Source organism: Helianthus annuus, chromosome 4 (assembly GCF_002127325.2).
Source record: "Helianthus annuus cultivar XRQ/B chromosome 4, HanXRQr2.0-SUNRISE, whole genome shotgun sequence".
In the NCBI taxonomy this organism is placed as follows: domain Eukaryota; kingdom Viridiplantae; phylum Streptophyta; class Magnoliopsida; order Asterales; family Asteraceae; genus Helianthus; species Helianthus annuus.
In genome coordinates this window covers 151580555-151724733 of record NC_035436.2, presented here as the reverse complement: position 1 = coordinate 151724733, position 144179 = coordinate 151580555, and the positions used below count along the sequence as shown (strand labels likewise).

The window sequence follows — 144179 nt, the reverse complement described above, 5'->3', positions numbered from 1 at the left end:
TTTCAGGATGTGCATAGACTACCGTGAGCTGAACAAGGTCACCGTGAAGAACCGTTATCCTCTTCCTCGTATTGACGACTTGTTCGACCAGTTGCAAGGGTCGAGCTACTACTCCAAGATTGATCTAAGGTCTGGTTATCATCAGCTGAGAGTCCGGGATGAGGACGTCTCCAAGACAGCATTCAGAACTCGTTACGGACATTACGAGTTTCTAGTCATGCCATTTGGGCTTACGAACGCGCCTGCGGTCTTTATGGATCTTATGAACAGGGTGTGCAAACCCTATCTTGACAAGTTCGTCATTGTCTTCATCGACGACATTCTGATCTACTCCAAGAGTCCGGAGGAACACGAGCAGCACTTACGTCTTATCTTGGAACTTCTTCGAAAGGAGCAACTGTACGCCAAATTTTCTAAATGCGACTTCTGGCTTCGAGAAGTCCACTTCTTAGGCCATGTGGTGAACAGGGATGGGATTCATGTCGATCCATCCAAGGTAGATTCGATCAGGAACTGGCCTGCACCGCGTACACCAACGGAAATACGCCAATTCTTGGGTTTGGCGGGGTATTACAGACGATTTATTAAAGACTTCTCCAAGATCGCACAGCCGCTTACTATGTTGACACAGAAAGGTGTCACCTATCGTTGGGGTAGTACACAAGAAACGGCTTTTCAGTATTTAAAGGATAGGCTTTGCAGCGCGCCTATTCTCTCATTGCTAGAGGGCACGGATGATTTTGTGGTCTATTGTGACGCATCGATACAGGGGCTTGGTTGTGTATTGATGCAGCGGGATAAAGTTATTGCCTACGCCTCTCGGCAACTCAAGGTTCATGAACGGAACTACACGACGCACGATTTAGAGCTGGGAGCTGTTGTTTTTGCGCTTAAGATATGGCGACACTACCTGTACGGTACCAAGTGCACTATTTACACCGATCACAGGAGTCTCGAGCATATCTTCAAGCAGAAGGAATTGAATATGCGTCAACAACGATGGGTCGAGTTACTTAATGATTACGAATGCGCCATCAAGTACCATCCAGGCAAGGCCAATGTTGTGGCTGACGCTCTCAGTCGAAAAGACACTCTACCTAGGCGTGTACGAGCTTTGCAGCTCACCATTCAGTCTGATCTTCCTGCACAAATACGAGATGCTCAGGTGGAAGCATTGAAACCAGAAAACGTAAAGGCTGAAGCTTTACGCGGCTCAAGGCAACGATTAGAACAGAAGGAAGACGGCACCTACTATGTAACAGGACGCATTTGGGTCCCACTATATGGCGGTTTACGAGAACTTGTAATGGATGAAGCTCACAAGTCTTGCTACTCGGTACATCCAGGTTCGGATAAAATGTACCACGACATCAGAACAACTTATTGGTGGCCTAGCATGAAAGCCCTCATCGCAACGTACGTCGGCAAATGTTTGACTTGTGCGAGAGTCAAGACAGAGTACCAAAAACCCTCAGGCCTACTGCAACAACCCAGGATACCACAATGGAAATGGGAAGAAATTTCCATGGATTTTGTTACAGGCCTGCCCAGATCTCAGCGTGGGAATGATACTATATGGGTGATCGTGGACCGACTCACCAAGTCTGCACACTTCCTGGCCATTAAGGAAACGGATAAGTTCTCCACTCTCGCAGACGTTTATCTTAAAGAAGTTGTTTCGAGGCACGGGGTGCCCACCTCCATCATTTCGGATCGAGATGCACGATTCACCTCAGAACTATGGCAAGCGATGCACAAAGCGTTTGGCTCTCGTTTAGACATGAGCACAGCATATCACCCTCAGACGGATGGGCAGTCTGAGCGCACGATTAAAACTCTAGAAGACATGCTTCGGGCGTGTGTTATTGATTTCGGCAACAGCTGGGAAAAGCACCTCCCTTTAGTGGAGTTTTCATACAATAACAGTTATCACACCAGCATACAAGCCGCTCCATTCGAGGCATTGTACGGACGTAAATGCCGGTCACCTCTCTGTTGGGCAGAGGTGGGGGATAGTCAGATTACAGGTCCAGAAATGGTGGTTGACGCTACAGAACGAATAGCACAGATACGACAACGCATGGCGGCAGCACTCGACCGTCAGAAAGCATACGCGGATAAGCGTAGGAAACCGTTTGGAATTTCAGGTCGGGGGCCGGGTTTTACTAAAAGTCTCACCCTGGAAGGGTGTGGTTCGTTTTGGCAAACGGGGCAAATTAAATCCGCGGTATGTCGGACCGTTCGAGATCATTGAGAAAATAGGCAAAGTGGCCTACAAGCTAAACCTACCAGCTGAACTCGGTGCAGTTCACAATGTATTTCACGTGTCGAATCTGAAGAAGTGCCTGTCAGATGAGACCCTCATAGTTCCTTTTAAGGAACTCACTATCGACGAGCGGTTGCAGTTCATCGAGGAACCTGTAGAAATCACGGATCGGGATGTTAAGGTCCTCAAAAGCAAGAGAATCCCTCTTGTTCGAGTTCGTTGGAACTCCCGACGTGGCCCAGAGTACACCTGGGAACGCGAAGACCAAATGAAAGAAAAGTACCCCCAGTTATTCGGAACCAATGCAACCACTACTGAGACTGAAGCTACTACTGCGGAATTTCGGGACGAAATTCCAAATCAACGGGGGGATGATGTGACACCCCAGGAAAACCAGTGAACGACACAACTTACCTAGCTTCCTCAGTAACCGCATGCTAAATTTCGGGACGAAATTTCTTTTAAGTTGGGGATAATGTGACAACTCGAATTTCCAAGATTTCTATTTCGCATTTATTGCACGTTCATTTATTGTTTAGTTGTTTATTTGCACAATTAGTTGCTATGGAATTGTATACGCTTTGATGCAATGAATTGTATTGTGTGATTGTGCATGATTGTTTGTTAAATATTGAAAGACTTGACAAATATATAAACTTGGTGGTGAAACTGTGAAATTATTATGAGATGGTGTGCATGTGTAAAATATGATACTTAGGGAGGTAGAGGGTAATTAGTGAAATCCTAGAGATTCTTAACCCTAATCTCTTGTACACTAATCATTTTCACAAGAAACCAAAGCACGTAATTCACATTCTCTGGAAATCATCACCAAATCATTGGCACAAGACATTCATCACTTTTGATTCATTTCTCTAGAATCATTCAAGGTAATTGTTTATTGATTATGTGTTCATGAAAACCCTAATTGATTGCTTGATTATTATCAATTCTTGATTCTTGATCATGTGTTCACAAAAACCCTAGTTCCTCATATTATATTCTGTGATTTTGATTTGATTCTGGATAATTGTGATTATGATGATGATTAGTGCATACTTGATAGATTATTCTTGTGACGATTGTTGTTGTTAAGCTTTTGCTGAATTTTTATGTCTCTGCCGTCAATACGTATGAAATTAGGGTTTTAGAACGATGAATGTAACTGATGATCAATGGAAACGTAACTGTTACAATGATACAGGACGTGTGATTGAATGGTTGTCTGAGTATGTTAGTCAGAGTTTTAGCGAATATAATTGTCTGAGTTTTAAAAGAGCATGCTTGATCCGAGTTTTTGATATATACTTTAGTCCGAATTCTGATTATGAAAAAGGTCCGACCTTTATTATGTTGTTAAGTGATCTGATCTTTGTATTGGTGCAATAGGGTCCGACTTTTAACCCTCAAGATTGTGTCCGACCTTTAAAGTGATCAAGGTCCGAGTTTCCTAACTATTAACCTTGTCCGAAGTTCTAAGTGGGGTAAAGTATGTCCGACTTTTAATGTTATGGAGGTGGTCCGAGTTTTATCCCCACATGATCCGAACTTTAACCCCTAAACCCCCTTGGTCCGAACTTTAACCCCCCCAAGCCCCTATCCGAGTTTGTTGAGGAGCACCCTGTCCGACCTTTGAAGGGGGAGGCATCATCCGAGTTTTATAGGGGGTGATGTTGTCCGACTTGTACATGTGACAAGGGTTCGGGTTTATTGAGCTAGGTCCGACCTTTGATTAGTGTGGTGTGTCTGAGTTTTATACATATCATAAAGTCCGACCATTGAATCTTAAGCATGATCCTCTGTTATCTTATGCATGTAATCCTGCTCAGTATGTAACTTAGTTAAACATGTAAACCATCAATGAATTGCTAAGTTGTTAACCCTAATTGTTTGTTAACATTGTTAGTTAACTAGTACTGTTAAGATACTATTCCCGTTACGTATGTTAACCCTGTCAAGTAGATTATAAATAACCCTGATAGTGCAAACTGTAAATGACACTTGCATGCAACATGAATGGCACGATGTTGTTTATCTGTTTACGTGATACGTGATAATTACTTAAGTACATGTTATGACATAGATTGCATGTGAATCCTTACGAACATAAACTGACCTGGTATACGGGCATACTATAGGATTCGACTGATTGATTGATTGTTTACGAGCTCATAGATTAGCATACCGAGCAAACCAAGGTGAGTTCACACAGCCAAGGCATGGGGTTCCCAGGGTGGGAATGGGATTGATTTATTTATTTGTACTTCTCTAGATAATGGAACGTGGTGATATAATCCTCGGGTGAGGAAGGTGATTGGTTAAGATACTGCTAGACTAGTGATGCTTATAGAACTGATCTTCGCACACACGCCGGGATTGGCTGCGATAATATGACTGATCTTCGCACACATGCCTGGGTTGGCTGTGATAATATGACTAATCTTCGCACACATGCCTAGGAAGGCTGCGAACTATACACTAAAACTTCGCACAGGTGCCGGGTGGCCGCGATACAAACATACCTAGTCTAGAATACTTGAGAACTTTCATTAATCTTCGCATACATGCCTAGAGGGCCGCGATACGAACTATTACGATACATGACTTAATGAACGATCACAAGGCTTACCATACTATTACAATTACTAAACTATAAACTGTGAACTCGCTCAACTAGTTGTTGATCCTCTGTTACATGCCTTGCAGGTCGTTAGATACATGGAGCTTGCACAGGGAGGAGCTGGTCGTTGTGGGCTTGGATCGTGATTGTTTGTTGAACACTTTATGACATTACATACTTATTTATATTGGGTTTTACTTATACGCTTCCGCTAAACAGTGATAACTTACTTATGTTTTGGAAACACCTTTCATATGGATTTGGTTTGGTTTAATTGCTATTACTTTAATTGTATACATTGTTCTATATGATTGGTGGCTTGATCCTGGTCAGTCACGCTCCCAAGCGGTGATACTCCGCAGGTGGATTTCGGGGGTGTGACAACTACACAACAAGAAAGCAAAAGAATGTCAGTGATTCTTATATTAAAGGATAAGTTCTCTGGTGATCCTTCTCAGGATCCTCCATCCTACCATGGGTAGCCCACTTCTTGGGTAGATCCTTCCCATCAGGGATAGAATCTCTCTTGACAAAAAAAAACGCCGCTTCCAGTTGGTATCATTTTTGGTAGCTTTGAAGATCGGGTGTTCCTCACCAGGTTTACGTTTGAACAGATAACGATGGGAACCAAAGGTAGTGAGATCATACAATTCTCCCAGTTCTGCCATGCCTAAGTCTATCCCCTCCTACTCGATGATCCTTTCAAGGGTATACAAAACCCTCCAGATCATCGGCATGGCTTGGATATAAGATATGTCGGTTAGGGAAAAGAAAGATTGGGTGAAAGCTGGAAAGGGATATGTGTAGCCTATGGTGAAGGGGTAACAGGAAACGCAACCCAGTTATCAGAAATATGATCACTGAGGGCGTTGGGATCAAACGATTTAAACACAGTGTTCGCCGGGAAGCAGTAGCGGATCCTATCAATTTGCGGATCGGAGAAGCAACATCGTTCTTTTAGGGAATCTTCGATGATTCCCTGGCTCTTTAGCAGACTGTTCTTCGTGTGATCCTTAGATGGGGAGTTTCGGAGCAACATTTGGACGGAATAATGAAAAGAGAAGGAAAACAGAGCAAAAGAAGGAAGAAGATGGATACCTGTTTATCTTCGGAATGCAGTTATAAAGGGAGTAACTCTGAAATTTAAATGCAGACGATCCTATCTATATCTCCTATTTATAATCATGATTCTGCAGGGATGTCACTTCTGTGACGTCATAGTTGCAACGGATAGTTCTACATCAACTGCTATATATCTGTTAGTTAGTTACGGATAAGATCAAGAAAACATAACTCGTTCATTTTACATATTACTCCTTATATTTTGGGGGCAATTGTTAGGGGAGGATTTTCTAACAATTAGTGATCCTTACTTGTTATCCTAATAGTGATCCTTACTTCTGTGACAGATGGTGATCCTCAGAAGAGCTTCAGGATCAGGATCATGGATCACCCTAAGGATCCTCATACTAACGATTGGCTGTTTATGTTTCGTATTGTTTTGCTTTGCAGGAGTAATAAGCTTGACTTGGTCTTGGCAACGGTACTATGGAATATTCCACGGGTATTTCGCACACGTTTGAATGGAAATGGACGTTGTGGAGAACGTGGGAGCATGGCACAAAAGTCGGACAGTTTGTTAGCTTAGTTAGCTTTTATTTTTAAAGGGGTGACGAGCTATTTTTAGAACACTTATCCATTTTCAGCTACATACACTCTCGTACAACTGCACTCTCGAAGCTTTCAGCAAACACTTAACAGTTTTCACACACTTTTACACAATTAACCATAGTGATCCTTGTACCTAGCTCGTCACTATCCGAAGTTGTAAACATTTATTGATTTATTTGAGCTTGGTGATCGGTAGTTTCCATCACCCGAGGTTTTTTATGCCGGAGATCATTCATTGATCAAGGGCTTTTTCCTCGTATAAATCCTTGTGTTGTTTGTGCAATTTACATCGAAGTGATCCTTATTATTGTTCTTCATTTCAAGCATCATTCCCCGTAACTAAGAGTTTGGTTGCATTATCCTCATTAGATTTTTGACCAAAACATGCTGGATCTCAGAAAAATGCTGAGAAGAAACCAACTCCCATTTTCTCAAAACCTCCAACTTCTTCTGCTTCTTATACTCCTACTACTAGTGACATGTTTACTTTGATTTTGCAGATGAAGGAGCATATACAGCAGCAGGATAAGACCAATGAAAGGATTCTCAAAGAAATCGGAGATCTCAAGAAACAAAAGAAATCGGCAGAGGATCATTCCCCACTGGTGCCCAGATCTTTGAATTTTGATACTCCGGTGATAACTTCTCAGCCTTCAGCGATTCCAGACGTTCAATATGTGGGAGGACCAAAAGGAGTGCACTACGGATCAACAACAGTGACTCAGGCATCAGGTTCATATTTCCAGCCAACAGGATCTTATCCTCAGCATATGGGATCCTTCACGAGTTCAGGAGGATACTCAGGAGCGCAACAGATTCAAGGGTTCTGGCCGTTTCCAGGATCATCCCAGGTTCAAGGATCCTCCTTTGTTCCAGGATCATCCCAGGTTCAAGGATCCTCCTTTGTTCCAGGATCATCCCAGGTTCAAGGATCCTCCTTTGTTCCAGGATCATCCCAGGTTCAAGGATCCTCCTTTGTGCCAGGATCATCCCAATTTCAAGGATCCTTCCAGATGCCAGGATCCTTAAAGAGTTTGCAAACAGGAAGTTCAGATGTCCATCATGTCCATCAGGGAGATTTTATTCCGATGCAGACCATAGCTTCTACTGGCCCTTCGATCATTCCAGAGTCTCAACAATATGGGTTCACATCCGGTGTTCCTAATTTGAACCCGGTGGGAGGTAACACTTTTAATAATTCTCTTACCACTAACCATGGATTCATGCAGGATACAGGTATCAACCATGCCATGGCCAGAGAATTGCAAAAGTTGAGGGATATGATATCAAGTGTTCCAGGAGTGGTCAAACCTATCCCAGAGATTGCAGATGGAAGCCATAAGATATCTCATTTTGCACCACCAATCTGTGATGCTGAGATACCCAAAAGGTTCCATGTGCCAACCATGAAGCTGTATGATGGTTCAACGGATCCTGAAGAACACATAGCACAATACAGGGAGAGGATGGAGATCAATCCAATCCCAGAAAGGTTGAAGGAAGCATGTCTGTGCAAGGGATTTGGATTCACTCTTACTGGATCAGCTCTCAAATGGCTGCTAAGTCTTCCCCCTACTCTATTACCTCATTTGCTAATCTAGTTAACCTATTTAATAATCAGTTTTCTTGTAGTAGAAAATTTGAACGTTTAACTAGTGATCTATATAGGATAACCCAGGGTCATAATGAATCATTAAGGGATTACATTACCAAATTTAGTAAAGAATCCTTAGACATTCCCAACCTGGATATAGCCACGGCTGTTGAGGCCTTTAAAATGGGATTGCTTAGGGATTCATTGCTCTATGATGATCTTGTTATGACACCATGCAGGAACCTAGATGAGGTAAGAACCCGGGCACTCAGGTTCATCCGGCTAGAGGATGATAAGAGGATCCAGGAAAGATTAGCAGGATCCTCAAAACAAGAGAAGCAAGGATCCTCGTTCAAAGAACAACAAATTCAGATCCTATAACAGATCTGATAACCAGAACGTGCATGCTGTTGATCAAGAAGAGGATGATGAGGATTATCCTCCAATTTCTGAATATTGTTTTTCTGTTGATAACAATGAACTAATCCTTGCGATGCAGAATTTAGGTGATAAAGCTAGATGGCCCAGGAAAAATGACAGACCAGCTGCAACCAAAGATAAATCAAAGTGGTGTGCATACCATGAAGATTTTGGGCATCTCACAGAAGAATGCATTGCACTGAGAAAAGAAATTGGATACTTGTTGAGCAAGGGGCACCTAAAAGAATTATTGGGTAGAAAAAAGTCAAGGACTCAGGATCCTGAAAGGATCCCTGAGAAAGCTCCGGACCCTCCAGCAGATGCACAAGTAATAAACTTTATTTCTGGAGGATCAGACATTTGTGGCACATCCTTCTCAGCAGCTAAAAGGCATGCAAAGGAAACCAAAATAGATGGTGGAGAAAGACCCATTCGAACATCAAGTGTATTCGAAGGAAAAGTCATAACCTTTGATGAGGATGATCGTGTTGATATCCAGGATCCTCATCACGATGGTTTAGTTATCACTCTTTTCATTTCTAACCATTTTGTCCGCAGGATCCTTATAGACGGAGGAAGTTCTGTGAACATTATCCAGCTTGATGTTCTAAAGAAGATGGGTATCCCTGAATCAGATATCATACCGAGATCCTCTGTGCTCGTGGGATTCAGTGGCGAAACTAAGAATACTCTGGGGGACATTAAACTCCCAATATAGATCGAAGGCCTACATTCTTATCAAAAATTTTGTGTTATTGACTGTTTATCTTGTTGTAATGTTATCCTTGGCAGGCACACGATATGAAGGCAGTCCCATCCACCTACCATCATTGTGTGAAGCTCCCTAGTCCTTGGGGAATAGTGAAGATTGATAGTGATCAGCAGGAGGCTAAGAACTGCTACACTTCATCGATGAAACCAGCCTCAAAGTCAAGGGAGCAATAGCAATCAAAGTATCCTCCAAGGGATGTCTTGGAGGCAAGAGAGCAGGATGTGGTAGAAATCCTCATGGATCCTGGTGATCCTGAATCCAAAATCTATATCGGATCAGATATCCTTGACGAAATGAAAGAAGACCTCATATCCTTCCTCAAAAGGAGGAAAACTACCTTTGCATGGAAACATAAGGATATGACAGGTATATCTAAAGATATTATCACTCATAAACTTGGCATTGACAGGTCATTCAAACCAATCCATCAAAAAAGGAGGAAGTTTGCACCGGAAAGAAATGCCATTATCCAAGAAGAGGTAGAGAAATTGCTCCGAGCAGGTATGATTAGAGAGGTCAAGTATCCAAGATGGTTGGCCAATGTAGTTGTTGTTTAAAAGAAAAATGGAAAGTGGAGGGTATGTGTCGATTTCACAGATTTAAATAAGGCATGTCCCAAGGATCCTTTCCCATTACCCCACATTGACTCCATGGTGGATGCAACGGCGGGTCATGAACTGTTGACTTTTATGGATGCTTCATCTGGATTTCAACAAATTCAGATGGAACCATCTGATCAAGAGGATACGGCCTTTATGACTCCAACCGGTATATATTGTTATATTGCTATGCCGTTTGGATTAAGGAATGCAGGTGCAACCTATCAAAGGCTGGTGAACATGATGTTCAAGGATCAGATTGGACAAACTATGGAGGTTTACATAGATGATATGGTGGTAAAATCCGTAAAAGCTGAGGATCACCTAAGGGACTTGGAGGAAGCATTCGATATCCTTGACAAATATAATATGAAACTTAATCCTTCAAAATGTCACTTTGGTGTTAAAGCAGGTAAATTCTTAGGATATATGGTGACAAAAAGAGGCATTGAAGCCAGCCCAGAACAAACCAAAGCTTTGGTGAATATCAAATCTCCTGCCAATGCTAAGGATGTCCAGAGGCTAACAGGCAGGATAGCAGCTTTGAACAGATTTATATCCAAATCCTCAGAGAAGTGCAAGGTCCGAATTTTATACCAAGGAACAAGGTGTCTGAGTTTGTGTGATAAACATTAGTCTGAGTTTTGTAACCTACATGTGATGGTCCGAATTTTGTAGGGCTTGTGAATATGGTCCGAATATTAAACATGTAAATCTAGTCCGAATTCTTGATTATCACACATGAGGGTCCGAGTTTTTGGAACAAGCACATGAGTCCGACTTTCTTTCAAGGGGGGATGGGGAGTCCAACTTTTTGATTAAACACAAGGGGTGTCCGAGTTTTGGGGGGAGTTACCCCTGTCCGAGTTTGGGGGGGAGGGGATAACCCCTGTCCGAATTTTTAATGGGGGAGCCCCCTTGTCCGAGTTTTGTGAGAGAGCCCTTGGTCCGAGTTTCATGTATAGGAGGGAAATGGTCCGAACTTCTACTCATGCATATGTGTCCGAGTTTTGTGAGGTTTTGCATAAGGACACCATGTCCGACTTTTATACAGAGGACACAAGGTCCGAGTTTTTGGCCATACATGCACATGATCCAAGTTTGTTTAATATGCTAGTTCAACTCTCATGCTTGATAACCTAGTCCGAGTTATGTGATGTTGTGTAGTCTGAATTTCCCCTGTATATGAGTGTCTGAGTTTTAATATTGTTTGATCTGAGTTTGCGTATAATGCTGAATTCAAAACCCTGAATGAAGAACACATTGCATGTTACTATATATGCTACTGTATATCCTATCTGATGTCATTCTGCACACAACTATCACACGAATCACAACTGTTTAGACATCAATGACTTGTAAACCCTAATTGAATGTAAACGCTTATCTCGAATTTATGTGCAATGTACCCTAGGTTGTGTGTAACGGACTTGAACATTAATTAACCCTAGAAGCAATAACATACCGAGCAAACCAAGGTGAGTTCACACAGCCAAGGCATGGGATTCCCGGGTTGGGAATTGGGTTGGAAGATTTGAATTGGATAATTACTCGTACTTACGCTATTGCTAGACTATATACCATCGTCCTCAGGTTAGTCAGGACACTTACGTAAAACCTACGTAAACTCATACCTACTACTGTCTTCCGGGTCGGAAGGACACTTACGTAAAACCTACGTAAACCCCACGCGTACCACTGTCCTCGGGGAAGGGCACTCACGTAAATCCTACGTGACCTTGTACGTATTCCTGTTCTCGGGTTAAGAAGAACACTCATGGTTGCAAATAGTCTAGTAAGGATAAATATGGGAAGCCCCCATTAGTGATAACTGTAACCACGGGAAGCCCCCACTAGTAGTACATACATACATGGGAAGCCCCCATTAATGAACATACGAATTACCATTACGTACTTACTTTCTGTGAACTCGCTCAACTAGTTGTTGACTCTCTGCTGCATGCCTTGCAGGACCTTAGGTACATATGGAGCTTGCACAGGGAGGAGCAGGTCGTTGTGGAGCATGGATCATGGATGCCATGCTAAACTTTATAACACTTCAACTTATTACATACATTGAGTTTTCATATTATGCTTCCGCTACTAAAACTACGTTTGGTTTGAACATCAATTATATTGAGTTGGATTTTTATGAACTACTTTAATTACTATATGCTATGTTCAATATGATTGGTGGCTTGATCCTTGTCATGTCACGCCTCCAAGCGGTGGTACTCCGCGTGTGGATTTTGGGGGTGTGACAGATTGGTATCAGAGCCATTGGTTATAGAGAACTTGGTTTTAATATGGGGAAAACGTTTTTATTAAAACCAGACTATAACCAGAACAATGCTCTCAACGATCCACAACGACGCTTCGCTCCACGTGCAAGACTCAACATCCTAGGTAATAAGGTTTATGTTTATTACATGCTTGCTAGAACTACATAGAACTTTGCTCGTAGTATGCTTAGATTACATTGCTCACTATCTGTTATTGCCTGAGAACACTTGTATGCTTACACTCTTCTGTCATCGCACTATTCGCGAACCTTTCTCACTTATGTTGCCTTTGATGTGAAGATCAATGGCCGAACGTATTAACTTGACCCAAGCCCAGTTGATGGCTCTTATCAATGAACAAGTAGCTGCGACACTTGCAGCTGCACAAGCAGGTAGTATACCCTGCGGATGTGATACACACTAGGATCTTTAGATCCTACATTAACTCTTGTGTTTAACTTTGTCCTATTTGTACACAATAGGTCAACACGCCCCACAACCTGTCTGCACATTCAAGAACTTCATGGACTGTCGTCCAAGCACATTCAGTGGCACAGAAGGAGCAGTGGGACTCCTCCATTGGTTTGAAAAGCTCGAGTCGGTATTCGAGATGTGTGAATGCCCTGAGGCTCGCAGGGTAAAGTACGCCACTGGCACGTTGGAAAGGATTGCGCTAACCTGGTGGAATGCGCAAGTACAGATTCTAGGGCTGACGGCTGCTAACGCCACCCCTTGGAACGATTCCAAGGAATTGATAAAAAGGGAATACTACACACGCGATGACATCCACAAGTTGGAAGTGGAGCTTTATCATTTGAAAATGACGGGGTCGGAAATCGAAGCTTACACGAAACGGTCGAACGAACTGGCCATCTTGTGTCCAACCATGGTGGACCCTCCGATCAAGCGCATTGAGTTGTACCTCAAGGGTCTAGCATCAGAAATTCAGAGCCATGTGACATCGGCTAATCTCGATAATATCCAAGACATTCAGCGTCTTGCTCATCGCCTCACAGATCAGGCGGTGGAACAGAACAAGTTGCCCAAACGCACAGTGCTACCACTCAAGCTGCTACTCCTACTACCCCCAGTGACAACAAAAGAAAGTGGGAGGGGGATTCTAGCAAAGGTTCAGAAACAGTTCAGTCGCAAGCTCAGCAACAGAAGACTGACCACTACCAGAGTCCTAGTCAGCAATCTTCTGGTGGTCATAGGCAGAAAAGGTGTCAAGGGTTTCACCCCAAGTGTCACAACTGTAACAGGCATCACAGCGGCCAGTGCAACAAGGGTCATTGTCAGAGGTGCCTCAAGATGGGTCACGAGGCCAAAGACTGTAGGAGCCCACGGCCTGCGAATCAGAACCAGCAACTGCAATTGCCAGCTCCACAAAACCCGCAGCAGCAGCAACAACGGGGCAACAGGGGATGTTTCCAGTGTGGGGCCGAAGGTCATTTCAAACGTGATTGCCCCCAGTTAAACCAGAACCAGAATCGCAACAACAACAACAACAACCAAGGCAATGGTAACAACAACGGTGGGAACAATAACGGCAATGAAGCTAGGGTCGTGCCTTTGTGCTGGGTCGAGGTGATGCAAGGAACTATCCTAACGTGGTCATGGGTAAGTTTCTTCTCGACGACTTTTACGTTACTGTTTTGTTTGATTCGGGTGCGGATACCAGTTATGTGTCTTTAAAAGTTAGCCAAATGTTAAAACGTGCTCCAGCTCCCCTAAACACCAAACATGTCGTAGAATTAGCTAATGGTAAAAGTCTAGAGGCCACACACATAGTTCAGGGTTGTAATCTTATCCTCGCTGGTCAGACTTTCTCCATCGACCTCATTCCTATAGTTCTGGGTAGTTTCGACATCGTCATTGGCATGGATTGGTTATCCAAGCAGCAAGCAGAGATCCTATGTAAGGAGAAGATCATTCGTATTCCTCGTTCTGGTAAGGAACCTCTCGAAGTTCAAGGCGACAAGAGTGGTGCCGTGGTTGGCATCATTTCCTTCTTGAAGGCTCAGAAATGGTTATGAAAGGGGCACACCGCCATTTTGGCGCTTGTCACTGTGCATCAGCAAAAGAAAAGAAGTTGGAGGATATTCCAGTTGTACGTGACTTTCCTCAGGTGTTTCCTGAAGATTTACCTGGACTACCGCCTCATCGCCAGGTCGAATTTTAAATCGAACTCGCTCCAGGAGCAGCACCCATAGCTCGAGCACCATATCGTTTAGCTCCAACTGAACTGGAAGGACTGTCAAAGCAGCTACAAGAGCTCTTGGAAAAGGGCTTTATTCGTCCAAGCTCTTCGCCTTGGGGAGCTCCAGTGTTATTCGTGAAAAAGAAGGACGGTACCTTCAGGATGTGCATAGACTACCGGGAACTCAACAAGGTGACAGTGAAGAACCGCTATCCTCTTCCTCATATTGACGACTTATTCGACCAGTCACAAGGGTCGAGTTACTACTCCAAGATAGACTTGAGGTCAGGTTACCATCAGCTGAGAGTCCGGGATGAGGACGTCTCCAAAACCGCATTTAGAACTCGCTACGGTCACTACGAGTTTCTTGTCATGCCATTTGGGTTAACGAACGCACCTGCCGTATTTATGGATCTAATGAACAGGGTATGCAAGCCCTACTTAGACAAATTTGTGATAGTTTTTATCGACGACATTCTGATCTACTCCAAGAGTCAGGAGGAACATGAGCAGCATCTGCGTCTTATCTTGGAACTTCTTCGAAAGGAACAACTGTACGCTAAGTTCTCAAAATGTGACTTCTGGCTTCGTGAAGTCCACTTCTTAGGCCATGTGGTGAACAGGGATGGGATTCATGTTGATCCATCCAAGGTAGATTCGATCAGGAACTGGCCTGCACCGCGTACGCCAACGGAAATACGCCAATTCTTGGGTTTGGCGGGGTATTACAGACAATTCATCAAAGACTTCTCAAAGATCGCATAGTCGCTTACTTTGCTGACATAGAAAGGTGTTACCTATCGTTGGGGTAATACACAAGAAACGGCTTTTCAGTACCTGAAGGATAGGCTATGCAGCGCACCTATTCTCTCATTGCCAGAGGGCACGGACGACTTTGTGGTTTATTGTGACGCGTCGATTCAGGGTCTTGGTTGTGTATTGATGCAAAGTGATAAAGTCATTGCCTACGCTTCGCGGCAACTTAAAGTTCATGAACGGAATTACACGACGCACGATTTAGAGCTGGGAGCTGTTGTTTTCGCGCTTAAGATATGGCGACACTACCTGTACGGTACCAAGTGCACTATTTACACCGATCACAGGAGTCTCGAGCATATCCTTAAGCAAAAGGATTTGAACATGCGTCAACGAAGATGGGTCGAACTTTTGAATGATTATGAATGCGCCATCAAGTACCATCCAGGCAAAGCCAATGTTGTGGCTGACGCTCTCAGTCGGAAAGATACTTTACCTAGGCGTGTACGAGCATTGCAGCTCACAAACCAATCTAGTCTTCCTGCACAGATACGAGATGCTCAGGTAGAAGCATTAAAACTAGAAAACGTCAGGGCTGAGGCCTTACGTGGCTCAAGGCAGCGGTTGGAACAGAAGGAAGACGGCGCTTACTATGTAACAGGGCGTATTTGGGTCCCACTTTATGGAAACTTACGCGAGCTGGTAATGGATGAAGCTCACAAGTCTCGCTACTCGGTACATCCAGGGTCGGATAAAATGTACCACGACATCAGAACTACTTATTGGTGGCCTAGCATGAAGGCCCACATCGCTACCTATGTCAGCAAATGCTTGACTTGTGCAAGAGTCAAGGCGGAGTATCAGAAACCAGCGGGCCTACTCCAGCAACCAAAGATACCGCAATGGAAATGGGAGGAAATTTCCATGGATTTTGTTACAGGCCTACCTAGATCCCAGCGTGGGAACGATACTATTTGGGTGATCGTGGATCGACTCACCAAGTCTGCTCATTTCCTGGCAATCAAAGAAACCGACAAGCTTTCCACACTAGCAGACATATACTTGAAGGAAGTAGTCTCAAGGCACGGGGTGCCCACCTCAATCATTTCGGATCGCGATGCACGATTCACATCAGAACTATGGCAAGCAATGCACAAGGCTTTTGGCTCTCGATTAGACATGAGCATAGCATATCACCCTCAGACGGATGGGCAGTCTGAGCGCACGATTCAAACCCTAGAAGACATGCTTCGGGCATGTGTTATCGATTTCGGCAACAGCTGGGAAAAACATCTCCCTTTAGTGGAGTTCTCGTACAATAACAGTTACCACACCAGCATACAAGCCGCTCCATTCGAGGCATTGTACGGACGTAAATGCCGGTCACCTCTCTGTTGGGCAGAGGTGGGGGATAGTCAGATCACGGGTCCAGAACTTGTAATGGACACCACGGAAAAGATTGCACAAATATGACAACGCATGGCGGCAGCTCGCGACCGTCAGAAAAGCTACGCGGATAAGCGTAGGAAGCCATTGGAATTTCAGGTCGGGGATCGGGTTTTACTCAAAGTCTCACCCTGGAAGGGTGTGGTTCGCTTTGGCAAGCGAGGTAAACTCAATCCGCGGTATGTCGGACCATTCGAAATCACAGAAAGAATAGGCATAGTAGCCTACAGACTAAACTTACCAGCTGAACTCGGTGCAGTTCACAATGTTTTTCACGTGTCGAATCTGAAGAAGTGCCTGTCAGATGAGACCCTCATAGTTCCTTTTAAGGAACTCACTATCGACGAGCGGTTGCAGTTCGTCGAGGAACCAGTTGAAATCACGGACCGGGATGTCAAGGTCCTCAAGAACACTAGAATACCTCTTGTACGAGTTCGTTGGAACTCCCGTCGTGGCCCAGAGTACACCTGGGAGCGAGAAGACCAAATGGAACTCAAGTATCCCCAGTTATTCGGAAACCGTGCAACCCCTGCTGAGGCTGAAGCTACTACAGAATTTCGGGACGAAATTCCAAATCAACGGGGGGATGATGTGACACCCCAGGAAAACCAGTAAATGATACAACTTACCTAGCTTCCTCAGTAACCGCATGCTAAATTTCGGGACGAAATTTCTTTTAAGTTGGGGATAATGTGACAAATCGAGTTTCCAAGATTCCACTTTCGCATTTATTGCACATTCACTGCTTGTTTAGTGTTTACTTGCACAATTTGTTTGCATTGTAACTGTATACGTTTTGGATTTGATAAGGTTTATGATTGATTTGTCAAATACTTGAATGTGGTGATGAAACTGTAAATTGCATATCTTGTGCATGTAATATGTGATAGATAATACTTAAGGGTGCTTAGTGCTAATAGTGAAACTTTAATCACTCTTAACCCTAATCTCCTCCACTAATCAACACACCAAAATCAAAACACGTACTTTCACATTCTCTAGTCCCCTCTCTACAATCATCTTCTTAATCATTGGCAAGCTCTCAATCATCACTCTTGATTCCATACTTTATCTAGAATCAATCCAAGGTAATTGTTTAATGATTGTTTGTTATTATCAATTCTTGATTTTGTGATTCATGTAAACCCTAGTTCTTCACATACTAGTTCTGTACTTACTAATTGAATTCTGATTAGTGTGAAATGATGTTGATTAGTTGTGTAATCGGTTGCCTGATGCTATGATACAAGTTATGTAGAATGATTGATTGATAATTGGATTACTGCAATGCACATGAGTGAATTAGGGTTTTCCTGATCGTATGAACGTAAGAATGTAACTGTTACTTTGATTCTGTGAATTGGCTTTGGAAATCACGTATGTTGAAACTCGTAGTTAACAGTCAGGGTTTTGTGAAGTCACAAAAGTCTGAGTTTTGATTATCATGTTTGTTTGTCTGAGCTTCTTGCTTAAAAGTCTGAATTCCTTAACAACAGGCATAGGTCCGAATTTTATACCAAGGAACAAGGTGTCTGAGTTTGTGTGATAAACATTAGTCTGAGTTCTGTAACCTACATGTGATGGTCCGAATTTTGTAAGGCTTGTGAATATGGTCCGAATATTAAACATGTATATCTAGTCCGAATTCTTGATTATCACACATGAGGGTCCGAGTTTTTGGAACAAGCACATGAGTCCGACTTTCTTTCAAGGGGGGTGGGGAGTCCGACTTTTTGATTAAACACAAGGGGTGTCCGAGTTTTGGGGGGAGTTACCCCTGTCCGAGTTTGTGGGGGGGGGGATAACCCCTGTCTGAATTTTTAAAGGGGGAGCCCCCTTGTCCGAGTTTTGTGAGAGAGCCCTTGGTCCGAGTTTCATGTATAGGAGGGAAATGGTCCGAACTTCTACTCATGCATATGTGTCCGAGTTTTGTTAGGTTTTGCATAAGGACACCATGTCCGACTTTTATACAGAGGACACAAGGTCCGAGTTTTTGGCCATACATGCACATGATCCAAGTTTGTTTAATATGCTAGTTCAACTCTCATGCTTGATAACCTAGTCCGAGTTATGTGATGTTGTGTAGTCTGAATTTCCCCTGTATATGAGTGTCTGAGTTTTAATATTGTTTGATCTGAGTTTGCGTATAATGCTGAATTCAAAACCCTGAATGAAGAACACATTGCATGTTACTATATATGCTACTGTATATCCTATCTGATGTCATTCTGCACACAACTATCACACGAATCACAACTGTTTAGACATCAATGACTTGTAAACCCTAATTGAATGTAAACGCTTATCTCGAATTTATGTGCAATGTACCCTAGGATGTGTGTAACGGACTTGAACATTAATTAACCCTAGAAGCAATAACATACCGAGCAAACCAAGGTGAGTTCACACAGCCAAGGCATGGGATTCCCGGGTTGGGAATTGGGTTGGAAGATTTGAATTGGATAATTACTCGTACTTACGCTATTGCTAGACTATATACCATCGTCCTCAGGTTAGTCAGGACACTTACGTAAAACCTACGTAAACTCATACCTACTACTGTCTTCCGGGTCGGAAGGACACTTACGTAAAACCTACGTAAACCCCACGCGTACCACTGTCCTCGGGGAAGGGCACTCACGTAAATCCTACGTGACCTTGTACGTATTCCTGTTCTCGGGTTAAGAAGAACACTCATGGTTGCAAATAGTCTAGTAAGGATAAATATGGGAAGCCCCCATTAGTGATAACTGTAACCACGGGAAGCCCCCACTAGTAGTACATACATACATGGGAAGCCCCCATTAATGAACATACGAATTACCATTACGTACTTACTTTCTGTGAACTCGCTCAACTAGTTGTTGACTCTCTGCTGCATGCCTTGCAGGACCTTAGGTACATATGGAGCTTGCACAGGGAGGAGCAGGTCGTTGTGGAGCATGGATCATGGATGCCATGCTAAACTTTATAACACTTCAACTTATTACATACATTGAGTTTTCATATTATGCTTCCGCTACTAAAACTACGTTTGCTTTGAACATCAATTGTATTGAGTTGGATTTTTAATTACTATATGCTATGTTCAATATGATTGGTGGCTTGATCCTGGTCATGTCACGCCTCCAAGCGGTGGTACTCCGCGTGTGGATTTTGGGGGTGTGACAATTAAGACATTATTTTGAAACTCATGTCATTATTGTTAAAACTAATTTTCCAATTAAGAATGTCCTCAGGAAACCTGAGATGTCAGGTAGGATGGCTAAGTGGGCAGTGTAGCTTAGTGCATATGATATAAGATATGAGCCTAGGACAGCCATCAAATCCCAAGCATTAGCAGACTTTGTGGCTGATTTCAGTAGTGATTTACAAAAGGAAGCTGAGTTAGAAGTCCAGCAGCTAGAGGAGACCAAGGATCCTTGGATACTCTATACTGATGGATCCTCAAATGTCAAAGGCACAGGGCTTGGAATACTACTAAAATCGCCACAGGGGGACATAATACCCCACTCTATAGCATGTGAGTTCCAAACCACTAACAATGAGGCTGAGTATGAAACCTTGATTGCTGGTTTGCAAATTGCTAAGCATATGGAGATCAGGTATCTTGAGGTACATGTAGATTCATTGTTAATCACTAATCACTTTAATGGATCCTATGCTGTTAAAGGTGAAAGCTAACCAAATATTTAGAGATGGTCAAAGAATTGACACTCTCTTTTGTTTCCTTTAGTTTGACACAGGTACCAAGGGAAGAAAATACAGAAGCTGATGCATTGGCTAATCTAGGATCATCTTTGAAGATCCCGGAGGATATAAGTATCCCCATTATCCATATCCTGGCTCCTGCCATCAAGGATCATGTGGCCATGGAAATAGGAGAGGATTCTGCAATTATCCCTAGTGAGGATACTCGATCTCATTCAGGATCAGGATCATGGATCTTGCCAATCATGAGATACTTACAACACGGAGAGATTCCTATAGGAGAAAACCCCAGGGCTTTCAAAATTAAGGTATCTCAATTCACAATTTTTAAATAATATGTTGTATAAGCGATCTCTTGCAGGACCATATTTAAGATGCATTGAGGATCCTGAAATCCAAGAAGTTTTAAAAGACTTCCATGAAGGAGATTGTGGAAACCACACTAGGGGCAGGGCATTATTCTCAAGGATCCTGAGGACAGGATACTACTGGCCAACTATGAAAAGAGATGCTGTGGAATATGCTAAGAAGTGTGATCCTTGTCAGAGACACAACAATATCCTTCATCAGCCGGCTGAATTTTTACATCCTATATCCTCCTCTTGGCCATTTATGAGATGGGGTATGGATATAGTTGGTAAGCTCCCTAAGGCACCTGGTGGAAAAGTGTTCATGCTTGCTATGACTGATTACTTCTCCAAGTGGATAGAGGCTGAAGCTTTTGCCCAAGTCAGAGAAAAGGAAGTTATATCCTTCATTAAAAGAAATATTATTACTAGATTTGGTATCCCTTCTGAAATTATATGTGATAATGGTTCCCAATTTATTGGGGGCAGAACTACTAACTTTTGTGACAGTTAGGGGATTAAGATGATAACATCAACACCAGTCCACCCACAAGCTAATGGTCAGGCAGAATCATCCAACAAAATCATCATCAACAATTTGAAGAAGAAGCTTGGATCCAAGAAAGGGAAATGGGCAGAAGAACTACCTTATGTGCTTTGGGCTGATAGGACAACCCCTAAGAATGCTACAGGCCAAACTCCATTCTCTTTGGTATTTGGGGCAGAATCAGTGATCCCTACAGAAATGGTGGTTCCAACTGCTAGAACAAGTATCCGTGATCCTGAGGAGAATGATGATAACTTGGTTCAAGATCTGGATACTATTGAAGAAATCAGGGATCTGGCTAGGATAAGGATGGCCAGTTATCAACAAAGAATGGCTGGTGCTTACAAAAAAATGTCAGGATCAGGAAGTTTCAAATTGGTGATATGGTGTTAAGGAAAGCATTTCAGAATACCACCAATCCTGCTGATGGAAAATTGGCACCAAAATGGGAAGGCCCTTATTTGATTGAAGCTGAGGCAGGAAAGGGGGCATATCGATTGCTGACCATGGAAGGTGATTTGCTACCAAGAGCTTGGAATGTTGTCCACTTGAAGAAATATTTCGTGTGAGTAGGATCCTCATAGCACAGATGATCCTTACATTATGGGTATCCTTGAAGGATCCTTAAAGCACCGATGATCCTTACTTTGGTAACGTCCTAAACTCAAACTATTTCATTTCCTTATTTTCGCATATAAGGATAAGGATCATGTGTCCTTTATCCATCTCTCACGTGATTATGAGTTTTGAAAGTTCAGGTATCCTTAGCAAAATATTGGTTATCCACAGAAGCAATCAGTTCCTTGGGTTTGACCCCAGTTATTTGGGCTTGACCCCAGTTCCGCCTGTAGCGCATGATGATCCTAGCATAGTTCATGGCAATGGGACCAGTACTCGCTTTAGGGGCTGATAATTCCATTGTACTGGCTATACCTAGGATCCAACGTATAATGGTAGACGTACCATACATCCGTTCCTAAGGTTTCTAACGTTTTCACGTTAGCTAAGGTTTTGGCATTTTCATTTCACTAAGTTTGGATAGTCGCCAGTTAGGGCCATACTCCAGTTTACATACGATCCTTGGGCTTGTCCCCAGTTATCCTTGGGCTTGTCCCCGGTTATCCTTGGGCTTGTCCCCAGTTATCCTTGGCTTGTCCCCAGTTGCTAACTTTTATCTTATATTGGCTTAGTCCCAAGCTACGTTCTATTTCAGGTCTTTGAAGTTAAACAACTAAGGATCCTTGATCCTTACTTCTCTCTAAGGTTTGTCTTATAGTTATCCTGGTTATGCTATTAAAGGTTAGGATCCTAACTTGGATCCTCAGGTATGATCCTTAACTATTTTAGTCTTGTTCATTGTTTATTTGAATAACCATTGTAATTTGACAACTAAACTCGTGATCCTTAAAATATACTACTTTTTGGGATTTTTCAACTATAGGATATTTGATCCTGGATCATATCCTAAATATTTTCAATCTAACTTATTCAAGATTTCATATTTAGATAAGTATACGTCAAAACAATTGAAAATTAAAAAGACAAACAAGGATAACAACACAAGATAAGCCAAAAAAGGTTAAAGTTATTTTATTAACAAAGATTAAACCACCAAAAGTTGTCAAGATTGCCAACCCACGTTTCTACCAGCAAAACGTGGCCCGTCCACATGGGTTGTGTTAGGGCTGGATTTTTATTATAGGTGATCCTTACACGTGATCCTAACCAGTGATCCTTGTTTCTTTGGCAGACAGTGATCTTCAGCCGGACTTCAGGATCAGGATCATTGGGACATTATAGGATCCTCATACTAACGATCATCTTCGCTTAATGCAATGTTATTTTCGCAGGAATACCTAGCAGGATACGCTCTAAGCATCATGATCAAGGGACGCGTCTTCACAATTATGGCAAGAGCTTAATTGAAGATAGACGTTGCACAGGATATGGAAACAAGGCTTGATTTATGGGCGGCTATTTAGGCTAGATTGTATCTCATTTCTAAAGGGGTAATGAGCTGAATATTAGTTTAACTACCTAAAATAGGTCACCTACACACATATAAATACCACTCTTCCTCATTCGGAAGAGGACACACGACATACAACGCAACTCTCACACACTTAGACACTCGAAACAATAGTGATCCTTGTACTCAGCTCATTATCATCCGAAGTTGTAATCATATTTTTCTTATATTGAAGTTGGTGATCGGTAGTTGCCATCACCCGAGGTTTTTTATGCCGGAGATCATACATTGATCAAGGGCTTTTTCCTCGTATAAATCCTTGTGTCACTTGCATATTTTACTTTAAAGTGATCCTTTACTTTATTCAACAAACCAAGCATCATTCCCCGTTTACATAAAGTTTGGTTGCATTATCCTTGTGTGATTTTTGACCAAAACAGTTTGGCGCCCACCGTGGGGCAATTGGTGCTTCATTCATAAGAAAATCTGTTGTTCGAAATCATTTCAAAGAGTTACATGGCTTCATCATTGAAGAACACGTCCACGGCGATGTCTGCAGTCACCTTATCACAGACCACTTTGCCTCCTCCACCGGCAGGATCTCAGAAAAATACTGAGAAGAGATCAACTCCCACTTTCTCTAAACCTCCATCTTCTTCTGCTATGAATTCTTCTATTCCCAGTACTAGTGATATATTTGCTTTAATTTTGCAGATGAAGGATCGTATGCAGCGGCAGGATGAGACTAATGACAGGATCCTCAGGGAAATTGGAGACCTCAAAAGACAAAAGAAAGCGGCAGAGGATCACTCCCCACTGATGCCCAAATCCTTGAGCTTCGATACTCCAATGATCACTTCCCAGCCATCAGGGATCCCGGACGTGCAAATCATAGGGGAGTCAAGAGGATCACATCTCAACTCGGCAGCAATGACTCAGACATCAGGCTCACATTTTCAGCCAGTAGGATCCTATCCTCAGTACATGGGATCCTTCATGAATTCAGGAGCCTATCCGGGGGCACAGCAGTTTCAAGGATCCTACTTTGTTCCAGGATCATTCCAGGGCCAAGGATCCTCCTTTGTTCCAGGATCATCCCAGGTTCAAGGATCCTCCTTTGTTCCAGGATCATCCCAGGTTCAAGGATCCTCCTTCGTTCCCGGATCATCCCAGACACCAGGATCCTTCCAGATACCAGGATCCCTAAAAAGTTTGCAAACAGGAAGTCTAGATGTCCATCAAGGGGACTTCATTCCAATGCAGACCATTGCTTCCACTGGTCCCTCCGTTGTTCCAGAATCCCAGCAATATGGGTTCCCTAACTTGAACCCAATGGGAGGTAACACTTTAAATAATTATCCTACCACTAACCATGGATTCATGCAGGATACAGGTACCAATCATGCTATGGCCAGGGAGTTGCAGAAGCTAAAAGATATGATCTCAAGTATTCCAGGGGTAGTGAAGCCTATCCCAGAGATTGCAGATGGAAGCCACAAGGTATCTCGCTTTGCACCACCAATTTGTGATGCAGAGGTACCCAAAAGGTTCCATATCCCTACCATGAAGCTGTATGATGGCACAACGGATCCAGAGGAGCATATAGCACAATACAGGGAGAGGATGGAGATCAATCCTATCCCAGAAAAGTTGAAGGAAGCATGCCTATGTAAGGATTTGGATCCACTCTTACTGGATCAGCTCTTAAGTGGCTGCTAAGTCTTCCCCCCTACTCTATTACTTCATTTGCTAATTTAGTTAATTTATTCAATAACCAATTCTCTTGTAGCAGAAAATTTGAAAAATTAACCAGCGATTTATACAGGATAACTCAAAATCATAATGAATCATTAAGGGATTATATAACTAAATTTAGTAAAGAATCCTTGGACATTCCCAACTTGGATATGGCTACGGCTGTTGAAGCCTTCAAAATGGGACTGCTTAAGGATTCATTATTCTATGATGATCTTGTTATGACACCATGCAGGAATCTAGATGAAGTAAGAACTCGAGCACTCAGATTCATCCGGCTAGAGGATGACAAGAGGATCCAGGAGAGACAAGTAGGATCCTCAAAACAGGAGAAGCAAGGATCCTCCTTCAAGAACAACAAATTCAAATCCTACCATAGAAATGAGAACAAGAATGTGCATGCTGTTGACCAAGAAGAAGATGATGAAGATTATCCTCCAATCTCAGAATACTGTTTCTCCGTTGACAATCATGAATTGATCCTTGCAATGCAGAATCTAGGTGAAAAAGCTAGATGGCCCAGGAAGAATGATAAACCATCCGGGACTAAAGACAAGTCAAAATGGTGTGCATACCATGAGGATTTCGGGCATCTAACTGAAGAATGCATAGCTTTAAGAAAAGAGATTGGATATCTGTTAAGCAAGGGGCACCTAAAAGAATTGTTGGGAAGAAAAAAGCAAAGGACTCAGGATCCTGAAAGGATCCCCGAAAAAGCTCCAGCACCTCCGGCAAATGCACAAGTGATCAACTTTATATCCGGAGGATCAGACATCTGTGGTACATCCTTCTCGGCGGCCAAAAGACATGCAAAAGAATCAAAAATGGACAATGGTGAAAGGCCTATTAGAACATCAAGTGTCTCAGAAGGGAAGATGATAACATTTGATGAGGATGATCGCATTAACATTCAGGATCCTCACCATGATAGTTTAGTTGTCACTCTCTTCATCTCTAACCATTTTGTCCGCAGGATCCTTATTGATGGCGGGAGCTCAGTGAACATTATCCAGCTGGATGTCCTGAAGAAGATGGGAATCCCAGAATCAGACATCACACCAAGATCCTCCGTGCTTGTAGGATTCAGTGGGGAAACGAAGAAAACTCTGGGGGACATCAAACTCCCAATCTACGTGGAAGGATTACATAATTATCAGAAATTTTGTGTTATTGACTGTTTATCCTGTTGCAACGTTATCCTTGGCAGGCCTTGGATACATGATATGAAAGCAGTCCCATCCACCTACCATCAATGTGTGAAGCTCCCTAGCCCATGGGGGATAATCAAGATTGACAGTGATCAGCAGGACGCTAAGGATTGCTATACCTCATCTATGAAACCAACCTCGAAGCCAAGGGAGCAATAGCAATTACAGTATCCTCCGAGGAATGTCTTGGAGGCAAGGGAACAAGATGTGGATGAAATCCTCTTGGATCCTAGTGATCCTGAATCAAAAATCTATATCGGATCAGGGATCCTTGGCAAGATGAAAGAAGACATGATATCCTTCCTCAAAAGAAGAAAATCTACCTTTGCTTGGAAACATGAAGATATGACAGGTATATCTAAGGATATTATTACTCACAAACTTGGCATTGACAGGTCTATCAAACCAATCCATCAAAAAAGAAGGAAGTTTGCACCAGAAAGGAATGCCATTATCCAAGAAGAAGTAGAGAGACTACTTCGAGCAGGTATGATCAGAGAGGTAAAGTATCCAAAATGGTTAGCCAATGTGGTTGTTGTCCAAAAGAAAAATGGAAAGTGGAGGGTATGTGTCGATTTCACTGATCTGAATAAGGCATGTCCCAAGGATCCTTTCCCATTACCCCACATTGACTCCATGGTGGATGCAACAGCGGGGCATGAACTGTTGACCTTTATGGATGCATCATCTGGATTCCAACAAATTCAGATGGAACCATCTGACCAAGAGGATACAGCCTTTATGACCCCAACATGTTTGTATTGTTATATTGCCATGCCTTTTGGACTAAGAAATGCAGGTGCAACATATCAAAGGCTGGTGAATATGATGTTCAAAGATCAAATTGGAAAAACTATGGAGGTGTACATAGATGACATGGTGGTCAAGTCAAAGAAAGCTAAGGATCACCTAAGGGATTTGGAAGAAGCATTCGATATCCTTGATAGTTACAACATGAAACTTAATCCTTCGAAATGCCATTTTGGTGTTAAGGCAGGAAAGTTCTTAGGATACATGGTAACTCAGAGGGGCATTGAAGCAAGCCCAGAACAAATAAAAGCATTAGTAAATATCAAATCTCCTGCCAATGCAAAGGATGTTCAAAGACTGACAGGCAGGATAGCAGCTTTGAACAGGTTCATATCGAAATCCTCAGAAAAATGCAAAGAATTCTACGATATCCTAAGGAAGAATAAGAAGTTTGAATGGACTGAGAAGCATGAGAACGCTTTACAAGCCCTTAAAGAATATATGTCCTCAGCACCAGCATTAGCAAAACCGGAAAAAGGAGATGTGCTATCCTTATACCTGGCGGTATCCTCAACCGCTGTAAGTGCTGTCCTTGTCAAGGATCACAAAGGTACACAATATCCTATCTACTATGTAAGTAAAAGTCTACTTGATGCCGAATCCAGGTACTCACACCTCGAAAAACTTATTCTTGCATTAATCATGGCATCCACTAAGTTAAGGCATTATTTTGAAACCCATACTATTGTTGTTAAAACTAATTTTCCAATTAAGAATGTCCTCAGGAAACCGGAAATGTCAGGGAGAATGGCTAAGTGGGCAGTGAAGCTTAGTGCCCATGATATAAGATATGAACCAAGAACAGCCATTAAATCACAAGCCTTAGCCGACTTTGTGGCTGATTTCAGTAGTGATCTACAAAAAGAAGCAGAATTGGAGGTCCAGCAGCTGGATGAAACCAAGGATCCTTGGATATTACACACTGACGGATCCTCAAATGTCAAGGGCACAGGGCTCGGGATCCTACTAAAATCGCCACAGGGGGACATAATACCCCACTCCATAGCCTGTGAGTTCCAAGCAACTAACAATGAGGCTGAGTATGAAGCCTTGATTGCTGGCTTGCAAATTGCTAAGGATATGGGGGTAAAATATCTTAAAGTATATGTAGACTCATTATTGATCACCAATCACTTTAACGGATCCTATGCTGTTAAAGGTGAAAAACTAACCAAATATTTAGAGATAGTCAAAAAATTGGCACTCTCTTTTGTTTCTTTCAGCTTAACACAGGTACCAAGGGAGGATAACACGGAAGCTGATGCATTGGCCAACTTAGGATCATCCTTGAAAATTCCAGAAGACATAAGTATCCCTATCATCCATATCCTGGCTCCTGCTATTGAAAATCAAGTGGCCATGGAAATAGAAGAGGATACTGCAATAATCCCTAGTGGAGAAGCTCAATCTTATTCAGGATCATGGGTCTCACCAATCATGAAATACTTGCAAAACGGAGAGATTCCAATGGGAGAAAATCCTAGAGCTTTCAGGATCAAGGTATCTCAATTTACAATCTTAAATAATGTGCTATATAAACGATCCCTTGCAGGACCATATTTAAGATGTATTGAGGATCCTGAAATTGAAGAAGTGTTGAGAGACTTCCATGAAGGAGATTGCGGAAACCACACTGGGGGCAGGGCATTACTCTCAAGGATCCTTAGAACAGGATACTACTGGCCAACCATGAAAAGGGATGCTGTAGAGTATGCTAAGAAGTGTGATCCTTGCCAAAGACATAGCAATATCCTCCATCAGCCAGCTGAATTTTTACACCCAATACCGTCCTCTTGGCCATTCATGAGATGGGGGATGGATATAGTTGGCAAGCTTCCTAAAGCACCTGGTGGAAAAGTATTTATGCTTGCCATGACTGACTATTTTTCTAAATGGATAGAAGCTGAAGCCTTCGCCCAAGTTAGAGAAAAGGAAGTCATATCCTTCATCAAAAGAAATATTATAACTAGATTTGGCATTCCGTCTGAAATTGTATGTGATAATGGCTCCCAATTCATTGGAAGCAGAACCACTAACTTTTGTGATAGTTGGGGAATCAAGATGATAACATCAACACCAGTTCATCCACAAGCCAATGGTCAAGCAGAATCATCCAACAAGATCATCATCAACAATCTGAAGAAGAAGCTAGGATCTAAGAAGGGAAAATGGGCAGAGGAGTTACCTTATGTGCTATGGGCTGATAGAACAACTCCCAAGAACGCCACTGGTCAAACACCTTTTTCTTTAGTATTTGGGGCAGAAGCAGTGATCCCAACAGAGATGGTGATCCCAACCGCTAGAACAAGTGCTCGTGATCCTGAAGAAAATGCTGCAATCCTGGCTCAGGATTTGGATACTATTGAGGAAATCAGGGATCTGGCTAGGATAAGGATGGCTAGCTACCAACAAAGAATGGCTGGTGCCTACAACAAAAATGTTAGGATAAGGAAGTTCCAAGTCGGAGATATGGTGTTGAGAAAAACATTTCAAAATACTATCAATCCTGCTGACGGGAAGTTAGCACCAAAATGGGAAGGCCCTTACTTAATTGAAGCTGAAGCAGGAAAGGGGGCATACAGATTGCTAACTATGGAAGGAAACTTGTTACCAAGAGCCTGGAACGCTGTTCACTTAAAGAGATACTTTATGTGAACATGATCCCTCAAGCATGTGATCCTCACACTGAAGTATCCTCGAAGGATCCCGATGATGTCAGTGATCCTTACTCTGGTAATATCCTTATCTTAAAACATTTACATCTCCTTACTTTTTACCAAAGGATAAGGATCCTGTATCCTTCATCCTCTACTCACGAAACATTTGAGTTATGATAGTTCAGGTATCTTCAGCATATCGTCAAAGATCTTCAAAAGCACCGCAGATCCTTGGGTCCAACCCCAGTTATCCTTGGGATTATCCCCAGTTTCCGCCAGCAGCGCACGATGATCCTGATATAGTTCACGTCTTTGGGACCAGTACCCACTTCCGGGGCTGACAACCTCATCGTACTGGCTATACCCAGGATCCTCCGTATAATGGTAGACGTACCATACATCCGTTCCTAAGGTTTCTAACGTTTTCACGTTAGCTAAGGTTTTGACATTTTCATGTCACTAAGTTTGGATAGTCGCCAGTAAGGGCCATACTCCAGTTTACATACGATCCTTTGGGCTTGTCCCCAGTGATCCTCCGGGATCATCCCCAGTTATCCTTTGGGCTTGTCCCCAGTGATTCTCCGGGATCATTCTCGGTTATCCTTTGGGCATATCCCCAGTTGCTAATTTATCTCTTACATTGGCTTAGTCCCAAGTTATGTTCCGTTTTTTCAGGTTTTCGAAGTTAAACAATTAAGGATCCTTAATCCTTAATATCCATTAAAAGTTTTACTTATGGTTATCCCGATTGAAGGTTAGGATCCTAACTTGGGTCCTCAGGTATGATCCTTGGCTATTTTGATTATACTCATTATCCTAACCGACCCTTATACTTTGACAACCAAACCTATGATCCTTGAACTAAAGTACTTCGAAAATTTTCAATATCAGGATATTTGATCTGGGATCATATCCTAAATTTGGATAACATATTTTCAACTCTTGCCATTTTAAAACAAATATACTACAAAAACAATTGGAAACTAAAAAGATAAATAAAGGATAACAACACAGGATAAGCCAGAAAGATTAAGGTTATATTATTAGCAAAAGGATCTTTAACCCTTGCAAAAAGTTGTCAAAATTGCCAACCCACGTTTCTACCAGCAAAACGTGGCCCGTCCACATGGGTTGGCAAAGGGTGTCCATTGTCTATGCGGTCTTAGCATTGTGCAGGAAAGTAAAGGCGGCAGGATCACAAAGGCTTCATCCCCCAAACAGAGGATCCCTCCACCTTTTGTAATCCTACCTATTGTTCAAAGGATCCAGGATCCTTAACCCTAAGAAACTATTGTTCAGAGATTACAGACCATAATTGTTTCAAACCATCAACAACCACAAAAAACTATTACCAAACCTAAAAAATTGGGCTCCGGCCTAGTCAACAATATCCATCATCGCCCAATCATGCAGCCTACACCTTCGCTGCTTCATCACCACCAGCATCTCCACCTTGATCCTTCCCAGCATCACCACCTTCCAGCATGGGGATCTCCTCAGCCTCATCCTCGTCCTCCCGGTCCGCCAGCCTTGCCTTCCAACTTTCAACGTCCCACGAGCTTTTGTCAAAGGTAGGATCCTGGGCCTCCTCAGCCATCTGAAGTTGTATCTTGTACATAGCAATTGCCGCGGAGACCTTGGCGTCTTGGGTGATCTCCTGCTTCTCGTTATCCATATCGATCAGCCTCTGAGCAGCCTCATCCTTCATGGCCCGAAGTTCCTTCTCAAGATCTGCTATCTTGAGATCCTTAAGCACGCCCATTTGTTGAAGGTCGGCAATCTGGCTCTCTTGATCCTCAACATGGCCAAGATAGGTCTCGATCTCGGCAAGTTTCTGCAAAGAGGGAAACAAGGTAAGTCCAGAACCGGATGATCCTTAAAGAAACAGGATACAGAAACAGGATATCCGAAGCGGATAACCAACAGGGGCAGTGATCCTTACCTCATTCACATAATCAAGGAATTGCTGACGGAGGAGGGGAAATCCTTGTAGATCTTCAGTAGTCTTCCTCTTCTTCCCCTTGCCTCGGATAGGTGCTTTGGGAGCTGATACTGAAGGGCTGGCAGCAGGAGCCTTCTTCTTTGAAGATGTGACATTGGCAAGATCACTTATCCCAAATTTGGAGGCAGATTTAGCAGACCGGGCAGATTTTCCAGCACCTACAATTCAAAAACAAGATAAGTTCCCTTATTAAATTAAATGCTCTTACGTAAAACTTATTTTCTATAAGGATACTTACTTGACATAGTGGCAGATGCAGAGGATACTTCTTGAGAATCTTGGACGGTGACTTGAAAACTTCTGATTTCAGGATTAAGCTTTTTAAAAGCTAGGACTCTCTCTTTTGCAGCAGGGCTTAATTTCAGATGAGCAATGGATATAGCTGCACAAGAAATAAAAAGAGATGTTAGTGATCCTCATTATATGAGACAGGGCTGATAATGATCCTTCAAGGATCCTCTATCCTACCATGAGTGGCCCATTCCTTGGGCAGATCCTTCCATCTGGGATGGAATCTCTTCTCACAAAGAAGAAACGACGCTTCCAGTTTGTGTCATTTTTGGTAACTTTCAAAACAGGGTGATCCTCCCCGGCCTTCCGTTTCAACAAATACCGGTGAGAACCAAAGGTGGTAAGATCGTAAAACTCAGCTAACTCCGCCATCCCTAGATCAATCCCTTCCTGCTCGATGATCCTCTCAAAGGTATACAGAACCCTCCAGATCATCGGCATAGCTTGGATATATGAGATGCCGGTTAAGGAAAAGAAAGATTGGGTGAACGATGGAAAAGGATATGAATACCCTAAGGTGAATGGAGTAGCAGGAAAAGCCACCCAGGTATTCGAAACAGAGTCACTCAGAGCGGTAGGTGTGAAGGACTTAAAAATAGTATTCGCCGGAAAGCAATGACGAATTCTGTCTATGTGAACATCGGTAAAGCAACACCTCTCCGTAGGAGAATCCTTGATAATCCCCTGGCTTTTTAAGGGACTATCCTTCTTGGAATCCTTGTGTGGAGAATTCCGGAGCAACATGTTTGTGACGAGACGGAAACAGAGCAAAGAGAAAAGAAAGAGAGAAAGAGGAGAATACCTGATCAATCTTCGGTGCAGAATATAAAGGGAGTGTATCTTGAACTTAAATACAAACTGATCCTCACCCTACCTCCTATTTATAATCATGATTTGCAGGGATTGTCACATCTGTGACGTAATGATCACAACGACTAGTCCGCTTATAACGGCTAGTTATCCGAATAGTCCGTTGGAGATAAAGATCAGAGCAAAATATAATTCGTTTATTTACAATAAACTCTTTATATTTTGGGGGCAATTGTTAGGGCTGGATTTTTATTATAGGTGATCCTTACACGTGATCCTAACCAGTGATCCTTGTTTCTTTGGCAGACAGTGATCTTCAGCCGGACTTCAGGATCAGGATCATTGGGACATTATAGGATCCTCATACTAACGATCATCTTCGCTTAATGCAATGTTATTTTCGCAGGAATACCTAGCAGGATACGCTCTAAGCATCATGATCAAGGGACGCGTCTTCACAATTATGGCAAGAGCTTAATTGAAGATAGACGTTGCACAGGATATGGAAACAAGGCTTGATTTATGGGCGGCTATTTAGGCTAGATTGTATCTCATTTCTAAAGGGGTAATGAGCTGAATATTAGTTTAACTACCTAAAATAGGTCACCTACACACATATAAATACCACTCTTCCTCATTCGGAAGAGGACACACGACATACAACGCAACTCTCACACACTTAGACACTCGAAACAATAGTGATCCTTGTACTCAGCTCATTATCATCCGAAGTTGTAATCATATTTTTCTTATATTGAAGTTGGTGATCGGTAGTTGCCATCACCCGAGGTTTTTTATGCCGGAGATCATACATTGATCAAGGGCTTTTTCCTCGTATAAATCCTTGTGTCACTTGCATATTTTACTTTAAAGTGATCCTTTACTTTATTCAACAAACCAAGCATCATTCCCCGTTTACATAAAGTTTGGTTGCATTATCCTTGTGTGATTTTTGACCAAAACAGGTTGGCAACGGGTGTCCATTGTTTGTGTGGTCTTAGCATGCAGGTAATTAAAAGGCGGCAGGATCACAATGGCTTCATCCCCCAAACAGAGGATCCCTCCACCATTTGCAATCCTGCCTATTGTCTAAAGGATCCTGGATCCTTAACCCTAAAACTATTGTTCAAAAATGCAAACCATCAATTGTTCAACAAAAACAACCATCAAACTAAAAAAAATTGGGCTCCGGCTATGTCTAGAAGTTTCCATCATCGCCCAATCACGCAGCCTAAACCTTCGCCGCATCACCACCTCTGGCTCCACTTGCTTCACCACCTTGATCCTTGCCACTGCCTCCAGCCTCAATCGTCAGGATCTCTTCAGCCTCCTCTTCATCATCCAGCTCAGCCAGCCTTGCCTTCTAGCCTTCCACATCCCAGGTGCTCCTGTCAAAGTCAGGATCCTGAGCTTCCAAGGCCATCTGCAGTTTGGTCTTGTACATCGCTATGGCGGCAGAGACTTTGGCATCTTCGGTGATCTCATGCTTCTCGTAGTCGACATTGATCAGCACCTTAGCCGTCTCGTTTCTGGCATTCTGGAGATCCTTCTAGAGGTCGGCAATCTTGAGATCCTTTAGCAGTGCAACCTGTTGGAGGTCAGCAATCTTCCTATCCTGATCCTCAACGTGGCTAACGTAATCCTCAATCTCAGCGAATTTCTGCAAAGAGGATAAATGATAAGTTCAGGACCAGGTGATCCTCAAACAAGCAGGATATACAAGCAGGGACCGTGATCCTTACCTCACTGAAGTAGTCAAGGAATTGTTGGCGGATCAAGGGCAGACCTTGCAGATCCTCAGCTCCGTAGGCTTTTCTCTTCTTGCCTCCCCTTCCTTTAAGGGGTGCCTTGGGGATTGAAGCAGTCGGGCTCGCAGGAGTCTTCTTCTTGGAGGATCTGACAGTGGTAAGATCAGTGACACTGAACTTTGAGGCAGACTTTTTGGATTTTCCAGCACCTGCACAACCAAAACAAGATAAGTATCTTTACCCTACTTATATTTCACTGTTTATTTGAATTTTTAAACAAAGATACTTACTTGACATCGTGACAGAGCCTGAGGATACTTCTTGTGAATCCTGGGTGGTTGTCTTAAATGATCTTATTTCAGGATCGAGTCTTTTAAAGGCGGCAAGCCTCTCTTTGGCAGCAGGAGATAGTCTGAGGTGTGAGACGGTGATAGCTGCATAACAAAAAAGTAAAAGGGTGTCAGTAATCCTTATATGAAAAGAAAACTGTCTGGTGATCCTTCTCAGGATCCTCCATCCTACCATGGGTAGCCCATTTCCTGGGTAGATCCTTCCCCTCAGGGATAGAATCTCTTTTGACAAAAAAGAAACGTCGTTTCTAGTTAGTGTCGTTCTTGGTGGCTTTGAAGATCGGGTGTTCCTCACCAGGTTTACGTTTGAACAAATATCGGTGGGATCCGAAGGTAGTGAGATCATACATCTCACCCAACTCTGACATTCCTAGGTCTATCCCCTTCTGCTCAATGATCCTTTCAAGGGTATACAAAACCCTCCAGATCATCGGCATGGCTTGGATATAAGAGATGCCAGTTAGGGAGAAGAAAGATTGGGTAAAGGCTGGAAAAGGATATGTATAGCCTATGGTGAACGGAGTAACAGGAAAGGCAACCCAATTTTCAGAAATATAATCACTCAGGGCAGTGGGATCGAAGGATTTAAATACGGCATTCGCTGGGAAGCAATAGCGGATCCTATCAATCTGCGGATCGGTGAAACAACAGGGTTCTTTTATGGAATCTTCGATGATCCCCTGGCTTTTCAGTGGGCTGTTCTTCTGGTGATCCTTAGCGGGGGAGCTCCGAAGCATCATTGTCAACGAGATGATGGAAAAAGAAAGAAAACAGAGTAAGAGAAGGAAGAAGATGAAGAGAGAATACCTGTTTGATCTTCGGATGAGATTATAAAGGGAGTATCTCTGAAATTTAAATGCTAATTGATCCTATCTCTATCTCCTATTTATAATCATGATCGTGCAGGGTTGTCTCTTCTATGACGTCAGAATTGCAACGGATAGTTAGATTGCAACGGCTATATATCCATTAGTTAGTTGCGGATAAGATCAGTAAAATACAACTCGCTCATTTTACAAATTACTCCTTATATTTTGGGGGCAATTGTTAGGGCAGGATTTTAATATGGCCTATGATCCTCACTAGTTATCCTATTAGTGATCCTTACTTCTGTGACAGATAGTGATCCTCAGAAGTGTTTCAGGATCAGGATCATGGATCACCCTAAGGATCCTTATACTAACGATTGTTCTCTTTGAATTTCGTATTGATTTGCAGGAGTAACAAGTTGGACCAGGTCTTGGCAACGTTACTAAGGAATATTCCAAGGCTATTTCGCACACGTTTGACTGGAAATGGACGTTGTGGAGAACGTGGGAGCATGGCACGAATTTCGGATAGTTAGTTAGCATAGTTAACTTCTATTTTTAAAAGGGGTAACGAGCTAGTAGTTAGAACACTTGGAAAAATTTTGGAAAAATTCAGCTACACACACTCGTACCACTGCACTCTTGAGCATTCAGCAAAACACCTAACAGTTTTCACACATTTTTGCACGTAACACAGTAGTGATCCTTTTCATTGTTTCTCATTTCAAGCATCATTCCCCATAACAAAGAGTTTGGTTGCATTATCCTCATCAGATTTTTGACCAAAACAATATATATATATTAAAATATTTTTTTGCAAAAACATTATTATTTGTTGATAATTATATATTTATATATAAAAATTAGTTTTAAATTTATTTTATAAAAAATGATTTTAATATTTTTATGAAATAAATAATAATGACAAGATAAATTACTTTTTATAAAAAGTATAAATAAAACACGAATTTTTTTAAATAAAGTTATTGTAATATCCGGAATATTTTTATAATTATAACGGATGTTCTAAAACTACTCAAACTAAAGGTATTTTTTATGTAAATGTAAGTATGTGTTTATGAAAACAAAATATTAGACAAAATTATATCGATAACAGAAACTGCTAAATTAATTTGACGTTTAAAAAAAAATCGTTGATAAACTCCATTAAATAAATTCTAAATATATAATAGGTAAATGATACAAATGCAATGTTAAAAATATATATGCAGTTTATATATTATAAATTTTCAACATCTTTATGCATTGAGAATTGTACACAATGCATAGGGGTTTTTTTTTTTAAAAAAAAGAGTAAATTACAAAACTCTTCCTTTATGTATGCTACTTATTGCAAACTGTGTCCTTTATCTTTAATAAGTACAAAAACTGTATTCGATGTTTGCAAACATTTGCACATTATGTCATTTAGCCCTAATTATGTTATTTTTCATAGTTAAATCAGACCAAGGGTACCCCAAGTGAGGGTATTTTGGTAATTTTACCAATTTATTAAAAATATCTCTAACAAAAAAATAAAAAAATTTAAATAATTAAACATATATAAAAAATAAATTAAATTCTTTCTCGTAACTGATTTTCTTTCTTTCTCTTAACTCTCTCTTTCTCTCCTTCTCTCTAACCTTAAAACCAAAAAACCCTAAAATTCCCAATTTTTCATTCCTTTGAAGAAGAAGAAGAATGAGGAAACCTTCAAATTCGTCGGAAGATATTCACGCTAACGCAGCAGCTCGAGCAGGTGACCTCGTTGTCATACAGCCCATTATCACCTCTAATCCGCTATTTGTTAACTCCAGAGATAAACACTCCAGGACTCCTAATCCAACCACCAATCTAGCACCACCACTACCCCCGATTGAGAAGATGAAATAGAGGGGTTTTAGGGTTTGGAGATGAAGGTGGAGTGAGTGAAGTGATGAAATCGGAACGTAGCGCCAGTAGCAGCGCATGTGAGGCTTCCAACTCGGCGTCGCGTGGTACTCAAACCCAGAATTTTGTTTAGACAGAAAGAGGAGTGGTCGACAGAATCCGGCTGAATCACGGTGGTCGGCGACGAAATCTGGTTGAATCAAGGTGGGTTGATGACAGGATCTGGTTGGATTAGGGTTCAGACCAACTCATCAGTGACGCAGGTGAGTATGATAACGAAGATGTTCGTCATACGGTTTTTACGTGTTTGATCTGATTCGATCTGGCTGTATGCGTGTGTTTGTATACATATAACTTTATATAAACAAAGCTCTTTTATGTGAGGTCCACTATGTCAGATTTAACCATAAAAATGACCAAAATACCCTTGTGTGGAGGCCACTATGTCAGATTTAACCATAAAAAATAAATGAGTTAAGACTAAAGGACATAACTTGCAAGGGTTTGCAAACATCGAGTATGCTTTTTGTACTTTGTGAAGATACAGGACACGTTTTGTAATCTAGTGTCAACATAAATGACGATTTTTGTAATTTACTCTTTAAAAAATGATATTACACCACTAACCCAAAATTATTTGATTTTTCACGTTTAACCCAAAAGTTTTCGTCTTTTGCAGTTTAACCTCACAAACTTTTTACCTTAAACTTTGGTCCACTATACTTTCATATTTCACAAAATTTTTGTTTTACGCTTCGTTCTAGATTTTCTGAGTTAACACGGGGCAACGTGCGTGTGTGGTTCAACGTTTTTATGTTTCGTTTTACACTTGATTCAACGGTTTTACGTCGTCTATTTTTTCTCGTTTGGCAGGTTCGTCGCAATGTGCGGGTACTAAGTCGACTTAGTTATTATTTTCTATGTTTTACTTTACATCTAATTGTTGATGGTGGTGTGAAATTGATACCATTTGACACCGTTTTACACCCCAATACTAATTTAAATACTATTTAGGAAGAAATTAATAACACAAAAGACGGTATCCTATGTTGTTAAAATGACATCAGAATGTCGACGTGCTGCCTATGGGCTATGGCACAACATGCTATAAGAACTTTTGTTATTGATACTGTCACAATGCCTAATAACATGATAATACCATATTCTACTATTTTCTCAATCTTACAACTTATCAAAATCACAATGGTCCAGGTTCCCGATATAAATATTGACCTGGGTGACATGTCGAGCATCCTTTCTAAAACCCATACCGTCTTTGCCTGAGTTTGGCTTGAGAATCTTATTTTCGGACATTAAACTTACTGTTGTTTTGAAGTGAGGATTTACCTACCGCCAACATGCATTATTTTTATAACGATCACCACCGCCTCCACTGTCACGATCTCCAAACACACCTGTTATTATTTACTTTATAAAAAATATTAAAATCAAAATTTTAAAACTATTTTTATACATGTTTATATATATAGAGAGCGGTTAACATACAAAAACCCTTATCATACTTCACGTACGCGACAATACTGACCATCAGATCAACTTATCATGCACGGATAAGTAATCACGCAAGTATCAATTATCACGCATGGACATCAAATTAACATGCGTGAATTGTACATGTTTGCGTAATAATACACAAAAAAATGCTCCCATGCGTGATTAGGTTTCCAATTATAACGTGCGTGATTAGGTTTCCAATTATAACGTGCGTGATTTTCGAATGCACTTGCGTAATTTGGTCGCGTACGTTATGTAGGTTAAACGGTAATATGCATTATACTTTCTCTCTCTCTCTCTCTATATATATATATATATATATATATATATATATATATATAATTATTAACAAATAATATTGTTTTTTTGCAAAAAAAAATATTTTACCTTATATATAATAACATTTTGCACAAATCAACCTTTATGTTATAAATAATCTTTTTGCACAAATCAACCTTTATGTTATAAAAGACCATAGTCTCCCTCACATGCTTTGCATGTGAGGTAACTTAACTGAGTTTTTAGACGACGTTAGTTGTAAAGGTTATAGAATGTTACAAAACAGAACATAAAGGTTGGGTTTTGCCGACTTCATAGTGAAAGGTATGAAGTGCAGTTTAGGTATAACATAAAGGTAGATTTATACACTTTTGTCTAAAACAAATTTGTATTTTTTAAGCAAATATATTAAATTAGGTAAGGATGTAGGTTACAAGAGCATTCACATCTCACGCTCTGTCACTCTTCATTTCTATAATACGTAAGAAAATATAGTTTTTTGTCAATTTGGCTAAATTCCACACTAATCTCACAACTAAGAATGCAATTAGTCCATTCTCATGACACATCCCTGATTTAATCGTCATTATACGTACTAACATACAATTAAACCTTCAATCTATTTGTATATATTCATATCTACATACATTCCCTCACCTAGGGTTTGCATTTGATTATAATATTATTAAATCACTTAAGACACCATAGTTTTATGCGGATGATTTTGATATGAGATTTGAAAGTATGCTCTCATTGCATCTAGGGCACATATTAATAATAACTTACACTGCCATCACAACCTCTGTCCACGTCTTCTAATGAAAAAGATTAGTTTGACTGCAAACAACATTAAGTACACCCAAAGCGTAATAGAAAAAATAGTTTAACTACAAACCACATCGTGTACACCCAAAGCGTTATAATTTTTTAAATGTAGTTTCTGTCCTAAATCTAGCTGAAATGATGAAATTACCCCTCACGTGATGGACACTTGGGGGTAGTTATCGGATAAGTTAATGGGCATTAGGACCAGGGATGAAATGTGTTAAGACTTAAAACATCAGGATCGAAGAGTGTTAAAAGTGGACGGGACCTAATGTTAAACTACAATTTAGTCTAATTTACAAAATATGGTGGATATGAACGATGTCACATGATTTTGTTCCATTAGTTAGACTAGTGTGTAACACCTGCGTCCCTATACTTTTAGATATTGTCAATTTTAGTCCCTGATACTTTTGATACTTGGTAAATCTTATGCTATATACTAGATTCTTGTGATGTTTAAATCTAGATTCTTGATACTTAATACTAGGAGGCTTGACACTTAAAACTAGATACTTGATGCTTGATACTTGATACTTGGAAGACTAGACTCTTGACTCTTGATACTTTGGTGCTTGACTCTTGAGGCTCGTGAAACTTGAGACTTGGTTGAACGAGGGACTGGAGTCTTGTCACTGGCGGAAATTATGAAACTTAAAACCTTTTGTGTCAAATGATGTGATCTAGTCATGTGATACTATTACACAATAATACGCAACGCAACACTTGATCTAACTCGCAAAACGAATCAAAGACGGTTAAACGGAAAAGATGGGATTGGCCTAATGGCAATCCGATCGGATAGCCATCCAATCGGATGACCAACCGATCGGATGGCCAATCGACCGAGCTGTCATCCGATCCGAGTGCACACCGCCTTAACTCTCCTTCCACACTATAAATAGGCCTATCGCAACAGTCCTTCACTGATGTGACAACCTTATTCGATCAGCACGCACTCTTCCTCACTTTCAGCACTTTTCTTCAATTTCTCGGCGATTCCGGTACGTTTTATGCTAGATTCTTGTACATCTTTGATCTACACATTGTTCTCTTCATGATTCTCCTTTGAAATCTCACTTTTCACCATGAAATCTCTAAGATTTAAGCTCTTGATGGTGATGTCATCATGGCGGTTTGTACCAAACTGTTGTGTGATGTCATTCTAGTCAAGATCTAGCTCAGATCTAAGGAATTTCATGCGTTTTACACTAAATGTTTACTAAATCTAGACTTTTCAACTAAAACTTATGCTTATTCTTCCATCTATCTTAAACTTTTACTTAAAAGCGGTGAGATCTGGATCTAAACGGACTATAGACTTGATGATTAGTCTGAAGTTGGTTTGGAAAAGGATTGTTACCGGAGAAGATGACCGGAGTACTGATTCTGACATAAGCACCATCACGAACAAGACTATTGAACGGACTGGGGTGATTCCCACCCGATCAGATCGGCTGTACACTGATGTGTTCACCATTGTCTCAATATGTACCATGTCGTCACTGTTTAAACAGAAACTTAGAAACTTTACAAGTCTATGAACGAGACAAGGATAACCCGATTGAGTGGCAATCAGATCGGATAGCCATCCGATCGAAGATCCACCCGATCAAGTGACACTTGCCTCTTAACCATTTTTGATACTTTGAAACTTTGGTCGACGAATGGCAATCCGATCTGTAACACTCTCACTATTATAAAACGGTTTTAGTACTAAAAACGACAAGAAATTGTGTTCTTATGAAATACACGTACATTTAAAATACGGGTTTATTAAAACTTTTTCAAATCATAAGTTATTCAACATAACGTGATCGGATTCGTCGTTTAAATTTACGACGAGGGAATGTGCGGAAGCATGAATCTTTATCGTGTTCGGTTCTTCGTTGAGCTTGATCGTCTTTCGGCATCCAAAATGTACCCACATTTCATAAACATGAAATGCTTTAGTCATACGGAGTTTAAAACATGTCTAAACAAGTCCGGAAAGCGAAACTGATTAAAATACATTTTGTTACAGGGTCTACCGTAAATTACGGTGGCTACCGTAATTTACGGTAGCCCCTGAATGTTGATTTTTCCACCGTAAAGCAGTGTGTGTGTGTGGCGTAATGACTTTAAGGCTACCGACCGTAACTTACGGTGGCCTCTGCAGGATTTTCCAAGTTTGCCGTTTTCTAAAACGAAAACCTTCATAACTTTTAATCCGCTTGTCCGTTTGACCTACCGTTTCTTCCTACATGATTGTAATTTGATCATTCGTCATCCGGAGTTAAAATCCAACATCCGGATTAACAAATTTTGAGACTTTTATGCCTTCGGCTTATTACCTTTTTACAAAATTTTGACCCGTTTATGCATTTATCAAACAAACATATTTGTTTGATCATTATTTCACATGAACCTCTTCAATTCAATATTATCTACCATGTTAGGTTCTAATTGCGGGTTTCTTATATATTTTAACCTGTTTTCGCTCGTATGCTTATTTTGACCCATTAAGGGTATTTAAGTTATTTAGTCTAAACTAGCTCCTTTCTTCCACCCTTCACATTCCCGTATTAGTTTACTACTTATATTCCACAACACTATACAAGTTCCTAAATAACCCATATGGTTCATTTGCCCAATTCACCCGTCAAGGGCTTCTTGGTCAATTTTAGTCCTTCATTTACGACGAAGGACTTTCGCTAATATTTGACCAAAATATCGCTTTTAAGTATAATTCTAAATATACGTACCTAGCTCGGGTCATAGAATTGACCCGTGTACATACTTTTTGCTTTAATTTTTCTAGTTAAAGCATTGCGCGCACATGTTATTTCCTGTGATCATAAAAACTCAACAAGTAGTCGTCAGTTATTATTGTCAAATGATTTTACCAATGTCATTTGACCCGTTTAGCCCGAACGACCATTTTCCATTATGAAATGATATCTAGTTACCATCTCGCTCTTTTACCCATTCCGGTTTACATCATAACGAATTATTTCAAAATTCGTTATTTATTAGTCCTTACCCGACTAATCTACTATTTTACCCCTTTTTACCATAATTTATGGTTTCTTACCTTTTTACTTATTCCGACTTGCATTGTATCATGCCGGAACATCATAATTCAATTACTTAATATTATTCACAACCAAAATTCACAAGTAAGTGTATTGTAATTAAAGAGGGGGTGTAAGCTTAACTTACCTTTCATCTAAGCAAGTCTTACTCGTGCCTTTATCCCGTTTGATCATCTCTTCCAAGCTTCACCTAGCTCGTCAAGAGTCAAACTATCATATTACCCATAAAATGGTTAGTTTAGTCATTTCATATTATGGCTACCATTTCCTATGGGGTTTCTTGCATATAATTTACTTAACTAAATCATAGGTCAGTTTTACTTTCTTAGTAGTCAAACTACCCATATGTATTATATGCTTTAATCATTCTTTTTCTCATTTTCACAACTTCGTTGACAAGCTTATTTGTAGGTATTTTAAATACTTGCAATAAGCAAAATAACATGCTTAATATTCATGAAACCATTGTTTTATAAACAAGGCAAAGTATGAACAAAATACAACTTTCCTTGGATTAAATTTATCAATAAAATGTGCAGCAACTTTACATTGTAGCTGTTGAATCGACTCTTTTGACCACTTTGCGGTCTTAATTAGCCCTTCATGATCAAAGATGAAATGAAGAATACTAAAATATCTTTCCATCCCAAAAAGAATTAGCTCAATCCGAGCATCCTAGAATTAATTATGATTTTTGCAAAATCAGCTCCGAAGTCAAAATGCTTCCAATCAACTTGCTGTCAAAACAGTTCAGCCGACTTCGGAAACTATTTTGACCCGTTTAACATCAGAATTTAACAAACATGTTCAAACATAAAATGTAGTATGTTTCAATAGCTTTCTGAGCATATAAGGCTCAACCTCACAGGTCGTTCTAGTGATTTTATATGATTTTTTTTTTAAAACTGCAGCCCAATAATTTTTAATCCCAATCAGCTTTGTTATATTTTCTTGTTCAAGCATTTCATCAAGCACCTTGTGTGCAACACGAAACATCTAATTTCTCCAGCCCATTTAAGTGTTCTAAATCCTTAAATTCTAGCATAATTAACAAGTACTAACATCAAACTTCAAATCTAACTTCAGGGAGTTCTATTAACACAATTTAACCATTATGATTCTAGGGTTCATCATGTTTCTACAAAACCCATTAAACACCTAGTTAGAGATCATGAGTTTTACTAACATGCACTCAAATTCCTTAGTTTATTAACTAGGGTTTGATTCTAATCATGCATACATCCTATTTCCACAAGTATCCATCATTCAAGATCAAATTTCGAATTCCTAGAGTTCATCAAGAATTTGAGATGGAACAAAATAGTGAAATTTGACATACCTTATGATCACTTCACTGAGGTGATCACTAATCCGTGCTTGAATTTCAATTTGGGTGTGATTTGCCCTTCCAATTTGCTTGAATTTATGCTAGTTAGGGTTTGAACAAGGGAGTTCTTTGGCTCCTGTTGAAAGTGTCGACCAGAACACACACTCAAGGTGTGTGTTTTGGTGTTTGATATTTTATTTATTACAAACTAGTTTCTAGTTTATCACTTTCGGCCCCTCTACTTTCCCCAAGTTGCATATAGTGTGTTTTAACCAATTCCTTTATTACTACAAGACTTGTGACTAACTAGGTTATTTACTCCTAGTTATTTTATCTTGTTCATAACCCATTTTATTTTAAGTCCCGTTAACTCGGACTTTTTATATACTTTGTTTTCTCAAAGTATATTTTTTATCCTTTTAATAAATATTAGATTTATTTATTTAAATCCTAATATTCACCGGGTTTACTTTTACCACCTACAGTATTTTACCCGTTTATTTTTGGTTAATCTAGTATAATTAACAAACCCATTTTTGGGGTGTTACACGATCGGATAGCCATCCAATCGAACTGATATCCGATCGAGGTCACAATGTGCCTTAGGACCTTTCAACACTTAAAATCCTTTGAGACTTTGAAATCTTTGAAAACTTAGAACTTTGGATCGAATGGTAATCCGATCGGATAGCCATCCGATCGAATAGCTATCCGTCCCCCCTCACAATAGTCATCCCAATCGAATGGCAATCCGATCGGATAGCCATCCGATCAAACAGCCATCTGATCAAGATGACTGATCCGACACTTGGTTTGAATCTCGTTGTTTTGTCCGACACTTATCTGTTGTAATCTAATCAGGCTAACTCTAAAGAGCTCCCTTTTGATCCATTAACGGTTAATCTGTTAAGCAATCACTGTGAGTATACTCGATCCCTTTTTGTTTTAAACTTTAGGATGGAACATGTATTCTATTAAACTATGTTACTTGAGACTTTTGTAAACTAAAGTCTATCCTATGTGTATGTGAAACTTGTGATTCTTGTATTATATTTGTGCTATGTGGACATTTAATCCAGGGTGTGTAGTTCCGCCTTAACAATAGTAGCGCTATAGGAGATGCACCTCCCCATTATTCTCGGGGGTATTGTTAGGAGGATTCTAGTTTTCCTTGAGACTTGGGAAAACAACAAAGCATCGGGATACTTGGGCTATCACTTGTTGGACTGCGAACACTAGCATGGCTGAAACTATTTTATCATTTACACGATGGATATGAGTTGTTTTAAAATACTATGCTATTACTCAAACTTGTATACCCGCCGGTACATTTTGCACTGACTCTATTTTAATACATGTTGTAGGCTGATAAGATGCTGAATCATGGAAATCAAGCTAGGGCTGATGCTTAGAAACCCACCTAGTTAAATCTAGACCTTTGAACAAGGATTGATGGTTGTATTTTGAATCTTTTGTCAGTGATGCTGTTTAGACAAGTTTATGCATGAATCTTGATTAATCTATATTGAAAATTTTATTATTATGGAATCTCATGAGCAATCTGAACGCTTAGTGCTTGCACCCCGATGTTTCCGCCATCGGTTGGGGTGTGACAGATTGGTATCAGAGCCATGACTATAGGGAATTAGGATAAGTAGGAATACTTGCCCTAGTCTATAGTTCTAGGAATCTTGACTCTTATTTATTGTTTAAGACTTATGCATTCTACCATATCTGCTTCCTAGCAGCACATTTTCCCTGTTGAACATAAATGCCTTTCCTAAGGCTAATACAATATACACTTGATACTTTGAAAACGCTGTTAATCAGTGTTTGTATTTTGCACGAGATTTGCCCTCAAGTTAGGAGTGACATCCAAACCTCGATGGAAAATCTCCATATTGTTCTAGTAGGTCTTGTCTGTGGATAAGTACCGACGCTATTAGGGTACGATGTTGTCAAGTTAGAGGTGAAACTCAGATCTTGATAACCAGACCCACTCTTTGACGTTTTTTTATGTCTCGCCAAAGTCTCGAAACTTCCATTCAATTAGGAACGTGAAATGACCAAAAGGACGAATATCGTAGGCCTAACATCGATGACGTATTTGTCTAAGTAAGTCAAGACACGTTGCCTCAATTCGAAAGCGGTTCGAATCACTTTGGTTAGTCACTGTTCCTCTACCCGGAATAATCCTATGTTTTAGGAGCCTATCTTTTTATGTTATCTCGATTTTACGTATGGTTTTAAACTTGATTCTTCATTTATCTCGATTCTTTGTTTATTTTGAGGCTTTTTACACAAATCACACGTATGTCCGCAATCTAAAACATTAACTCTAATCCCAGGATCAAACTAAATTTATGAAGCTTTATTCTATCATGTTAATCTATGATACTATCTGATAAATCTATGTGTTATTGTGGTTGTAAGACACTAAACGTAACATGGCATAGAAATACGAGGGAAAATTGACGTGTCTGAAGCATGGTGGATACGCCGCTGGTACTTCCTATATATAAGTGTTTCCGACATGTTACCAACTTTCGTACAACATGCCATGCGAAACCTAGTGTTTTGCAGACCGGTGATGATGTTGTTGAATTCTAAAACTATGAAACTTATGTGTAATCTATTTTGTACTCTAGCGAAATCTATGTGTAATCTATGTATGTGTTGTTTTGAGAAACAAAATACCAAACATAGCCTAGCGCCGAAGACGAGGCGGAAGTGGTATGTCCGAATCATGGTGGATACGCCGCTAGTATTCCTATATATAAGTGTTTCTGGCATGTTACTGAACCTTTGTACCACGCGCTAAGTGAAGTTCGTAGTTTTGTAGACTCTGGCTGAAGTTGTGAAATCTATTTGGGTTATCTATGTTGTTGAATCTATTTGGTCAATCTACGTGGAGATCTTGTGGTGAATTCTAATGTTGTGGTTAACGAAGCATGACACCGATGACGAGTCGGACACGGCATGATTGAAGCATGGTGGATACGCCGCTGGTATTTCCTATATATAAGTGCTTTCGTCATGTTGCCGAACTTTCGTAGCACGTGCCATGCGGGATTTCGTTATTGGTGGATTGTTAACACTAATCTATGTGAATCTATGGGAAACTATTGAATCTATTGAAATCTATTGAGTCTATGGGAATCTTTTGAATCTATTAAAATCTATGTGAAACTATGATAATGATGATGAGTGTGTTTTGCGACACGTAACATGACACCGAGTACGAGGCAAAAGCGATTGTGCCCGAAGCGTGGTGGATACGCTGCTGGTACTTCCTATACATAAGCGTTTCTGACATATTGCCAAACTTCGTACAACGTGCCGTGCGAAGGTCGTGGGTTGCGATATCTATGTGAATCTTGTGAATCTTGAGTCTTAGTCTATCGTGTGTGAATCTATATCGTGAGGCTTTGTAAATCTCGACTTATATGATCCTTTTATCGGATCTTTAGATGTCTTCTCGAAAGCTATCCGACACTCTCAAGAGATCCAGGGAAAAGTCTCAGAAGAAGATGATGTCCTTCATGACCGACCAGATTGCTCGATTCGTGCCAAAGATCGTCTCTGAGATCCAAGGATCAAACACTCCTCCATCCTCTGTGGACTCGAAGGCCGAGAAGCTAAAGCCTACAAAATTCAGCTACAAACATTTCGTCTCTTGCAACCCTAAGCCTTTCACGGGCAGTGATGGGGTGACCGATATGCTCGAGCAGATTGACAACATTGAGGTTACTTTTATCAACAGTGAGTGCCCATATCATCTAAAGACTAGGAGTGTGACTGGAATGTTTCAAGGCAGAGCGTTGGAGTGGTGGTCAAATGAGAGAAACATCCGTTCGAACGAAGAAGCCTATGCTCTTCCATGGACTGAGATGCGAGAACTAATGATGCTTGCTCCCCATGAACAATTGAAGCTTGAAGAAGAGTTTTGGCACTTGAAACAGATTGGGGATGATAATCTGGCTTATACTACTCATTTCAAGCAGCTCAGCTTGATCGTTCCTCACTTGGCTTCTACTCCTAAGTGAATGATAACCAAGTACATCAATGGTCTACCTCCTGCTATGCGTGATTCTATTGAAGCAGCTCAACTCGACACTATTGAGGAAGTCTACCGTCTTGCAGCTAGTCTCAACAACAACAACCGTGTGCGTGATAAACAGTTTGCTAACTCTGCTCCTTCCAAGTCTGCACATCAAGTTACCCAGCGGCCAAGTGGCAGCAAGAACAAGAGGCGAAAGTCTCAGGGTTTAGGATGCAATGAAATTGTTCCTGCTGTTCAAAACCCTGTTGCTAAACCTGCTCATGCTGCTGTTGTTCAGAACCCTGTTGTACCTGAAGTCAAGAAGCAGTACTCAAGGTCTTACCCCAAGTGTGCGACTTGCAGCTTTCATCATCCTGCTACCTCTGCATGTCGTTTGTGTACCAACTGCAATCGCTATGGTCACACAACTCCTTACTGTCGTCAAGCTAATCCTGCTCATTGCTCAACACGCTCAACAAGCTCCAGCTCAACCAGCTCTCTCAGCTCCTCTGCAGAATCCAGGACCAGTCAACGCCATACGTGCATGCTTTCAGTGTGGAGATACTACTCGTCTTCGTAATCGTTGCCCCCGGCTGAACCAAGAGCAACAAGGAGCCGCTCGTGGACGAGCATTCAACCTCAACGCTAACCAGGCTCCCAACAACAACGATGTGGTGAATGGTATGTTTTTCATCAATAACTTTTATGCTTCGATTCTATTTGATACTGGTGCCGATAGAAGTTTTGTGTCCGTGGAATTTGAGTCTTTGATAAACTGTACACACTCCAAGTTACCTGAGTCGTTCTCTGTTGAGGTCGCCAACGGTAAGTCGATTCTTGTCGATTCTATTTTGCGTGATTGTTCCCTGACGCTTAACGATCACGTCTTCTCTATTGATCTCATACCCATGCGACTGGGTAGTTTTGATGTCATAATCGGTATGGATTGGTTGCGTAAGAACCATGCCGAGATTGCTTGTCATGAGAAGTTTGTTCGCTTACCTCTTCCATCCGGTGATGTTTTGCATGTCTATGGAGACCGACCTTCGAAAGGACTAAGGCTGATGTCCTGCACTCAAGTGAACAAATGCTTACATAAACAGAACTTTGCCTTCTTGGCCCACATGGTGGAACAAAAGGGCAAGGGGAAGAACATAAGCGACATTCCAGTAGTGTGTGACTTCCCAGATGTCTTTCCTGAAGATCTTCCTGGTCTTCCTCCTCCTAGATCCGTTGATTTTCGTATTGATCTCATACCTGGTGCGACTCCTGTCGCCAAGGCTCCTTACTGTCTTGCACCTTTCGAGATGCAAGAATTATCCAGTTAACTACAGGAACTGCTCGACAAGGGTTTTATTCGTCCGAGTACCTCCCCGTGGGGTGCTCCCGTTTTATTTGTCAAGAAGAAGGATGACTCGTTTCGTATGTGTATCGACTACCGTGAACTTAATAAGCTTACCATTAAGAATCGTTACCCTATACCTCGTATTGATGACATATTTGACCAACTACAAGGCGCGTCATGTTTCTCGAAAATCGATCTTCGTTCTGGTTATCATCAGCTTCGTGTACTCGAGGATGATGTGCCCAAAACCGCATTTCGTACCTGTTATGGACACTACGAGTTTGTGGTCATGCCTTTTAGATTGACCAACACACCCATTGTGTTCATGGATCTCATGAATCGTGTGTGTAAACCCTATTTGGATCGTTTTGTGATAGTCTTTATTGATGATATTCTCATTTATTCTAAGTCTAAAGCCGATCATGCTCGTCATTTATGCTTGATGCTTGAGTTGTTACGTGGTGAACGTTTGTATGCTAAATTTTCTAAGGGTGAGTTTTGGATTAATGAAGTGCAATTTCTTGGCTACGTCGTTAGTAAGCAAGGTATTTATGTTGACCCGTCTAAAATCGAAGCAGTGAAGAATTGGAGTACGCCTAAGTCTGCATCTAAGATTCGTTCATTTCTAGGATTGGCGAGTTATTACCGTCGATTCGTCTTGGACTTTTCTAAGATCGTTGTTCCCCTCACTTCGTTGACTCAAAAAGAGAGACCTTTTGCTTGGGGTCCCGAGCAAGAGGAATCTTTTCAGACTCTTAAGACCCTTTTGTGTAACGCTCCTATACTTACTCTACCCGATGGGAATGAAGATTTCGTAGTATATTGTGATGCCTCGAACTGTGGATTGGGTTGTGTGCTCATGCAGCGGGACAAGGTTATTGCTTATGCCTCTCGTCAACTCAAGGTACATGAGAAAAACTACACTACTCACGATCTGGAGCTTGGTGCAGTTGTATTTGTGTTAAAGATCTGGCGACACTACCTGTATGGTACAAAGTGTGTGGTTTTCACCGACCATAAGAGCCTTCAACATATCTTTGACCAAAAGGAACTGAACATGCAACAGAGATGTTGGGTGGAACTACTTAACGACTACGACTGCGAAATTCACTATCATCCTGGCAAGGCGAATGTAGTGGCCGACGCTCTTAGTCGTAAAACTCATTTTAAGGCTATTCCTATCTCTAGTGATCTGCATGCTTGTATCCGTGAAGCTTAGTATTTGTCAGCTAATGAAGGAAGTATGTCTGTTGAAGTTCTTGGTGCTAACGTGAATCAGCTTGAAACTAAATCTGACGGTCATCAATACTATCTCAATTGCATTTGGGTGCCAGATCGCGATAACCTCCGTGAGCTCATTATGAATGAGGCTCACAAGTCCCATTACTCTATTCATCCTGGCGCTGATAAGATGTACCATGACTTGTGTATGACTTATTGGTGACCCGGTTTGAAGAAGGACATTGCTGTATATGTTTCTAAATGCCTTGCCTGCTCGAAAGTCAAGGTGGAACATCAGCGTCCTTCTGGGCTCTTAGAACAACCCAAAATCCCAGTTTGGAAATGAGACATCATTGCTATGGATTTTATTATTAAGCTACCCCGTACACCTAATGTTCACGATAGTATCTGGGTGATTGTTGATCGTTTGACCAAATCAGCCCACTTTCTTCCTATTCGTGAAGATTATAAAGTGGAGAAGCTTGCTCGAATCTATACCGATGAGATTATATGCCGTCATGGCATACCTGTTGACATAATCTCAGACCGTGATGGTCGTTTTACTTCACGTCTTTGGCAAACTTTTCAATCCGCTATGGGTTCTCATTTGAATCTTAGCACGACCTTTCATCCTTAAACGAATGGACAGACCGAGCGTACTATTCAGACCCTAGAGGATATGCTCCGTTCTTGTGTCATCGACTTTGGTGGTAACTGGGATGTACATTTACCATTGATTGAGTTCCCATACAACAACAACTATCATTCTAGTATTCAGATGGCTCCTTTCGAAGCTTTGTATGGCCGCAAGTGCCGATCTCCTCTCAGCTGGCATGAGATTGGTGACAAGCAGTTACTGGCCCTGAAATCATTCAAGAGACAACGGATAAGATTATTCAGATCCGTGATAACTTGATCAAGGCTAGGAGCAGACAAAAGAGCTGTGCTGATAATAGGCGTAAGCCTCTAGAATTTGATGTTGGTGACCGAGTTCTTCTTAAGGTAGCTCCCTGGAAGGGAGTAGTTCGTTTTGGTAAGAAGGGCAAGCTCGCTCCTCGCTATGTGGGTCCTTTCAAGATACTCGAAAGGATTGTCAAGGTGGCGTACAAACTCGACCTGCCACAGGAACTAAACAATGTGCATCTAGTGTTCCACGTATCCAATCTACGTAAATGCCTAGCCGACGAGGAACTGCAGGTTCCCTGAAGACTTACAAATAAACTAAGTTGTACACTTTGTGGAAAAACCGGTCGAAATCTAGATCAGGGTGTCAAGCGACTGAGGCGCAACAAAATTCCCATCGTCAAGGTTCGTTGGAAAGGAAAGCATGGCGCTGAATTCACTTGGGAACTGAAAAGTGAGATGAAGACCAAGTATCAGCAGCTCTTCGAGCAGTCTTCTTCCTAGATTTCAGGGACGAAATCTCCTAAAGGAGGGGAGACTGTAACACCGGCATCCCTATACTTTTAGATATTGTCAATTTTAGTCCCTGAACTATGTGGTCTTGATACTTTTGATACTTGGTGAATCTTATGCTATATACTACAATCTTGTGATGTTTAAATCTAGATTCTTGATACTTAATACTATGAGGCTTGATACTTAAAACTAGATACTTGATGCTTGATACGTGATACTTGGAAGACTAGACTCTTGACTCTTGATACTTTGGTGCTTGACTCTTGAGGCTCGTGAAACTTGAGACTTGGTTGAACGAGGGACTGGAGTCTTGTCACTGGCGGAAACTATGAAACTTAAAACCTTTTGTGTTAAATGATGTGATCTAGTCATGTGATACTATTACACAATAATACGCAATGCAACGCTTGATCTAACTCGCAAAATGAATCAAAGACGGTTAAACGGAAAAGAAGGGATTTGCCGAATGGCAATCCGATCGCATAGCCATTTGATCGGATGACCAACCGATCGGATGGCCAATCGACCGAGCTGCCATCCGATCCGAGTGCACACCACCTTAACTCTCCTTCCACACTATAAATAGGCCTGTCACATCAGTCCTTCACTGATGTGACAACCTTATCCGATCAGCACGCACTCTTCCTCACTTTCAGCACTTTTCTTTGATTTCTCGGCAATTCTGGTACGTTTTACGCTAGATTCTTGTACATCTTTGATCTACATGTTGTTCTCTTCATGATTCTCCTTTCAAATCTCACTTTTCACCATGAAATCTCTAATATTTGAGCTCTTGACGGTGATGCCATCATGGCGGTTTGTACCAAACTGTTGTGTGTTGTCATTCTAGTCAAGTTCTAGCTCAGATCTAAGGAATTTCAGGCGTTTTACACTAAATCTCTACTAAATCTAGACTTTTCAACTAAAACTTATGCTTATTCTTCCATCTTTCTTAAACTTTTACTTAAAAGCGGTGAGATCTGGATCTAAACGGACTATAGACTTGATGATTAGTCTGAAGTTGGTTTGGAAAAGGATTGTTACCGGAGAAGATGACCGGAGTACTGATTCTGACATAAGCACCATCACGAACAAGACGAATGAACGGACTGGGGTGATTCCCACCCGATCAGATCAGCTATACACTGATGTGTTCACCGTTGTCTCAATACGTACCATGTCGTCACTGTTTAAACAGAAACTTAGAAACTTTACAAGTCTACACATAAGAATCAAACGTTCATGTAGAATAAAAGTATCAAGTATCACAAGTATCATGTTTTCATGTTTAATGCGGATAAAGTATGTTTGAAATAAGTTTCAAGTGTCAAGTGTCAAGATATAGAATACATGTCGCATCCCAAAAGTGTTTAATACAAAAAGGGATCGAGTATACTCACAGTGGGTGCTTAGAACCAAACAATGTTAGATTGGATCGAAGGGAGTGTTGGATCTGCCTGCGTGCTAGAATAGAGCATAAGTCCTCTAAGTGCTGACACGGTCGGGAACAGAGTGTCGAATAGTGCGAAAATCGAGTTAAAGTGTCTGACTGACTACCTGAGCGGATGGTCATCTAAACGGATGGTCATTCGGATGGATGGCCATTCGAATGGATGGCCGTTCGAACAGTGAGTGTTTGTGAACTGTTAAAGTTTTCAATGTTTTGATCATAGTGTCCTGTGAAACAAACAACAAGTGTTATCATAATCAGATCATTTGGACGAATGGTCATCCGATCGGATGGCCATTCGAACAGATGGGCAGTGAGTGAAGTTTCGTGAAATTTCTAAGTTTTGAGTTAACGTAGACGGTGTGACGACGTGTCAAACAACGGAAACACACCAAACCCAGCTCGTTCGATCGGATGGGTATCACCCCTTTCAAACCGTCGAGCTGTTCCTGACGGAATTTCATGTTTGGACCCGTCAATCGACTTGTTTCCTTGAGGAATTCAGTTTTCAAGCCGACTTCCGACTAAGGAAAGAGTCGAGAGTTTGTTTGAGTCTGGTTTTACCAATGTTTTGTATAAAAAATTGAAGAAAAGTCCGGAAATCAGTTGTAAAATGTGAAGTTTACCAGATCTGAGCTGGAAACATGTGAAATTCTATCAGATCTGGTGTAAAAGTGTGAGATTCCTTTAGATTTTGGTATAAAAGTTGTGAAAATCCACTAGATCTAGCACCAATCTTGGTTAAACGGTGCTCCACCACAGTTTACATAAGCAACCGAGTGGAAACCACCTTCAAGAGGTTCAAATCAGTTGGTTTTTGAGAAAATGTTAAAGTGTTCGTGTGATTTTGATGAAGAATATAGTGTAGAAGTGATAAATGATAAAGGTTGTACAAGATTCGGGGAGGAATACTTACGAGTTTGCCTTGAATCACGATTAAAGTAATTGGGAGTGACTTGAGTGCAGGTGGTCGGATGGGAGAGTGAAATGTTAGAATGAAGGGTCAAGTGTCCTATTTATAGATGATAGTGACAGACTCATCTGACCGATGCGATCAAATGGGTTAAGTCGGCGGAGAGTGTTAGGTGATCGAATGGCCTTACGGTCGGATGGCCATCCGGTCGGGTGTCCATTCGGACAACCGACTCTCGCTTGCTAGTTTCTCCGACTTTGGTTCGTTTTTCGAGCGAGGTTAAGCGTTGCGTTACGTATTATTGTGATTAACCATTATTATAGCATTATTGTTCCTCTAGGTATCCAATCACAAGAATAACTTCGTGTTTTGGATTTGTGTTAAAACTAGTCTCAAGTATCAAAGCATAACAAGTGTTAAGTTTCTAGCCTCACAAGAGTCGAGATTCACATCGTTCATGTATAAAAGCATCACAAGAGTCAAAAATCAAGAGTCAAGAATCTTATTGTTCATATTTAAAAGTATCACAAAAGCATCACATAGAGTAAAAGTTTCACATAGTTTAACAAGATTAAGTTTCAAATAGTTTCATTTCTTATTAAGATCGATCGTCTCGAGATTACAAGCATCACAAGGTAGGAAGTATGACGAGACTTGCCAAACAGACAAAAGTTTCGAAACACAGGGCGTTACAGTCTCCCCTCCTTTAGGAGATTTCGTCCCTGAAATCTAAGAGGAAGACAGCTCGAAGAGCTGTGGATACTTAGTTTTCATTTCACTCTCGAGTTCCCAAGTGAATTCGGCGCCACGCTTTCCTTCCCATCGCACCTTAACTATGGAAATTTTGTTGCGCCTTAGCCGGTTGGTACCTTGGTCCATGATTTCGACCAGTTTCTACACAAAATGAAAGGTCTCGTTTATTTGCAAGTCTTCAATGGGAACCTGAAGTTCCTCATCTGCTAAGCACTTCCTGAGATTAGAAACGTGGAATGTCGGATGTACGTTGCTAAGTTCTTGAGGCAAATCGAATCGGTAAGCCACCTTGCCAATCCTTTGAGTATGTTGAAAGGACCCACATAGCGAGAGGCCAGCTTTCCCTTTTTACCAAAACGTATTACTCTTTTCCAAGGAGATACCTTGAGTAGAACGTGATCTCCAACATTAAATTCCAGAGGCTTACGCCTTTTGTCAGCATAGCTCTTTTGTCTGCTCCTAGCCTTGATCAAGTTATCGCGGATTTGAAGAATCTTATCCGTCGTCTCTTGAATGATCTCAGGGCCAGTAAGTTGTTTGTCACCAATCTCATGCCAACTGAGAGGAGATCGGCACTTGCGACCGCAATAAAGCTTCGAAAGGAGCCATCTGAATACTGGAATGGTAGCTTTTGTTGTACGAGAACTCGACCAATGGTAAATGCACATCCCAATTACCACCAAAGTTGTTGACACAAGAACGGAGCATATCCTCTAGGGTTTGAATAGTGCGTTCAGTCTGTCCATCCGTCTAAGGATGAAAGGTTGTACTAAGATTCAAGTGAGAACCCGTAGCGGACGGAAAAGTTTGCCAAAGACGCGAAGTAAAACGACCATCACGGTCAGAGATAATGTCAATGGGTATACCATCACGACATATGATTTCATTAGTGTAGATTCGAGCAAGTTTCTCCACTTTGAAATCTTTACTAATAGGAAGAAAGTGGGCTGATTTAGTCAAACGGTCAATGATTACCCATATACTATCATGACTGGAAGGTGTACGGGGAAGTTTAGTTATAAAATCCATAGCGATGCTATCCCATTTCCAAACAGGGATTTCAGGTTGTTCGAGAAGACCTGAAGGACGTTGATGTTCGGCTTTGACCTTTGAGCAAGTGAGACATTTCGAAATGTAGGCGGCGATGTCCTTTTCAATACCAGGCCACCAATAAGCCATACGCAAGTCATGGTACATCTTATCAGCACCAGGATGAATAGATGTAGGATCGTTTTCAGACCCAAACGAGTCGATCAGAAGAGTTTTTCACCAAAACAAGAAGCGAAAACAAATGTTTCGGTGCTATTTCAGCCGTATTCACTTTAAACTGTTGATTTTATTGATATACGGTCCTTTTACAAGCACGACAACACTTCCGCAGCACTTCGTGGCAAACCGGAAGACAGCAGCTATGATTTCGCTCCAACATACACCTATATATAGGGTCCTTATTCCGCTTGAACAAGACATGATAGGTTCAAGCGGAATCACTACATAACAACTCGAGCGAAATCAGCTTCTATACAATTCAAGCGGAATCAGGATTATATGAGGTTTCGCTTGAAATGACAAATTGTCATTTCAAGCGGAATCACTTGCAATTACTAATTTCTTGGATTTCATGCCCTATTTTATCTCTATCTGATCAAGACTCGATACAAGACGTAGGCGACAGACGGATGCACCAACGAACTCCCCCTCGGATGTTGACGGAGTCTTCAGTGTCGAGTCTTCGGTTGTCAAACCTTCAGTCTTTATCAGTCTTTATGCTTTTCTTCGAAATGTTCTCCATTGTAAGCATCCTTACTCATTCTCTATCTTGATATCTTCAGACTCCCCCTCTCAATATGCTGGGATCGTAGTCTGGAAATCACCATCTGCTCAGATATCGGAATCTGGCTTTGGTCAATTCTTCATTCCTGCAAACTCTCTACCACAAACATAAGTTTCTCAAAGTTTAAATCTTTAAAATTTAGAAACCATTTGCAAGAACCATTTAAAATGATTTATATTCTGAAAATTTCTAGAAAAATACAATTATTTTCCCACACTCTTTATCCAAACCTTGTTCATCAAGTTTAGCACTTGGAATTTTGAATGTCAGTTTTCAACATCAATTGTCAAAAATCTTTTTGAATTTTTCAAAAATTATGCTAAAACACACTAAAATCTTTTTGGATTTTTGAATATAAATGTAGTAAAGAAATATTTACAGACAATATTTTTTTGTGAGTTCGTGCAAGAGGTTCATATCAGATTTTGAGACAAATCACTAACACCGTTAAGCTTTAAACATTTTAAGTTTTAAACAATTCACCTAGATTGTCAGTATATTGGTCCATTTTAATTTTTCACACAAATTTCAACTGTTCCGAGATATGAAATTAATGTCTTAAGGACTTAAACTTATTCGCGTGTCCCACCACTTGAATATACTCCCGTATCCAGATCCCAATATTCAGTCTTACAGGTGAGTATATTTAGATGATATCTGTAAAGGGGTTAGATGCGAGGGTCGTGAGAGCTCAGGTCGATACTTCCGTATACACTGAGAGATGACGGCTTCGACTTTTGGTGTATCCCCTTTAGAGGATCTTTTCTTCAACAACAATGATTGTCAATTTTATTGTTTAATCATTTTTGCTGAGGGCTGCGCTATTTTACAAGCAATTGCAGAAAGTATTATACGGGGACTAGGTCAGAATTTCCATTCAGCAGAAGTCCCGGGATAATACCCAGATATCACTGAGTATAAAGACCTAGTATCTCAGAAAGAAGGACATTTCAAACAAGATTTCGGGGGTTACCCATATATCCAAGAAATGTTCCTCACGAGATAAGCTTATATCTCGTCACAATCTACTAAATGTGTAAAAATCTACTGACACATCCGCAGAGAGATTGTTTATCACATTTAAACATTTCATATCTTTAGCGTGTTGTGATAGTCTACTGATGTACTATCATTTCCTCTTTTATGCAACAAAAACTCATTTTTTTTTATTTTTTTGATGTTTTTGACTTTTTCAAATTTTCTAATGTTTTTGGATTTTTCTGAAATTCTTACTCCCCCTAAAATTCAAAAACATTTAATGAAAATGAAAACAAACTGTACAGAAATTTGACAAATGATGTATCAAGCTTCAATTCTGCATCCACTTGGCATAAGCAATCAGAACTCCCACTCACATCAAACTGTTTTCCCATTATGATTTCAAAACACTTAAGTTTGTTTTAATCAAAATGATTTTTTCCGGAAAATTAGTTTGTTTATTAACCACTTGTAGGTTTGGGGTCACTTCATCACTTTGTTTACCAACACTTTTGAATGATAGTTAAATCAAGTTCAACTTAATGACCTTGATTAACCAATTGTAAGATCAACTAACAAACATTTTCAATCAATTGCCATCTGTTGGTTGAATTCTCAAGGTGCCAATTCCTACTCCACACTTACCAACCTGTGTCACACCCTGGCTTTGCGGAAGCGTGGTTAATTTGTGTGACTTCTTAATACCATAGCTTAATCATAACAAAGCTATATGAATTTAAAAACCATGCAAGTCATCCATTAAGTTTTTGAAAACATCATACAATACCATTGTTTTTAACATGCAACCATAACCTGGTTTAGTAACATTACAACTTATAACAAAACATAAACGTGATTTAGGGATTGTGTCTTGTCCAGGTAAGAGACACAACCCTAAACCCTGATGACTTCATGACCAGTGCAGCGGAAAACGTTCCATACCGTGCCAGATCCGTTTAATTTCCTGAAATACATGTGAGTTGAAAAATCAACAATAATGTTGAGCGAGTTCACGTGTAAGTGAGTATGTAAAACATTTGTGAGTATAAAGATAGTTGTGGTATGTAGCAGTGTAAGAGGACTTGTGATCACCAATGGTTTGCAAGGCCACTGACATATGTGAAGTGCAAATAGGGAGACTCAAACCTAGCAGATTTCGCCACGGCAAAGTATGTGGACAAAGTCACCCCACGGTCCGTTTCTAGTTTGGCCGGGGGCTGGGCTCGCTACACCCAGATAGATCTACCGCTCCTGTCCCTCGGTCCCTCCATGAGGACTAATGGCCCCATGTTGTTCCTATCCACTCACATGATCGTATAACACCTCCTTACGTTAAACATACCGTTGTAAAGTACTCGTAAATCATAGTAACATGTATTTCACCCCCGCAGTTAAGTAAACTGAAAACAGTTAGAGAAAAGGGGGACATGAACTCACAGTGGTGCGTCTCTACCAAGTAAATCTCCTGATCAAACCGCTGTGCGACGACCTACACGTACTAAATCTATTAGACGGACGGCCGTGTCTTAGCTTAAGGTTTAAGTTTTTGGGAAATAGTTAGACAACTATTTCGTACTTACACTTAGTAATTATTTGGTAGATATTTTCCTTCCCAAGGATGGGGGTTTTAATACATGCGCGTTCGTAAGATTCGAAATATATTATTAAGTCTCACTTAAAATATATTTTATTTCTACTCCAAAATATAAATATTTTTTCCCAAAAATATTATATTTTATTTCATATGATTTTCCCAAAATAATACCTTGACAAAAATACGCGTTCAGCAATATTTTCTTAAAATGCGTAAGTTACGTTTTAAAGGTCGGGTGGTATTAACTATACCGTTGTAACTTAAATATTTATCGTAAAGGCGTTCGTATTATTTTGGAGTCGTTAACATTTGGTAATATTATTTTTACTCTAAAAATAATATTCGCGTAGTTCACAAAATAATCATAAACATCTCACAAGTGTTGTTATGAAAAAAAATATATATATATCAAATATATATTTATCCAGTTTTATTTTGTGAAAATCCCACCTCCGACACTTAGTAACTTTGTAATAAAATCGTGGCGAAATTTATATTTCTTTTTTTTGAAAACAAGTTAGAAAATACATTTATAATACTTGTAGTGAAAATATTTCCAAGTGTTAGGTTTTTGGAAAAATTTCGCCAGAGTTTCCCCTGTAACTGGAGGTGGCCACGCTTTCAAGCGTATCATTTTCTTTTAAAATCCAAATCAACAATGTTCCCAACATTAACAAACAATATTTCAAACCACCAACTAGTCAAAATAGTTATAAATCGCCAAAAATTCATGAACTTGCGGTTTATCCAAAATATGTAGTAACTTTCCTTTATTTTTAGTGGATCTTCGTATAGATCAATTTGGTTTCTTGAAAATCTTGTTTTTAAAGAAGGTACATTTCTACAACTTCTTGTCCAAAATTTACAAAAATAATTCTTTGTTAAAACTTTTTGTTACACAAGTGTCTATACACTTGTGTGTTCACAAAAATCACTTTTGTTTAGGAAGGATCCGGCTTTAAACTTATGATTTCATTTTACACTTGGTCCTTCGAAAATACCACTTGTAGATCCGTAGATCTACTAGTTTAGAACTCCATTTTGTAAGAAAAATTGTTTTTACACAAGTTCATGGTTATAAGTAGTAGTGGTCTTCATCTAACCACTTTTCACACTATAACATACACTAGGTCATGTTCCATGAACATGACTTAGTCGGGTTAGATGGCGATCCGACTAACACTAGCATAAAACATCACTAAATAATCATAACAAAACAAGTCTTATAAGTTTTACACCATTATTCATCCATTAACCATTTTTTTTTATCTTCTATAGTAGACTTTTAAATTTTGTTCATACATGTTCATAAATTTCAACCGTCAAAATTCTTATTAACCACTTTAGAATAGATCAAAAAGGCGTTTAGAGTTACTTACTACTAGCTCGAGGCTAGGGAAGAAACTAGTCGAAAAACGAGTGGTTAAAAGCGTTGAGGTGAGGTCCTTGACAATCCGCAAGCACCGGGCTTTCTCGTATGTGACCCTTTACACTTGTAAGTAAATAATGTGGCTAGAAAAGAATTGAAAGTGGGTAGATGGTGCTTAGTAGGGTTCGGCCGAGAGGTTTAAAAGAGGGGAGGAAAGATGGAAATTTTTTTTGTGTTGGATGAAGTAAATGGATGGACATAAGCTCCTACTTGTAGGCTAATACATTCTAAATACCCAAAGGAAATTGTGTATTCTTGATATATGACATGGGGAAATAAATTAATCAAGTTGTAAGATAATGTTCCCTATGGGGGAACCGAACTTGGTTACATGGTGGGTTTTTGGTTAGTTTCTAATTATAAGTTAGGTAGTTTTAGTTAGTTAGTTTAGGAATTTAATATTAGTTATTAGTGGGTAGTAAATTATAACGGGTGTTAGGGTATTCGGGCACCCTAACTGGCTGAGAAAAGAAGAACAATGTCATGTCAATATTTTTATGCTCCGGGTAAAGTCCAGTTGTACGGTTGGATATTGATCCGTTAAAGCGTTTAGTAAGCATTTAAAGTGTCGTTAATATTATTTTTAGTGACCCATTAATTCACCAACACTTTGGAAGGTGTCTAGTAATATTTTTCCAACTTTTTGCACTTTACTAGTTTAGATAAATGCTGAATTTTATTTAAAGTGCAGAATTTTTGTACTCAAAGTACGTTTTAGGCACATCCGGTCACTGTAACTTATTCCTAGTGACACAGTTCTACAACCCTTATATCCCTACACTCTCTACTAGTGTAGCAAACTATCTCAGGCTCTTACAGGCCTTAGAGGCAGTACCTGCCTGGTGCTGGCTATAACAGCACGTTTAATAGGTTATCCGTTAATTGTGTTGCTGTGCTTTTATGCATCACGGTTGTCACTACAGTTCTGTATGGAAATAATAGAGTGACAGCAAGTAAGGTATGATGCAAGTATGTGCATGTATCAGTATTCAAGTAGCAGTTTGTCCACAATTTCAAGTAAGCACAGCAATTAAGCAGTAATTAATTATTGATTAAGTCGTACGGATACCTGGTTTAGTGAGGGTTGTCACATTCTCCCCCCGTTAGAAAAATTTCGTCCCGAAATTTTAAGTTCTGCCTCTAGTCGCAGGATTCTTAGGAAATAAGTGGGGGTAATTCTCTTTCATCCGGTCCTCACGCTCCCAGGTGTATTCAGGACCATGTCTGGCATTCCAACGAACCTTGACGAGCTTGACACTGCTCCGGCGGGTTTTGTTGACTTTCCAATCCGTAACCTCAACAGGTTCTTCGACAAAATGGAGCGTGTCGTCAACATTAATCTCGTCGGTGGGAATGACAACGGTATCTTGAGTTGGACTTTTCTTCGAATTTGATACATGAAATGTATCATGAACACCATTCAGTTCAGCAGGTAGATCCAACTTGTATGCTACTAACCTAATTCTTTCTAGAATCTTGAATGGACCAATATACCGTGGGTTCAACTTTCCACGCTTCCCGAAGCGTGCCACACCCTTCCAGGGTGATACTTTCAACAAAACCATATCACCTACCTCAAACTCTAGAGGTTTCCTTCTTCGGTCCGCATAGCATTTCTGACGATCACGAGCCGCCTTGATGCGATCTCGGATCTGTGCAATCTTATTTGTGGTTTCCTGGACCATATCAGGAACAACCAATTGCCTGTCACCTGCATCAAACCAACAAAGCGGTGATCTGCATTTGCGCCCATATAAAGCTTCGAATGGCGCGGCACCAATACTGGTGTGGTAGCTGTTGTTGTAGGAAAACTCCACCAGGGGTAAATGCTTATCCCAGCTATCGCCCAAATCCATAACACATGCTCTCAGCATGTCCTCTAACGTCTGAATCGTCCGCTCGCTTTAACCGTCGGTCTGCGGGTGAAACGCGGTGCTCATATTCAACTTCGGGCCAAAAGCTTCTTGGAAGGATTGCCATATCCTTGATACGAACCTTCCGTCTCTATCGGAGATAATCGAGAGAGGTACTCCATGGCGTGTAACAATCTTTCTCATGTAAATTTCAGCCAGCTTGCTCGTATTATCCTTTTCTCGGATAGGTAAGAAGTGTGCTGACTTCGTTAATCGGTCCACTATCACCCAAATGGTGTCATGGCCTCTTGGCATTCTTGGCAATCTTGTAACAAAATCCATGGAAATTGTTCCCACTTCCACTTGGGAATCTCTGGTTGTTGCAGAAGTCCTGAAGGCTTCTAGTATTCTGCTTTAACCTTAGCGCATGTTAAACACTTGTTCACATAAACAGCAACATCGCCTTTCATCCTAGGCTACCAATAATAATCTTTAAGATCCTGGTACATCTTATCCGCTCCAGGGTGGATAGAGTACCGTGATTTGTGAGCTTCATCGAAAATGACCTTCCTTAGACCTCCAAACAAAGGAACCCAAATCCTTTTCTCAAAACACAACGTTCCTTCCTTGTTTGGTACCAATAACTTCTCCATCCCACGGAGATACTCTTCTTCAAGGTTTCTTTCCTTGAGAGCTTCTTTCTGCACGGCACGAATGTGCAGAGGAAAATCGGTTCGTATAACCATCTCCAAAGCCCTAACCCTTATGGGCTTGATCCTCTCTTTTCGACTTAGGGCATCGGCGACCACATTCGCCTTCCCTGGATGATACTTTATCTCGCAGTCGTAGTCGTTCAACAACTCAACCCATCGTCTTTGTCTCATATTCAACTCCTTCTGGTTGAATATGTGTTGGAGGCTCTTGTGATTTGTGAAGATTGTGCACTTTGTACCATAAAGGTAGTGTCTCCAGATCTTTAAAGCAAAAACCACTGCGCCAAGCTCCAAATCGTGAGTGGTATAGTTCTTTTCGTGCACTTTTAACAGACGCGATGCGTAAGCAATAACCTTTTGGCGTTGCATCAACACACAACCCAATCCTTGACGCGATGCGTCGCAGTATACCACAAATTCATATGTACCCTCTGGTAGGGCTAAGATTGGCGCGTTGCAAAGCTTATCTTTCAACACCTGAAACGCTTCTTCCTGTTTGATTCCCCAATCAAACTTCTTGTCCTTCTGAGTGCGGAGCGTCAATGGTTGAGCGATCTTTGAAAAATTCTCAATGAATCTTCGGTAATAGCCAGCCAAACCCAAGAATTGCCGAATCTCGGTTGGCGTCTTTGGCGTTTCCCAATCCTTGATCGCCTCGATCTTGGTTGGATCCACGTGGATTCCATCTCCATTTACCACGTACCCAAGGAATTGCACTTCTCTTAGCCAAAACTCGCACTTAGAGAATTTGGCATACAACTATTCTTTCTTTAGCAGCTCCAGAATGGCTCTTAAATGCTGCTCGTGCTCAGCCTTCGTCTTTGAATAAATCAAAATATCATCGATGAATACAATCACGAACTTATCCAAGTACGGCTTACAAACTCGATTCATCAAATCCATGAACACTGCAGGTGCGTTTGTCAGACCAAACGGCATAACGAGAAACTCGTAGTGTCCATATCGAGTTCTGAAGGCTGTCTTCGGGATACTCTCCTCCTGTATCCTTAACTGATGGTAACCAGATCGCAAATCGATCTTCGAATAGAAGCTTGAACCTTGCAGTTGATCAAACAGATCATCAATTCTTGGCAGAGGGTATCTATTCTTGATCGTCAGCTTGTTCAACTCTCTGTAATCAATACACATACGGAAACTACCGTCCTTCTTCTTGACAAACAATACCGGAGCTCCCCAAGGCGAGAAGCTTGGTCGGATAAAACCCTTGTCTAACAACTCTTGAAGTTGTGTCGACAGTTCTTGCATCTCAGACGGGGCAAGTCTGTAAGGTGCCTTAGCCACAGGCGCAGCGCCTAGGACCAGGTCGATGCGAAACTCTACTTGCCTCTGAGGCGGCAATCCAGGCAAGTCTTCTGGAAAGACTTCTGGATATTCCCTTACGACAGGGATGTCTTCAATCTTTGGCTCAGCAGCTTTCTTATCTACAATGTGTGCCAGAAAGGCAACACATCCCTTCTGCAAACACTTTCGTGTTGTCAAGCAGCTAATAATCCTCAACGGCGTCCCACGCTTCTCTCCGTGAACAACAATGGTCTCACCATCCTCGGTCGGAATGCGAACGGTCTTCTCATGGCAAACTATCTCGGCCTTGTTACATGATAACCAATCCATCCCTACTACCACGTCGAAGCTTCCCAACTGGGCTGGTAGTAGATCTAGAGCGAACTCGCGCTTTCCCAACTCGATTACGCAACCTCGAATCACCTCATTAGCTTCTACTAACTTTCCATTTGCTAATTCGATCGAGTACGGAACATTTAATTTACTAGCGGTTAAACCAAGCATATTCTTAAATTCTAATGATACAAAGCTATAATCGGCGCTAGTATCAAACAAACTAGATGCCAAAGTTTTGGTTGTTAAAGAACGTACCAGTAATCACGCCTGGATCCTGGCATGCTTCACAAACTCCGATGCTGGGTGTTCTTTCACGGTCTTGTTTCAACTTTGGGCATTCTCTCTTAAGATGTCCATTGTCCCCACAATGGAAGCATCCTAACACTCGGCCATTTCCTTTCCTGCTTCCACCTTGGGCGTTGTTACGGTTTTCTCCTTGTCTGGGACTCTTCATCCCACAACCATCCTTGTTGTGCCCTTTTCTCCCGCACCTAGGCTTCCAACATCCACATTCATGGTGATACTTGCACCCAGCACGTCTTGATTTAGTTTCTAAGTAAATCTTATCATTGGCCTGTCTGTTGTTAGGGCAATCTTTCTTGAAATGCCCTTTGTCTCCGCAGTCAAAACAACCTCGAATAGATCTTTGATCCTCATTATTCGTTCGGGTATCTTCGGTAAGCTTCCTTTTGTTCTTTCCAGACGACTCTACCTGAGTCTCTCTGTCAGGGTTTGCAAGTTTTTCTAGTCTAGTGGCTTCCGTAACGAGTGCCAAGCCCATCTTACTTGCAGCTACAGTTGTTGGTGGCGTAGATGCTGTCATTAAGCTCAGGACTTGAGGTGCCAAATCCCAAATGAAATGTCCTAATTTCCTCAATTCTGGTTCCACCAAGTACGGAACTACTCGTGCCAAATCATGAAGTCTTTGCATGTATTCCAACATTTTCGGACCTTCCATTATCAGACTCTGGAATTCTCCTTCCATCCATTGTGTTTCAGTTTGGGTGCAATACTTCTTACGCATTATTCCTTTCAACTCATCCCAAGTTAACGCGTATGCTGTAGTTAGGCCCATTATTCGAACCTGAAGATTCCACCATAATCGAGCTCCATCTTGAAACAACTCAGTAACGTATGGGACTTGTTGTTCTGGCGTACAACCACTCATTCGAAAGATGGATTCCATACTTTCAATCCATTTTACAAAAGCTATGGCACCCCCAGTGCCGTCGAACTTCGGAGGCTTGTAGTTGAGGAAGTGCCAGTAGGAACAACCGCCATTTTCTGAGGTGCCTTTGTTAGGTTCGGAGCGTAGGGCCTCATGTTGTGATATAGCTGCAGCAATTATCTCTTGAAGTTCCGCCTCTGAGGTGGGCATGCGCATTCCGCGTCTTGGTGGCATCTTCTAAAAGATGTTTCACGTAGGTTAGGTCGCAGCAGATAAAACATACGTATGTATTCAACAATAATCAGCACATAACATCTCATGCTATCAATAAATCAGCCACATAACATCTCATGTCATAGAACATAAACAATAGATCACTGCGATTGCATTTCCACAAATCGAGACCAGAAGGTAAGGTTTACAGGTACCCAACTGTATCATACAACATCAATGACTTAATAGGTAACGACCCTAGGCAAGTCGTGCGGTTGCTGGACATGATAAGAAATCTCTGGTTTGTCCATTTTCAAATTCCAGAATTTCACCTTAAGCTTCTGGATTCCAGTCCTAGAGCAACATTTCTTCTCAATCATTGCCATTGCTGTGCTAGAAGCAGAGGGCTTTATGTCGTGCAATTGCCTGTGAGATGCGTTTTTGCAGCTCGGCTTCTATCCTTTGCAACGTACTGGTGTTTGTGTCACGCCTGGGTGGCATTTTCCTCTGCCGAGGTGGCATGAAGCGGGTTAGACAACATTTCAATTGTCTATGAGATACATAGCATCATAAGCCATCATGTAGTCATCCAATTTCACACGAAAATATATTCAATGTATAGGTGAAGAAATAAATACTGAGTCTTCACACAGGCTTGCCAATGGCTTGTTGCTTGAAATAGAATGAACTCGAGGCTTCATCGCCTTGGTCATTCGTGTTCGAGTTATTTCCTGCTACATTGGTTTTCATTAGCTTGACCCGCAGAGTCAACCAGGATTTCTGTGCACTACAAGTCTTTATTACGTGGGCCCCCGTAATAATAAATTGTCTTGCACAGTTACCCCAAATTTTCTCTCGTCCAAGCAGATGATCAATCAAGGAGCAACAGCAGGTGCATTGGCATGAACAGGGTCATGCTCCAATTCGGCGTTAGGAGCAACGCCTGGCTCAGGGGCCACGGCTGGCTCCGGATCAACAAACTCCATCTCAAGGTCAGCTGGATCAACCATCACAGGGGGTTGCAGGATCCTCCAAGGGCTGGTCTAAGTGTATGAACTCAAGGTCATGGTCTGGATCAAAACCATATTGAAGAACAGGATCACCCTCAATACTATGATCAACTCAAAGCTGTGTGCGGGAAACGGTGTAGCTAATGATGCCGTATCAGAGTCGGCGTCGTGTGAATGGTGCTGCACTCCCTGTATATGCGAAAATGCGGATGTCGGAAACTCAATGAGTCTGGGACAGGGGAATGGGCATGAGTTTGCCCCCGCAGGAGCGTCCGCAAGCAATAGGCTAATACCAGCAGCAATAGGGCCTCGCCCTCGAATGGGTCCTCCTCTAGTAGATCGTTATCGTCGACAGAGGCCATGTCGGGGGCATATCAACAATGGGATAAACGGCAAGGGGCACAGGAGCAGGGATCACCGCGAGTGACAAATTCCCAACAAGATGGCCATCAGTAGGCTCTGCTACGACATCAGGCAGCGCAGAGGGGCTGAAAGTCGTCATCGTCTGTGCCGGTAGTATCGGAAACGTACACCTCGTGCTCCGATGAAACTATGTCGTCTGATACTATGGTCATGGGATTCGTAGTGTCCATCTTTCTAGTACATGATGAAAGCATGACGTTTATAACACAAACACATATACGTATAATAATCAATCATATATTCATATAAACATGTAAGTCAACAATAAACAATCAAATAATTCTCCTTGTCCCACTAGCTAAATTCCTTCCAGTCTCTAAGACTGCTCTACCATCCTCCTCGACCTCCTAGATCGAGCCTCGGCCTCCATGACCGAGCCTCAGCCTTTATGACTGAGCCTACTCTTCCTAGTCTCACTAGCCATCTACCTCGATCTCTAAGATCGAGCCTCGGCCTCCAAGACCGAGCCTCAGCCTCCAAGACTGAGCCTCAAACAATAAACATCTACCTCGATCTCTAAGATCGAGCCTCGGCCTCCAAGACCGAGCCTCAGCCTCCAAGACTGAGCCTAAAATAATAAATGAAATGTGCTCAACATTTGTTTATAAAAAGGTTTTTGGATCTGGACTTAAGTGGTATGCAGAAAAATGTTTTCGTGAGAGCCCTAGTGATCATAGTCTAGACTCAAGAAAGAATCCTAGTTCGCTATGATCAGAGCTCTGATACCAAGCTGTCACACCCTGGCTTTGCGGAAGCGTGGTTAATTTGTGTGACTTCTTAATACCATAGCTTAATCATAACAAAGCTATATGAATTTAAAAACCATGCAAGTCATCCATTAAGTTTTTGAAAACATCATACAATACCATTGTTTTTAACATGCAACCATAACCTGGTTTAGTAACATTACAACTTATAACAAAACATAAACGTGATTTAGGGATTGTGTCTTGTCCAGGTAAGAGACACAACCCTAAACCCTGATGACTTCATGACCAGTGCAGCGGAAAACGTTCCATACCGTGCCAGATCCGTTTAATTTCCTGAAATACATGTGAGTTGAAAAATCAACAATAATGTTGAGCGAGTTCACGTGTAAGTGAGTATGTAAAACATTTGTGAGTATAAAGATAGTTGTGGTATGTAGCAGTGTAAGAGGACTTGTGATCACCAATGGTTTGCAAGGCCACTGACATATGTGAAGTGCAAATAGGGAGACTCAAACCTAGCAGATTTCGCCACGGCAAAGTATGTGGACAAAGTCACCCCACGGTCCGTTTCTAGTTTGGCCGGGGGCTGGGCTCGCTACACCCAGATAGATCTACCGCTCCTGTCCCTCGGTCCCTCCATGAGGACTAATGGCCCCATGTTGTTCCTATCCACTCACATGATCGTATAACACCTCCTTACGTTAAACATACCGTTGTAAAGTACTCGTAAATCATAGTAACATGTATTTCACCCCCGCAGTTAAGTAAACTGAAAACAGTTAGAGAAAAGGGGGACATGAACTCACAGTGGTGCGTCTCTACCAAGTAAATCTCCTGATCAAACCGCTGTGCGACGACCTACACGTACTAAATCTATTAGACGGACGGCCGTGTCTTAGCTTAAGGTTTAAGTTTTTGGGAAATAGTTAGACAACTATTTCGTACTTACACTTAGTAATTATTTGGTAGATATTTTCCTTCCCAAGGATGGGGGTTTTAATACATGCGCGTTCGTAAGATTCGAAATATATTATTAAGTCTCACTTAAAATATATTTTATTTCTACTCCAAAATATAAATATTTTTTCCCAAAAATATTATATTTTATTTCATATGATTTTCCCAAAATAATACCTTGACAAAAATACGCGTTCAGCAATATTTTCTTAAAATGCGTAAGTTACGTTTTAAAGGTCGGGTGGTATTAACTATACCGTTGTAACTTAAATATTTATCGTAAAGGCGTTCGTATTATTTTGGAGTCGTTAACATTTGGTAATATTATTTTTACTCTAAAAATAATATTCGCGTAGTTCACAAAATAATCATAAACATCTCACAAGTGTTGTTATGAAAAAAAATATATATATATCAAATATATATTTATCCAGTTTTATTTTGTGAAAATCCCACCTCCGACACTTAGTAACTTTGTAATAAAATCGTGGCGAAATTTATATTTCTTTTTTTTGAAAACAAGTTAGAAAATACATTTATAATACTTGTAGTGAAAATATTTCCAAGTGTTAGGTTTTTGGAAAAATTTCGCCAGAGTTTCCCCTGTAACTGGAGGTGGCCACGCTTTCAAGCGTATCATTTTCTTTTAAAATCCAAATCAACAATGTTCCCAACATTAACAAACAATATTTCAAACCACCAACTAGTCAAAATAGTTATAAATCGCCAAAAATTCATGAACTTGCGGTTTATCCAAAATATGTAGTAACTTTCCTTTATTTTTAGTGGATCTTCGTATAGATCAATTTGGTTTCTTGAAAATCTTGTTTTTAAAGAAGGTACATTTCTACAACTTCTTGTCCAAAATTTACAAAAATAATTCTTTGTTAAAACTTTTTGTTACACAAGTGTCTATACACTTGTGTGTTCACAAAAATCACTTTTGTTTAGGAAGGATCCGGCTTTAAACTTATGATTTCATTTTACACTTGGTCCTTCGAAAATACCACTTGTAGATCCGTAGATCTACTAGTTTAGAACTCCATTTTGTAAGAAAAATTGTTTTTACACAAGTTCATGGTTATAAGTAGTAGTGGTCTTCATCTAACCACTTTTCACACTATAACATACACTAGGTCATGTTCCATGAACATGACTTAGTCGGGTTAGATGGCGATCCGACTAACACTAGCATAAAACATCACTAAATAATCATAACAAAACAAGTCTTATAAGTTTTACACCATTATTCATCCATTAACCATTTTTTTTTTATCTTCTATAGTAGACTTTTAAATTTTGTTCATACATGTTCATAAATTTCAACCGTCAAAATTCTTATTAACCACTTTAGAATAGATCAAAAAGGCGTTTAGAGTTACTTACTACTAGCTCGAGGCTAGGGAAGAAACTAGTCGAAAAACGAGTGGTTAAAAGCGTTGAGGTGAGGTCCTTGACAATCCGCAAGCACCGGGCTTTCTCGTATGTGACCCTTTACACTTGTAAGTAAATAATGTGGCTAGAAAAGAATTGAAAGTGGGTAGATGGTGCTTAGTAGGGTTCGGCCGAGAGGTTTAAAAGAGGGGAGGAAAGATGGAAATTTTTTTTGTGTTGGATGAAGTAAATGGATGGACATAAGCTCCTACTTGTAGGCTAATACATTCTAAATACCCAAAGGAAATTGTGTATTCTTGATATATGACATGGGGAAATAAATTAATCAAGTTGTAAGATAATGTTCCCTATGGGGGAACCGAACTTGGTTACATGGTGGGTTTTTGGTTAGTTTCTAATTATAAGTTAGGTAGTTTTAGTTAGTTAGTTTAGGAATTTAATATTAGTTATTAGTGGGTAGTAAATTATAACGGGTGTTAGGGTATTCGGGCACCCTAACTGGCTGAGAAAAGAAGAACAATGTCATGTCAATATTTTTATGCTCCGGGTAAAGTCCAGTTGTACGGTTGGATATTGATCCGTTAAAGCGTTTAGTAAGCATTTAAAGTGTCGTTAATATTATTTTTAGTGACCCATTAATTCACCAACACTTTGGAAGGTGTCTAGTAATATTTTTCCAACTTTTTGCACTTTACTAGTTTAGATAAATGCTGAATTTTATTTAAAGTGCAGAATTTTTGTACTCAAAGTACGTTTTAGGCACATCCGGTCACTGTAACTTATTCCTAGTGACACAGTTCTACAACCCTTATATCCCTACACTCTCTACTAGTGTAGCAAACTATCTCAGGCTCTTACAGGCCTTAGAGGCAGTACCTGCCTGGTGCTGGCTATAACAGCACGTTTAATAGGTTATCCGTTAATTGTGTTGCTGTGCTTTTATGCATCACGGTTGTCACTACAGTTCTGTATGGAAATAATAGAGTGACAGCAAGTAAGGTATGATGCAAGTATGTGCATGTATCAGTATTCAAGTAGCAGTTTGTCCACAATTTCAAGTAAGCACAGCAATTAAGCAGTAATTAATTATTGATTAAGTCGTACGGATACCTGGTTTAGTGAGGGTTGTCACAACCTGGGAGTTCCGGCAATTCACACTTCTCAATTTTAAATTTTCAAAAACATTTTCAAGAATAATGCTGATTCATGCTCCGCGATTACCAACTTGGGAGCTCCGGCAAGTCAGGTTTCTATTCTTTAAAGAATATATCCACCCAAGCCTGACCTTCCTTGGGTGTAACCTTTTCAGTCTCATTTGGGGTTGTATCTTTCCTTTTTGATTGATAAAACTCCTTTACCCCTTTAGCCTTCCCCTCAATCATTTTTCCAAAAATGGTTTTCACTGCAGGGTTAAAGGCTTTATCAATATCTAATTCTTTCTTTTTAGGAAAAAAATTATTTGAAATTTCAACTTTCCCAATTTTAGATTTCAAATTTTTAGCATTCAGTGGTGGAAAATTCACATCATCCACTGTTAGAACTGATTTCTCAACTTTTTCTTCAACACGTGGCTCCTCTGATTTTGTGAAATCAGATTCATCACCAGAACTGTTTCCTGAACCCTTAACAACCCATTTTTGATTTTTCAGATTTTCTTTTCTTTTTACTACATTCTTTGAACATTCACCAATCTCAAAGGTTGAATTTTCAAAGCCTATAAATTTTCTGGATGTAAGTTCAGTTTTCTCAACAACTTTTTCTTTCAGTTTACAAGAGACTCCCTGTTTTGTCTGTATTGCCTTTGGACAATTCCTAGCAATATGACCAACTGTTTTACACTAAAAACAGGTTCTTGTCTCTGTAGTCTTCTGAGCACCATTTTTCTTCATGTCCTCTTGCTTCTTGGCAAGGAATTCTTGATTTGTCTGCTTTCTGAATGCTTGCTCTTTCTCAGCCTCTGTCGTTTTTCCTAAAACAAACACAGTTTTTGGTTTATAAACTTTTTCATTTTTATAATTTTTCGGTTGATTAAATCCAAAACCTTTCTTTTTGAAATTACCATTATAGTTTGGTTTCTTTTGAAACCTATAACCACAATTGTAACCCATTTTCTTGTTAATTCTTTGTTGATCTCTTGAAGTGTATTGTTTAGGTTTTCCAGTAAGATTTAAATCTTTTATTTCAGAAATATTAATTTCTGTGATTTTGAAAACCTTTTTAATCATTCCGATTTTAACACTTCTTATTGGAAATATCTCATCAGAATATAATTTGTCAGAATCTTTCAAAATATATGCTACTTTGACCGGTTCGTCATTCAAACTAGATTTTTATAGCAAAAATTCCTTATCATAAACCCGTTTGTCCTTTTTGATTGTTGACTTTGATATATCGGACCCAGACTTTGACTCGGATTTGGACTCCGGTTTTGACTCCTCTATGTCATCTTTGTCTAACACCTGATCGACCACACTTTTTATCAACTTGGACTCATGATCAGTATCGGACGATGTGAACGTGACATCAATATTTTCTGGTAAGTTATCTGACGACACAGACTCCCACTGTAAGTTAGTTGCCTTTTTGACTCTTTCGAAATTTGAATTTCGAGGAGAATATCCATTTTCGACCGGGGGTGGACATTTATTGTAGACAACACTTGGTTTCTCACCAGAAATTTTCACTTCATCATCTTCTTTTGTCTCGGACTTCTTTTCTTCTGAAGTCTTTTCTTCCTCAAACGTCTTCAATCTTTCCACAATCGGATAAATCCTGTCAAAAACAAAAGTAGAACATGAGTAACTTTTCAATAAATTGTTGACTCTTTCAGTTTCAATTCTTTGTGTTGCCAACATCAATTCCAGCTCAGCACACTTCTCTGTGTAGAAGTTGATGTCATCAAGCTGTCTCATGTAAGCTCCTTTTAGAGTATTCATTGCAACAGCTTGTTCACTGTTCGATTCGGTGTATTTGTTCATTTCTCTGTTCAATGTATCATATGATTCTTTCAACCTTTTAATGTTGTGTAGCAACTCGTTGTTTTGCTTGATCAAAGAATCACAATTTAAACACTTCTCTGGAACTTTGACTGCTTCAGTATCAGCTTTGATTTCAAATTCTGGAACTTCTGTGACTATTCTCACTTGAACTTCTTTTTCTCTTTTCTTCTTCTCAGCTTCAACTTTTCTCCTTTCTTCCTCTTCTTCTTCTTCTTCTTCTTCTTCAATTCTTCTCCATTTCTCCTCTTCAGCTTGCCTAATTTTTCTATATTTTTCTGTCCAATACTCATCATAAGCATTTGCAACAAAAGCTTTAACATTTGACATCTCTTTGGCCATGAATTCTTGGTCTGGGCAATAATTGTCCCAACTGAAACCTTCAGCCAACTTTTCATCGTCTTGATCTGCCAAGCATACTTTGCTATCAGTTGGAATGTATTTATCCCAACTAAAACCACTCTCTTTTCCCTGATTAACCATACAAGCTCTCTTTGAATCTTCAATCACATTTCTACCATGTGCAATTTGTGCCTGATGCTGTGCCTGTTGTTGTCGATATGGTTGTTGTGTGACTTGATGATAAATCGCCTTTTTTGTAGTAGTCTTTGTTTCTGAAAGGGTTTTGAGCTCCACTCGCTTCTCGATTTGTGCACTCTCTCTTGAAATGCCCATTTTCCCTGCAAGGAAAACAAGCAACTTTAGATTTATCAAAACCTAAAGTTGAAATATGTGCCTCGCGAAAATCATTTATGCCTGTAATTTGTTTAAACTTTTCAGCCCGTCTCAACACACTAGCCATGCACCATTTAATATCCATCAATTCCATTTCCTCGGCATCAATTTGATTGTAATCCTCTTTTGTGAGCATTGGATTCCCGATCCTTCCTGCAACTAAGCCTCCATAAGATTCAAGCACTGTCACCAACAAAGACATGTGACTTTTAGCAACTTCCTCAGTATAATTCTGAGCATTTTCAAGCTTTAAGGCAATGTTGCATTGAAGAACTTTGCCACTCTTTGTTGTAGAAAACTGTGGATCATATGTTGGAAATGAAGAGAATCCTGTTGTGCTGCTTGATCCCTAAGATGAATTTTCAGAAGAACCTTTTGCATTATAAGCAGTTTCAACCTTTGGAGAGAGATTTGTCTTTTCACTAACACCACTTATAAAATACAAACCAATGTCCTGTTCTCCATCATAGTTCTTCATCCTGGCAATCTTTCTCTGCTCCATCTCTTGAGCTTCCAGATGTTTGATAAATTCACCCAGTGTTAGCTTTTTATATTCTTTTCTGTTGTTTCTCAACATCATCAGATACGTTCCCCAAATATCATGTGGTAATGCATCTGCTAATTTCTCAATCAGCTCATCTGTATCCTTTTTGATGCCTAATTTCGTCATATTTCTCACCAAGTTACAATATCTTTCAATAATCTGCTTGGTGTTTTCTGATTTCAAACCACGAAATAAATCAAATTCTTTCTTCATTAGAGACACTTTGTTTCTGACCAAATCTTCATTACCAAGAGACTTTGCTTCTAATTCTTTCCAGATCTAATATGCACTACCATCATGTTGAAGTAAGATCAAGATGTCTTCTTTAATTGCCAATTGCAACAAACTAACCATCAGCTTCTCATCTTTGTATTTCTTTTTCTCATCAGGACTTAATTCTTTAATTGGTATCATCTTTCGATCACTGCCAAGAGGTCTGAAATATGGCTCTTCAGTATGATCCCAAGCATCCAAATGATACGCCTCAACCCAGTTACCAAAGCGTTCGGACCAACTGTTATAATCATCAATGTCCATAAGCTTAGGCGGTTTTTGAGTTGTTCCGGTTTCATTTTCAAGCAATGTACTCTGAGTGATAGTCATTGGACCAGCAAAGGCATTATAAAACTCGTTGTCCATGTTTCAATTTTCAAAAGTTCACAAACTCCCAAGTTCAAGCGAAATAGCAAGAGTATACTTTCAAGCGAAATCAATCAACATTATCCTTTCAAGCGAGATAAGTATTTGGAGCGGAATCACTACAAAAATTCAAGCGGAATCAATTTTTTAAGGTTTGAAGCGGAATAATCAGCTGAGCTTTCAAGCGGAATCTGTCTTTGAAGCCGAATCAAGATGATTCAAGCGAAATCAGTCACCGGTTCAAGCGGAACCTTTGTTTCGAGCAGGATCAGAAGAAATCTTCAAGCGAAATCAATGTTTTCAAGCGGAATCAAGTACTGATTTCAAGCGGAATCAAGTACGTCACTTTTTCGAACATGATTTCAAGCGGAATATCAAAAATATCAAGATTTAATTTGATTTTAATTGTGAAACTTTCAAGGATTTATCAATACATGATTGCGACAGACTTGTGAAAATTTGAGCCAATTTTACCGTAAAAAATTTTCGATTTTGAAGAAGAAGGTGTAGAAAATCAGAAAATACAGCTGAAATGGCAAGAACTCTTCCTCCTGAGCTCTAATACCACTTGTAGGATCGTTTTCAGACCCAAACGAGTCGATCAAAAGAGTTTTTCACCAAAACAAGAGGCGGAAACAAATGTTTCGGTGCTAGTTCAGCCGTATTCACTTTAACCTGTTGATTTTATTGATATACGATCCTTTTACAAGCACGACAACACTTCGGCAGCACTTCGTGGCAAAACGGAAGACAACAACTATGATTTCGCTCCAACATACACCTATATATAGGGTCCTTATTCCGCTTGAACAAGACATGATAGGTTCAAGCGGAATCACTACATAACAACTCGAGCGAAATCAGCTTCTATACAATTCAAGCGGAATCAGGATTATATGAGGTTTCGCTTGAAATGACAAATTGTCATTTCAAGCGGAATCACTTGCAATTACTAATTTCTTGGATTTCGTGCCCTATTCTATCTCTATCTGATCAAGACTCGATACAAGACGTAGGCGACAGACGGATGCACCAACAATAGAGTATCGGGATTTGTGAGCCTCATTCATAATGAGCTCACGAAGATTGTATCGATCTGGCACCCAGATGCGATTGAGATAGTATTGAAGTCCATCGGACTTTGTTTCAAGTTGTTCAGTAGAAGCACCTCGTATTTCAACGGTTAGACTACCTTCGTTGGCTGACGAGTATTGTGCTTCTCGTATACAGGCATGAAGATCACTAGTGATCTGAATACAGCGGATGTTACTAAGAGCATCAGCCACGACATTCGCCTTGCCAAGGTGGTAGCGAATCTCGTAGTCATAGTCGTTAAGCAACTCCACCTATCGTCGCTGATGCATATTCAGTTCCTTCTGGTTAAAGATGTGTTGCGGGCTCTTATGGTCAGTGAAAACCACACACTTAGTACCATATAGGTAGTGTCGCCAAATCTTTAATGAAAAAACACTGCGCCAAGCTCTAAATCGTGGGTAGTATAGTTTTTCTCGTGTATTTTGAGGTGTCGGGAGGCATAAGCAATGACCTTGTCCCGCTGCAATGAGCACACAGCCTAGGCCACGGTTCGAGGCATCGCAATATACCACGAAATCATCATTCCCATCAGGGAGAGAGAGTATGGGACCATTACAAAGTAGGTTCTTAAGGGTTTGAAAATATTCCTCTTGCGAAGGACCCCAAGCAAAAGGTTTCTCTGTCTGAGTTAATAAAGTAAGAGGGACGACAATCTTTGAAAAGTCGGCGACGAATCGACGGTAATAACCTACCAATCCTAGGAAGGAACGAATCTCAGATGCAGATTTAGGCTTACTCCAATTCTTTACTGCTTCGATTTTGGAAGGGTCAACATGAATTCCTTGTTTACTAACAACGTGCCCGAGAAATTGTACTTCACTAATCCAAAATTCACACTTAGAAAACTTTGCGTATAAGCGTTCACCACGTAAAAGTTCTAACATGAGGCGTAAATGTCGTTCATGATCAGCTCGGTTTTTCGAATAAATGAGAATATCATCAATAAAGACTATCACAAAACGATCCAAGTAAGGTTTACAAACACGATTCATAAGGTCCATGAACACGGCGGGTGCATTGGTCAAACCAAAAGGCATAACTACGAACTCGTAGTGTCCATAACAGGTGCGAAAGGCAGTTTTGGGGATATCTTCTTCGAGAACACGGAGCTGATGATAACTAGATCGAAGGTCGATTTTAGAGAAACAACTTGCGCCTTGTACTTGGTCAAATACATCATCGATACGAGGGAGAGGATAACGATTCTTAATGGTGAGTTTGTTAAGTTCACGGTAGTCGATGCACATGCGAAATGAACCGTCTTTCTTCTTGACGAATAGCACTGGAGCAACCCAAGGTGAGGTACTTGGACGTATGAAACCTTTATCGAGTAGTTCCTGCAGTTGACTAGATAATTCTTGCATCTCAGAGGGTGCAAATCGATACGGAGCCTTGGCAACAGGAGTTGAACCAGGTATAAGATCAATACGAAAATCTACGGATCGAGGTGGAGGAAGACCACAGAGATCTTCAGGGAAGACATCAGGGAAATCACATACTACTAGGGCATCAGTTACGCATTTTCCCTTGCCCTTTTGTTCCACTATATGGGCAAAGAAGGCAAAGTACTGTTTACGTAAGCATTTATTCGCCTGAGTGCATGACATCAATCTCAGTCCCCTTGAAGGTCGGTCTCCATAGACGTGCAAAGTATCACCAGACGGGAGAGGTAAATGAACGTACTTCTCGTGACAAGTAATTTTAGTATGGTTCTTACACAACCAATGCATGCCTACTATGATATCAAAGCTACCCAATTGCATGGGTATGTGATCAATAGTAAAAACGTGATTGTTAAGAGTCAGGGAACAATCACGGAGTATAGAATCAACTAGAATAGACTTACTATCGGCAATCTCAACAGAGAACGACTTAGGTAGTTTAGAGCGTGCATAGTTTAACAAAGATTCAAATTCTACGGACACAAAGCTTCTGTCGGCACCAGTATCAAATAATATCGAAGCGTAAAGATTATTAACGAGAAACGTACCATTAACGACATCATTGTCGTTACGCTCCTGATTCGCATTGATGTTGAACGCTCGTCCTCGAGCGGCTTGTTATTGCTCCTGATTCAGCTGAGGACATTGGGGACGGAGATGAGTGGTGTCCCCACACTTGTAGCATGCTCGCACATTGTTTGCTGGTTTGGGGTTCCGTTGAGCTGGTTGAGTTGGCTGAGCTGGTGGTGCTTGCTGAACCTGATTGGCTTGACGGCAGTAAGGGGCTGTGTAACCATAGCGATTGCAGGTGGTACACAGGCGACAAGCTGCGTTGGCAGGGTGATGATAGTTGCAAGTGGCACACTTGGGATGAACCCCAGTGTACGATTTCTTGGTGTTTTCTGGAGCAGGAGGGTTTGGAGTAGCAGCAGGTACAATAGCATTGCAAGCAGGGTCTGAATTTGCAGCATGGACAATTGCATTGCAGCTAGAATTTTGAGACTTTCATTTCTTCTTCTTCTTGCTGCCACTTGGTTGCTGGGTAATCTGGTTAGCTGGTTTCAAGGGAGCAGGTGTACCAAACTGTTTATCATGGACGCGGTTGTTGTTCAAACTTGCTGCAAGACGGTAAACTTCTTCGATGGATTCGAGTTAAGTTGCTTCAATGGCGTCACGCATCGCAGGAGGTAACCCATGAATGTACTTCATGATCATGCGTTTGAGAGTAGACACCAAGTGAGGTACAATGATGCTAAGTTGCTTAAAGCGGGTAGTATAAGGTTGTCATCTCCAACTTGTTTCAGATGCCAGAATTCGTCCTCAAGTTTCTGCTGCTCATGAGGATGGCATAATTCAAGCATCATCAGTTCCCTAACCTCGGGCCATGGTAAAGCATAAGCTTCATCATTGGAGCGGATGTTTCTCTCGTTGGTCCACCATTTCAGAGCTCTGCCTTGAAACACCCATGTTGCACTCCTAGTTTTAGATGCTCAGGGCACTCACTGTTGACGAAAGTAACTTCGATGATGTCAAACAACTCCAGCATTGCAGTCACCCCATCACTACCCGTGAAAGGCTTAGGGTTGCAAGAGACAAAGTGTTTGTAGTTGAAGCTCACAGGTTTAGGTTGGACAACTTTCGAGTCAACAGAGGAGGGAGGAGTGTTTGATCCCTGGATTTCAGTGAAAATCTTGGGAGCAATGCGTGCAATCTGGTTGGCCATAAAAGACATCATCTTCTTCTGAGTGTTGGCCTTTGACCTCTTGTGTGGGTTTGAAAGACGCCTTGATGACATCTAAAGAGTCAGATTAAGGATCGGGTGAGACTCGATCATAATGTTTTGTTTAATAGTTTCACGAACACGTAGCATAAATTTTCACATGATTGCATAAAAGACTCAAGTTGTTTCACACTTTACAAATGTTCAACATGTTTCACATAGTTTAATCAAGTTGTTTCACATAAAATGTTTAGCATGTTTCTCATAGTTTAATCAAGAATTCCACGTAGTATAATAAGAATGAATAAAGCATCATAAATTTAGTCCACTCCCGAGGGATTATTATTATTGTTTTAGATTGTGGAGATAGTGCGATTCACGCAACAATTTCAAAATGAATCAAAGCATCAAGCATAAAAATCACATGTAAATCGAGATAACATAAAAAGATAGGCTCATAAAACATAGGATTGTTTCGGGTAGAGAAACGTCGACTAACCTAAGTAAATTGAGCCTCTTTTCGAATTAAGGTAACGTGCCTTGGCCTGCTAGATAAATACGTTCATCGATGTTAGGCCTACGATATTTGTCCTTTCGGTCACCGCACGTCCTTAGTTGATTGAAAAATTCAAGACTTTGGCGAGACTACAAATCAAAGAGTGGGACTAGTTATCAAGAAGCGAGTTTCACCTCTAACCTGGTAATATCGTACCCTAATGTTGTCGGTACTTATCAAAAGATAAGACCTACTAGAATATGATATGGAAATTTCCCTTCAAGGTTTGGATGTCACTCCTAACTTGAGGGTAAATCTCGTGCAAAATATAAAGTATAGCTGAGTGAAAGTTGTCATCAAAGGCGGGAATCACCCCTATTTTGATGAGCCATTTTGAGTGTGTTACAAGAGTGTTTTCAAAGCATCCAAGTGTGTATTGTGTTAGCCTTAGGAAAGGCATGTGAGTTTAATAGGAAAGTATTGCTAGGAAGCATGTAAGGTAGAATGCATAAGCTTTAAACAACAAATAAGAGTCAAAGTTCCTAGAACTATAGACTAGGGCAAAACATCCCTACTTTTTCCTAATTCCCTCTAGTTATGGCTCTTATACCAATATGTCACACCCCAACCGATGGCGGAAACATCGAGGCGCGACACTAAGCGAATCAGATTGCTCAAGAGAATCCACAACACTACTTGTTTCAATATAGATTAATCAAAATTTCATAAATAAGTCTAAAATATCAAACATATTTCACAACCACATAAAGTATCAAAATAACATCATGATTCAATATTGTTCGAAATTGTCTAATTATCTAAGATGAGTTTCTAAGCACCATCCTAGCTTGTTTTCTTGATTCCCGGCTACTATCAACCTGCAACATGTATTAAAATAAAATCAACAAAAATGTTGGCGAGCATACAAGTTTGAATACGTTGCATATTAGTTTACGAATAAAACTTATATCCAACATGAATAACATATCACAAGTTTCAACATGCTAATTAACGTGGTTCATATGATAACATAAGTCTCCAACGCGTTAACATGCCTTTCCTACTCCGATGCATCGAAGATGAGGTAAAAGAATCAAAACTCAACAATACCCCCCAAGACTCAAGGAGAGGTGTGTTACCCTTATAGCGTTATAATTGTTAAGGCGAGCTACACATAAGAATCAAATGTTCACATAGCATAAAAGTCTCAAGTATTACAAGTATCATGTTTTCATGTTTAATGCGGATAAAGTATGTTTCAAATAAGTTTCAAGTGTTAAGTGTCAAGTGTCTTGATATAGAATACATGTCACGTCCCAAAAGTGTTTAAAACAAAAAGGGATCGAGTATACTCACAGTGGGTGCTTAGAACCAAACACTGTTAGGTTGGATCGAAGGGAGCGCTAGATCTGCCTGCGTGCGGGAATAGAGCATAAGTCCTCTAAGTGCTGACCCGGTCGGGAAAAGAGTGTCAAATAGTGCGAAAATCGAGTTAAAGTGTCTGACTAACTACCTGAGCGGATGTCATCCGAACGGATGGTCATTTGGACGGATGGCCATTCGAACAGTGAGTGTTTGTGAACTGTTAAAGTTTTCAATGTTTTGATCATAGTGTCCTATAAAACAAACAACAAGTGTTATCATAATCAGATCATCTGGACAAATGATCATCCGGTCGGATGGCCATTCGAACAGATGGTCAGTGAGTGAAGTTTCGTGAAATTTCTAAGTTTTGAGTTAACGGAGACGGTGTGACGACGTGTCAAACAACGGAAACACACCAAACCCAGCTCGTTCGATCGGATGGGTATCACCCCTTTCGAACCGTCGAGTTGTTCCTGATGGAATTTCATGTTTGGACCCGTCAATCGGCCCGTTTCCTGGTGGAATTCAGTTTTCAAGCCGACTTCCGACTAAGGAAAGAGTCGAGAGTCTGTTTGAGTCTGATTTCACCAATGGGTTGTATAAAAATTGAAGAAAACTCTGGAAATCAGTTGTAAAATGTGAAGTTTACCGGATCTAAGCCGGAAACATGTGAAATTCTGTCAGATCTGGTGTAAAAGTGTGAGCTTCCTTTAGATTTTGTATAAAAGTTGTGAAAATCCACTAGATCTAGCACAAATCTTGGTTAAACGGTGCTCCACCACAGTTTACATAAGCAACCGAGTGGAAACCACCTTCAAGAGGTTCAAATCAGTTGGTTTTCAAGAAAATGTTAAAGTGTTCGTGTGATTTTGATGAAGAATATAGTGTAGAAGTGATAAATGACAAAGGTTGTACAAGATTCGGGGAGGAATACTTACGAGTTTTCCTTGAATCGCGATTAAAGTAACTGGGAGTGACTTGAGTCCAGGTGGTTGGATGGGAGAGTGAAAGGTGAGAATGAAGGGTCAAGTGTCCTATTTATAGATGATAGTGACAGGCTCATCCGACCGGTGTGATCGAATGGGTTAAGTCAGTAGAGAGTGTCAGGTGATCGGATGGCCTTTCAGTCGGATGGCCATCCGGTCGGGTGGTCATCCGATCGGGTGTCCATTCGGACAACCGACTCTCGCTTGCTAGTTCTCCGACTTTGGTTCATTTTGCGAGCGAGGTTAAGCGTTGCGTTACGTATTATTGTGATTAACCATTATTATAGCAATATTGTTCCTCTAGGTATCCAATCACAAGAATAACTTCGTGTTTCGGATTTGTGTTAAAACTAGTCTCAAGTATCAAAGCATAACAAGTGTCAAGTTTCTAGCCTCACAAGAGTCGAGATTCACATCGTTCATGTATAAAGCATCACAAGAGTCAATAATCAAGAGTCAAGAATCTTACTGTTCATATTTAAAAGTATCACAAAAGCCTCACATAGAGTAAAAGTTTCACATAGTTTAACACGATTAAGTTTCAAATAGTTTCATTTCCTATTAGGATCGATCGTTTCGAGATTACAAGCATCACAAGGTAGGAAGTATGACGAGACTTGCCAAACAGACAAAAGTTTCAAAACGCAGGGCGTTACAGGAAGTGGCTGGTGAGACTTGACCGTTTGGGTTAGCCGTTGCCAACGGCTACTTTATTTAAAAAAGTATTTCTTTTTTAAACACTATAAATACTCACCCATTTTTTACATTTTTTTTTATTTTATGTTGTTTTTTCTTAATTTTACTTGTAGTTTTTAAAAAATTATATGCAATCTTCTATTTTAGTTGGTGTGTTAATTTAATTAAATGAAATTTTAAATAGTTAAAAAAATTATCAAAATCCACATGGTTGGCCACGCCAGTCGAAGCCACGCCACTCCACACCCCTTCTTTTGAAGAATTGGCTTATGGACCTTACACCCGCCACGTGTCGACCAATGCCCCCAACCCAAGCCCCCCCCCCACACCTTGCGGTCTTAATATTTATTTTCACAATGTGATTTTAATATGTGTATATGTGTATGTATATTCAAATGTTATATGGTCGTATGAACCCCCAAATCCATTGTATGTCGGTATGAGAACTGTACGATAGTAGATACTTGTGTACACTTGTGCATACCAATGTATAATAATGTGCCATATTATTTGCTCGTTAAATTCATTTTGGCCGATTTTCCATCCTTAACTTTTTAACATTAAACCCAAATTGTCATACCTTAACCAAGACGGTTGGACACGACGATTGAATACCAACCAAACACAGCGCATATAACGTAACAAATGTATATTGATACACTGGGTTAATGTTAAACATAATTACAAAGCTATTTTAACTACGATCTAATTATGTGACGTAGGGCTGCAAACGAACTGAACGTTCAGCGAACGTTCGACGAGAAGTTCGTTTAATAAATGAACGAACACGAATAAGAAATCCCATTCGTTTAATTAAATGAGCGAACATGAACATAGGCCCATTCATTCATTCATTTATGTTTGTGAGCGTTCAGTAACCTGTTCGTTTATGTTCGTTTGTATTTGATAGTTCATTAGTGTTTTAAATTTCTATATTTTATTTAAATACTTTAAAATTTTGACAAATAAAATATTTAATAAGTATCAGATGTTTTGGTCAAAAAATACCTAATCAATTTAGTGATCAATTTTGTTATGTGAGGTAGTGTGCTAATCTTTAATTAACGTGATTTGTTGCAAAACGTGTTAACGATTTTGTAAATGAAAGTGTTAAGTTTTGGTGTAAACAAACTCTTTGATTTACTAGCAATATTGCTGAGAATATCGGAATGTGGCTTGGGATATTGAGATTGAAGTAATAAATAAACAAAGATAAACAAACGATTTTAGCGAGGAAAGCCCTTGATCAGTATGGATCGGCGGCACAAAACCTCGGGAGACGCCTATAAAAGTCGTCTACCACATTCAATGTTGTTATTAAAGCATTATAAAAATTACAACTCGAGAATTGGAGCGATCGGTTGTACAAAAGACATTAGTGTGAGCGATTGTGTAATTGCGAATGTAATAGCTGCTAAATGAAACAAGTGTATGAGAGCAAAAGAGAATGTGTGTAACCCCTAAAACAGACGCACCTCCAAAAGGTGTGTCCTAACCGAATGACGTCATCAAGTTTGACTAATATAAATACCCCCACCAAGTACATCACAAAGTACGATTTTCTGAACCTTCGTCCTTACTTTCTCTCTATAGCAAATACTTATCCTCACGCCGGATGGTGGTCGCACTCTGCGACGAGCCTAACGGTTTGTTCAGTGTGCAGGTTCGGCTTCAAGTTCTTATCAAGGTCTGAACGTGGTTTACAATATCCAGCCACTTTTTGAATCTTCACCTATACAAGTGGATTCAATACTTATAAACGCCGTTAATCATGCTATTAAACCAGTTGTCAACGACGTGAAAGTCAGATGCCGGCGACTGCCGTTCAAGCACTATTCAAAAAAAAAACTTTTTATGCTTTATGCTTTCTTAAGGTGGGGCTCAATGAAAACTCACCGGCGTTTGTGGCAGGTGATGGTTCAATTTCTAGTGACTTAGTATGGCCGGAGATGGTGACTAGAGCTGGCATCGGGCAAAGGGTTTGACTCTTATGAAAGAGATGGGTTTGACTCTTGTATGTTACTATGTAAATATGTTAATTAGTAATTAATATTTATTAATAATAAGGGTAAAATGGACATTTTATATGAACTTAACCAAAACTTTTAACAAGGTTAGTTACTACGGATCATAACCAAGTGTGTAATTATTAAACAATCGGGACCAAATATGTAATATTTGCAAACTATAGAGACCAAACATGCATTTAACTCTACATCTTTGATTCTTTAATCTTCACCAACCAAGGAGCTTGAAATTTGTAACTTCATAACTTACTTATATACTAAGGTAATAACAATCCATTGAACAACAACAAACCATCAAGTTTTCACCCATAATTTAATCATGAACTAAAGAACACACAAAAAAACTTGTTGCCCGTTTAGTTTTGCTATTCAAAAAGGGGTAGCGACGCAGCTTGTTGCCCGTTTACCAACTATCTCGATGTAAATTACCTGTTTATTAATAAATTGAAATAAATAAATTGAATAAAAAAAAAAAAAACTTAGGTTCCATGTTAAGAGATTTGCGTACCACCTTTTCTTTTTCACTTGTAGGTAATCAATAGACCTGAAATCCTTATGATTCACATTCAATATGCTTCATTAATCCTCTTTTTTCTTGGTTCATCTTCCTTCACGTCGTTTTCTCTCTTAAGGGCACACACACATGAGGACTTTGTGAATATAGGAAGGTCGTGGCCCCTCTTCTCACCATACTTATGTTTAACTTTCACAACGTGGAAGATTTAGTCCCACATGTATCAATGTGCTTTATGTCTTACTTCAAACTTGACATCAAACACTCAATGCCCTTATAATAACACAATTCTTTCATTTAGCTTCTCATCAACATAATCATACAGTTATAATAAACTCAGAAAGAGTTATATAATAAATGGTGGCGAAGCTTGAGATTTCCGACCAGGGGTGAGGGGGGGGGGGGGAGGAGTCACCGGACCTAAAAATTTCTATCAAGCCGAGGGGGGTCGAAAACGTATATACCCAAAAATTTATATACGAAAACTACATACTCTCTACTACCGAGAGAAAAGTTCGAGGAGTCGGTCGCCCTCTCTTGCCCATGATAATAAACTCGAAAGTGGGGTGTTATACATTTCTAGGGATATATGTTAAGTTAAATTAATGCTTTATGACAATGTAAACTTCATTTTTAGCTGGTATCATGTCACAATATGAGAGATGTGATAGTCGGTTGGTGGTTCTATGGTTCCTGTACGTAAGGGTATAAGGAGTGGTTAGACAATTGAGAGTGACAAACTAAAAAATCAACCAATCATAGTGCGTCACGTCAAGTGTTTAAATTATGTTGAAAAGTGTTGGCAATGGTTAGACACTTGCTGGAGTGGTAAACTTTTTTTTTTTTGTGTTTTTTCATTTAAGATAAAATGGAAAAAACATCAAACTTTTATAAATAAAAATAAAGCATACATTAAAATATAAGTTTAAAAAAACTAAAACTCATAAGGTCATCCATAATTTTTTTGCGATCTCACGTTTTCTAGCGAGTGTGATTTCCAACATCGAAGGGTGAACATTGTCGGTAGGCCGATTAAACATCTCCAAGTCCTTGTCGTATATTGTTTGTCGCAACGCCTCTCGTTGCTCATCCGTCAAGGTCAAATATTTTTCTTCTCGTATACGTTTAATATCCATTAACTCTTTTTTCATGGCCCTGTATTCTTTGAATCTACCGGTTATATCTCTTGGATCTTCGTTTCTTGAAGACGGCCCTTTGTCCTTTTTCTCCTTTCTGGTTTGTCGTCTTGGTGAGGGATCCTCGTTTATGTCGGGAATACCGAATCCGCTCGAGACTTCGACATTCGGTGTATCTGCTCTATAATTTTCCGAATCCGAAGACTTTCTTTTTTTACTCGAGCCGAAGCTTTCTTCACCCAACAAGGGTACCGGCGACCACTTTTGATTTGTTCTAACAACCTCCCAAGCCGCAATATGAGAGAAATCAAATTTTTCTTTGCCTTTGTAATCCTTTATCGCTTGCTTCATTACAAAAGCATCGTCACTCCCGCTAGGACGTAAATGATCCTAAAATAATAAATTATCAACAACTTAATCCAAATACTTCACTAAAAAATAAACCGTATATAAATAATAAAGTATACCGCTTGATGATATAAACCGTTGAATGTGTTCAATTTTGTTTGCATCGCGAGCCATTTTGATCGAACTTGGTGGTGGGTTCGGTTACTTCCTCTGACCGTTTGATTGAAGCGGTTTAGAACCTGCTTCCAAAAACCATTCGCCTTTTGTTGATTGCCTTTCTTTTTATTCGAAGTGCAATGAACATAAGCCTTTGCCAACACCTCTTCTTGTTTAGGCGTCAAACTTTCCCGTTTCGCTTTTCCTTTTCTTTCCGGTGCGGCTTCATTTTGGTTCACAGGATTTTCTTGAACCGCAACATCTTCATCCTCATCATAATGTTGCTCTTGGGTATCCGACACGAACTCTTCATCGGAGTCATCTTGTATGTCTCTCGATGATTGTGAGCTTGGGGTTTGAAAAGCTCTCGGTGATTGTGAGCTTGGGGTTTGAAAAGCAAACGGGTCAAAAGCATTTTGGGCGTCTAGGGAGTAATCATAATAACCGGGTCGAACCATCGTCGGACCGTGTTGCATCCAATTTTGGAGGGGTTGACTATCACAACCGAAATTTGGATGCATGGGTTGGTTAAAAAATGGAGGTTGGGTTTGATTCGCAAACCCAAGTTGGGGATGAAACGACACATTAGAACCACCCGAACCACCGCGTTTATCTTGAGCCCTTGCCTTCGAATCGGACCCTACATTTTTTTTGCCTTCACCTTTGTTTGAGCCTTCCATTTTTTTAAAAGATTTGAAAGATTGAGTGTGAAATGTAGTGATTATGGAGGTTGAGTTTGTTTGGTGAAAATGGAAATGAATTTGTTTAATTTATAAAGTTAAAAATTGAATTTTTTTTATTAATCTCAAGGGCTATATAGCCGTTTGAATCAATGTTCCCGAGCGGCAATTGGTCCCCGATCGATGTTGAAACCGAGCGGCTAAGGGGGGTCGCCGGCGGTGTTCCCGCGCAGCAAACCCCTTTGCCGATCACCTTTACCGCACCACTCTGTATCCCCTAATTGTGTTGCGGTATGTGGTAAGCCTTTGTAATCCTACTATCTTGGTTTTAAATCATGTGATGCGAGCACGTCACTTATACGATTGATTATGTGGGCGAAAAGGATCACCAGTCAGGGCACATTTTATTCGTGTGGCATATTAAAAGAAATCCTACATATGTTATATATTTATTTTAAAAAAAAATATAAAACCCAAATAAAACATATACTTATATCAGGCCCAATTAAACCACCAATCTCAAATTTTATAACTTAAGCCTATTAGGTATCAGTCAAACACCCATTTTAATTAAAAAAAAATAATAATAACACTGAGAGCAAAACAAAAATTGTTTACATTATCTATTTCGTTAAGGCATAAAGGGCACAATTTCCCGGACTTAGATATGCCACCTGAATTCTAAAGATCGGCTCTGATAAATAATAATTAGATCTGTATCAATAAAACAGTTAACTAATTAATAAAAAAGAGTCGAGTCAGGCAAAGTGCGAGCTTAATATTTGTTTTACAAACATAGCTCGAGCTTTGAATTCTCGAGTTCAAAACGAGTTGAGCCGAGCCGAGCCAAGCCGAGCCATGGTTAGCTTGTTCATAATCGTTAACCGGCAACCCACATGTGTTTACCATTTCCCTAAACTTTACATTTCCAGCAGCAGCAGCAGCAAGGGTTTAAAGAAGCGGAGGAAACCACCTCCTTCGATCCGCACAAGGCCGCCATGGTTTCTCACACCACGTGGTTGCGCTATCTCGCCAGACGTTTTGAGTACTCACTCGCTCTCAGCTACAAGGTTCCTTACCTAATCTTATCACTTCCCTTCCATTTAGATCTTTATTATGCTACCTAACGGAATAACCATTGTTCTATAAGGATCGAATTAACATTTTTACGATGAAAAAATGGTTAAAGGAATCATTTTGTGACCGTATTGAGGTTTACTTGGTTTATAACAATATAGATGTCTGTTTTTGTTCACTGTACCCTCTAATGATCATCACGGTAGATGAAATAATTATCATGTGTAAATTTAGTTTGTAATTTACCTCATGAACCTTTAGTTTTTATCAGTTTTAATTGGAAAAATTGAACTATAATGCAAAAGTAGAGGTGTTGTGGACTTATTGATGTTAAACCTAGGTTATTGATTTGGGGTTTATTACAAAACCGCCTCAACATTTTCCGTTTTTTCTTTGTAGTGCTTGTTATGCAGTTACTGTAGCTAACTAGCTGGAAATAACAACAGTTAATAACTTAATATCGTATGTCATGCTTTAATTTCGAACAGGACTTCTGCTAATTTAGATAATGGTGCCTATATGCTAATTTAGATCATAGTTGTTAATGGCAAATAGCGATAAGGTACCTATATGCTACATAGCGAATAGTGATAAATAGCGGGCGGCTATTTTATAAATAGCGATACACTAGAATTTTTTTTATATGTATATTATATCAAAATACCCTGGTATATATGCTATTTTACATGTATATTTAACAAAAACCTAAAATCCAGCTATTTTATAGATATATTTAATTGCTATTTATATTAAAAAATGTCACTATTATCGCTATCTATCGCTACAACCTAATAGCGAGCCTAGATCTATATGCTACGTAGCGCGCTATAGCTATGCTCGCTATTGACAACTATGATTTAGACTCGAATGAATTGCTATCATAGTGGGCAAGTGTTATTATATGGGGCATGTGGCTGAATTTTGTCTTAGCTAAAATCATAGTTGTTAAAAGCCATCGCCTCTTGCGCCTAGGCCCAATTTCCTAGCGAGGCGAGGCAATTGCGCCTTAAGTCAAGGCAATTACGCTTTAATTCTCCAAGTGATGGTTCATGCGCAGGTTCCGGCGAGATTCCTGGATTCTTGAGAGTTTTCGGCCAAATTCTCTAAATTCTTGCAAGATTCTAGCTAGATTTCTACTTTTATCTAACGAAACTACTTTTCTACAATAATAAACTAGCATTTTATAACTTTTGGTAATAAATAGACGATATTAAATGTTATATAATAGCTTTAGTTTATTTTATTTGAAGAATAGTATTCATTTTCTATTATATAAAAATATTTTATGTTTTTTTTTGTTGTGCGCTTTTTTTTTCTCAGGCCCACGTTTTTTTTGCGCCTTGCGCCTAGGCCCGAGGCGAGGCCTATGCGCTTTGAGTGTGCTTAACGCTTTTAATAACTATGGCTAAAATTAAAGTTATTAGCAATACCTGTTTCGTTCCTAAATTGGTCACCAGGCTAAACTTTCGTTTAATTGATCTCAGTAAATGGAATTTGAAGTCCTGAACCTAGAGTTTTGTTCTTGGTCTCTTACAAGAGTCAATGTCAACCCATGGAATGCATTAGAGTATAGAGTTCTTTTTACTTAGTAATAGTGTAATACAACATAGACATCGTTTAACTTTGAAAAGGAAAACCAGAATCTTTATTTTAACCGTCAAAGACTTCTGTTCTATTCAAGACAACATAACGTGTGTTGTGTGATGCAACTCCCTTCTTCTACCACCAAAATAAACAGTAACGAGTCTTCTATAAACTTCTGTCATTGAATAAGCATTTTACACTATTTACTATTTACTCCTTTTGCAGAGCTACGAACATGGTAAAATCACGAATAGAGAAGTAGGAGACAATTTTTGGAAAACTTTTTTCCAAGGAAAGTTGACATTTTTGCATTGGAACAAGGGAGAGGAAATGGCTCCGACAATAGCAGCGGAAGGGGGAACTCTTCTTGTCCGGAAACTACCAGCTGCAGATCCCCAGTAATCTCACTAAACTGCTAAAAAAAGTTCATAAAAAATCCTGACAAAAATATTGAATTATTTGTCATGGTGTCAATTCTTTTGCTTAATTGTGTGTAAATGCTTTTGGTAGGCGTGTTTATGTTGGGGATGTGGTGGTGATGAAGGACCCTGAAAAATCAGACAATTATCTAGTAAGAAGATTGGCTGCCATTGAAGGCTATGAAATGGTTTCCAAAGATGAAAAAGATGAACCTTTTGTACTTGAAAAGGATCAGTGCTGGGTGTTAGCTGACAATGACAAGTTAAAGCCCAAGGTATTTCACAATAACCATTAAAGGTTTTTTTTTTTTTTTTTTCACTAGTTAGAAAGTCACGTATCTTGCATCGTCTACTATAAAACTTGCATATTAAAAGGACTCAATGCTATTTTGTCCCTTTCTTTATTTAATAAAGTAATTCACTTTTAGTAATGATTAAATGGGGGTAGAAGTAAATCAGGATTAAGAACTTTTTGAAACAATTAGGTTGCATGTAGTTGAGGAAAAAAATCTCCAATTCTTCAGAAAACTGGGGGAGTTTATTGTTATTATTTTCAGAAAAGCGTTGAAAATTTGAAAAATGTGCTCCCAAGTGCTGTTACATTTTCTGATACGGTCCAATAAGACAACAACAATGGGCCGAATGACAATGACTTAGGGGCTGTTTGACAACACCTGAATGGTTAAGTGCTGAACCAGTAAGAGGTCTGAATCATCAAGTGCTGAACCAGTAAGAGGTCTGAACCATTAAGAGCCTGTATAATGCTTAACCGTTCAGAGGCAAATGTCTGACCCATTCACATTAGAGGTCTTAACCATTCAGACTCTGTATAATGCTTAACCATTCAGAGGCAAATGTCTGAACCATTCAGACATCTGCTCGTGAAATAAACAGTCTGAACCATTAAGTGCTGAACCAGTAAGAGGTCTGAACCATTAAGAACCTCATTAAGAGGTAAACAAACAACCTCTTAGGGAAATAAGCCCATGCGATTCTTTGATTGAGTGGAGCCCAAGTAAAGAGTCTTCAACTAAGTGGGACATCATGTGCTGTTAGTGGCTTTAGAATAGTTGCATATTTTCTTATTTCATGCATACGTGGGGATCACCTCCGAATGGCTAGTTTGCATATTTGAATTCGTTGTAATTATCTTGAGAAATTAGATCTGAAAACTGTTGCAAATTGCAGTCTTGTTCTTCATCTTTTTCTTAGAGCCTAACCCACTCAACGGGTCTATTGAGTATTGAGAGATTGACCATCTCGAATCGGTCTTCCAGTTAGTTAATTGGAAACAATATTCAGATGGACTTGTTTTCCACATTTTCTTTTCATATCAGTTTCCCCTCTAAAAATAGAATATAAGATAATACAAATAAGACAACAATTGAATCTCCCACTTGGAAATAAAAAAAGTTAAAAGGTTACATTTTTTTTCAATGGGCCAATTTTTAGTGTTTAGAGCATGAGAATGTATTACATAGTTCAAGATAACAAAGTCAAGTGCCTATCATAGGGCTTGCTGTGGATAATGATTTAGATTTCATCAGTTGAAATGGGAAAGTATGAAAACATAAATCAAGTGTTTATGCTTTATATTCTAGTGCCAAATATTACAAGAACGCGCAATCGAACAAATGAAATCAAAAGTGGACATGAATCCATTTTAGGCTTTCCATCGATTACTAATTTGTGAATTATGATCTCATAATGAATTTGTTGGGATTCACCTAATCCCCGCTGTTGAATGAGCAAATATGGGAAGTTACAAGAAGCATGCATTTCTTGTTAATGCTATTTGGATATTAGGGTTTCAAAAGCTCAAACGTTATTTGAAATCAATAAACATAAAACATTCTCATTTCTGCAACTAAAGACCCCATGGTTATGTAATTTTTGGAGACAGAATGACAGAGTATAACGATTTCGTAGTCCAGACCCCCCCCCCCCCTCCTTCCATTTTCATTTGTGTACATTACCTTAATAATATATACGTGTGTATAGCTTTCTTATGCATCCTTTTACGCTTTCCTAAAGTCTTACTTCGCATTTTTTAAAAATTTTCAGGAAGCTAAAGATAGTCGATTATTCGGTCCTGTTTCCATGGATGACATAATCGGCAGAGTCTTGTATTGCTTGAGAACAGCCGTCGATCACGGTCCCATTCAGAACAGGTACTTTCTTGAACTAGATAAAACATGATTTACGCATTTTGAGTACATGAAAACTTAAAATAAATGAAACTTTATAATATCGTTATAGACTTATAGTATGCGTGACTGAGCGTTGTTGAAGTAAATAATTCATGATCTCACATTTTATAATAATATTATAACGCGTGTTTATTGTTGCATTCGCCAGTCAATTCAGCATGCAAAAGGACTTGCCCGTATTGGAAGTGGAATTGGATGTTGACGAAATGGCCAAAAACCACAAAGCTTAGAAAGTATTTGCAACAAAGAAACTCCTTTCAAATATGTTTGTATGTACTCTGTTTCCACCAGATTTGAATATGTTCTTCTGAAGAACCAAGAGTCAATAATTAAAGTTCGGATTTTTTTCTTTCAATTCTTGTGATCTTCAAGTCAAGAGAAACATATTTGGAGGCCTAATGGTGTGTTCTTATCGTGTTCTTTTATACTTTCCAACTTCGGTCCAGTTTGCTGATAAGGGTTTCGTTTGAGCAGTTGATAATCTCATAATCTTGCTTGGATTTCTTTATTTTTTGATTATCAAACTCTTCAAGAATTCTGTTCTTGATTACTTACCTACATGTGCCCTATTTATCACTTGCAACAATATTCATACTCGAGCATGTCTTTGAAATATTCATTTCATTCAAGTTTTAAGAAATGAGTTAAAGTCAAGACTGTGTATATTAGTCGATTACATGTAACTGATTAGCGATCTTCTATACGAGGATTGTTATATCCTACCGTAAGAAATAAGACACACACGAAGGTTGGATAAGACATCACATTCTAAGACAAGCGAACTTATAACGTTTGAATTCTTACCACATGATTATCCAAAAGAAATATGCTAAAGTTAATATTTTGGTGTGGTAAAAATGTTTTTTGAATTCTTAGCACATGATTATCCAAAAGAAATATGCTAAAGTTAATATTTTGATGTGGTAAAAATGTAATGAGCAACGATCTTTCAACGTCCAAAGTGTTTTAGAGTGGTCCTTGATCTTTCAACGTCCAAAGTGTTTTAGAGTGGTCCTTCCGTTGTCTCATTATACTTTTTCTAAAGTTCTTTCCTTACCTCTTTGAATGGAAATCAAACCCTCATTCAACTTGAAAATAAGTTTTAGTTTTTAAGTAGTTTGTTGCTTGATATAATAAGAGAAGAAGTGAGGTCGTGTAAGCTTATTGTTATACATTTAAACATCTATTTGTAATTAGTGATATCCATCTTACATATAATCACATTAACATACACCTTAAATGTCTTATATTATTGATTCTTATCTCTTATTACCTTATATGTTATCTTCTATTTTTTTATTATATTATATTATATATTATATACAGTGATTACAAGTAGAAGCAGCATAGCATAGTACTAGCAATTAAGCCTGCAAGAACGTTATAATATAACATGATTATTTTTTCTAAACATTCAGTTTCACCTCTTATACTTTAATAATATACCTTTAACCTTTTTAGTTTTTATAAACTTGATTTTCCTCGATAAGTCACGTTTTTTTAACGGAAAACTAACATACTCCTATATATGCGTTTTCAAGATTTGAATTTTTCATCTCTAGGACAGAAGGGGAGATACCTTAACCACAACATATCCTTTGGAGCATGGTTGCAAAAGTTGCCAGGCGTTCCCTAGTCTGTCGACTGGGGAGTTGAAAGGTACTCAGCCTAGACGGAGAGTACTCGGACATGTTAAATTATAAAAAAATAGTTTTCGGGAAAGTACATATATTTGTTAAATATTATAAGTTTACTAATATTTATAACAAAATATGTTAGTATGAATATAAATAAAAAAATACATGATCAATGAGTAAATTATTTCAAAAAATATATTTATTCCTTTTTTAATATGATGACATAAGAATTATGTTTTATTTTATTTTTTAAAGTCAAATTTGACCCGAGTTGACCTACTAGATCCGATTCTGGTTAAGGTTGATTGATTCCGAGTAATTATGCAGAGCTGAAGGAAGTCGTCTCAACAACCTACCTTATAACAAGTACTCGGAAAATACTTGGCCTCTGAGACGTTGTTCTATTTTAGAGACATACGTCACGTTAACTTTTAAAACAGAAGCAATATATCAAGTTTTGCATTTTATTCTTATATGTGTATGATAATAAGTAACAAAATCCAAAATCAAACATAAATATTAAGCTTTTGTTATTAAGTATTTTTAAAAGAGAAAAATGCTCGGATAGTCCATTTGGTTTTGTCTTTTTTCACCTTTAGTCCCTAACTTTCTAAAATTACCTCAATAGTCCCTAATTTTTCATTTTTTGTTCCCGGATAGTCCCTGGATCAAACTTTAATTTGTTTTCTCTGTTAAGTGGGTGTAAAATGACCAATTTACCTTTTCCTTAACATGAAAGCTTATCACTTCCACTTTGAGAATCTGGTCTAGGTTTAACTTAACCAGAGTTTCCCAAAGCTACATGCTTTCATCTTTTACCTGTGGTATGTGTGAATTGTTCTATCCTTAAATGCAGCAATTGTGTGTTCAACGAATCCAGATTCATTCAAGGTGTCTGTATGGATATTAACCTGGATATCATATTGGTCTGCAACAGCCAAACAATTATCGATAGTAGCAGGAGTGGTTCCCCAATCCTCATGAAGCTTTAGTCCCATTGCACCAGCCCTAATTATTTCATGTATACCTTCTGGTTTAGCACTATTACCCTGAAACACATATATAGCATAATGATATATCATTTCAAATTATGAAATTAAAGATGAAAGAATGCATTTTTTATTTGGAAAAAAAGTAGGTATACTTTCCCAGTAAAACCAAAATTAAGTGGCAAGTCATCTGTGGCTTGCCGCATAGATTTCATATGTATAGGTCCGGGGGTATAAGTAGTCGCACGGGTCCCGTCAGCAGGTCCCGTCCCACCTCCTATCACTGTTGTGATACCTAAACACCATCACATCCAAAAACAACAAACAAACTAATTACGATTTGGGAAATCAAGTTTTCTAGAAGCTTTCATGTTCTTGAACCAGATTCTCAAAGTGGTAGATTCTCTGGTTAAGTTTAACCTAGACCAGAAGAAGATAACTGTTACAACAGCACACTCACTTTCCGTCATGGAAAGGTCATATCCTCCTGAAGGGGTATGGTCCCAAAACGACCATTACCCGCATCAAACAAACCCCTACCAGTAAGCAAACCGCACCCATGCGGTCACATCCTTCGAACCCATTCGGTTCGAAGATGAATAGCTTGACCCAAGTACGAAAGAAGATGAGCATATCGATGCGGCTGGCACCGCATCATATGGCCATTTTCGTCACGACAAGGGAAGCCAGCAAATAGTCTCCACATACGATGATGCGGCCAACACCGCATCTCGCGTATTTCTTGATCACAAGTAGGAGACGCGGTAACTTCAGACGTTACCGCATGCAGCGATGCGGCTCGCACCGCACCCTGCATATCCAACAAGTGGACTGACACGCCAGGCAAGTGGCTGACACCACGAGGCAAGTGGCGCCGGCGACAGTCCCCTGTCAGAGCTATTAAAGCAATGGGCTGACGTGGCGTAACCCCCACGGCCGGCGAGACTGACACACCTGCAACGGTGCAGCTCGTCGTCAGCCCATCCATCAATCTCCTCCTTCACTCCTCGGCTATAAATACCGACCCCAAACCAGGTTTGAGGTATCTCTACACAACTCTCTAACTACTACTATCTTGCTTTGCTTCCCAAGCAAACTACTGATTCTCACGCCGGAGAGTGGTAACAAGGAGCACCCCCCACTCCATCCTCCTTGTTACGAGTCACGGCTTGTTTCCTTGTGCAGGAGATCATCCACCGGTGACCCAGCCAGCGATCTCCGAGAGGAAGGGATTAACCCTTCTTGGCGAGACCAGTGTGTTAACCCTGCCCGGTTAACCATTGTTTCATCATTGGCGCCCACCGCTACTCTTAGCACTTTTTAATCCATCCCTCTCCCTCTCAAGATCATGACTGACAACCAAAACACCAATGCGGATAACCCAAATCCCCCGGTCCCAACAGGGGTCCACCCTTCGACCCCCCAACCCGGACACATTGGCACGTCCACCCAAAGGATCCCATCCTTTGCGTTCGGACACGACTTATCACAGGCCCCAACTGTGCTTCCACCAGGCGTGGACTTACACTCCTGGTACCAACAGCAGACTGACCTGCTGATAGCGGCTTACAACCGCGCTTGTACGGAAGCAAACGTACAAGCTGGGCCTACTCCAATACAACACACACCTGCCAACCGTATACTCCAATACGATGGCAGGTTACACTCACGTCAGGCTTCCAGAAGCCGACATGACGACCGTGGATCATCTTACTGTTCGGTCCATACACTCAATGAGGATACTTCCTCATATGAGTCCCGCTCCAGAGGGCCAGTGCATACCCGCCTGGGCCCCTATGGGGAAGATAGGAGGCGGTCAGCCTCCAGGCGCGGCCCAGGCATCCAGAGCCGACTGGGCCCGCAACCTTACACGGAAGGGTACGGTCATACCGACCCTGACGATCAAACCTACCGCGGGGAGTCTCACGACACCAACAGCAGACCGGGGGGACGCAACTATGTTCCTCCCAGTCACCCCCGCACTACATACCTCAGGGCGGCAAAGCGCCCTGTGCACGAACCATACAGGCCAAGGGCCGCGGCCGAAAATTCAAAATTCGTCCCGCACATCGCCAACGCCGATATCACAACGACAAAATTCCCAGTCAACATTGGGAAATACAGTGGCTCGACCGACCCGGACGACCACATGAACATCTTCACAGGCGCAGGCGTCAATGGCAGGTGGGACGAACCCACCTGGTGCAATTTTTTCCCCCAGACCCTTATCGGTCTGGCGAGGGCATGGTTTGATTCTTTGCCAGTGGGATCACTGGATTCTTTCGAGGACTTGCGCGCCAAGTTCCTCGCCCATTTTAGCCAACAGCGACGCCACGAACGCGATTCGTTGGACGTCATGAACATCTGGCGAAGGGATGACGAATCGCTCGAGGCATTCGTCATCCGTTACAATAAAGAATGCCTAGAGATAGGCGACGTGGCGGACCAAATGGCGCGAAACCATTTTATTCGGGCCGTCAAAGACAGAGAGATGATCATGACCATCTCTGGCAAGGAGGGTTTGCCTAAAAAGTGGGAGGATGTCATGACCGCAGTCAAGACATATGCCCAGACACAGCGGTCGCTCGAACCGCACGTCAAAAAGGCAAAACCCCAAGCCGAAACATCCCACCAAGGGTCCAAACGTAACAACAAACGAAACCGGGATGCGGGCAATCGGGATATTACTAAACCGTATTTCCCGCAACCCAACACGTTTGACCCACAATGCTACAACCCGGCCCGAGACACTCGGGCACCAAGAAAAGAATCTCGGGACCGCAAATGGACCGAGATCAACCAGTCGCCAAGAGAGGTCCTCCTCGCGGACCCACAATTCTTGCGACCGGCCCAACCAATGAAGTCCAAGAAAAGTCAGGACCTCACACTATACTGTGAGTACCACAAGGACTCGGGCCACACCACCAACAACTGCATCAGTCTCCGGCTGGAGATTGAGCGGGCGTTGAAAGAGGGGAAACTGCAACACCTTTTGCCAGGTGGACAAAAGCCCACCAAGCATATCACCCCTCACAACGAAGGTACCTCCTCCGGAAAGAAAGCCATGTACGTGGCTTCCACCCACATGATTTACGGAGGCAAGGGTAGGCCGCGCAAAGCGGCACGAAGACCGGACAATGATTGGAAAGACGAGCAAGTCGTCTTCCCAAAAGTCCGAGGCGGACCGCGTGATAGACGCGCCGTCGTCATTTCAGGCTAGCTGGCCCATTACTGCACCGAGCGTCTGTTCATCGACCCGGGCAGTACATCCGATATAATCTACGAGCAATGCTTCAATCAATTTGACCAAGAGGACAAAGATCGGTTGCAAGCCGTAGATTACCCGCTGGCCGGATTCGCAGGGGAAACAGTCTTTCCCCTAGGTCAAATTACATTTCCCGTGCGTCTTACCAATGGTAAACACACGCGGACAGAGGAGGTTAACTTTATGGTTTTACCCCACACCTCCAATTATGACGTCATCCTTGGGAGAGAATCCCAAGGAGACTTCAATATGATCACATCCGTCCCCCACTCCGCGGTTGGTTTCCCAACCGCATCGGGGGTTGCAATCATCTACGCCCGCAAGGACGTTATGATGACGGACGAAGCACGTCCGACAAAGGTCGCAAGGCCCACCCCCGTCGACCAACCGGAAAAATGGGTTCTCAACCCAACGCATCCGGAACAGAAGGTCACATTGGGTCACGCCTTATCCTCGACCACCAGAGCGCACCTGAAGGAGCTCCTCTTCAGGAACCAAGACATCTTCGCGTGGACTCCTGCAGACATGACAGGGGTCCCACGTGAAATAGCGCAGCACTATTTGAATACCAAACCAGGTATCAAACCAGTGATCCAAGGCCAACGCCACCTTGGGTCAGCTAAAAATCAGGCGATGCAAGAGCAGATCGAAGAACTGCTCTCCGCAGGTATACTGCGGGAAGTCAAGTACCAGACTTGGTTATCCAACCCTGTCATGGTAGAAAAACCATCCGGGGGCTGGCGCATGTGCGTCGATTACAAGGACCTTAACAAGGCCTGCCCCAAGGATTGTTACGCGCTTCCAGAAATCGACGAAAAGGTCGATAACCTCGCGCCATTTCGGTGGAAGTGTTTCCTCGATTGCTACAAAGGGTACCACCAGGTACAAATGGCACTTGAGGATGAAGACAAAACGGCATTCCGGACCCCAACCGGAAATTACTGCTATACAAAAATGCCGTTTGGGTTGCGCAACGCGGGCTCAACCTACCAAAAACTGATGAACGACACTTTCCGCGGTCAAATAAGCAAAAGTGTCGAAATCTATATGGACGACCTGGTCGTCATGAGCATGGAGGAAGATACCATGCTCACCGATATAGAAAGAACATTCCAAACTCTGCGAAGCGTCAACATGAAGCTCAATCCAGGGAAATGCTCGTTTGGAATGGAAGAAGGCAAATTCCTTGGGTTCATCGTCACCAAAGATGGATTCAAGGTAAACCCGGAAAAAGTGCAGGCGATCGAGCGCATGCCATCGCCTGCATCGATGAAAGATATGCAACGCCTGGCCGGAAGGCTGGCGGCACTCAACAGGTTCTTGGCTAACCACGCAGCCAAGTCATACCCTTTCATCAAGACCCTGCGAAGCTGTTCAAAGAAAGAACAATTCCAGTGGACCACAGAGGCCGAAAAGGCCTTCCAGGAAATGAAGGAGTGTTTGATACAACTCCCAACACTAACCGCACCATGCAAAGATGAGCCACTCATCTTATACCTATCCGCTGCAGACAACGCAGTGGGCGCGGTATTAATAGTGGAACGAGCGGGGGTTCAAACACCCATCTATTACATCAGCAAAATGCTCAACGACCCGGAGACGAGATACTCAATAATGGAAAAATTGGTACTAGCACTGGTACATGCTTCAAGACGGTTACGACGCTACTTCGTAAACCACATCATCACAGTGCTAACCAATTACAGGATCGGCCCGATCCTGTCCAAACCCGACATCTCTGGGAGATTAGCAAAATGGGCAATTGAACTGGGCGCACATACAATACATTACAAACCGCGCCCTGCCATCAAAGGCCAAATCTTAGCTGATTTCGCCGCTGAAGTACCAGCGGATCGCATCCAAGAATGCGAAGAATCCCAAAATCCTGCGCCCCCACCACCCTCCTCAGAAGTATGGGCACTATTTACCGATGGTGCATCCAACGAGAAAGGCGCGGGCGCAGGTCTGCGACTCGTCAGCCCTGACGGCCAAGAGCTTACATATGCCATCCGCCTCGATTTTAAAAGCACCAACAACGAGGCAGAATATGAAGCACTATTAGCCGGGCTACGTTTAGCAGTCAAAATCGGCGTGCAACATCTGGAAGCGCACGTCGATTCCTTGTTAGTTGCGGGCCAGGTACGCGGCGACTATGCCGCCAAAGGGGATATCATGATCCTCTACCTCGAGCAAGCCCTGCAGCTAAAATCCAAATTCGCTTCATTCAATATTCGACACATTAATCGAAGCGAAAACAAATCTGCGGATGCACTATCAAAACTTGCATCCACCAGTTTCCAACACTTGGCAAAGGAGGTACGTATCGAGATTTTGCAAAATCCTTCGGTTCCTCTACGCCAGGTCAGTGTCATCCAATACGGGACAACGTCATGGATGACACCAATTATCGCATACCTTCAGTCAGGTGTGACTCCCGAGAGCAAAACAGAGGCACGTAAGTTGCAATACAAAGCGTGCCACTATCAAATGGGAGACGGTATCTTATACCGGAAGTCATACCTCGGACCGCTCCTCCGATGCGTTAATCCACAAGATGCCACATACCTTATCCGAGAGATACATGAGGGCATATGCGGCATACATGCCGGACCACGCATGGTCGTGGCAAAAATCATGAATGCCGGGTATTACTGGCCCGGCATGCACCTGGACGCCGTCAAAGAATTACGCAAATGCATGGACTGCCAGCGCCATGCACCAAAAACTTTGCGGCCAAAAAACAATCTGGTCCCCGTCACTACTGCATGGCCTTTTCAAAAATGGGCGATCGACGTAGTGGGACCATTCCCGGACGCACCAGGTGCAGTTAAATTTATCATAGTGGCGGTTGATTACTTCACAAAATGGGTAGAGGCGAAACCACTCGCTTCCACCACCGCTATGATAACAAGAAAGTTCATTTGGGAGCACATCATCTGCCGTTTCGGTTTACCAATGTACATTGTTACCGACAACGGCACCAACTTCGCTGCCGACGAATTCCAACAATGGCTAGAAGAGCTGAACATCAAACACATATTCTCGTCAGTCGCACACCCACAGGGGAACGGCCAAGTCGAGAGTATAAATAAAGGCTTAGTCGAAGGAATCAAAGCACGATTGGGAACAGCCAGGCGTGGCTGGGTCGATGAACTCCCAAGCATCTTATGGGCTCACCGCACTAGCCCAAAAACAAGCAACGGGGAAACACCTTTCAGCCTCGTCTACGGGTCGGAAGCGGTGATACCCGCGGAAATGGGCCTCCCATCTCCTAGAATGTTGGCTATCGAAAAGCTAGACAACAACAGAGAACGTAGGATCGATTTGGACCTCCTAGAAGAAAGGCGCGAGAACGCCGCCATCAACGAGGCCAAATACAAATCCAAACTGGAAAAGTATTACAACGCGCGAGTCCGCGTTTGTACTTTCAATCCAGGGGACTACGTCCTACGTGACAACGAGGCATCTAACGCCGAGCGCCCAGGAAAACTTGCCCCCAAGTGGGAGGGACCCTACCTCATCAGCGAGGTCTTAGGGAAGGGCGCATACAGGTTACAAACACTAGAGGGCGAACCTATCGCCAGAACATGGAACGCACAACAGCTTAGACGCTGCTATATGTAAGCTATGTTCCTACACTCTCTATGTAACCTATTGGGCCGCAGGCCATTTGCAAATAAATAAATAAGCAATTTTCTACATTATTGTTTGTTATTACTATTACAAATGCGTGTTCCACTTTGCGGTATCCCAAAAACAGATTGGCAAAATCTTCATTCATGATACCCATACAAAGTGGTAACCACACACAAATATTGTAATAGACCAGCAAAAGACAAACAGACTTGCATGTTTTATCCGGCCGGATACACAAGTTTTGTTAAACACAATTCCTGAGCCCCAAAAAGGCAAACAATGGAATTGACGCGGACTCATACGACAAAGGTATGGAGTACACTCGACCCCATTCACAAATGGGTAGAGTTCCGGTAACATAAGCTTTTACAAAGCTTAAGCAATTCTAAAAACCCTCCCACGGTGAATAACAGAATTGATGCATACCCATACAACAACAGTATGGAGTATACTTGACCCCGTTCATAAATGGGTAAAGATTACGCATACACACGTTCAGACATGCAAGAATTAAAAACACTTGTACAAACTGAACAAAGAAACTTTATATTCAAAAAATTCAAGTATCTACATGATGCTTACTGAATTTACATAAAGTTCCTACTCTATACAAGAGGAATACAAAAAAGGAGGCACACTCGCCAACCTAAACCCTATTTTGTACCGCTGGTCCCCGCGTCTCCTCCGGCACCACCAGCGGGTTCTTCCTCTTCCACATCAGGGTAAAGCATCCGTAAGCGGTCAACATAGTCCGCAACCTCCAAACACTCGTCCAGCTCCCCTACACAGGCAAGGGGCGTGTCATAAAAGGAGGCTACGGCCGCTTTCAGACGACCCTCAGTATCCACATCCCGGAAACCGGATGCCTGATCAGTATAACCGCCTGCGGACAATACATTGATATGCCCAATGCAGCGGTTAAAACCAGCCTTGAAGCCAGCATCACGCGCACGTTCCTTAACCAGGTCCAAACCTGATGAGGTCTCAGGGGCGTTCATGATAGCCTCGACAATCTGCAATAAAAGAATCATAAGTCTTACAATACTAATCCACGCCAATATAAAGGCAAGGGATACTTACACGCGCGATGCCGTGAGTCCGCAACCACTCACGGTCAGCTTCCAGTTGGTTAAAAGAGGACACCAAGGCATCCTTGGCCTCAACAGCAGCGTCAGCCCGCTTCTCCGCAACGGACACGCGGGTAGTAAGGTCCGTAACTGCGACCTCCCGGGCCTGAACCTCAGCCTGTTACAACAACAGCAAACAGTTCACTCGGTGAATATTTTCAAAACAATAAAGACAAAAGCAACAACGCTAAAGAAACGTACCTGCAGGCTTTCAACAACTTTGCCTAAACGAATGCGCTCCGCATTCGCCTCTTCAAGAGCTTTAGAAGCACGGCTCTCCTGCTCCGCGGCCTCTTCAAGGGCCTTTGAGGCACGAGCCCCGGTTGCTTTGGCCTCTTCAAGCGCCTTCAGGGCCTCATCCTTTGCCTACAGCGCTTTAGCTGCTGCTGCCTCAGCCGCAGCTTTTTCATTGCCCAAGGCAACATTTGCCGCCTTGGCGTTTGCTAACTCCTGCCGAGTATGAAACAGAAGATTGTTCTGCTTAGCCCAAGATTCGTTCCACTTCTTGCGCTCGTTGGATGAAATTTCCTCCCAACGCTTACGCTCATCAGCAAGGAGTTTAGCAAGGGTACGCACCTGTTTCAGTTGCACCGTGGCAGCCCACTCAGAGGTCTGTTTCTGCTTCTCAAAAGCAGCTTTATCCTTCTCAAGCTGCTCCGCACCCGCACGAGCAGCCTCGACCAACTTCTCGGCTTCCGCCCGCATACGAGCAGCCTCCTCCTCGCGGCGGCCCAGCACCTTATAATCTTCCAAAATGGCATTAGCCACAATGGAAGACCCTACCAACATGGTCGAGAGCTGGTTTATACGCAGCTCCCGCGATGCGGCACGAGCCCGATCAACTTCAAAGGGGGTCCCCAGACCACCCAAGATCTCCCTACAGGCCGCAGGGTCGTTAGCAATATCATCCCCCTGCAATACAGTCCAGGGGGGTCGATGATACAGCGTACTGCGATCCTGGGAGTAGGTGCGGTAGTAATACTCCAATTCAGACTCCCCAGGCTGAATTGGAGGCCCGTCATACCCCGCACCACCGGCAGACGAGCCGGTACCCTTATCAACCGCAGACTTCTGCGGCCCAGCATCATGCTGCCGCGCTTCAGCGCCAGCTTTTTGCGGTTCAGCGTCCGAATGTTGCTTCCCAGTAGCAGTGAACCGCAAACTCAAATCGTCTCCCTCATTGGGAGAGATCAGGTTGTTAGACGAGTCGACAGTATCAAATATCTGGGCCGCAGCATTCTCTGCGGTACCCTCCTTCTGCACGGTTGACTCGGGTACCACCTTGACGGGAGGTGTCGATGGCACCTCCGCTCCACCCGCATCCATGGCACGCGGAGGGGATTCCGGAGCATCGAAGATAGAAAAATCTTCATCTTGACGCACTGCAAAAAAGTCAAAGAGCTATCAGAACTAGTTACACAACAGTTAAGACTAGATAGCCTACACTTACCAACGACAACCGCAGGTTTTTTCTGCGCCGGAGCAGACCTTTTGGTTACTAGCCTCCGACGTTTGGTTTCAACACCACCAGCAGCTTTCTGCTCTGGCCTCCTCTTCTCACCAATCACAGGGGGACCCGCAGCTGTCCCTCCCGCAGCCACCTCTTCTGCCTGCTTCTTCGCAGCACCAGAACGTGACTCCGCGGCTGTACTCAAACCCTCAAGGGTATCAGATACTATCACATAATCCTTGTGTCGACGAAAAGAGGAATGAGAGATACCTGCTGCCTGCGGCACCAGATGAGGCACAGTAGTGACCTCCTTTATCTTCTTTTGGCGAAAGCGCACGCCCTTCACAGTTTGCCTCTTAGGCACACCTTTCGCTTCAGGGTCCCCCAAGGCCCCAAGATCACCTGCATGGAATCAATACGTCAATAACACAACATGATCAACACACGTAGCAAAGCTTCGATAGTATACCTTTGCCTACTGGCAACTCAACTGCCAGTGCAGCCGCAGTAGGCACCCGGAAGTTACTACGGATGATAGTGTTGTGATCCTGTTCACCATCCGCACAAACTACGGTCTCAACCGTACCCTCGAAATCCGGAGCAAACATCCTCCATGCGGGAGCATCTTCTGATAGTAGACACAAAGGTCAATAACACATGTAAGGATAAAGAACGTAAAGAAACAAAAAGGACGTACCACCGCTCTTTTCCCGCACCACGGGTTTCGAGTTCTTGCCCCTCCTCAACATCATACGCAACAGCCATAGTTGCGTGTTGGTCAACTTCACAGACTCAATAGTCTGCAGTTGCGGGAACCATTGCACCGACTTCAAACTGGGCATCGCAATGGTCTCTGCTATGATCGTCTCGGTCACATTCCGAAACGTCATATCCACAGCAAGGGCAGCAGACTTGATGTAGAAGAACTTCTTCTTCCACATCGTCATCCCCTTAGGGGGAGTCATCAGCTTTGGGGTACCGTCTCGTAGACGGAAAGAAAAGAACCCCATAGACACTGTCATCTGATAAAACCGTCGGAAGTCTCCAACGGTAGGCTCTATGCCAAGAGCACGGAAGGTAAACTCAAAATTACGAATCCGAATCATCCCAAGCGGACTCACTTGAGAAATGTGGACCTTGTACCACTCCAAGATATCCACAACAAACACCGTCAACGGTAATCGGAGGTTACAATCTCCGAAGAAATCGGACCACATGGTCACATAACCGGCCGGAGCGTCGGCACCAGTATCACCCTCTGATGGGTACCGAGCCCCATATTCCGAGGGCATTTGGACCTCAAGCATAAGGCGATCAAAGCTTTTTCTAGTCCACTTCAGTGCCGGTAATCCACCACCGGCAGCCCCCTCTTCTTCTTCTTCGGCCACTAAAGGCTGTTCAGGGTTTTCACCCTCCACATTGTGTGGATTCGATGGTTCAGCCATCAAAAATATCAAAGAAACAGAAGATGGTGAACAGAAACACTAGAAACCTCACCGGAATTTCAGAAAAAATCGTCGGAGAAGACAGATGACAACTTTCTCTCAAACGGCAAATTTTTTGAATTTTCGACCAAGTGAGAGGAAACCACAAACGGTTTTCCCCTTATATACCCATCGCAATTAATGCGGAGGGAGAAAGCAAATCATCACGTTCAAAAAGAGCGTATCTTGCAACAACACGTGTCGAGCGCCGTTTCAGCTGACGGTTATCACGCGCGCGTGGCCGCCCACGCGCCTGACAAAGAAGACGTTTACACTCCCTGCTACAGTGCATTTAATGCCTCGGGCAGTACAAATGTCCTTTCATTTCAGCACATGCAGAAACGTCTCACCAACTTCTACCAACTCACACGTGCGATCAAGCCACATAGGCAAGAAAAAGCGACAACATTATCCAAAAAATCTAAGCGGCATGCGGTTTTTCTGGTTTACCGCACCATAACCCATACCGCATGTCGTTTTTTTATATACCCTAAAAAATAGGTAGAAATATATCTATCTATACTATAAAGGGATATATTACCTTTTCCGCATCACTCACGAGCACACGTGAAATATGCGGAAGTGACACACATGAACCCATTCAGATGTGTCAGATGCTCAGAACCAATGTTGTTCTTTGGACTGAACCGCATCTCAGGAACAGGCAAAGCGCATTGCCTTCCTTTTCTTCAAGCTTCAAATCCATCCTGTCCGGTTCACAACCACAGAGGGTGCATAAACAACTTCTTCAGAAAAAAGAACGGAATCTACGCGCCCGCACATCAGCAGCCCTGACTCCTGAACCTTCAAGAGTTACATCCGTGCAACAAGCACACTTTGAGCGAATATGGGACTGCAACATCGCAGACACCCATAAAGAGCTACAGACATAACCATAGCTTCCGCAGAGTGGTTGCTACGGAAGAGCAAAGCTCACTCCACATCACCGAACGAGGCTACCTCGTTATAAACTCGGTATTGGAGCGTGAAGGTAAGTGGCTCCAGAAAGAGCGCAGATACGTGCTCTAAACAAGCACTTATCAAGCAGCAAGTGTCCGAACAGCGGTAACAAGTCTGCCTATGACTTTGTTTACCTGCCAACGGACCGCGGTAACAAGTCTGCTTAGGACTTTGCTTACCTACCAATGGATCGCTTGGAATAAACAACGATGGGCATCCCCTTGCCTATGACCATGTTTATTTACCCATAGTTTAGATCCACATTGTTCGACCAAACACGGCCAACAATGACGCAACGAAGTAACCGCAAAGAACGTACGGTTACTTGAGAGCTATCAAGACGAACATGAACACTCCACAAAAAAGGGATGGTCATCTCATCATAGGATGCTGAACATAGAACTTGAACAAAGTTCTAACACAACATCCAAAACCTTCAAACCCGACCGCAAAGGTTGGTTTACAAGTTTTTCTTTTCTTCTTCGTGCACCATTCTGGCAAATGGTTCGAAGAAGAAACCACCTCCAAGAGGTTCGAAACATGTGCAAACCTTCGAACCACCATCCAAAAGGTTGGTTCGAAGTTTGTGCAGCATTACTATGAAGGTCCCTAACAGGCCTTCAACACAACAACAGGTGGCAACCCACCTGATGACATGTAACGGCTGAGAATTTCGCATCAAGCGAAATCCCTTCACCGGTACGGAAGAGGCATAGCCGGATTTTTTACCAGATCACCAGTTTGATCTGGCCTAAAATTTTCTCCAGACTGCCACACTACCTTCCTACACCATAAGTCCAGTAATCCTCCCACGTGCAACTTGCACAAGGTAGCAACACTAGACTGGGGGGACTTGAAGGGGTATGGTCCCAAAACGACCATTACCCGCATCAAACAAACCCCTACCAGTAAGCAAACCGCACCCATGCGGTCACATCCTTCGAACCCATTCGGTTCGAAGATGAATAGCTTGACCCAAGTACGAAAGAAGATGAGCATATCGATGCGGCTGGCACCGCATCATATGGCCATTTTCGTCACGACAAGGGAAGCCAGCAAATAGTCTCCACATACGATGATGCGGCCAACACCGCATCTCGCGTATTTCTTGATCACAAGTAGGAGACGCGGTAACTTCAGACGTTACCGCATGCAGCGATGCGGCTCGCACCGCACCCTGCATATCCAACAAGTGGACTGACACGCCAGGCAAGTGGCTGACACCACGAGGCAAGTGGCGCCGGCGACAGTCCCCTGTCAGAGCTATTAAAGCAATGGGCTGACGTGGCGTAACCCCCACGGCCGGCGAGACTGACACACCTGCAACGGTGCAGCTCGTCGTCAGCCCATCCATCAATCTCCTCCTTCACTCCTCGGCTATAAATACCGACCCCAAACCAGGTTTGAGGTATCTCTACACAACTCTCTAACTACTACTATCTTGCTTTGCTTCCCAAGCAAACTACTGATTCTCACGCCGGAGAGTGGTAACAAGGAGCACCCCCCACTCCATCCTCCTTGTTACGAGTCACGGCTTGTTTCCTTGTGCAGGAGATCATCCACCGGTGACCCAGCCAGCGATCTCCGAGAGGAAGGGATTAACCCTTCTTGGCGAGACCAGTGTGTTAACCCTGCCCGGTTAAACTGTTTGCTGTTGTTGTAACAGGCTGAGGTTCAGGCCCGGGAGGTCGCAGTTACGGACCTTACTACCCGCGTGTCCGTTGCGGAGAAGCGGGCTGACGCTGCTGTTGAGGCCAAGGATGCCTTGGTGTCCTCTTTTAACCAACTGGAAGCTGACCGTGAGTGGTTGCGGACTCACGACATCGCGCGTGTAAGTATCCCTTGCCTTTATATTGGCGTGGATTAGTATTGTAAGACTTATGATTCTTTTATTGCAGATTGTCGAGGCTATCATGAACGCCCCTGAGACCTCATCAGGTTTGGACCTGGTTAAGGAACGTGCGCGTGATGCTGGCTTCAAGGCTGGTTTTAACCGCTGCATTGGGCATATCAATGTATTGTCCGCAGGCGGTTATACTGATCAGGCATCCGGTTTCCGGGATGTGGATACTGAGGGTCGTCTGAAAGCGGCCGTAGCCTCCTTTTATGACACGCCCCTTGCCTGTGTAGGGGAGCTGGACGAGTGTTTGGAGGTTGCGGACTATGTTGACCGCTTACGGATGCTTTACCCTGATGTGGAAGAGGAAGAACCCGCTGGTGGTGCCGGAGGAGACGCGGGGACCAGCGGTACAAAATAGGGTTTAGGTTGGCGAGTGTGCCTCCTTTTTTGTATTCCTCTTGTATAGAGTAGGAACTTTATGTAAATTCAGTAAGCATCATGTAGATACTTGATTTTTTGAATATAAAGTTTCTTTGTTCAGTTTGTATAAGTGTTTTTAATTCTTGCATGTCTGAACGTGTGTATGCGTAATCTTTACCCATTTATGAACGGGGTCAAGTATACTCCATACTGTTGTTGTATGGGTATGCATCAATTCTGTTATTCACCGTGGGAGGGTTTTTAGAATTGCTTAAGCTTTGTAAAAGCTTATGTTACCGGAACTCTACCCATTTGTGAATGGGGTCGAGTGTACTCCATACCTTTGTCGTATGAGTCCGCGTCAATTCCATTGTTTGCCTTTTTGGGGCTCAGGAATTGTGTTTAACAAAACTTGTGTATCCGGCCGGATAAAACATGCAAGTCTGTTTGTCTTTTGCTGGCCTATTACAATATTTGTGTGTGGTTACCACTTTGTATGGGTATCATGAATGAAGATTTTGCCAATCTGTTTTTGGGATACCGCAAAGTGGAACACGCATTTGTAATAGTAATAACAAACAATAATGTAGAAAATTGCTTATTTATTTATTTGCAAATGGCCTGCGGCCCAATAGGTTACATAGAGAGTGTAGGAACATAGCTTACATATAGCAGCGTCTAAGCTGTTGTGCGTTCCATGTTCTGGCGATAGGTTCGCCCTCTAGTGTTTGTAACCTGTATGCGCCCTTCCCTAAGACCTCGCTGATGAGGTAGGGTCCCTCCCACTTGGGGGCAAGTTTTCCTGGGCGCTCGGCGTTAGATGCCTCGTTGTCACGTAGGACGTAGTCCCCTGGATTGAAAGTACAAACGCGGACTCGCGCGTTGTAATACTTTTCCAGTTTGGATTTGTATTTGGCCTCGTTGATGGCGGCGTTCTCGCGCCTTTCTTCTAGGAGGTCCAAATCGATCCTACGTTCTCTGTTGTTGTCTAGCTTTTCGATAGCCAACATTCTAGGAGATGGGAGGCCCATTTCCGCGGGTATCACCGCTTCCGACCCGTAGACGAGGCTGAAAGGTGTTTCCCCGTTGCTTGTTTTTGGGCTAGTGCGGTGAGCCCATAAGATGCTTGGGAGTTCATCGACCCAGCCACGCCTGGCTGTTCCCAATCGTGCTTTGATTCCTTCGACTAAGCCTTTATTTATACTCTCGACTTGGCCGTTCCCCTGTGGGTGTGCGACTGACGAGAATATGTGTTTGATGTTCAGCTCTTCTAGCCATTGTTGGAATTCGTCGGCAGCGAAGTTGGTGCCGTTGTCGGTAACAATGTACATTGGTAAACCGAAACGGCAGATGATGTGCTCCCAAATGAACTTTCTTGTTATCATAGCGGTGGTGGAAGCGAGTGGTTTCGCCTCTACCCATTTTGTGAAGTAATCAACCGCCACTATGATAAATTTAACTGCACCTGGTGCGTCCGGGAATGGTCCCACTACGTCGATCGCCCATTTTTGAAAAGGCCATGCAGTAGTGACGGGGACCAGATTGTTTTTTGGCCGCAAAGTTTTTGGTGCATGGCGCTGGCAGTCCATGCATTTGCGTAATTCTTTGACGGCGTCCAGGTGCATGCCGGGCCAGTAATACCCGGCATTCATGATTTTTGCCACGACCATGCGTGGTCCGGCATGTATGCCGCATATGCCCTCATGTATCTCTCGGATAAGGTATGTGGCATCTTGTGGATTAACGCATCGGAGGAGCGGTCCGAGGTATGACTTCCGGTATAAGATACCGTCTCCCATTTGATAGTGGCACGCTTTGTATTGCAACTTACGTGCCTCTGTTTTGCTCTCGGGAGTCACACCTGACTGAAGGTATGCGATAATTGGTGTCATCCATGACGTTGTCCCGTATTGGATGACACTGACCTGGCGTAGAGGAACCGAAGGATTTTGCAAAATCTCGATACGTACCTCCTTTGCCAAGTGTTGGAAACTGGTGGATGCAAGTTTTGATAGTGCATCCGCAGATTTGTTTTCGCTTCGATTAATGTGTCGAATATTGAATGAAGCGAATTTGGATTTTAGCTGCAGGGCTTGCTCGAGGTAGAGGATCATGATATCCCCTTTGGCGGCATAGTCGCCGCGTACCTGGCCCGCAACTAACAAGGAATCGACGTGCGCTTCCAGATGTTGCACGCCGATTTTGACTGCTAAACGTAGCCCGGCTAATAGTGCTTCATATTCTGCCTCGTTGTTGGTGCTTTTAAAATCGAGGCGGATGGCATATGTAAGCTCTTGGCCGTCAGGGCTGACGAGTCGCAGACCTGCGCCCGCGCCTTCCTCGTTGGATGCACCATCGGTAAATAGTGCCCATACTTCTGAGGAGGGTGGTGGGGGCGCAGGATTTTGGGATTCTTCGCATTCTTGGATGCGATCCGCTGGTACTTCAGCGGCGAAATCAGCTAAGATTTGGCCTTTGATGGCAGGGCGCGGTTTGTAATGTATTGTATGTGCGCCCAGTTCAATTGCCCATTTTGCTAATCTCCCAGAGATGTCGGGTTTGGACAGGATCGGGCCGATCCTGTAATTGGTTAGCACTGTGATGATGTGGTTTACGAAGTAGCGTCGTAACCGTCTTGAAGCATGTACCAGTGCTAGTACCAATTTTTCCATTATTGAGTATCTCGTCTCCGGGTCGTTGAGCATTTTGCTGATGTAATAGATGGGTGTTTGAACCCCCGCTCGTTCCACTATTAATACCGCGCCCACTGCGTTGTCTGCAGCGGATAGGTATAAGATGAGTGGCTCATCTTTGCATGGTGCGGTTAGTGTTGGGAGTTGTATCAAACACTCCTTCATTTCCTGGAAGGCCTTTTCGGCCTCTGTGGTCACGTGTGCTCGTGTGAGTTGTATCAAACCATTGTTTCATCATTGTTTCATCATTGGCGCCCACCGCTACTCTTAGCACTTTTTAATCCATCCCTCTCCCTCTCAAGATCATGACTGACAACCAAAACACCAATGCGGATAACCCAAATCCCCCGGTCCCAACAGGGGTCCACCCTTCGACCCCCCAACCCGGACACATTGGCACGTCCACCCAAAGGATCCCATCCTTTGCGTTCGGACACGACTTATCACAGGCCCCAACTGTGCTTCCACCAGGCGTGGACTTACACTCCTGGTACCAACAGCAGACTGACCTGCTGATAGCGGCTTACAACCGCGCTTGTACGGAAGCAAACGTACAAGCTGGGCCTACTCCAATACAACACACACCTGCCAACCGTATACTCCAATACGATGGCAGGTTACACTCACGTCAGGCTTCCAGAAGCCGACATGACGACCGTGGATCATCTTACTGTTCGGTCCATACACTCAATGAGGATACTTCCTCATATGAGTCCCGCTCCAGAGGGCCAGTGCATACCCGCCTGGGCCCCTATGGGGAAGATAGGAGGCGGTCAGCCTCCAGGCGCGGCCCAGGCATCCAGAGCCGACTGGGCCCGCAACCTTACACGGAAGGGTACGGTCATACCGACCCTGACGATCAAACCTACCGCGGGGAGTCTCACGACACCAACAGCAGACCGGGGGGACGCAACTATGTTCCTCCCAGTCACCCCCGCACTACATACCTCAGGGCGGCAAAGCGCCCTGTGCACGAACCATACAGGCCAAGGGCCGCGGCCGAAAATTCAAAATTCGTCCCGCACATCGCCAACGCCGATATCACAACGACAAAATTCCCAGTCAACATTGGGAAATACAGTGGCTCGACCGACCCGGACGACCACATGAACATCTTCACAGGCGCAGGCGTCAATGGCAGGTGGGACGAACCCACCTGGTGCAATTTTTTCCCCCAGACCCTTATCGGTCTGGCGAGGGCATGGTTTGATTCTTTGCCAGTGGGATCACTGGATTCTTTCGAGGACTTGCGCGCCAAGTTCCTCGCCCATTTTAGCCAACAGCGACGCCACGAACGCGATTCGTTGGACGTCATGAACATCTGGCGAAGGGATGACGAATCGCTCGAGGCATTCGTCATCCGTTACAATAAAGAATGCCTAGAGATAGGCGACGTGGCGGACCAAATGGCGCGAAACCATTTTATTCGGGCCGTCAAAGACAGAGAGATGATCATGACCATCTCTGGCAAGGAGGGTTTGCCTAAAAAGTGGGAGGATGTCATGACCGCAGTCAAGACATATGCCCAGACACAGCGGTCGCTCGAACCGCACGTCAAAAAGGCAAAACCCCAAGCCGAAACATCCCACCAAGGGTCCAAACGTAACAACAAACGAAACCGGGATGCGGGCAATCGGGATATTACTAAACCGTATTTCCCGCAACCCAACACGTTTGACCCACAATGCTACAACCCGGCCCGAGACACTCGGGCACCAAGAAAAGAATCTCGGGACCGCAAATGGACCGAGATCAACCAGTCGCCAAGAGAGGTCCTCCTCGCGGACCCACAATTCTTGCGACCGGCCCAACCAATGAAGTCCAAGAAAAGTCAGGACCTCACACTATACTGTGAGTACCACAAGGACTCGGGCCACACCACCAACAACTGCATCAGTCTCCGGCTGGAGATTGAGCGGGCGTTGAAAGAGGGGAAACTGCAACACCTTTTGCCAGGTGGACAAAAGCCCACCAAGCATATCACCCCTCACAACGAAGGTACCTCCTCCGGAAAGAAAGCCATGTACGTGGCTTCCACCCACATGATTTACGGAGGCAAGGGTAGGCCGCGCAAAGCGGCACGAAGACCGGACAATGATTGGAAAGACGAGCAAGTCGTCTTCCCAAAAGTCCGAGGCGGACCGCGTGATAGACGCGCCGTCGTCATTTCAGGCCAGCTGGCCCATTACTGCACCGAGCGTCTGTTCATCGACCCGGGCAGTACATCCGATATAATCTACGAGCAATGCTTCAATCAATTTGACCAAGAGGACAAAGATCGGTTGCAAGCCGTAGATTACCCGCTGGCCGGATTCGCAGGGGAAACAGTCTTTCCCCTAGGTCAAATTACATTTCCCGTGCGTCTTACCAATGGTAAACACACGCGGACAGAGGAGGTTAACTTTATGGTTTTACCCCACACCTCCAATTATGACGTCATCCTTGGGAGAGAATCCCAAGGAGACTTCAATATGATCACATCCGTCCCCCACTCCGCGGTTGGTTTCCCAACCGCATCGGGGGTTGCAATCATCTACGCCCGCAAGGACGTTATGATGACGGACGAAGCACGTCCGACAAAGGTCGCAAGGCCCACCCCCGTCGACCAACCGGAAAAATGGGTTCTCAACCCAACGCATCCGGAACAGAAGGTCACATTGGGTCACGCCTTATCCTCGACCACCAGAGCGCACCTGAAGGAGCTCCTCTTCAGGAACCAAGACATCTTCGCGTGGACTCCTGCAGACATGACAGGGGTCCCACGTGAAATAGCGCAGCACTATTTGAATACCAAACCAGGTATCAAACCAGTGATCCAAGGCCAACGCCACCTTGGGTCAGCTAAAAATCAGGCGATGCAAGAGCAGATCGAAGAACTGCTCTCCGCAGGTATACTGCGGGAAGTCAAGTACCAGACTTGGTTATCCAACCCTGTCATGGTAGAAAAACCATCCGGGGGCTGGCGCATGTGCGTCGATTACAAGGACCTTAACAAGGCCTGCCCCAAGGATTGTTACGCGCTTCCAGAAATCGACGAAAAGGTCGATAACCTCGCGCCATTTCGGTGGAAGTGTTTCCTCGATTGCTACAAAGGGTACCACCAGGTACAAATGGCACTTGAGGATGAAGACAAAACGGCATTCCGGACCCCAACCGGAAATTACTGCTATACAAAAATGCCGTTTGGGTTGCGCAACGCGGGCTCAACCTACCAAAAACTGATGAACGACACTTTCCGCGGTCAAATAAGCAAAAGTGTCGAAATCTATATGGACGACCTGGTCGTCATGAGCATGGAGGAAGATACCATGCTCACCGATATAGAAAGAACATTCCAAACTCTGCGAAGCGTCAACATGAAGCTCAATCCAGGGAAATGCTCGTTTGGAATGGAAGAAGGCAAATTCCTTGGGTTCATCGTCACCAAAGATGGATTCAAGGTAAACCCGGAAAAAGTGCAGGAGATCGAGCGCATGCCATCGCCTGCATCGATGAAAGATATGCAACGCCTGGCCGGAAGGCTGGCGGCACTCAACAGGTTCTTGGCTAACCACGCAGCCAAGTCATACCCTTTCATCAAGACCCTGCGAAGCTGTTCTAAGAAAGAACAATTCCAGTGGACCACAGAGGCCGAAAAGGCCTTCCAGGAAATGAAGGAGTGTTTGATACAACTCCCAACACTAACCGCACCATGCAAAGATGAGCCACTCATCTTATACCTATCCGCTGCAGACAACGCAGTGGGCGCGGTATTAATAGTGGAACGAGCGGGGGTTCAAACACCCATCTATTACATCAGCAAAATGCTCAACGACCCGGAGACGAGATACTCAATAATGGAAAAATTGGTACTAGCACTGGTACATGCTTCAAGACGGTTACGACGCTACTTCGTAAACCACATCATCACAGTGCTAACCAATTACAGGATCGGCCCGATCCTGTCCAAACCCGACATCTCTGGGAGATTAGCAAAATGGGCAATTGAACGGGGCGCACATACAATACATTACAAACCGCGCCCTGCCATCAAAGGCCAAATCTTAGCTGATTTCGCCGCTGAAGTACCAGCGGATCGCATCCAAGAATGCGAAGAATCCCAAAATCCTGCGCCCCCACCACCCTCCTCAGAAGTATGGGCACTATTTACCGATGGTGCATCCAACGAGGAAGGCGCGGGCGCAGGTCTGCGACTCATCAGCCCTGACGGCCAAGAGCTTACATATGCCATCCGCCTCGATTTTAAAAGCACCAACAACGAGGCAGAATATGAAGCACTATTAGCCGGGCTACGTTTAGCAGTCAAAATCGGCGTGCAACATCTGGAAGCGCACGTCGATTCCTTGTTAGTTGCGGGCCAGGTACGCGGCGACTATGCCGCCAAAGGGGATATCATGATCCTCTACCTCGAGCAAGCCCTGCAGCTAAAATCCAAATTCGCTTCATTCAATATTCGACACATTAATCGAAGCGAAAACAAATCTGCGGATGCACTATCAAAACTTGCATCCACCAGTTTCCAACACTTGGCAAAGGAGGTACGTATCGAGATTTTGCAAAATCCTTCGGTTCCTCTACGCCAGGTCAGTGTCATCCAATACGGGACAACGTCATGGATGACACCAATTATCGCATACCTTCAGTCAGGTGTGACTCCCGAGAGCAAAACAGAGGCACGTAAGTTGCAATACAAAGCGTGCCACTATCAAATGGGAGACGGTATCTTATACCGGAAGTCATACCTCGGACCGCTCCTCCGATGCGTTAATCCACAAGATGCCACATACCTTATCCGAGAGATACATGAGGGCATATGCGGCATACATGCCGGACCACGCATGGTCGTGGCAAAAATCATGAATGCCGGGTATTACTGGCCCGGCATGCACCTGGACGCCGTCAAAGAATTACGCAAATGCATGGACTGCCAGCGCCATGCACCAAAAACTTTGCGGCCAAAAAACAATCTGGTCCCCGTCACTACTGCATGGCCTTTTCAAAAATGGGCGATCGACGTAGTGGGACCATTCCCGGACGCACCAGGTGCAGTTAAATTTATCATAGTGGCGGTTGATTACTTCACAAAATGGGTAGAGGCGAAACCACTCGCTTCCACCACCGCTATGATAACAAGAAAGTTCATTTGGGAGCACATCATCTGCCGTTTCGGTTTACCAATGTACATTGTTACCGACAACGGCACCAACTTCGCTGCCGACGAATTCCAACAATGGCTAGAAGAGCTGAACATCAAACACATATTCTCGTCAGTCGCACACCCACAGGGGAACGGCCAAGTCGAGAGTATAAATAAAGGCTTAGTCGAAGGAATCAAAGCACGATTGGGAACAGCCAGGCGTGGCTGGGTCGATGAACTCCCAAGCATCTTATGGGCTCACCGCACTAGCCCAAAAACAAGCAACGGGGAAACACCTTTCAGCCTCGTCTACGGGTCGGAAGCGGTGATACCCGCGGAAATGGGCCTCCCATCTCCTAGAATGTTGGCTATCGAAAAGCTAGACAACAACAGAGAACGTAGGATCGATTTGGACCTCCTAGAAGAAAGGCGCGAGAACGCCGCCATCAACGAGGCCAAATACAAATCCAAACTGGAAAAGTATTACAACGCGCGAGTCCGCGTTTGTACTTTCAATCCAGGGGACTACGTCCTACGTGACAACGAGGCATCTAACGCCGAGCGCCCAGGAAAACTTGCCCCCAAGTGGGAGGGACCCTACCTCATCAGCGAGGTCTTAGAGAAGGGCGCATACAGGTTACAAACACTAGAGGGCGAACCTATCGCCAGAACATGGAACGCACAACAGCTTAGACGCTGCTATATGTAAGCTATGTTCCTACACTCTCTATGTAACCTATTGGGCCGCAGGCCATTTGCAAATAAATAAATAAGCAATTTTCTACATTATTGTTTGTTATTACTATTACAAATGCGTGTTCCACTTTGCGGTATCCCAAAAACAGATTGGCAAAATCTTCATTCATGATACCCATACAAAGTGGTAACCACACACAAATATTGTAATAGGCCAGCAAAAGACAAACAGACTTGCATGTTTTATCCGGCCGGATACACAAGTTTTGTTAAACACAATTCCTGAGCCCCAAAAAGGCAAACAATGGAATTGACGCGGACTCATACGACAAAGGTATGGAGTACACTCGACCCCATTCACAAATGGGTAGAGTTCCGGTAACATAAGCTTTTACAAAGCTTAAGCAATTCTAAAAACCCTCCCACGGTGAATAACAGAATTGATGCATACCCATACAACAACAGTATGGAGTATACTTGACCCCGTTCATAAATGGGTAAAGATTACGCATACACACGTTCAGACATGCAAGAATTAAAAACACTTGTACAAACTGAACAAAGAAACTTTATATTCAAAAAATTCAAGTATCTACATGATGCTTACTGAATTTACATAAAGTTCCTACTCTATACAAGAGGAATACAAAAAAGGAGGCACACTCGCCAACCTAAACCCTATTTTGTACCGCTGGTCCCCGCGTCTCCTCCGGCACCACCAGCGGGTTCTTCCTCTTCCACATCAGGGTAAAGCATCCGTAAGCGGTCAACATAGTCCGCAACCTCCAAACACTCGTCCAGCTCCCCTACACAGGCAAGGGGCGTGTCATCAAAGGAGGCTACGGCCGCTTTCAGACGACCCTCGGTATCCACATCACGGAACCCGGATGCCTGATCGGTATAACCACCTGCGGATAGTACATTGATGTGCCCAATGCAGCGGTTAAAACCAGCCTTGAAGCCAGCCTCGCGCGCACGCTCCTTAACCAGGTCCAAACCAGATGAGGTCTCAGGAGCATTCATAATAGCCTCGACAATCTGCAATAAAAAGATCATAAGTCTTGAATGCTAATCTAAGCAAATGTGTCAAGGCAAAGGATACTTACACGCGCGATGCCGTGAGTCCGCAGCCACTCACGGTCAGCTTCCAGTTGGTTAAAAGAGGACACCAAGGCATCCTTGGCCTCAGCAGCAGCGTCAGCCCGCTTCTCCGCAGCAGACACGCGGGTAGTAAGGTCCGTAACTGCGACCTCCCGGGCCTGAACCTCAGCCTGTTACAAGAACAGCAAACAGTTCACTCGGTGAATATTTTCAAAAAAAAATAAAGACGAAAGCAACAGAGGTAACGAAACATACCTGAAGGCTGGAAACAACCTTATCCAAACGAATGCGCTCCGCATTCACCTCTTCCAGAGCCTTGGAAGAACGGCTCTCCTTCTCCACGGCCTCCTCAAGGGCCTTTGAGGCACGAGCCCCGGCTGCTTTGGCCTCTTCAAGCGCCTTCAGGGCCTCATCCTTTGCCTGCAGCGCTTTAGCTGCTGCGGCCTCAGCCGCAGCTTTTTCATTGCCCAAGGCAACATTTGCCGCCTTGGCGTTTGCTAGCTCCTGCCGAGTATGAAACAGAAGATTGTTCTGCTTAGCCCAAGATTCGTTCCACTTCTTGCGCTCGTTGGATGAAATTTCCTCCCAACGCTTGCGCTCATCAGCAAGAAGTTTAGCAAGGGAACGCACCTGTTTCAGTTGGACAGTGGCAGCCCACTCAGAGGTCTGCTTCTGCTTCTCAAAAGCAGCTTTATCCTTCTCAAGCTGCTCCGCACCCGCACGAGCAGCCTCAACCAACTTCTCGGCTTCCGCCCGCATACGAGCAGCCTCCTCCTCGCGGCGGCCCAGCACCTTATAATCTTCCAAAATGGCATTAGCCACAATGGAAGTCCCTACCAACATGGTCGAGAGCTGGTTTATACGCAGCTCCCGCGGTGCGGCACGAGCCCGCTCAACTTCAAAGGGGGTCCCAAGACCGCCCAGGATCTCCCTGCAGGCCGCAGGGTCGTTAGCAATATCATCCCCCTGCAATACAGTCCAGGGGGGTCGATGATACAGCGTACTGCGATCTTGGGAGTAGGTGCGGTAGTAATACTCCAATTCAGACTCCCCAGGCTGAATTGGAGGCCCGTCATACCCCGCACCATCGGCCGACGAACTGGTACCCTTATCAACCGCAGACTTCTGCAGCCCAGCATCATGCTGCCGCGCTTCATCGCCAGTTTTTTGCGGTTCAGCATCAGCATGTTGCTTCCCGGTAGCAGTGAACCGCAAACTCAAATCGTCTCCCTCATTGGGAGAGATCAGGTTGTTGGACGAGTCGACAGTATCAAATATCTGAGCCGCAGCATTCTCTGCGGTACCCTCCTTCTGCACGGTTGACTCAGGTACCACCTTGACGGGAGGTGTCGATGGCACCTCCGCTCCACCCGCATCCATAGCACGCGGAGGGGACTCCGGAGCATCGAAGATAGAAAAATCTTCATCTTGACGCTCTGCAAAAAAGTCAAAGAGCTATCAGAACTAATTCCACAACAGTTAAGACTAGATAGCCTACACTTACCAACGACAACTGCAGGTTTTTTCTGCGCCGGAGCAGACCTTTTGGTTACTAGCCTCCGACGTTTGGTTTCAACACCACCAACAGCTTTCTGCTCTGGCCTCCTCTTCTCACCAATCACAGGGGGACCCGCAGCTGTCCCTCCCGCAGCCACCTCTTCTGCCTGCTTCTTCGCAGCACCAGAACGTGACTCCGCGGCTGTACTCAAACCCTCAAGGGTATCAGATACTATGACATAATCCTTGTGTCGACGAAAAGAGGAATGAGAGATACCTGCTGCCTGCGGCACCAGATGAGGCACAGTAGTGACCTCCTTTATCTTCTTTTGGCGAAAGCGCACGCCCTTCACAGTTTGCCTCTTAGGCACACCTTTCGCTTCAGGGTCCCCCAAGGCCCCAAGATCACCTGCATGGAATCAATACGTCAATAACACAACATGATCAACACAAGTAGCAAAGCTTCGATAGTATACCTTTGCCTACTGGCAACTCAACTGCCAGTGCAGCCGCAGTAGGCACCCGGAAGTTACTACGGATGATAGTGTTGTGATCCTGTTCACCATCCGCACAAACTACGGTCTCAACCGTACCCTCGAAATCCGGAGCAAACATCCTCCATGCGGGAGCATCTTCTGATAATAGACACAAAGGTCAGTAACACACGCAAGGATAAAGAACGTAAAGAAACAAAAAGTACGTACCACCGCTCTTTTCCCGCACCACGGGTTTCGAGTTCTTGCCCCTCCTCAACATCATACGCAACAGCCATAGTTGCGTGTTGGTCAACTTCACAGACTCAATAGTCTGCAGTTGCGGGAACCATTGCACTGACTTCAAACTGGGCATCGCAATGGTCTCTGCTATGATCGTCTCGGTCACATTCCGAAACGTCATATCCACAGCAAGGGCAGCAGACTTGATGTAGAAGAACTTCTTCTTCCACATCGTCATCCCCTTAGGGGGAGTCATCAGCTTTGGGGTACCGTCTCGTAGACGGAAAGAAAAGAACCCCATAGACACTGTCATCTGATAAAACCGTCGGAAGTCTCCAACGGTAGGCTCTATACCAAGAGCACGGAAGGTAAACTCAAAATTACGAATCCGAATCATCCCAAGCGGACTCACTTGAGAAATGTGGACCTTATACCACTCCAAGATGTCCACAACAAACACCGTCAACGGTAATCGGAGGTTACAATCTCCGAAGAAATCGGACCACATGGTCACATAACCGGCCGGAGCATCGGCACCAGTATCACCCTCTGATGGGTACCGAGCCCCGTATTCCGAGGGCATTTGGACCTCAAGCATAAGGCGATCAAAGCTTTTTCTGGTCCACTTCAGCGCCGGTAATCCACCACCGGCAGCCCCCTCTTCTTCTTCTTCGGCCACTAAAGGCTGTTCAGGGTTTTCACCCTCCACATTATGTGGACTAGATGGTTCAGCCATCAAAAATATCAAAGAAACAGAAGATGGTGAACAGAAACACTAGAAACCTCACCGGAATTTCAGAAAAAATCGTCGGAGAAGACAGATGACAACTCTCTCAAACGGCAAATTTTTTGAATTTTCGACAAAGTGAGAGGAAACCACAAACGGTTATCCCCTTATATACCCATCGCAATTAATGCGGAGGGAGAAAGCAAATCATCACGTTCAAAAAGAGCGTATCTTGCAACAACACGTGTCGAGCGCCGTTTTAGCTGACGGTTATCACGCGCGCGTGGCCGCCCACGCGCCTGACAAAGAAGACGTTTACACTCCCTGCTACAGTGCATTTAATGCCTCGGGCAGTGCAAATGTCCTTTCATTTCAGCACATGCAGAAACGTCTCACCAACTTCTACCAACTCACACGTGCGATCAAGCCACGTAGGCAAGAAAAAGCGACAACATTATCCAAAAAACATAAGCGGCATGCGGTTTTTTCTGGTTTACCTCACCATAACCCATACCGCATGTCGTTTTTTTTATATACCCTAAAAAATAGGTAGAAATATATCTATCTATACTATAAAGGGATATATTACCTTTTCCGCATCACTCACGAGCACACGTGAAATATGCGGAAGTGACACACATGAACCCATTCAGATGTGTCAGATGCTCAGAACCAATGTTGTTCTTTGGACTGAACCGCATCTCAGGAACAGGCAAAGCGCATTGCCTTCCTTTTCTTCAAGCTTCAAATCCCTCCTGTCCGGTTCACAACCACAGAGGGTGCATAAACAACTTCTTCAGAAAAAAGAACGGAATCTACGCGCCCGCACATCAGCAGCCCTGACTCCTGAACCTTCAAGAGTTACATCCGTGCAACAAGCACACTTTGAGCGAATATGGGACTGCAACATCGCAGACACCCATAAAGAGCTACAGACATAACCATAGCTTCCGCAGAGTGGTTGCTACGGAAGAGCAAAGCTCACTCCACATCACCGAACGAGGCTACCTCGTTATAAACTCGGTATTGGAGCGTGAAGGTAAGTGGCTCCAGAAAGAGCGCAGATACGTGCTCTAAACAAGCACTTATCAAGCAGCAAGTGTCCGAACAGCGGTAACAAGTCTGCCTATGACTTTGTTTACCTGCCAACGGACCGCGGTAACAAGTCTGCTTAGGACTTTGCTTACCTACCAATGGATCGCTTGGAATAAACAACGATGGGCATCCCCTTGCCTATGACCATGTTTATTTACCCATAGTTTAGATCCACATTGTTCGACCAAACACGGCCAACAATGACGCAACGAAGTAACCGCAAAGAACGTACGGTTACTTGAGAGCTATCAAGACGAACATGAACACTCCACAAAAAAGGGATGGTCATCTCATCATAGGATGCTGAACATAGAACTTGAACAAAGTTCTAACACAACATCCAAAACCTTCAAACCCGACCGCAAAGGTTGGTTTACAAGTTTTTCTTTTCTTCTTCGTGCACCATTCTGGCAAATGGTTCGAAGAAGAAACCACCTCCAAGAGGTTCGAAACATGTGCAAACCTTCGAACCACCATCCAAAAGGTTGGTTCGAAGTTTGTGCAGCATTACTATGAAGGTCCCTAACAGGCCTTCAACACAACAACAGGTGGCAACCCACCTGATGACATGTAACGGCTGAGAATTTCGCATCAAGCGAAATCCCTTCACCGGTACGGAAGAGGCATAGCCGGATTTTTTACCAGATCACCAGTTTGATCTGGCCTAAAATTTTCTCCAGACTGCCACACTACCTTCCTACACCATAAGTCCAGTACTCCTCCCACGTGCAACTTGCACAAGGTAGCAACACTAGACTGGGGGGACTTGAAGGGGTATGGTCCCAAAACGACCATTACCCGCATCAAACAAACCCCTACCAGTAAGCAAACCGCACCCATGCGGTCACATCCTTCGAACCCATTCGGTTCGAAGATGAATAGCTTGACCCAAGTACGAAAGAAGATGAGCATATCGATGCGGCTGGCACCGCATCATATGGCCATTTTCGTCACGACAAGGGAAGCCAGCAAATAGTCTCCACATACGATGATGCGGCCAACACCGCATCTCGCGTATTTCTTGATCACAAGTAGGAGACGCGGTAACTTCAGACGTTACCGCATGCAGCGATGCGGCTCGCACCGCACCCTGCATATCCAACAAGTGGACTGACACGCCAGGCAAGTGGCTGACACCACGAGGCAAGTGGCGCCGGCGACAGTCCCCTGTCAGAGCTATTAAAGCAATGGGCTGACGTGGCGTAACCCCCACGGCCGGCGAGACTGACACACCTGCAACGGTGCAGCTCGTCGTCAGCCCATCCATCAATCTCCTCCTTCACTCCTCGGCTATAAATACCGACCCCAAACCAGGTTTGAGGTATCTCTACACAACTCTCTAACTACTACTATCTTGCTTTGCTTCCCAAGCAAACTACTGATTCTCACGCCGGAGAGTGGTAACAAGGAGCACCCCCCACTCCATCCTCCTTGTTACGAGTCACGGCTTGTTTCCTTGTGCAGGAGATCATCCACCGGTGACCCAGCCAGCGATCTCCGAGAGGAAGGGATTAACCCTTCTTGGCGAGACCAGTGTGTTAACCCTGCCCGGTTAACCATTGTTTCATCACCTCCGTCTTCTGGAACACATATAAGAGGAAGAAAGGTTTTAACGGTGAAAGATGTGTTTGAGAAAGTAGAATACTCATGTGCGGAGAGAGAAGGTTCTAGAGAGAGAAAGTAGAGTGGAGTTAGTTGAAGGAAGGTGGAGAGTTTGAGAAGAAGATGTGTTTGAGGAAAGGGTAAATTGGTCATTTCACACTCACTTAACAGAGAAAATAAACTGAAGTTAGACCCAGGGACTATCCGGGAACAAAAAATGAAAAGTTAGGGACTATTGAGGTAATTTTAGAAAGTTAGGCAATAAAAGTGAAAAAAGACAAAACCACAGAGACTATCCAAGCATTTTTCTCTTTTTAAAATGTAAAATAACTTCCGGTAATATCTAAACATTTTGCTTTTTTCTTATTGAAAAGATAAGCATAGTGATTTCCAAATTTGCCCCTTGAAAAATCACATATTACAGGAGAGGGTTCTCCCTCCTGACCTCTAAAATGCAAAACCCCTAACACTCCACCAAAAACCTTTACTCCACCAAATGTTGCCGGCGTCTCATCTCATCTCTCACGGCGTCCCCGCTGGTAAGTTTTCCGGCCGTTTTTAACAGCTATCTCCGAATCAAATAGTTGCTTACACTTGTCAGCCGATTTACCTTTATCCATGTATTATTACTTTTTCATTAGGGTATAAACCTCTTTTCTTCAAGAAATTGTTATCTTTTTTCTATGATTTTTGGGGTTTGAATGTTTGTGAGGCTATAGATTCCGTTGGGGTGTTTCTAGCTTTCTGGGTTTTGGAATGAGTTTGCTTTTCTATATGGTTTTCCTGTTTTTACGTGTTCGAACGCCAACCGTTCGATGAAATGTCTGAATGGTTTCACAAGCTGAAGTTTGGTTTAACCTTAACCGTTGATGCCTGCAGCGCCTCTAGCTAGAATTTTCTTGCTTAATTTGACTGCTTCAGTGCAAAATTCGTAAACCCCCAATCTGAGGAGTTACACTCTGATTAGTAGATTGCGTACTGCTACTTTTTCAGTAAAAAAATGGTACTCAAAACCATGAATTTAAGCATTTTGATGGAGTAAAAATGTTAAACAATCATTATCTTATGTATCAGTTTTCTCAAAATTATAGTATTTGTAATAATTTTGAAGATGAATATCAATATTGCCAAATTATGGTGCAGCTCTGCTAGTGTATTCTTTTTTTTTTTTATGTTAACTGAGATGGTAACTTGTAATACCCTATAATAACAATTGAATATTTTTACGATACCCAAATTCGTTTGCAGCGTGTGCGTCCGCACAGATCCACGCATGCTCTTTGGGTTAAATTGCTAATAAAAATTATTCTTCTCTTGTAAATAGGGGTGTAAACAAGCTGAGCCGAGCCCAAGCTCGTTTAGGCTCAAACTCAAGCTCGGCTTGTATAGAGCTGTATGTCTAAAGCTTGAGCTTGGCTTGTTTATTATTTGTTGTTTATTTAATTATTATTGTAATATATTTTTATAATACTTTTACATACACATAATATTTGTTATATAAATAAAAGCTTGTTTAGGCTTGCGAGACGGCTCAAGCTTGATAAGTGAAGCTCGGGATCGAGCATGGGCTCTAGCTTGTTTAAGCTCGGCTTGATTCAAGCTTTTAACGAGCTGATCTCGATTAACAAACGAGCGGCTCGGCTCGTTTACACCCCTCCCTGCATGACAAATTTTAAACAATTACTCTCTTTCTTGGTTTCCTTAGGTCATGGAACACCAGAAGGCAGGTGCCTAAGGGCATTCACTGTATCTCCATGTTCTTTTTGCAACAACAATAAAAGGTTCCCACAAGTCAAAATCGTACCTTCTGGAAACTTGACTTGTGCTTCAAGGGGTACCACGTCTTTCATTTGCAACGCAAATTCTAGCGGTCAAAGAAGAAACCCAGATTTTTCAAGGCAAAATAGACAAGGCTATTCAAGAAACAAGAATAGAAACCACGAAGATCGAGATGCCATTGACGGTTTCGAAGACTCTGAAGTTTTCTCTTCAAAAAACGGCCAGTCTTTTCTTTCCAGTTCTCCCCCGAAATTCCAATCCACCGCAGCTCCCGGGCCTAGAGAGAGAGAAATTGTGGAAATATTCAGAAAAGTCCAGGCACAACTAAGAGAACGGGCTGCACAAAAGGAAGAGAAAAAGGTTGAAGATTCGCAAGGACACAATAAACAGAACGAGACCGTAGATTCTCTTTTGAAACTCTTGAGAAAACACTCCGTCCAACACGGAAAAAGCACAACCACGAGCCGAAACAATAGAGATTTTGTCTTAGACAACCAGCCCGAACAGAACAATTCGTTTCTAGAAGATAAAAGTCCGAAAGACTCGAATAACCGGGTCAAACATGAGGTCCAAGCCACTGAAGCCCAATCTGTAAGACCCGTATCAAATTTCCAAAAGAGGTCTCCGGTTTCTGGATTCAAATACAGGCCACTTTTGACCGGCGAAGAGTCTTTCACCCCTGGACCATCGAAAAGGAAAGAGCCTGAGGCTGAGCCAACACCTGAGGTCAAAATCAAGACTGTGTCTGAGCCAGAGGTCGAAAACGAAGCCTTTGTCGGGTTTGATGAAGGTTCAGATGATGACATTGAAGAGATTGCTGATGAGGTTGATGACTCGGAAGAAGCAAATGTGATTGAAGATAAGGATCTGAGCAGCATGAAGTTGGTTGAGTTAAGGGAAGTGGCTAAATCTAGAGGCATAAAGGGGTTTTCTAAGCTGAAAAAAGCCGAGTTATTGGAGTTGCTGACTAGTTGAGAGTTTATCATAGAATTCAAGTTGTTTTGATCTTTCTAAATTTGTGATATTACTATCTTTTCGGTATGTGTTACCGAGTTGGGTTTGTTTGATATGGTTGGAATGTTTTTGAGTTAATTACCATGGATGATGGATGTGCCAAGAACTAGACAGCTGGTTAGAGATATTTTGTTGAATTTGAATTTTTGTAGTTGAGTAAATTATTAGAAAAAATGCTTAAAAATACCATGGTTTGCTTAATAGAATATGACTAGGGGTGTGCAAAAGTCAGTTTGTTTCGGTTGGTTGTGGAGGCTTGACTATAAATATTAGGGGTGTGCATGGGTCGGTTTGGGTCGGTTTTGACCAAAAACCATAACCATAACCGCGACATCGGTTATTGGATAACCATAACCATAACCGATCGGTTATGGTGGTTATGGTTATTCGGTTTTGATGGTTATAGCGGGTCGGTTATGGGTGGTTAACCGTGTATTTAGATTAGCTAAAAATAACTTATTTTTTAACATGAAATAAATTGTTATTGCATATTTGTATATATTAGTATACTACATAGTATTAAAAAATACATATAATCTATAATATTAATACCAATTATTATCGAATATTCAAATAAAGTGATACGATACATTCCATAAATTCAAATAAATATTCAACCAAAGCCACAAAATGATATGAAAAACCAATAAGTACTAAAAATCTTCAGTCAAAAACATCAAATATTAAAAATATGGTGAAAAGTCCTAAATCCTACAAAAATTTATTACATGTCGGTTCGGTTCGGTTATGTTGGGTATGGAAAAAATGATAACCATAACCGACCCGCTACATTCGGTTTTCAAAAAAACCATTAACCGACCCACCGGTTTTTTATTTGGTTCGGTTTTTTCGGTTCGGTTTTGTTGGTTAATTCGGTTATGGTTCGGTTAATTCGGTTTTTTGCACACCCCTAATAAATATAACTGAGCTTTGGTAATGGAAGATTGAGAAATCGTAAGGCTAACTATCGGTTATAGACTGGTTTGGGTAAAGTAATGACATGCATTTCGATCTCGAAATGAATTATGTTAATCTCACAGTAATGTACATTTTGAATAGGTTTGTGTATGGAAAATAAGAAACAATGATAATCTCGGGTTTGGTTTGGTTAACGTTTGGTTATGGAAAATAAAAAATGATCTCGAAATAAATTATTGCACCCAACAACATAACTGGTTTGGTTTGGTAAACGTTTGGTTATGGGAACCCTTAACCATAACCATAACCGAATAATCGGGTAATCAAACCATCAAATAATCTCGGTTATCGGTTTAGTGGCGATTTGGTTATTGGTCAATTTCGGTTAACGGTTAAGGTTTGCTCACTAGTATGCAAAATAAGAAACAATGATGAATACAAACCAGGAGACCCTTGTAAATGTTGTCACTATTAGCTATACTTTATTATTATTATGGTTTAGTTATATAGAGCTTGTTGGAAAAAATGGTTTAATGAAAGCTATGGATATTTTATTCCCTAATGATCCATTGTTTTAATAATGTTGAAATTAATTTGTGTTATTAGTTGTTGATTAAGAATGTACACATACTAGTAGTTGTTGATACTACATACATGTCAACACTTAATGCTTAACGAATCACTAAGTACAAAAATACTATATATGTACAAAGACAAAGGACACAATGTGAAGATTGAAGTCTACATAGTTGAAGTATGGAAAACCAAGACTAACATGCATACATCAAAGCCTAACCAACAAGTGGATACATTAGAGATTAGAGAGAATTAAACAAGGTAATAATAACATAATCAAATGAATTATCTTAAAACCAAAGTATTTTCTCTAATCACATTTAGTAAAGTTCAAATCTCAAAAGTAATGATTTAGTTGGAAAGTTATTGGAAGGACTTTGGAATTCAAATATGAAATGGTTCTTGTTGAGATATTTCCATAAGGCTGAGGGGTGTGGTTGTCCTCTTCTCCGACCACCCCCTCCGCCACATCACCTCCACCTCACACCACCTTCTTCTCCATCCTTTAAGGGCGTGGTGTTCCCCTTTCCCTCCAATCATAACACTCCAAATCACCATAACAACACACAACATATCATCGGGGAGATCAAGGGATTTTTCATGTGGGCACCAAAATCACAACCGGGGGGGGGGGGTTCCCCATCAGGGAAGGAGGCCACATCAGCTCCCGACCTCCTCCCTGATACCACACCCTTCAACCTAAGTTGTAACACCTCGTAAATTTGTGTTGAGTAATATAATGACACGTGTCCATTAAACTCTCATATTATGCCACGTTGTTTGGCAAGAGGGACTATTTTGTACAAAATAATGGAAGAATGATGTGGAGGGACCATATTTGTCAACATGCCAATTTTTGGCCTCTGAGTGACCGCTTACGGACCGTAAGCAGGGTAATTTAGATTGTAGCTGGCATTTGGTTACGGACAACAAGACTTTATAGCTTACGGTTCGTATGAAGTTCAAAAACCAGGGGCGCCTAATTAGCTTACGGACCGTAAGCCAGAAGCCCATATGCTCCGTAAGGACTGTATCTAGGCAGATTTTGTTTGGGAGCAAAGAAACTCTGTCCTCTTGCCACCTTTCACGCAAAATGCCACCTTTCTTCAGTTCTTGACACCTCCCTAACCACCTGGAATGATCCTAGAGCACCTCTAACACCTGGCTTCATCCCACTTCATCCTCTTCCACTATAAATAGAGCCCTCGTGTTCATGGCAACTTGGTCATTTCTTCAATATTTCCTCTATCACTCTATTCTGGAGCATGCCTCTTTCAAGAGGCCTCCCCTGAGTTATAACATTTTCTAGGATCACAAGTAAGTGTTCCTATTCTGCTTATAGGCTTTTATTTAGCCGAAAGTCAAACAAATTGACTTTTGCTTTGACTTTCGGTTTAGACCGTTATAGTGCAGTCATTGTTCGAATCGAACATGGCTACGTGATCGTAATAAGGTAGGTGTTAATCACTTAAAAGGGCACCTCTTGGAAATCATGTTAAGTTGGTCAAATGACGAGTCAAGGATATGATCAATACATAACATCATGAATTAATATAAAAATTAACATAATCAATATAAATGTATTAATTATATTTTTATGAGTATATTATTAGCTAATCTACCTAAAAAATTATATCAACTAGGATGTTGTACATCGTATATGGAATGCCATTTGAGTCCAAATAATTAGTTTGTAATAATTAAATTAGTCACTTTTATATAAAAAAATATATGCATAACTAGTTTCTACAAATTGTTAAATCACATAATATGAATAATTACTCCATTAACTAAGAAAATTTTCATTTAAACTCTACAAACAATTAAATGATCATACAATTCCATAAACAAATTTAACGTTATTTATAATTACGCCTGTAAACGAACCGAACGTTCATGAATTGTTCGTGAACTTGTTCTGCGGGAAGTTCGTTTATGTTTGTTTATTTAATAAACGAACGGATATGAACAAAAGATTTTGTTCTTTTAATTAAATGAATGAACATGAACACACCATATGTTCGTTCATTTATGTTCGTGAACATTCGTTTATGTTCGTGAACTTTGGTTTATTTACGTTTAAATTTTAGTAAATACATAAATAGTTGTATTTATATAAATATTAGGTTTTCTACCTACTTATATAAATATAACTAATTAGTAATTGAATTTTCTAGTAATAAAAAATGAAATTTTAAAATGTAACTGATCGTTTACTTAATATTTATATAAAAAAGCTACTTAATTTTCTGTGTATGAACTCTAATTTAGATGTGTTTTCGGATGAACTGTAAATATTAAACTTGTTTGTTTGTGTTCACTAATGTTAAATTTTGTTTGTTTATATTTGTTCAATTACGTGCATTTGTGTTCGTTTATATTTGTTCAATCATGTTAATTATATTTATTCAAATATGTTCAATTAAGTTTATTTTGTTTATGTTCGTTTATGTTCATTTAGGTTTTAAATGAACGAACACGAACATGCTCGATTTCTAAATGAACGAACACGTACAAAAAATTGTGTTCGATCATATGTTCGTGTTCATATTCATGTTCGGCTAAAGTTAAATGAACGAACACGAACATGCCTATGTTCGTGTTCGTTTGGTTCATTTACAGGCCTATTTATAATAATAACATAAAATTACTTATGTTAATATATACATATTTTGTATAATGCTAAATTTAGTTTAACCACCAAATACCATATAGTATGTTAATAAACTAGACAATTATAAATATAAAATATCATGTCAAGAAAATACAATTTTTATATTATTATACTAGGTTATAGATCTATGTTTTACATGGGTTTTATAAATAAAATATCTTACGTAAGTAAAAGATGATAAATATCATACAAGAATTGCTTAAATTAAACCACCCATAATCAAGAAAATGTCAAAGTTTTTTCTTTGAAATTTAAAGAAAAATATTATATTTTTGAAATAAATTTATACATATTAAGAGGCCAATATATAATGGATAATTATTGCTAATTATCATTAAATACATAAGTTAAACCTTACAATTTAAACAACTTGAATTACAAATAATTTGAAATAGTACTTCTAAATGTTAAACATCAGCTTGAACATAGATTTCAGTAACGGTTTTCACTTTAATATAATGTTCTCTTTTCTTTTATGTTTTTGTGACAAGAATATTAAAGTTTAAACATTTTTTAAAATGACCACAAAATTTTTATACTCTTAAGTCTAACGACTTTATTTCTTTGGTTTTTTCTCTCGGTTGTTATACAGAGTGTCATTACTGTAATGAACCAAACCGATATCGATCGAAATTGAATTCTTGTCGAATCATACAACGGATTTCAATAACTATTTCTTCAAATTATACATTTGATATTGTTAATAACTAAAACAAATCAAATTTGTCCCATTAGTTTTTTCCCATTGATCAAATGTAATCTTAAAAAATAAAGTTCAAGAAACTAACACAAAGATAAATTGGATAATGTATAACAATGAGTTAATGTTAATCCGCGCGTTACGGTGGAACGTTGGTTATTTTTATGCAAAATTCTGCTTGCACTATATGAGATTATGCAAAACAATTCCATATTACTTTATCTCCATTCTATATATACACCACATTAAAACTTTTTATTTTAAAATACAGAAAGTGCTTTAAGAAATTGCCTATTTTAAGAAATTGCCCAAATTCTAATATCTAATCTAATTTAGAAATAGAAATTTAGGCACAACCAAATTAACCAATATTATTTTATCTAACCATTAAATTTAGACCTAATCAAATCATTATTTATATTTTGGTTTCACAGTTTGAGCTTTCTTAATAGATCTAGTTAAAATCTAATTATGCCACTGGTTTATTTTTTAAGAGAATGTAACAAATTTTGCTGCAAATTACCCCAAATTAATTGTTGATTTGTTTATTTTCTTATATCAAAAGCATAAGACTTCATTGTTGGTTCAAAACAGTGTACTAAGCATTTGAGATTTGTGAATTATATACTACATAACTAAAAGCTAAAACGCAAAAATTATGTGTGTGAACCGTTGACTCCGTTGAGTGCCAACTCCCGCTCCAACTTTTGATGAGTGCCGATTCCACTGCCTATTAATTAAGCCTAAAAATATGAAATAAAAAATCTAAGGATATAGTGCATCATACTGTCCGGTTTGATATGCCCGGAGACCGGTGTAAACCGTATCCAAATCATTCATATAAGTTTAAAGCTTTTGAAGCCTACTGACCAAAAGATAATAAATAGACCAACCATGAAACCAAATCGATGACGGTTTCTCGGTTTTTAACCGAACAGCGAACACTCTACTTTTAGCCATACAATATGATTATAAGGCTATAGGGTGTGGGGATCATGGTTGGGACATGATTTGCCACCTAGGAACATGAATGGAAGGCTACACCACCCCCTTGATTGATCCACCATGGTTTGCATGGATTAAACCATGGCAACCATGGTCCTCCTTTCCATTTTTCAACAAATCATTTCCTTTTTGTTTAGACAAAGATAATAAATAAGGGGGCTAATGGTTTGGGTCATGACCATACCCTTAGGGTAGTGGTTTTGGATGGTGTATTAAAGATGAGTTACATGACACTAACATAGAGGGTCATGGTGGTCATGAGGGTCATGACCACACCCTATAGCCTAATATCATTTAGTATTGTTACTTTGGATATGATGATAAGTTAGTTTTGTTGTAGTTTCCACTTTCAAATTCGGCTAATGCATACAGTTCACAAACATTTAACCTAGTTCATGTCTTCATGACAACACATTGTAAACAATTATTTTTTTTTAACAAAAAAGTATAAATTAATAAAATAAACAATTCCAGCAGTGCATAAAACTTAAAAAGCACTCGTATGGTGAAACAAAGATCACACTCAAACTTCTTCATCCACAATTTCTTAATTCTTTATGCACAAATAAGAAAATATCACTCTAATTATTATTTTATTGGATATAAGATCTTGGGGTATGAAGGGACGGGGGTTTGGGGCGTAGCTCGACACGTGGCTTGGGTGGGCTTCGCTGGGCTGACTCACATTGAAGACAGTATCGTGGGGCGGGGGTTTGGGGCGTGGCCAGCCCAAACCTCCATATTTATATTTTTTATAAACAAATTTAATTTTTTTAAATAAAGGAAATTACATAAAAAAATTCCTAGTGCTTGGAATATTTTTTCTTTATCTCTTCTCTCGTCTCCAACATTACTTCCAACTCTTCATCTGATAGGTGATCGATGGACTGAGCTAGAAATTTCCTATCATCTCGTCTTTGTTTCAGGGCATCCCTAGCTTCTTTGCTCTTCCGAATTTCGGCCCTTTGTTGTTGGAATACGTTAAATGTATCTAAGTTGCATGCAATGTCTTCCAACTGATCGCTGTATACTCCCCTACGCAAGCCCGAACTCCCAACTGAAGGCGATGGCGTACCCGATCTTGATTTTTGAGCGCGCCTTTTTGCGGCATCTCTTCCGTATTCTGGCCGGTTTGGTGAATCATCCACATCGTCCTCCAACTCTTGATCTCGTGCATCCGATTGGGCTTGGGACGAGGGTGTCCTTGACCTTTTGGAAGACGTGTCAGTTTCGCTACCACTGGGGATATTCGCCCACTTGGGATGGAACTTACAAATGTCCTAACAATGCATGAAACGGAAGTCGCTCCCCACATTCGTTTTATATGTAACCAATGCATTTGTAACAAAGTCGGTTTCGGTTTCACCACTTTTTGGGTTTTGCTTTGCCTTATGTAAGTAACCACTAAATTTGGTGAGTTGCCCGCTTATCTCAGTCCACTTCGAGGATAAGCTATCATTTTCACGATAAAGCTCCCTTTCCATTTCTTCGTGGAATGCTTTACTGATCGCGTCCCACAATTGGTTTCTATGTTAAGAATTTCCTATTTTAATAAAAACAACATTTAATATATTACAAAGTTATATAATAAAAAACATAAATATTAAAACAAGGGCTACAAAATTTTTAAAAATATATAAAGTTGGATGTAGAGATTTCTGAACCCAAGCCCTCGCGAATGCCCACGGATTGTTCGGGTCAAAACCATGATTATGAGGATTCATTTTTCGTATTGTGGTTGGATGAGATTTTTTTTTTAAAAAAATAAGATAGAGATGATTATAGAAGAAGTGGAGTAGTTGTGGTAAAAAAATGAATAGAAGTGTGAGTATTTATGGTGAAAACATATTTTTTTTAAACACATAGCCGTTGGCCAACGGCTAGCCCAAACGGCTACTTGTCTTGGCCAATGAGATCCCGCCATATTGATAGCCCCGCCCAACGCCCGAGCCGAAACCCCAGCCCAACGCCCGGGCCGAAACCCCCGCCCAAGGGGCCACGCCAAAACCCAAGCCTACCCAGGGTAGTGACTTGAACGTTTGTACCCAACCCACACCCCAACCCCGCCCCATACCCCATATTCTAAGGTTTCTTCATGTTCAAATCACAACTGGGTCTTATCATATTTGATTATTGTTTAATATTTAATTTTACTTCAGTCAACATATATTGACCAACCCACAAACTCCAAAATTCACAACACACACAACATGATTTTCATACAAAATGTCAAAATCCACTATGTAAAACTAAGAAAAATAAAGTATAAGAAATATTCTACCTTTTTATTATCAACATCGTCATCCCCATCATCCCTCAAACAAAATCATTGAATAAAATCAAACTGATTGTTTATCTACTCAAAATACTTTAAAAACACACACAATCCAAGAAATATACTTGATATGATCGTAAATGGTGGCCGGAAGGTTAATGGAGATTGAAGGAGTAAGAAATCGAATTTGGAATATCATAGACTTTGGTGATTCGATGTCGACGGTGGAAGCGGTTATTAATTATGATTATGTGGTACTCATTTAGATTATTCGGAACCGTCGCAATGTTTGGAAATGTTCTTTTCCCTCGTGATGTTTGGACACAAAGATTATGTTGAATTATTCAGAATCGCCGTAACTCGTTATGTTTGGAAATACTGGTTCGTAGATTTTTGTATATTATGATAAAATATATGCATGTTTACATATATGCATATGCAAATGCATGTAAGTGAGTATTTAATTTAAATGTAAATGTGTGTATGAGGTATATAAAACGTTCATGATTTGATGGAAATTTAATGAGTCGGTGGGAGTAGGAAACGGAAATTATATTTATATTTTATGTTAAAGCACTGAATAACAAATAGTCAAATCGTTTCGTAATTTCAACCGATAAGTAATATAAACTATTTAAAATAACTAATGAATGGGTGGGATTCTATGATTTTAGTAATTCAGGAGGAATTCTTTAAACGGTGTCTCGTAAAGAGGCACGATGATTAAATGGATGGATTGTGCATATAATATAAAAGGATGTGAGTACAATGAACTAAAGGGTATGATTTTTAAATAAATTAAACATAACCAAGTTGCTGATTGTATAAGAGTATATAATTATTTATTTTTATATATTATTAGGTATCTCAATAATTAATAATATGAGAGGTTAATCTAATATATATTAATATAGTATTAGTTTCATATATAAATAAATTAAATGAGAAAATGCCATGTGACATTATATAAATAAATTAAATTAGAGAATGCCACATGGCATTAGATGGAATCTTTTGTTAGTATTAGATATCAAATATCCTTTATAGTAATTTTGTAAAAATCAATCTTTTCTTATGTATATAGTTATACCATCATTCTATTAACAGTAGTTCCATAGATCATGAAGTCCAATACAAATTCCATTATCTATTTATTTTGTAAAAATTCAAAAATAAGGTTGATGAGTTTTATATTTTGATAAACCCATATTTTATATATTTTTTCCATATGATATATCATGATCAAAACTTCATAGTAAATTCATAAGGCATCTAAAAATTCGATAACTTTTCCATGAACTAATCTAATCAGTATCCTAAAGTCAATTTCATAAAAACTTGTCCTTAGTATCAAAAGCCCCAAATAAGAATGTTCAAGAACCATAATTACCAAGAAGCCAAATTCGAATTTAATTACCCTTCTATCACATAAATGGATAGTAGGGTTTTGTAGAGCCGAGGTGCTGCCGAATTGTTATCAGAATTGTTATCAGAATTTAATATCCTAAAGTCAATTTCATAAAAACTTGTCCTTGATCTGTCGTGTTATTTCATACGGAATTAAGTCATAGTCTCTGAGCCGAGGTGCTGCCGAATTGTTATCAGAATTGTAAAAAGCTCAGAATCAATCAATAAGAAGATAATTAGAAAGGAACAAGCTGTTTTACATCAATTACACTGATTCCGCCTTTGTTTTTGATGCTGAACTCATCGGATTGACTCGTTAGGGTCACACGTCGATCCAACAAGTGGTATCAGAGCTCAGGACGAGGAGTTCATACCGATTCAGCTTGATTTCATCGGATTCTCTCACTTCTACTCATTCTTTTCTGATTTGAACAAGTTTGAACGGACAAAATGACCCGATTTTCACATATAATAAGCGAAACATAGTGTTAACTAATCCTTGAAAGAATTGGACTAAAATTCGATCTAAATTGGATAAAATTGCTAATTCCGCGTGAAAATCTGTTCGAAAATGCTGATGTCATCATAATTCCGTTTGAACTGGATCACTAATTCCGCACGGAATTAGCCAAAAAGTTCTTAATTTCGCTTGAAAAGTCACACGGAATCAAATTCCGTTGGAAGAGTTGAAACGGAATTACTAAGGGGCTGTTTGGTAGCCTCTTAATGACCATTCAGATGCTACCTCTTAATGGTTTGAAACCTCTGAATGAATAAGAGGTAACCTCAAGTCTGAATGGTTAAGAGGTAACCTCTGAATGGTAAATCATCACATGTCACATTCTTCTACATTCTCATTGGTAAAATTCTTAATGGTTCCATTAAGAGGTAGCCTCTTAATGACCATTTAGAGGCTACCAAACAGCCCCTAATTCCGCTTCAAAGAACCTAATTTCGCTTCAAGAGATTTAATCCCGTTTGAAGTTGTTCTAATTCCGCACGGAATTAGATATCGTTTGTTAATTTCGTTTGAAATCAGTAATCCCGTTTGAAACTCTTAATTCCGTTTGAGTTGGAATTCCGTTTGAAGCAATTCCACTTCAACTAATTTCGTTTGAAAGCTACTTTTCAAAATTTCAAAATTTTCTAAGTGTTTGTTGACTGTTTTAGGTACTTGAAAGATGGATGATTTCATGAATCCATTTAGTGACGTGTTTGCATTTACCAGTGGGTCGGGAGATGGCACATCAAACAACATGAGTGAAACTACACCAACACCAAGTGTGAAGAAAATTCTTTCGGATGCTATGAGTGTAGACAGTGCATATGGGACATATAACAAGCCGCCCAAGTTGATGGCTATTGAAGATTACAACAGGTGGGCTACAAGATTTGAGGAATGGCTTAAAGCATTTGCTTATCCCAGTTGGAGAAGTTTGAAAAATGGTTTTGATTTGGGAAGATCAGATTATGAGAATTTGGAAGAAAATCAGATTGAAAGATATGTTGCTGAACAAAAGTGTATTGCTCTGCTTCACCAATCTGAGTGAGATGATATTATCGCACTGATCGAGTACAAAGATTCGAGAGAGCTTTGGGAAAAATAAAAAATAAAATGTATTGGTAGTGCTGAAATAGTTAAGAACAAAAAGAAACTGTTATGAAAAGAGTTTGATTTGTTTGGTTGTTTAAAGAACGAGTCTATTTCCAAGATGATTGAGAGATTCGGACATCTGAAGATGGAGCTTGCTAGACATGACATCATTTACACTCAAGAAGAGCTGGTAGACAAATTGTTTGACGCATTACCGAATGAGCAAGACTGGCAGTATTTTGCATTGATGCTGAAGAATACAAAAAAGCCGGCTGATTTGAAAGTTGATCTGCTTATCGAAAGACTGGAAAGCCATGAATTGGAGATCAAAAAATCCAGTAAAGTCAATAACACATCTTATCAGCAGAATGTGGAGCTGTATTACAGAGGCAGTATGATTCCAAAGACTGCATCTCCTAAGACAGCCTTTTCAGCAGAAAGTTCAAACACAATGAATCAAGAAACTCCTAGCAGTGGCTATCATGGTGGTTCTTCATCAAGTACTTCAAATCAATCTGCGCAAAAGAATCTATTTCAATGCAACATTGCTGTGGATCTGAAGAATGGTCAGAATTTCAGTGAAGAATCTGCTAAACAACAGATGGTGTTTTTAGCGTCTGTGTTAGAATCGTACGAAAGTCTCGTTGCAGGAAAGATAGGCAACACCAACCTAACAAAGGAAGATCACGATCAAATCGACCCTGAGGAGATGGAATTGATCGATATAAGGTGGTGTATGGCAAGTGCAGTGAGAAGAGCGTAGCGATTCATGGAAATTACTGGAAGACAGTCTATTGGTGGACCTTCTACCAAGTTAGGCTTTGACAAGTCAAAAGTGACATGCTTTAAATGTAAACAAAAAGGTCACTTTAAGCGTGAGTGCAGAAATGCTTACACTGATGATGCTGCAAATCCTTTTCGAGAGGATTATTACAAAAGGGCAATTTATCATCAGAATAAAGCAGAACCTCCCAGGATGAAGCAGATAGAGGAGGCACCCAAAGAAAAATCCAGGGCACTTGCAGTTTTTCATGATGATGAAGGTTATGATTGGAGTGATGTTTTGCCTGAGGAAGACGCAGTTGGCTATGCCTTTGCAGCAGCAAAGATTGTTCCGTTTAAAGATAACAGATCTGAAGAAGTGAAGTATGTGAACAGGAAGGCAACAGCTCAAGTCATGAAAAGCAAAATCTATTGTACCTGGATGGAAGCAAAGAAAGCAAGGCGATGGGATCCTGATAGAGAATGTTATCTTGATCCTAATGGTAACATAGCTGTGGATCCAGATACTGTTGATATTGAAGTGCTCACCAAACAACTTGCTGATGAAGAAGAAGCCAGACAAAGAGAATGGTGGGGAGGAGGAGAATCTGATGAGAAAAAGAAAGAGATAGAAAAAGAGCCGCAGCCAAAGAAGATCGATGATGGAATTATTGATATATCACAAGAATTCACCGCTGAAAACTTGAAGAAGATGGCTGACAAGGTTCTTACTGCAAAAGAACTAAAGGTAGTTTCTGGTTCTGGAACTGAGTCCAAAAACAAGGTCAGTTCAAATGATACACATGAGTCAGGTAAGAATGCTAAATCTGAGAACAACTGCAAAAATTGCATGAAAGAGTGCAAAGTTTGTAGTACAGTTGCTTACCTTAATGGTAAGAAGGTTGAAGAACTGACTATTAGAGTCAGAAGTGTTGAAGATCAGATCTTAAACCGTGATAAGTTGTTAAAAGCTTCGAACGAAAAATTAAAAGAATTAACTGAGAAAATCGAAAACGATAAAAATGACGTAGAAAGAATTAGAAAAGAAAATGAAAAATTGATTCTTGAAAATCGTCAAATCTCAGAAAATTTTCAGAAGCTAAAACGAACGGTTAAAGATTCTGATGAAAGAAATGGTAAGACAGACAAAGAAAATCTTCAACTGACAGGCGTTCTTAGAGTTAAAGAGGAGTTAATCAACCAGCAACTAGATGAAATTGCTAAGTTGAAGCTTCAATTCCAAGAAGCTAAAATTGAAAATGAGCGCATTAATCTGAAATTAACCAGTTACAACTCTGCAAGCTTTGTTTTACAACACATTGTTCCCAAACCCATCGGGAAAAACAAAGCAGGCGAAGATGTCTTTTCGGATGGAACAGGGGTGGGATATCATCAAGCTCCACCACCAGTTTTAAACAATTACTCAAAGAAACAATCAGGGCTGGTTAATGATGAAGATGTTCATGAAGTGAAACTTCCGGACACGATTGATGTCACTTTCACTTCATCTTCAGTTGAAGATAGTGTCCAATCTGAAGTTGTGAAAAGTGTGGTTGAAAAAGTTTTAAAGTCTGAAAGTGACACTACTGAGGAAGATGAATGTTTCTTGGATAAATACATTCCGAAACAAAAGTCTAAAAACAACTTAAATGAAGAACCTACTCTTGTCATGTACAAGATGTCGGGATCGGATAAGTTGTATTCGGATTCTGAGTTTCCACTGGAGAATGTTAATGTTGCTAAATTGACAAAAGTGTTCAATTGATTGAAATTGATCTGTCTGAAGTAAAAGATTTAAATCAGACAAAGAGATAAATGAATTTTGAAAAAGATAAAGGTTACTACAAGAAGCCTGTTGTTCCACCGCGTTTTTATAACAACAATCAAAACAAATGGTCTGGTGGATATCAGGGTGGTAAGAATTATCAGAAAAAGAATGTTCAAAATATAAGGTTTGCTGAGAAAAAGGTGTTTGTGAAAAGTTCAAGTTCGAGTTCACTGTTTGACGAAGAGTCTAAAATTTTTTCAAAATCAAACAAAGAGTTCTTGAGAAGAAGGCTTCACAGCCTCAGTCTGAAGGCACAAGTCGGGTAGTTGACACCCGAACATGCTTCAAATGCAATCAAGTTGGCCATATTGCACGAAATTGTACCAACTTGAAGCCTAAGACTGAAGTTGTTGAGATTCAGAAAAGGAAAGCTGATGTGAAAGGAAAAGCTCCATTGGTTGTTAAGAAAAAGGTTTTGAAAAATGACAACACCAAAGTCAAAACTGAACCTGTTAAAAATGTGGTAACTAAAAATGACAACTTTTACAAACGGGTTGCATCATCTCAACAAACATTGAAGCCAAAAGTGATTGAAAAGAAAACATGTTCTTCAAAACCAAAGGTTTCAGAGTCAGAAAAACAATCATCGTCTACTACACCAGTAAAGATGAATGTTCCTTTGGATTACTATGTGAAACTTGAGAAAGAAATGCAAAAGTCTGAGAAGAAAGATGTTCCAAAGAAAGACCAACCATCTGGTCAACCTCAGAAAGATGAGTTTTTCTTATACAAAAAGGTTGAGGTTGGGTCTGAAGAAAGCTTGAAGATCAATGATAAGAATTTTCCACCATTGATCACCAAAAGAACTGTCCTTGATGTCCAGTTACCTGAGTCGATAGAGGCTTGGGTGACATCAAAATCTAACTAAATGTTTTTGAAATGTGCAGGAGCTTCCAAGATCCGTTTCACGATGGATTATGGATAGTGGAGCTTCTCGGCACATGACAAGGAAGAAAACCCTGCTGTTCGATGTTAGAGGGTTTAATGGAGGTTATGTAGGTTTTGCAGGAAATCAAGGAGGTAGGATAATTGGAGAAGGAACCTTATCCAATGGGATTGTCATGTTTGAAAGAGTTAACTACATTGCTGAGCTTGAGAATAA

At 41.4% G+C, this 144179-nt stretch overlaps 3 protein-coding genes and 1 long non-coding RNA gene across 4 annotated transcripts; 2 read left to right on the top strand and 2 right to left on the bottom strand.

Moving 5' to 3' along the window:
• Positions 1-38654: 38654 nt before the first annotated feature.
• LOC110935081 lies at positions 38655-44688 on the bottom strand. The gene is made up of 3 exons (XR_002588850.2): positions 44563-44688; positions 43351-43433; positions 38655-38945 (listed from the first exon to the last, which is right to left on the bottom strand). It is a non-coding gene; the product is annotated as an uncharacterized LOC110935081 (long non-coding RNA).
• A 45400-nt stretch (positions 44689-90088) lies between these two features.
• On the top strand, positions 90089-94977 carry LOC110937101. The gene is made up of 5 exons (XM_022179511.2): positions 90089-90253; positions 92070-92242; positions 92355-92538; positions 94328-94434; positions 94622-94977. Exons 1-5 carry the CDS (start codon positions 90182-90184, stop codon positions 94701-94703), a joined length of 618 nt encoding a protein of 205 aa, XP_022035203.1. The 5' UTR covers positions 90089-90181; the 3' UTR covers positions 94704-94977.
• Positions 94978-96905: 1928 nt separating this feature from the next.
• On the bottom strand, positions 96906-97349 carry LOC118491653 (urease subunit alpha-like). Its single transcript, XM_035989586.1, has 2 exons — positions 97255-97349; positions 96906-97159 (listed from the first exon to the last, which is right to left on the bottom strand). Exons 1-2 carry the CDS (start codon positions 97312-97314, stop codon positions 96926-96928), a joined length of 294 nt encoding a protein of 97 aa, XP_035845479.1. The 5' UTR covers positions 97315-97349; the 3' UTR covers positions 96906-96925.
• A 29580-nt stretch (positions 97350-126929) lies between these two features.
• Positions 126930-129499, top strand: LOC110936725 (rho-N domain-containing protein 1, chloroplastic). Its single transcript, XM_022179139.2, has 2 exons — positions 126930-127084; positions 128251-129499. Exons 1-2 carry the CDS (start codon positions 127042-127044, stop codon positions 129297-129299), a joined length of 1092 nt encoding a protein of 363 aa, XP_022034831.1. The 5' UTR covers positions 126930-127041; the 3' UTR covers positions 129300-129499.
• The last annotated feature ends 14680 nt before the right edge of the window (positions 129500-144179 follow it).

What these genes read in the sequence shown, in the direction of transcription:
- LOC110937101 (XM_022179511.2), top strand. Translation starts at nt 90,182, where the DNA reads ATGGTTTCTCACACCACGTGGTTGCGCTATCTCGCCAGACGTTTTGAG. An exon ending in CTACCAGCTGCAGATCCCCA is followed by an intron (nt 92,243 to 92,354) that starts GTAATCTCACTA and finishes TGCTTTTGGTAG; the next exon opens with GCGTGTTTATGTTGGGGATG. An exon ending in CACGGTCCCATTCAGAACAG is followed by an intron (nt 94,435 to 94,621) that starts GTACTTTCTTGA and finishes TGCATTCGCCAG; the next exon opens with TCAATTCAGCATGCAAAAGG.
- LOC118491653 (XM_035989586.1), bottom strand. Translation starts at nt 97,314, where the DNA reads ATGAAATCTATGCGGCAAGCCACAGATGACTTGCCACTTAATTTTGGT. An exon ending in ATTTTGGTTTTACTGGGAAA is followed by an intron (nt 97,160 to 97,254) that starts GTATACCTACTT and finishes TATGTGTTTCAG; the next exon opens with GGTAATAGTGCTAAACCAGA.
- LOC110936725 (XM_022179139.2), top strand. Translation starts at nt 127,042, where the DNA reads ATGTTGCCGGCGTCTCATCTCATCTCTCACGGCGTCCCCGCTG. An exon ending in CTCTCACGGCGTCCCCGCTG is followed by an intron (nt 127,085 to 128,250) that starts GTAAGTTTTCCG and finishes TGGTTTCCTTAG; the next exon opens with GTCATGGAACACCAGAAGGC.